Source organism: Enhydra lutris, unplaced genomic scaffold, assembly GCF_002288905.1.
Source record: "Enhydra lutris kenyoni isolate GAN:26980312 unplaced genomic scaffold, ASM228890v2 scaffoldscaffold59, whole genome shotgun sequence".
Taxonomy (NCBI): Eukaryota; Metazoa; Chordata; class Mammalia; order Carnivora; family Mustelidae; genus Enhydra; species Enhydra lutris.
In genome coordinates, this window is record NW_019154143.1 from 3,630,920 (window position 1) to 3,775,098 (window position 144,179).

The 144,179-nt window shown below is 41.6% G+C and overlaps 1 protein-coding gene across 5 annotated transcripts; it reads right to left on the reverse strand.

The window, feature by feature from the left end:
- Window positions 1-7,704: 7,704 nt before the first annotated feature.
- On the reverse strand, window positions 7,705-113,239 carry LOC111158513 (RAS guanyl releasing protein 3). 5 transcript variants are annotated; one of them, XM_022520586.1, is made up of 18 exons: window positions 112,991-113,239; window positions 50,137-50,269; window positions 47,175-47,369; window positions 46,088-46,190; window positions 44,820-44,882; window positions 44,104-44,235; window positions 43,187-43,334; window positions 41,028-41,201; window positions 40,304-40,420; window positions 37,828-38,103; window positions 32,319-32,396; window positions 28,700-28,816; window positions 24,610-24,725; window positions 21,266-21,413; window positions 16,275-16,311; window positions 14,052-14,177; window positions 13,349-13,713; window positions 7,705-9,610 (listed from the first exon to the last, which is right to left on the reverse strand). In XM_022520586.1, exons 3-18 carry the CDS (start codon window positions 47,242-47,244, stop codon window positions 9,602-9,604), a joined length of 2,079 nt encoding a protein of 692 aa, XP_022376294.1. In that variant the 5' UTR covers window positions 47,245-47,369; window positions 50,137-50,269; window positions 112,991-113,239; the 3' UTR covers window positions 7,705-9,601. The 5 variants fall into 5 exon arrangements, with proteins under 5 accessions (XP_022376294.1, XP_022376296.1, XP_022376293.1 ...); XM_022520588.1 differs by lacking the exon at window positions 112,991-113,239 and adding an exon at window positions 83,788-84,419 and having other exon boundaries at window positions 28,700-28,813; XM_022520585.1 differs by lacking the exon at window positions 112,991-113,239 and adding an exon at window positions 83,788-84,419.
- Between the last annotated feature and the right edge of the window lie 30,940 nt (window positions 113,240-144,179).

Consider the following 144,179-nt stretch of genomic DNA (forward strand, 5'->3'; position numbering starts at 1 on the left):
GGTGTTTTTTTCCTAGATTTGAGCAAAATGGCCATTTATTTTACTTCCTTAATGACTATTCATGTATTCATGTATTTAAGACTAACTTTCCTTCTGAGTACTGCCTATGCTGAATTTTGTAGGCAGTTTGTACAACGTTTTCATTCACATGTGTTAAACTTTCTTCAATTTCAATTTCCTCTCTGAGTCAGAAATTGTTTGAGTGATTTAAAGAAGTGGGCTTTGTATACTTTTGTTTTAATTTCTGGACTTTAGGGACTTTTTTTGGTTTTGCTAAAGAATTCTAATTTTATAGTATTATGATAATTATATCTGTATTATTTCCAAATTTTTAAAATCTACTGACATTTTCCTTGTGACAATTTTTCCTTGGTCAATTTTATGTTTCATTGAAGAAGATAGAGCAGGAAATATATCTATGTTTTCCGACTACAACCTCAATATATTAATGTATCATTTTTTGACATCATGATTTAGAGTACCGACTCTGAAGCCAGACTGACAGGATCCAAATCGCAGATTCACTATTGGGATCTTATGCAAATTACTTAATTTCTCCATACATTTCCTCATCTGTAAAATGGCTGTAATGGGAACATCTACCTCTTAGGATTGCTTTGAGGATTAAATGGGTTAATATGTACAAAGCATTTATTTCATTGTCTAGAATGAAATACCATAAATGTATTAGCTGTTATAATTATGTAGATTTACCTTGTTAATTATCTAGTTCATCTAGAGCAACACTGTCTAAATGAAATCTAATACAAATCATGGATGCTATTATTTATTTTTATTTTTTTAAGATTTTAAGTAATCTCCACACCCAATGCAGGGGTTGAACTTACAACTCTGAGATCAAGAGTCAAATGTTCTACCAACTGAACAGGCGAGGTGCCCCCATGTATGCAACTTTAAATCTTAAGATAGCCACGTTAAGAAAATGAAAAAGGGGGGCACCTGGGTGGCTCAGTGGGTGGCTCAGTGGGTGGCTCAGCCTCTACCTTTGGCTCAGGTCTGATCTCTGTCAAATAAATAAATGTTTTTGGTTTTTTTTTTTTTTTTAAGAATTTATTTATTTATTTGACAGAGAGAGATCCCAAGTAGGCAGAGAGGCAGGCAGAGAGAGGAAGAGCAGGCTCCCCATTGAGCAGAGAGCCTGATGTGGGGCTCAATCCCAGGACACTGAGATCATGACCTGAGCCGAAGGCAGATGCTTTAACCCACTGAGCCACCCAGGCGCCCCATAAATAAATAAAATCTTTTAAAAAAAAGTGAAAAAGGTAAAATTATTTTTAATACTATATTTTAACCCATTGTATTGACATGTAATCAATATTCAGAATTTCTTAAGTAACATATTTTACCTTTTTTGTGTGTGCTATCTTTGAAATCAGGCATGTTTTATACCTACAGCACATTTTATTTTGGACTAGCAATGTTTCAAGTGCTTGATAGCCACAGTGGGTAGTGCCTGGTGTTTTGGATGGCTTAGGTCAGAACTTATTTTCTGTGTACTTGGTACTTGGTCTATCATGAACTGAGGAGGTGAAAATAAATGTCTTATACCATTAATATATTTCTGTGTTTTTCTTGTTAAATCTCCTATACTTTTTGGTCTATAAATAAATGTTGGGACGCCTGGGTTGCTCAGTGGGTTAAGCCTCTGCCCTCGACTCAGGTCATGATCTCAGAGTACTAGGATTGAGCCCCACATCTGGGGGGGGGGGTCTCTGCTCAGCAGGGAGCCTGCTTCCCCCTCTCTGCCTGCCTCTCTGCCCACTTGTGATCTCTCTCTCTCTGTTAAGTAAATAAATAAAATCTTAAAAAAAATAAATAAATGTCGATGCTCTGTAATTTGGTGAAAAAATATTTGTAATTATTATATTTTCATTGTGGGCTATATTCTTTAGCATTAAAATAAGCCTGCCTTTGTCTCTTTTTGTGTCTTTTGCCTGGAATTTAATTTTGTGTGATACTATATTTATGAGTAATGTTTTATCTTTGTTTTCATTTACCTGATATATCTTTGCCTGTTTTTTAACTTTTCAAGCATCTGAATCACTTATGGCCAGTGTCTCATACATAGCTTAGAACTGGATTTTTCTTTACCAGTCTGAGAATCTTTTCACTAGTTGAGTTTAGCCCATTTACATTTATATGACAGATATATTTGAACTTAGTTCTGTCTTATTATTTTAGGATAGGTTTTCCATTTTTATGACTTCTAAAAGTTATAAGGTCTCTTTGCTTTGTTTTGCATTTTGGTATATAGATATTTTGTTTTGTTCCAGAGTTCACCTTTGTAACTATGCAGAACTGCCTCCACATTCCATTTTTCTAGAATTACAAAGAAAAGTCATTGGAAATCTGGAAATAAAGCCAAAGATGGTTTCACAGCTTTTGGGTCTCATTCTAAAGTATTGTCTAACTAAGGGTCATCTGACTTTCTGGAGCAGTGATTCGCAAATGCTATATCCAACTAGCAGTATCGGCGCCAACATCACCTAAGCAATTAGAAATGCAAGTTCCCAGCCCCTAGTCTGGACCAGCAAAATGAGGAACTCTATGGACGGTGCCCAGCCAAATGTTTGAGTAACACCTGAAGATCATTCTGATGCATGGGTCCTGTTTCTCGGACAAGAACAATTCTGCCCCATAGAGAACATATGGAAACGTCTGGAGACATTTTGGGTTGTTACAACTTAAGGGAGAAGATGGGCTCCTGGCATCTAGTGGTATCGCCTGCAACGTACAGGAAAGCCCTCACCCCTTCCACCCGAATCATCTGCAAACTAAAGTCAGTCAAGCAGGGCTTGAGAAACTCTCTTCTAGGGGAATAAAACTTTGTTTGCTATGCTATTTATTATGGATTAGGACCCAGACACCAACTTGTAGAAAACGTGATGAGAATGATTTTTATCTGATAGAGATTCAACTTATTTCTGTGCAGTAGAGAAGATAATCTAAATCTTAGGGTTGGATTGTCCAGCAAGATAGTGCCTTAGTTCTCTATTATTGTGTAACACGATACCCTAAAACTTAGTGGCTTAGAACAACACTAAGCATTTATTATTTTTTTAATTTTTTTAAGATTTTTATTTATGTATTTGACAGACAGAGATCACAAGTAGGCAGAGAGGTAGGCAGAGAGAGGAGGAAGCAGGCTCCCCACAGAGCAGAGAGCCTGATGCGGGGCTCGATCCGAGGACCCTGGGATCATGACCTGAGACAAAGGTAGAGCTTTAACTGACTGAGCCACCCAGGCGCCCCTAAGCATTTATTATTATCATGGATTCTGTGATTTAGGAATTCATTAAGTGGCTTTGATATGTGGAGAAACAATTTTCAGATGCTCTGTAACAATGTGGCTTGTTTTCCGTGCGGGGTCTTCTGACATTAACTATCCTTTTTCCCCCTCCTCTACTATGCCCCTGGGGTTTTTGTTTTGTCTTAACTGTTAATTTTGAGCTTTTATCCAAAATTTGTGCAAAGTTCATTTAGGGAAGGAGACAGGATGATGTCCAGGCCAGGTGAAATTTGTCATGATCCTGGGTTTTGCATGTAAATTCAATTAGCAAAGGCTAATTGGCAGAGATTGGCAATTGTGGATTTTTTTTCCCCCCACCACAAGACTGTAGCACTCTGCTATGGTAGAGACAGATGGTTTTCTTGCAAATATTCCATGTCTGTGTGCTCTGCTTCTCAGAACAAACCAGGTTCTATTATCTCCTGCCACTGACTGGTTGGTGCATTCCTTCTACTGTAAACAAAGGATGAGGCTAGTACTTCTGAATGTGCCTCTTTGTGTTGAGGGGGTTTTCGTAGTGGTCTTTGTAATCTCTCTACTACAGCATCTTCTCTCCAGGCTCTCCTGCAAACCTCTGATCAATCTCTCATGTTTTGGGCCCATCTTTCCCGTTGGGCCCAGGATTTCAGATCCCTCGTTAGTTGCTCCGCAAGTGGAATTTGTTTCTTGTTTTTATTCTTGTTGTTGTTTTAATGATTTCCAGTAGATTAGAAGTAATGATTTCTTTTTCTCTAAATTTTTTTTTAGTTTTTTTTTTTTTTTTTGACAGGGAGAGCCAAAGAGCAGAAGTGGGGAAAATGGCAGAGGAAGAGGGAGAAGCAGGCTCCCCGCTGAGCAGGGAGCCCGATACGGGGGCTCAATCCCAGGACCCTGATATCATAACCTGGGCCGAAGGCAGACACGTAAATGACTGAACCACCCAGGCGCCCCTTCGCTACTTTTTTTTTTTTTAACTACAAAACGTCAGAAAAGCTGAAGATAGTACAATGAATACCCAGACCATTTACATAGATTTAACTGTAGTTAACATCTTGCCACATTCGCTCTCTCTACACAAAAATTTTTTCTTCACTGAAAAATTTAAAGTAAATACAGATATACTTCAACCCTAAGTATGTTAGCAGGCATTTCCCAAAAATGAAAATGTTCTCTTATGTAATCTTAAAGTCATTATCACACTGAAGTGAATAAACTTTCATTCAGTAAGTTATTTAACATATACACTATGTCCCCTCAGAGGAGAATATGTTCCAAGAGCCCCCTAAAACTGCAGATAGTACTGAAATCTATGGATGTTACATTTTCTCCTCTACATATATACCTATGATAAAGTTTTATTTTATTTTTTTGTGAGAGAGAGTGTGTGCACAAGCAGGGGGAGCAGCAGGCAGAGGGAGAGACAGGCAGGAGAAGCAGCCTCCCCACTAAGCAAGGAGCCTGATGTGGGACTCAATTCCAAGACCCTGGGATCATGACCTGAGCTGAAGGAAGGCTCTTAACCAACTGAGCCACCCAGGCATTCCTATGATAAAGTTTAATGTATAAATTAGGCATAGTAAGAGATTAACAACAACAACTAATAACAAAATGGAGCATAACAAATTAACTGTAACTGTAATGAAAATATGTGAACGTGGTCTCTCTCAAAATATCTTACTGTGCTGTACTCACCCTTCGTCCTCTGTCACATGACATTCTGCCTCCATGATGGTGAGAAGAAGTGAGGTGACGCCTGCGTTGTGAGGCTAAATGTTGCTGCGTCTGACGTCCAACGTCCAATGTCTGACGTTGCATTAGGCTACTATTGACCTCTGACCTTCTGACAATGGGTCAGAAGGAGAAGCACCTGCTTCCAACAGTGTTGCCTGCAGGTGACTGGAACTACGGAAATCAGAGCTGCAGAGAAGGGGGACTGCTGATGTCCGTATTTAAATTTCCCTAATTGCTGCCCCCAAAGTGTCTGCTTTATTTATTTTTTGATCCAAAATCCCATCAAGGTTTACAACATATTATGGTGGCTGTTGTGTTTCATTTGGTTAATGCGTTTCATGTGATCCAGAACTGCTCCGTCCCTCTTTTTTTTTTAAATTACGTTTTATTTTTGAAGTTTCAGGCCAGCTGCCTTAGAGAATGCAACCAAACAATGCTTTCCTTATGCTATTTTGCATAAGCTGCAAGTCACTTCTTTTCTGAATAGATATGAGTTCCAGTGTGCGTGTTATTCACATTTTAAAAAGAAAATAGATACTTTTATTTGAGATCTGAGTACGCTCTAGACTTCAGGATGCAAGTTTTGGATGCAACTTGGAGGAAGCGATATCCTGATGATCTTTAAATCCCAAGTAATTTCCTATCATTTCCACCCTCAGCTGGTGTAAAATAGATTCTGGTTATCAAATGAATGGTGTACTTTTTATATTAAAATTTAATTGTTTTCCTCTATTTTTTTTTAAGATTTTATTTGTTTATTTGACGGAGATCACAAGCAGGTGGAGAGGCAGAGGAGGAAGCAGGCTCCCTGCTGAACAGAGAGCCCGATGCGGGGCTTGATCCCAGGACCCTGGGATCATGACCTGAGCTGAAGGCAGAGGCTTAACTCACTGAGCCACCCAGGCGCCCCTTGTTTGCATCTTTTAAACTAAATTCCTTCAAGAGCCAACAACCTCTTAACCTATATTCCTCTAAACTCTAAAATTTTAAATATAGGGTTAACCTATGTTCCTCTAAACTCATTTACATTTTACCCATTTTGTTTCTTAATTTAGCCTACCTATTTTTTTTTTTAAAGATTTTATTTATTTATTTGTCAGAGAGAGAGAGGGAGAGAGAGCAAGCACAGGCAGACAGAATGGCAGGCAGAGGCAGAGGGAGAAGCAGGCTCCCTGATGAGCAAGGAGCCCGATGTGGGACTCGATCCCAGGATGCTGGGATCATGACCTAAGCTGAAGGCAGCTGCTTAACCAACTGAGCCACCCAGCGTCCCTAGCCCACCTATTTTTCAATCAGAGAGAGAACAGCCAATGTTAAGAAACAGACCAGAATTAACCCTACATACACATAGTGCCAGGAATAAGAAAAAGCCCTTTAAATATTTTTCCATTTATACTTCTCCATTTAAATAATTCCTTTTTGATACAGAATTTAGTCAAATGTTGGGTTTGGAGCCTCCGAAGTACACAGTCATGTAAACACATAGTCTGGGATCTTGTTGACAATTTTAGAAAAGAACTCTGCTTGACTGCAAAGTAATGTCGACTTACTTATAAGGTCTTTACAAAGTATTTTTACATGGACTATTCGACCTGATCTTTCCAACAGCTCTGTGAAGTAGTTGAGGAAGGTGGTGAAATCTCTTGTTTTCAAAGGAGGAAACTGAGCCTCCAACAGATGTACACGACTTGACCAGGGTTTCACAACTATAACTGGCAGAGACGGGATTTATTTTTTTAACTTTTTAATTTTTTTTTTCAGAGACAGGATTTAAATCCGATTGCGAATTATATGCTAGAGGCATGTTGCAGTATCTCTCTTGACCAATTTACCTCCTTAATCAAAAATCAGGGGCGCCTGGGTGGCTCAGTGGGTTGAGCTGCTGCCTTCGGCTCCGGTCATGATCTCGGAGTCCCGGGATCGAGCCCCGCATCGGGCTCTCTGCTCAGCAGGGAGCCTGCTTCCTCCTCTCTCTCTGCCTGCCTCTCTGCCTGCTTGTGATCTCTCTGTCAAATAAATAAATAAAATCTTAAAAAAAAAAAATCAGTGTGTTTGTTTTAGGAATGCTAAGGTTCCTACCATCAACAACAGTTGGGTGCTCCCTTCCGTAGGAGTCCTGCCTTCACTGTTACACAGCAAGCCCTTTGGACCTTTGGAGAGACTCCGTTACCCTGGACATCTGGGGACATTATTGCATCAGGAGGCCACCACTAACATAAAGTGTTCAACACCAACTAGGCCCACCCTCTGATTAGGCAGATCTAAAAAAAAAAAAAAGCATCAGTCCAATTTGTACATTCTTCAAGGTAGTCCCAGTTGCAGCATCTAACATACTCTCTCCTGGTATCTAACGACAGTCACTGTTAAGAATCTGGTTTCGCTTTTGCCTTTCACCTAAAAGGTATTAATGATCATTAAAGCTACAAAAGGGAAGTCCGGAGGGACCAGACGTCATAGTTCTTTTCCCTTCGCTGTGGGTTTGCCGAATTTACTTATCTTACTGCTAATGGGAAACTGACAGATCGGAAACCTCAGAGTCACCATTGATTGTGAGTAAATAATGTAACCAACATTACAAAGCAGCTTCATTGTGGACACATTCTTCTTTAGCAAAGTCATAACAGTAGTGTGTGTGTGTACCTGTGTGTATATACACGTATGCACACAAATATCCGTTTGTTTCATTTTCTTTGTTGTTCATATTTATTTCTTTTTTAGTTGAAGTACATTTAGTATCTTTGTCACAGGAAAGCTGACACTATAAAACTCTTCTTATATATGAAAACTCAAAAATAACCCAAACTAAGTGACGAGTGAAATAATCGCTTTGAGAGGAAAAAGAACAATCCAAGTTTTCTTCCTGAATTTTCTTAAAATTAAAAAAAAAGAAAACAAGAATGTTTCATGTACTTCAATTGCCATTTTCTGTTTGTATTTCATTGCATTTGTGACTAGGAATAGATAATATATACACACAGAGCCAACATTGGGGATGGCTGCTTGCTTTCTGAGGTGCTTTGCAAATGGTGAGTTCTCTTATTACGTAGTTTATTCAAAGCTCCCTCAAATAATAACTTCAGTTAATTTGCAATATTTCTGCAAATCGATTTCTCAATCTGTTTGGCACCATTAAGTCTGTGCTAGCAAATCCAGAAGTGTACTTTAAGGCACCATCTCTCCAGAGGGTAGAAATCAAATGTTGCTTTTCTTTGTGCATCTACCACAGGACCTGCCCCAAGCAAGTGGTCAAGTGTTGGGTGAGTAGAACTGTCCTCAATTTTATATAATGAAAAAAAAGAAGAAAGGTATTTCTTTACTGAAGTGACTGCGCCAAACAGAAATAAATTCAGTCTTATATGGTAGACACATCTGAACTCCCAATGAACCCCAGTGCACTTCTGTGGGTACAATTTCTCACTGGCCACATGGCAGCAGGTCATTCCCCTTGTCCAGTGGCTCAATCCATTTTCCCTATTTGAACACCCTGAACTAAGTTCTTTGTCCTCTAATCATGTAAAAAACAGACCCATGCCTAGTTGTTTAGGTCAAAGGGAGACACTGAAAATACTGATACTTTAAAAGCTGAAATGAAATAGTATTAATCCAAGGTGGTTCCTGATGATTTGATTTCTATGACTATTCTTTAATTATGGATGGCAATTTCTTAGGAAGAGGACAAAAGCTCTCTTTTATAACCAAAACTTTTCGTTTTTAATAAAGTTCTTAAAACTGTTTTGAGTTTTTAAAGAATTGCTGGTTGTTTTTCATTTCACTAAGTGGTTTGCTTTTCTCCTAAATTTTATTCCCCGAAAACTTAATTGATTTTGTAATCACTATCCACATTTTTTTACTGGCAATCTTAACAGGAGTCTTAAGAAAAACGGCTAAACCTAGTCAGCTAAGACAAATACACTTAATTTTCCCTCACGACAATTATAAATATCAGGAGAGTTTTCATGGCTGTGTCATAGCTTCCTTATGATGCAGAACTGGTAAGACTTATGTGAATATAAATGTATGACTTGTTACACATTGTAATAGCCACTGTAGGGTAAGAACAATGTAAACATCTCCTTGTGTTAGAAGAAACACCTCATTCCAGGATCTAAAGAGCTTTCTTGTCCCTCAAGAAAATAAGTCCTGGTCCCATCCAAAAAGCACAAAACAACAACAACAACAACAAAACCCCTCTAAACTGATTCCTCCTCCACCAAAAGTTTACAAAAATACCGAAATAATATTCTCACAAAAAAGTAGAGTTTAGAGAATGTGTATCAAGTACATGCAGAAAAGCTTTCACTTCACTCATATATAATTGGGAAAGATACAGGAGACATCTACCAACTACATCACCCAGACCTGGTGACACCTGAACTAGGGCCTGGGGAGGAGGAAATAAATAGTTCATGTGGTAAATCCTCGGTCCCATAGTCCAATCAGGAAAACCCCATGGAGTCATCAGGCAGTCAAAGTCCAAGATATCTTTTCAGATAACTTCCTGAGTTGGAGAGTTCTTCAGACTTTCTCATCTTGCTCCTTCCAAATGCTGACATTATTGCCTCCAGTGTCCTCAGCCCGAAGTCAGCCATCCTGAAATATGAATCAGAATCTGTTGTATGGCTGGATCACATTTAACCAAATAAGAATATTCTTAGAAAGTGGCTTATCAGTTACATTTGAGGGAACATCTCAAATCATCAGTACTTTGTACCCTTAAGATTTAGAGGGAATGAAAAGACCATGTAGTCTATCTACCCAGCTAATGAAACCTTAAATCTTATGGAGTCCAACAAGGTCCTTTACATTAACGCTCCCTAAATAAGGTGCATCCCAAGACACTGGTCTATGAAACGCTTCTTGTTGAGGTTTCCCTCTTAGAAATCCACAGCATAAATCTGTATAAGGATACTGAGAAAATCTGTAAGGGAAAACAATATGGATCTGCATAGATATATGGAGAGATACATAGGGAGAGATATACATAAACATATCAGACTGTTTACTCCAGGATTTCCTAGCCTTTCTACAATATTTGTTAATTAGATTTAACTTAACAGAAGATAAGGGAAAACAAAGAAGCATTAGAAGGAAAATATACATGTTCTTACTGCCAAGAGAGCAATCATGACCTGACATTTGTCCCTGCCATCCAGCGCCTCAGTGATCATTGGTGAAATGATATGCATAGTCACAAAAAATGTTCAGACCCTTGAATTTTAAAATGAGTTTAAATCCTGGAACTCCACCAAAGGAAATACACAGATTACAAACACAGCTTTCTTTTCTGTCAGTTTCTCATTTTTACTCATAGGACTCACAGACATTATCTGAGTCTACATAATAAATCTGTAGATCACTTCTCTGAATGCCACTCATTGCCTTGCCTGGCAGAAAAAAGTTCTTAAATATGAAAACCCCTTTGTCTACATATTCAACTCTGATGTAATTTCATCACATTTTTTCCTTTTTCCTTTTTTTCCTCAACAAGGGTAATTATCTTTTCATCTGTTACTGATTTGGATGAGGACACTGTATACCATATGCATTACATATACAAACATATTGTGTTCTTTAATTATCACACATGAAATTAAATACTAGTACTCAGTGAACCATCTCTATGATTTATGACATGAGAAAACTGAAAGGATAAGACAATACTTGAATATAAATATTCGATTTTCAAAGAATACAATTAAATTTAAAAAATCCAGATCTTTGTCTCTATTTCCTTATAAAGACTGAAGATCAGGAAATCCTACTCATGTAAGTGATTGTCCTACATCGAACAGGCTGAGAATTTCTCTTGTCCAGGAGCAAGGTTTAAGTACCCTGAACAGTGCTAGGAGAATAGAATTGAGCTCATAGCTCGTTTCACTGTTTATTAAGCAAAAGCAGGTACTCCCCTGAATTCAGAGGTGGTTTATAAGGTGAGCACCATCTTGAAAGCTCTAGGTAGGCATCCTATGACTCTGCCCATAGAATCTCTTGTTTTTCCTGAGATTTTATTATAACTACATTGCTCATGGAAACAGCCTCTATAGGCTGGAATGACTAGCACTATTTCAAAGAATCTTGCACAGCAATTTCTCACTTTTTGGGGGGGGTCATAGACCCCCTTAAGTATCTGCTCAATGCTGTGGACCCTTTTTCCAAAATGAGCATATGTCCATAATTTCACATAAAATATAACACAGTTTCATGAATTCCTTGAGGCCCTTCTTGAGACTGCAAGTTCAGATCCCTTCACCTAGAATATCTTCTTCTGTCATAGTATCAGGAACATTTTCTTTCTTTTTTTTTTTTTTTTTAAAGATTTTATTCATTCACTTGACAGATCACAAGTAGGCAGAAAAGCAGGCAGAGAGAGAGGGGGAAGCAGGCTTGCTGCTGATCAGAGAGCCCAATGTGGGGCTTGATCCCAGGATCCTGAGATCACGACCTAAGCCAAAGGCAGAGGCTCAACCCACTGAGCCATCCAGAGGCCCCAGGAACATTTTCTTATTCACTTTTATATTCCTAGTTTGAACTATGCCAGGCCAGTAGAAGAAATGGAAGGATAGGACTGAAATATTTGCCAAGATGATCAATGAAGAAATGTTAAAAATAAAGTTGGCATTGCAAATCTATAGGGACAGAGAGTAAATTAGTGGGTTGCTTAGGGCTGGGATGAGGTAGGGGAGATGAGATGTGACTGCTAATGGGTATGTTTGGAGATGATGTAAACGTTCCTTTTCTTTTTTTGAACAATTTAATTTATTTATTTATTTTAGAGCGAGAGAGAGCACGAGGGGGTGGAGAGAGAAATAGAGGGAGAGGGACAAGCAGACTCCACAGTGAGCATGGAGCCTGATGTGGGGTGTGATCCCACGACTCTGAGATCATGACCTGAGCTAAAATCAAGAATCTGATGCTCAACCAACTAAATGATCCAGGCACCCCCAGGGGATGATATAAAAATTCTATAATTAGATTGTAACGATGGTTGTGTATCTCTGTGACTACTGAAAACCAATAAATTATATATACACTTTATTTATTTAAAGATTTTATTTATTTATTTGACAGAGAAATAGAGCACAAGTAGGCAGAGAGGGAGGCAGAGAAAGAGAGAGGGAAGCAGGCTCTTCACTGAGCAGAGAGCCCGATGTGGGGCTTGATCCCAGGACCTGGGATCATGACCTGAGCCAAAGGCAGAGGCTTAACCCACTGAGCCACCTACCCAGGTGCCCCTAAATGAGTATGTTTTATCGTACATAAATGAGGTTTCAATTATGGTGTTTTCAAAAGTTGGTGTTAAAAGAAAGGAAAAAGAAATGGCTCAGCAGGGACTTACAGTAAACTGCCTAAAACTGAAGATAAATTGTGGCCTCCTTATTAATTGTCTTCAATGAGGAAGGAACTAGAGGAATTTTGGTTAAAGGTCATCGGGGTTTTTCTCATGGTGGGAAACCAAGGAGACTGCGTGTTTAGGTGACCTACAGAATGGAATGTGGAGGACCACCCATAAGAATAAAGAGTACTGGCTTGATCCAGTAGGATCTCTGCCTAACCCAATAATTCTGTTTATGACGATGACTCCATAGAGAGGCGATGGCTGCCCTCCATGGCACAGCTTGAAACGTTAAGAATACGACACCAATTTCCCCAAATCTTTTTTCTTAATACACTACGGACTGTTGACTAATAAATTTATCTAAGTCTATCTTGAATCAATTTATATTTTCAGCTTATTCTAACAAATTCCATATGCTTGGAAGATGTGACTGTAATATTTATGTGGAGCCGAGCCTGGCTTATAGAACCTTGAGGCGCTCATGTCTCTGCTTCTCACCACGCCCTTCTCCATGGTGCTGTCAAAGCCTCTTTTTTTTTTTAATTGAGGGCAAGAGTTTCCAATGCTGCTTCTCTATCTGCAAATCTTTTGCTTCCACTGCCCATCACTCTCCCTCCCCAATCCTGAGTTTGGCCCTGATTCTAGCTTGGAAAACTACACTGGTTGGTACAGGGCACTGGTCTCTTGGATACACGCAGTAAGTCATGGATCCCTGGGACATCATTTCAGTACCCAGAAATGGCAGCCTCACTAAGCTTTAGAACCCATCTGGTTCCATTTTAGACATGATGAAACTGTGGTGCAAAGAGAAGAAATCATTTTCCTGGGATCACAAAACTAGCCAACAGCAAGATGAAAAGTGGTATGTATTAATGCCCAACCATTCAGCTCTCAAAACTACGAGGCTGTCTCCTGGACTCACTATAATGCTCATCTCAGCCCCTCTCAGCCTCTTTCTTGTGATATTACTTGTGGTTTGACCCAGCACTGACCTCACCGTCCTGTCTCATCTCACCCACGTCTGCTTCATCCTGGTCAGGCTCGAACTCCGTGCCCCGGTCAACAACATCCACGCCAGCCTGCACTCTGGGCTTCTCGTTTTCCCACTTGGCAAAACCTTTGTCCTTTGCTGCTTTGTCATGGAATTTGGATTTCATTTTGGGGAAGGTGTGGGACCCTGAGTCTCCCCAGCCGGCCTCGGACCATACAGGTTCGGTCTGGGTGGCCTGGCTGGTGGTAGCCCGCTGCAGCCGCACGGAGATCTTGCGAGAAGAGCCTGTGACCAGTGTGATGGCTCTGCTATCCAGGTCTCGGTGTCCAGCAGCGACACCAGGGAACTCAAACACCTCATCCTGCACTGGAGGGGGAAAGGCTGTTGTGATTATTTGACATCTGATCACTTTAGAGCGAACCATCAAAGTTGGGGCAAACAACAGGAGTCTGATGGTCAAGACCCTAGAGGGACAGACCAGAGGCAGACCCAAACGGGCTGCAGGGGAGTTGCATAGAAGTGAGACCCGAAAGCAGAGAGCAGCAAGTGGGCGTCAAGGCTGTAGCCATAGCTACTCACCCCGAAGTAGGTCTTGATGTCGATAATGACACTGACCAGGTTCAGATCCAGAACCCAATGGAAGCCCAAGTGCAAGAAGGCGAGCAGAAAGAAATCAAGGTAGAAAAGAAAGCAGAGGCTATTACCTGGGGGCAGCGAGGGACTTCCAGGCAGTGACCCATGACTACTACCCAAGGAGGGCGCCCGGGTAAATCTCCTGCAGGCCAGAACCAGGAGGTCTTTGCACTGTTTGTGACAATTGGCTCCACAGTCTGAAAAATTCCACAGTATCACAGATGATTAGTGGGAACCATGGGCATCGGGTGCTGCCTGGGCTTCCCGGGTGCCACCTGAGCTGCCAGCTGTGGCCTCCCATCTCCCTTCCTGTGTTGACTCAGAGTCCGGCCAAGGCCTGCAGGGTGTGGCCAGGGGCTGGAAAAGGGCCAGTGGGGCTTGTTAGCCTTCTTGGGATTTCTCGCACATTTCCTCCACTTCTTCCTCTGCACAATTCACTGAGGTGCTAGGGAGCAAACAAGCAGGGGACAGACCTACGGGGGAGTTGCCTTTGCCCCAAACAGAATGTAAATCCCATGGGACGGGGGTTCTCTCCCAGGCCAAGACAGATTCTCCACCAAGAGGCTCCCTGAGCCAGAATGAGGGAAAGAAACCCCAGCTTCCAGTGTCTCCCAGGACCAACAGCCACCTCTGATCAGTCATAGCGAGGTGTTCATTTAGTATTCACTTGCATTTTTTAATTCTTCTTCATTCCTCCAAATCTTTTCCAGAACAAGTGATTTTATCTCCTGCTTTCTTTCTTTGCCATAGAAACAGAAAACAAGGTGGGCTTATGCCCAGGATCAGGTTCCAGAGTTGATTATGGCTTTGAAACAGCAGCAGACTGTGAAAAAGTCCCATTAGATCACTTTAGTTAACAAAGTAGACTATTAATTGCCACTTGGGGTAGAAAACTTTGGCTGCTTTGGAAAAGAACAACACAATTATTTCCCATAGAGGGTCCTACATTTCTCTTAGAATTACTGAACAGATAGGATCAATTTAAAGAGCATATTTCTCACTCACTATCAAACAGGACCTTTCTAATTCTTTCCAATACTTGCTTTCCCCCCAAATGGTCTTATTTCAAATGCTCTTGTAATGACATCATGGAATTATAATGAAATGTTCAATCTATTTTAATTAGGTTTTTCATTCCATTGCCTTTAAGAGAACATACTGTATATACAAAGATGTTCCAAGGGCTTAATTGATTTTCGTCTTCATAAAAGTGTGTGTGTGTGTGTGTGTGTGTGTGTCTTTTTAGAGGATAAGGGTCAGAAACCAGAATAAAACTATGGCTAGGTGGTAAGATACTGCAGTATCTTTGCAGCTTGCAAGTAACAATCCAAGTTACACTCAGACAACATACCAGAAATTAAAGGGAAGGTTTTTGAGACTAAAAGGTGGCTCCCATCTAGCTTTAGGGAACTCTGTTCATACAATACAAGGGCCAAATCCTGAAAAATAGCTAGAAGGGAGGAAAAAGGCACCATAAAGGAATAGTATTAATCTGAAGGCATTCTGTGATGAAGATGTTTCCTTTTGTAGCTATATCTTTCAAGAGCATTGTCAGATTCTTAAAACCACCAGTACAAATAATGTGCATTACCTGTCCAGCAATTTCGTAAACACCAGTAATAAATGATGATCATATATGCATACACAGTAACAAAGTCCTGAGTGCTTATTAAGATGAATCTGTATTGCATTTATCAAGTATATATTTATACTTGATATACTTGATTGATATTTATATATCAAGTATATATTTATTTGTTTCTAAATTTCAATTAAATGGGGAACTATATGAACAAATTCACTGAAAGGGACAAAAATAAGTTTTAAGGCTTCTCTTCTTTTCTCATCATCATCTGTGATTTGGTGGAGATAGGAAAAGCTACCTATGAGAGCGGAAAGAAAGGTATACGTATTATGGAAATGAGTGTCTCCTTATTCCCATGAAGGTCAAAGTTCTTTTATATGGTATTTTGGTTAGGCCTTTCCCACTCCAGAAACCCCACCCTAATTCTGTGCTGAGGATTCATAAGTCATCCTAGAGATGAGGCCACATGTATGCGGGTTGATAAGGGTGGTTTGCTTGCTCTTGCAACAAACTATAAAATTCCAATTGGGACTCTCCAAAACTCCAGGTTGTTAGATTTTTCTTCCTAGACGTGTTATCTCTTCAGTTGCCCGTGGCCCAAAGAACCGAGGTCTCCATGATGCCAAGAGTTTTTGTGGTTTCATCAGACAGATTTGATTCCTGCCCTGAATGTCACATTTTAAAATTTTACAAAATAACATTGATTTACCTTTGCATTTATATCCTTGCTTGATTATGCCCCAGAGCTGTAACAAGAGACAAAAGAATGTCAGAGAACCTGAATTAAAATCTGGAAAAAAACAAAAACAAACAAACAAACAACCGCCCCCCACAACCCACTCCCGCCCCGCCCCCGCCGCCAGAGAGAAGGAAGTAAGTCCTGGGAAGCATGATGGTTGGCGGAGCACAGACAGGATGTAGCTGATCCTGACACCCTTCCTGTCAGACAGAAGCTCACTCCAGCTGGGGTGATAACAACTTTGCTTCCCTTTTCTTTCTGGAAGCCAAATGGGAGCCGGGATGGGAAACTGACACGGGTACATTTATTGGACTTTGGTATAATGCGCTCTCAGCACAATGCACAGGGGGAAACTCTCCATGTTTTTGGAAGCCCCCAGCTCCCTCTGCCTTCTTTTGAATCACTGCAGCTGCTCTTGGCGCCCCCTACAGGAAATTAGGCAACGGATGGGACGTATATCCCACTAAAGTATTTGCGTGGCACTAGGTTCTTTTCCAAAGTAGCATTTGTATCTTGAAAGAATACAGAAAAGGGAAAAGACCTATTTGTTCATGCATCCATTCTCTGATTGCTCAGTGTTTGGCCTGTGTCAGGGCTCAGGCTGATGCAGTTAAGGCTGTGATTCTGCCAACCACGCAGGAAGCAGGATGTAGGAAGTGAGGAGTGTCTCAGGAGAGATGCAGGGGCTCATAGTTTAAGAAGGGGGGGTGTTTGCCCAACTGATTCAGAGGATCGTCCTGCGGGTAGTGTGTTCGCCCTCCTGACACACCGTGTTCTTCCCCGTGTCTCCCTCAGCATGGCACGTGGGTCCCCCAGACAGAAACATATAATATTGATGAATTCAGTGGGCTTAACTCAAGCTGGAAGAACTCCTGTTTTTAACCTTTTAGTGGTTAGGTTAGGTGACTGATATCTATTTAATAAAATGATTTTGAAAGAAACAGGGCTGGTGGCCTACTGGGGCTGCGGGGGTGTCATTTACACGTGTGATAGGGGAACAATGCCCTGAGTGGTGTCATCACGGCCCTCCCTGTAAGAAGAATGAAGACTTGCCAGTGTGAAGTGACTCGAGGCATCAAGAAGACTGATCCTTACCCTCTGACCCGGAAATTCCACCAGCAGAAAATGATTCCTTTGAGTCTTAAAAGTTATCAGGGTTGGGCGCCTGGGTGGCTCAGTGTGTTAAGCTGCTGCCTTCAGCTCAGGTCATGATCCCAGGGTCCTGGGATTGAGTCCCGCATCGGGCTCTCTGCTCAGCAGGGAGCCTGCTTCCCTTCCTCTCTCTCTGCCTGCCTCTCTGCCTACTTGTGATCTCTGTCTGTCAAATAAATAAATAAAATCTTTAAAAAAAAAAAAAAGTTATCAGGGTCCTGGGACGCCTGGGTGGCTCAGTTGGTTAAGCCACTGCCTTCGGCTCGGGTCATGATCCTGGGGTCCTGGGATCGAGTCCGGCATCAGGCTCCTTGCTCTGCGGGGAGCCTGCTTCTCTCTCTGCCTCTGCCTGCCACGCTGCCTGCCTGTGCTCTCTCTCTCACACAAATAAATAAATGCAATCTTAAAAAAAAAAAAAGTTATCGGGTCCTTCGGAGTATATTATTAAGATGGAAATGTGTCCTGGGAAGGAAGGATTATTAAGACAACTAACTGGAAGCAAGGCCTCAGTAACTCAGTGACGGGAAGAGGTCAGGAGCAGTCTATACAGAAAAGGGAAGTGGCATTGGGGTAATCATATCATGTCAGAGATTCAGGGATCTTCAACGTAATCTAGTTTGCTTCTCTCGCATAAAAGGTGAGTGGGATGGTCCAGAAAATTAAATAATCTGCAAGGTCCCACATCTGGAACACTCTGCAGTGATAAGATATTGTTTCCTCACAGAGCCCTTGATGATAGAAATAACCGTAATAATGATAGCTAACATATTGAACTCCTGTTGCGTGAGAGGCACAGTCTTAAGCTTTTTATGTGTACTCACTCGCTGAACACTATGTATGTATACACTGGGCTCTAGAGAGGTGAAGCCACTTGGCAAGGTCTTGCTGCTAGTGAGCAGGGAACGAAGACTTGGGTCACAGGAGGGAAGGACAGGAAGCCACTGCTCCTGGGTGTTTTGTGTATGAGTAAAAACCACCGATTTAGGACAAGGAAGGTTAAGATTTAAGAAGAAGAATTCTAATACCCAGATATGGCACATTATTAGCATAGTTGCAGGAACTGCTAGAAAACACAGAATGAAGCCTGAGTCCTATCAGGAGGGACACTCCGGGCACTGCTTGCTAATGCTCCTCAATGGCTAGGAGACAGCACAAGGCAGGAAGGGGCTCTGGGTCAGTGTGCCAGCCCTGACAGGAGACAGGGACCTCATGGAGATGGGTATATAGGACTATTTCCTACAGTCCTTTGATTTGAGAGCTCAGGTTGCTTTAGGATTTGGAGGGACTATGGTGTGAGGAGCACTGGGCTGGGAGTCCAGGGCACATAAGTGTGTATGACTCATGATCCTTCTGCTAATGCTCCCTGCAATTATACAGAAGTCACTTACCTTCCCAGACCCCAAAACAAGGGAATTAGCAAAACTTGTTCAGTTTGGGAATTCTAATTCTAAGATAAATATACTTCAAATAGTGCTTGTTTTGCTTACCCCTAAAATGGAATTTATTTTAAAGGCAGGTGGTCCTGGCACAGAAAAATGATTCCTTGCCTTCACCCGCAATTCTTTCAGTGACACATCTAAACTTATAAATTCCCACTGAAAACCAATGAACTTGTGTGTGTGTGTGTGTGTGTGTGTGTGAAGATTAAATCAAATCACATCCATGAAATTAAATATATTTTGAAGAATAAACAGGGCTATTAAAACTTTAAATGACTTAATTTCAGTTAAACTCCAAAAGTAATCATGGAGTACTTTTAAAAGAGAAGTATTAACTCTGAGCATGCTTGATGTCATTTAATGATCATAACAACATGGTAAGTTTTTTTTTTAAGATTTTTTTTTTTTTTATTTGAGAGAGAGAGAGCATGAGCAGGGGGAGGCACAGAGGGAGAGGGAGAAGCAGACTGTCTGCTAAGCAAAGAGCCTGACATGAGGCTCAGTCCCAGGACCCTGAGATCATGACCTGAACCAAAGGCAGATGTCCAACCTACTGAGCCACCCAGGTGCTCTATGATATGTAAGTTTAAACCCACTTTCACAGATAGGAAAACAGAGACTCAAAGATGATCAATAATTTGCTCAAGGACAAAAACTTTAAAAAGGGCAGACTTGAGATTCAAAGTCAGGGTCCCAGACTCCAAGTCCAGAGCTTTCTACCTTATCACAGAAGCATCAAGAACCTGATACCAGCAAACCTGCTCTGATGAGTCAGGAAGGGGAGTGTGGAAGCTCCTGGGAAAGATCCCTCGTTGTTGCTTCTATAGAACCCGTGGTTCCATAGAAGGAAGAGATACCCAGAAGGACTGGAGGGCACGGATAAGACCTTGAGATTTGATAAGAGCCCGCCAGGTCTCACACCATACCAAAGAGCAGATGTCTCAACTTGACTTTGGGTGGAGCTATGCCACGGCCTAACAGATTCCCTGGGCCCTGCTCTGCAGAAGAGCTGCACGTGGCCCTATCCCATGTTGGCATTTTTCAGGTCTAGATACAAACAAAAACTCCCCTCAGAGGAGAGAACCATGAAAAAGGGGACGTATTTGTTGTATGATAAAGTGGTCAGGCGATAAAATTCCACTGGTTAAGCTGACAGAAATAGAATCTCTCCTTCTCTGGGGTGGGCAAAGGCAGCTGGTTGGGCTGGCCTTGCCCCTTGACCACATCAGCTGCAGTGACCCCCTGGGGCCATCTTTGAGGTGACTACTGCCTCTTATTTACCCATTCTCAGTGGGTGGGGGGGATTGTTCTTGAACACAAACTCCTGTCCTTGGGCCCCTCAAAGCCAGTCCTTCCAGCCTAGGATGGGAAAAGTCTAATTTTTGCAGTAGTATATAATAGAAGCTGTGAATTCAAATGGGTCACCAGTGGAACCTGATGGTTGAATGAAGCTAACACAACTGAGCTTTGGCATCTGGACGAAGGAGCAATCGTCATGCCGAGTGCCGGGCCACCTGCATCTGGAGAACCACATTTTCATCTTCTACAACTTGGGTAACAATTCGACTTTCAGGGCCCATGACTCTTGGTTCAATATCAGGGCCAACACTGCCCTTAGCTGCCAAAGAATTACCAAATGTGGGGGAACAAAGTGTACAATCTTCATTTGTGCTATGGTATAGGTAGAGCAAGGGATTTAGAGTCAAAACACCTGCATTTGAGTCCTGGCTCTGGTAATTACGGGCTGTACGATCCCTTATCCATCCTCTCTGGACCCCTTTGTCTTGATAGGCAAATGGAGAGAATGAAGTATTCACCTAATGAGCTAGTTAAGAGGATTAATTACACTAACGTGCATGGAAGTACTTCATTACTGTCGAGTGCCAAATAAATGTTATTTATTATTATAACCATCTTCTCTCCAAAAAGATTTTTTTCCCCTTTTGAGTTATGAATCATTAAGCCATGCCATGATGGATTTCTAGTGACTGACATCATATGAAACAAGAACTGGGAGGAACTAGCTAAGATAAATAATCCCCCTTAATTGCACCTACTATGAGTATTAACGATGAATGCCAAGGCTCATTGGGCAGAACCTTTCATTGGCAGGGATTAACAAACTGCTCTCTTGAGTTAACAAGCCTCACCATCCCTTCCTGTCACCAGCCCAGCATTCCTAGAAAGAACACACTGAAACCTGCAGATTTTGCTTTTGTTTTTAACTTAATTTTTAATTTCAGGGAGCCATCATAGTTTACTTCTGATCTAAAGCAGACAATGAACTCAGTTGGGGTATCATCTTCCCATCTTCTCAGAATGAGGCACAAATAACTACACACAAGAGAAAACAATAGAAAAGGGACTTACAAATCCTGCACAGTGTTCACAGAAGGTTGGCTTGAGATAGGTCATCTCCTGAAAATTGTGGACAAATCCAGGTCCCATTTTACAGTGTAATTGGGACTTAGCTCGCAGAAAGTAAGCCATCATTTCGTCTTTACTAATGAGGCCATCCCTGTGAAGAGAATCAGAGAAGGGAGGGATCTTTGAAGACCATGTTGTGAGGAGGCTGACACACTGTAATCACCCAACTCCCGAAACCTTTGTGGCCAAAAGCAGGTGGGCAGTGTTTATATCTCTGTTCTTTCTGAAAGGAGAGGACCTCGAAGGACAGCTTTTGGTGCAAAGGCTTTCTTAGTAAGGAAAAGAGACGTATGTGTATCCTGTGGTCCACAGCATAGAACTCTCCTTCATTACCAAATGGAAGCTTCTAGAAGGAAATCTCCTTTATCCCATCCCTTAGCAACAGGGTGTGCAAGAATCAGGCTGCTGGAGAAAGGCAGAAAACCGTAATAACTGGGCCCATCATTCTCAAATTCATTCAGCCTGACGTCATCTGGGCCACTGCTGTTGGTAATCTTTCATTCATGTCTTACTGGCTTATAGACTATCTGCTGGAGCCATTCTTTCAGATCTTCACATAGAACCTCTGGTTACACCCACCAGCACACAGCCAGACTTCTTGTTCATCAAGAAGATCAAATCCACTTGAAGCACGTGGTGTTCATACCACCTTCTCTCCACATCAGCCAGTGCCGGAGCATGTGCCCTTCTGTGCCAATTCTGAATGCCTTTGGATCTCATCTGTTCTCTCTTGCGTCCTCCTGTCTCTGAGGAAGTCATGCTCCCCTCCCCCACTCCGCAGTCTCCCAGGAAACGGCTCCTTCCACGTTCTGCTCAGTCTCTTCACCCACTCCTTCCTCTGTGTACAAATACGCTCACCACTTCCCCATCTGGAAAATGTCTTTCTTTAACCTTGCTTCCATCCCTGGCACCTGTCTTTTCTCTCTTCCTTTTCTTACTCCCAAAGTTTTCAGGAAGAATATTCTTTAGAGGGTTTTTTGCTTTTCCATTTCCTTCAATTACTTTTCGGTCCATATGACCAGGATTCTTTTATTTATTTATTTATTTATTTATTTGACAGACAGAGATCACAAGTAGGCAGAGAAGCAGGCAGAGAGAGAGAGAGGAGGAAGCAGGCTCCCTGCTAAGCAGAGAGCCCGATGTGGGGCTCGATCCCAGGACTCTGGGATCATGACCTGAGCTGAAGGCAGAGGCTTTAACCCACTGAGCCACCCAGGTGCTCCTATGACCAGGATTCTAACCCTACTGTTCTGTTGAAAACTGTCACGGTGATGTCCTCAGTGGCCTTTCCTCACTTCTTTTTTTTTAAATATTTTTTTAAGATTTTATTTATTTATTTGACAGAGAGAGAGAGAGCTACAGAGGGAACACAAGCTGGGGAGAGGGAGAAGGAGAAGCAGGCTTCCTGACAAGCAGGGAGCCCGATGTAGGGCTTGATCTCAGGACCCTGGGGTAATGACCCAAGCCGAAGGCAGATGCTTAACGACTGAGCAACACAGGTGACCCACTTTTTTTCTTTTTAAAGATTCATTTATTTATTTATCTGACAGGAGGGAGAGAGAGCACATGCAAAAGCAGGGAGAGAAGCGAGTAGAAAGGAAAAGCAGTCTCCCTGCTAAGCAGGGAGCCCAACGTGGGGCTTGATCCCAGGATTCTGGGATTATGACCTGAGCTGGGGACAGACGCTTAACAGACTGAGCCACCCAGGTGCCTCCTTTTCTCATTCCTTGACGTTGTTGACCTCTAGGCTGCGTGTGACATGCAGGCAGGTTTCTTTCCTTTTTGACACTTTCTCCTCCACGTACCCGTGTGATTTCACACAGCCATGGTTTCTCTCCTGTCTCCCATGTTCCTCCTCCTCTGGCTTTCCTGTAGGATCCAGTTCTTTCTTTCAGCTGGGGAAGAGTCCCCAGGCTGCAGTCCTGAGGCCCTGAGCTCATGTGCCTTTCAATTTTCCCATCAGAATTTGCTCACATGCCCAGGATTCCAGCTTGCATGGCCGGGCTGAAGACCTAGAAACCAATATCTCTGATAGCCACAGCTTGCTAGAATCTCCTCCGGAATATTCTACCCCCCTCTCAAAATCAACGTATCTCAGCTTACCTAACAAAAATCACGTAAGCTACGAATATTTCAAACTTTCATTTTTAGAAAAAAATAAAATTTATATATCTTTGCCAGGACAAGTGTCAGGTCTATCAAAGAAGGAGCAGAAAAAAGAAATGAAGAGTAGGAAGTGATTTTAAGTTCATGTCTTACCTACATGTCACGGATAGAAACGAACTAAGGGAAGTGGGTAGTTAGCAGGTAGTAACTTGAATTTTATTTTGTAAAAGAGGTTCATGTTTCTAATAATTTAATTTATCTTAAAAGTATTCTTTGTTCTAGATATTCAATAAAGATGAATTAAGGTTTTAAGATGTTGTGATAAAATATCAAGGCTTTCCTTGGTGTATTGAACTACTTATAGATTTAGTTTTTTAAAAAGTTCTCACACCAACAAAAACATTAAAGAATTCTAAAGTGATATGATTTGGACATTTCATCAATATAAAATCTAGCACCTCATTACAGATGATTTTTAAACTAGGAACTAAGCTCACAGAATTAAAAATGAAGCAGTCAAATTTCTAAGGCCAGTGTTTCTCTGATATATATATATATACATTTTTTTTTTCTCCTATTGTTTCATTTTCCACTGTTTTCTACTGAGCTAGATCTTAGCCTCTAAGGTCATTTAATTTTCCAGGAATCATTTGAGGCTACAGAGAAATGTATGTTTACTTCATTTATCAAAACAACCTTGAGCTAGGAAAGAGAGAAATAAAGAAAGGGCACTTCTTGGCTATCTGTAGATATTACCTGCTCTTCTGAAGACTGTAAGTAATTTAAAATAATTTTAGTTATTTGGTGAGTTTTAGTCTTGCCCTCAGGTCCACTGATGCTGAGGACTCTACCAGCCTAGGTGTAACGATATTTCTCCTCTACACTTTTTGATGAAAGTTTGGGGGTTGCTGAAATAGCTAAGCAGAAGTAATGTGGGGATGGAGAATCAGCTTCATTTGCAAATGGGCACTCAGACTGAACACTGATGGTGTGGTCTGCCCTGTGATTTCGCCCAACCCGTCACGTTTGTGGACACCAAGAAAAAAATCAGCTAAATATTAGACTTGTCTCATCAGTGCCCTAGGATTGAAGCTGTCCAGATGTACATTAAAGGTTCTCCTCTGACACCAATTTTCTGCTTCAGGACAGTTGCATTAAATTATAACAAAATGAAAACTTACTGATCTTTGTCCAACACACAGAAGGAATCCAAAAAGGGAAAATTGGCAGCTATACTTTCAAAGTCCTCTTGGGAAATGTACCCATCGTGGTCGTGGTCATAGTTTCTAAACACAGACTGCAAAGGAAAGACAAATATTTATGGAAAAACTATTTATGAGGCAGGCTCTGAACTTGTCATTGGAAAAGCAGTGATAACCAGCATATTGTTCTATTGAGGAGCTTAGAATCCAGTGGGAGATAATGAAATCAAGAAGCCTTCATGATATATGAAGATAAGTGCAATGGTGAGGATAAAAATAGGGTGTCGTGGGGCACCTGGGTGGCTCGATTGTTAAGCGTCTGCCTTTGGCTCAGGGCATGATCCAGGGGTCCTGGGGTGGAGCCCTGCATTGGGCACCCTGCTCGGCAGGAACCCTGCTTCTCCCTCTATCACTCCCCCTACTTATGTTCCCCCTCTCACTGTCTCTGTCAAATAAATAAATAAAATCTTTAAAAACAAAAAATAGGGTGTCCTGGGGAGGAGTGGAGATGGGAGATTTTAAAAAGTTTCCTGAAGAAAGTAAGGCCTAACTGAGACCTCAGTTTTAGTAAGAGTTAAGCTTGGTGAATTCACAAATGCCAATACCATGCCGATAGAAAATGAAGCTTTAGGGGCGCCTGGGTGGCTCAATGGGTTAAAGCCTCTGCCTTCGGCTCAGGTCATGATCTCGGGGTCCTGGGATCGAGCCCCATATTGGGCTCTCTGCTCAGCGGGGAGCCTGCTTCCCCCTCTCTCTGCCTGCCTCTCTGCCTACTTGTGATCTCGGTCTGTAAATAAATAAATAAAATCTTTAATAAAAAAAAAAGAAGAAGAAGAAAACGAATTTTTAAAGTGTTAAAGTATCCAAAAAAAATTCAAGTATATTTTTAATGCAATTCCAATAGAATTCCAGCGGGAATTTGTTTTAAATAAACAAACTGATTCCAAAGTTCAAACAGTAGTAAACATGTTGAGAATAGCCTAAAATTGTTTAAGATGAGAAGTAATGAGGGAAAAGGTGTCCTATCAGAAATCAAATAATCTACAAAGCTACATTAATGGAAACAACATGGTACTTACCTTACTGCAGATAGCAGAGTCTGGGAACAGATCTATGTTTATAAAGGAATTTAGAATATCAAAAAGTATCTTTTTAAATCCACAGGGAAATGAAAAATTACCCAATAATTGCTGTTGAGCTAAATGGCTAATAATCTTACAAAATCAATTGCCCCGAAACTAAATTCTAGATGCATTAAATATTTTAATGGAAAAAATAAAGCTATAGGGGTGCCTGGGTGGCTCAGTGGGTTAAGCCTCTGCCTTCAGCGCAGGTCATGATCTCAGGGCCCTGGGATCAAACCCCACATTGGGCTCTCTGCTCGGCGGGGAGCCTGCTTCCCTCTCTCTCTCTGCCTGCCTCTCTGCCTACTTGTGATCTCTCTCTCTCTGTCAAATAAATAAATAAAATCTTTAAAAATAAGTAAAGCTATAAAAGTATGAAAGGTAAATAGACAAAAATAATTTTTATGTTTTGTTATCTTTGAGTGGGAAAGGCCTACTACGACATCAAAGTCAGCAGCTCTAAGTAGAAACATTTTATTACATAAAAGCCAAAATATCTGAATCAAAAAAGTCCAGCTGATAAATTTAAAGATAAATGACAGAGAAGATTATCTGCAATATACAAGAGAACAAAGACATAGAAAGGAAACCGGGAGATCACAAAGTAAAAATACAAATGGCCAAGACATTCGTGGAAATTGCTCAATTCTGCTAATAATTATAGAAACGCAAAGAAAACTTTTTTTTCCCAACCTTTCAGATAGGAAACGTTAAGATCATTGATAATTTCCTAGGATATGAGAAAATAGGCACTCTCAAAGTAGTTGATGAAGTCAATAGCCACAGTCTTTCTGGAGGACAGTCTGCTTACTCTCTGACCCAGCAGTTCCACTTAGGGGACTCTGTTCTAGGTAAATAGGTGAACAATGTTAATCAGAGGCATATGTGGGCGTGTGTGTTTATGGGGGGGATTAAGTCATACAAGATAATTTACAAATTATCAGTGTTTATCCCCAGAGAGCAGAATTCCCAAGGTCTGAAAGCAAAACTTGGATTCTCTCCATTTTGTGAAAAGTCTGCATATGTACAATGATTCTGACTTTCTTTATAATCAGAGAAAAATAAAAGGAGTCTTCCAATGCCCTCTGTTAAATTGGGTTTTCAAAAAGGTAGGTTACGCTCTCCCCAGAAACCCATCTATGCAAGCAGGTAATGAGTCTTTCTCCCTTTTCCTGATGGTTTCTGTCTATTCTATTTTATCCATAGTGCTCGATGTTGCAAGCTCCTTCAGGAGTATTTTGGGAGATGGGCAAGGTATAAATGAACAAATTACTTAATTAAAAATATGACTGTTTAGCACCTATTGTAAGTTTATTTATAGATAACTGAATTGTGCAAAATCCTAAAACATTACCTTTTTTGCAAGTCCCAATATCTGTATTTATCTATAATCAAAATTGCTTAAAACTGACCATTGTACCATGACTTCTATTTATAGGTAACATCCATATTTCGGTTGAAAATACAATCTTTTTGTAGAATAAAATTGAGTTTCCAAATTTCATGATAAAACCCAGTCTTTTATTTGATTGAGCTGAAAGTAGGCAACTTATCCAAACTGGGCCAACCTTCTCCCCTATGAAATTGGAATTGGAGAGAAAATAGGAGAGATGGCATCAGGGTGGAGAGAGGGAGGGAGAGAGAAAGGGGGAGAGAGTGAAACAGACTCCCCACATGGAACACAAAAAGTCTTTCAGCAGGTAATGGAATGAGCATTCAGAGAAAAGAGTGGGAAAGAGAATCATTGTCTTTCACTTCCTGGCTCCAGACCTTCCTGAGCTGCCACTCTGTCCTGCCTGGATCCTGCCCCCCGCCCCTCCACCCCCATCCCCTTCCTTGGCTCCAGGTTGGGTTGTGACCACAACATCAACACATGGTCTCCTCCACTGGACCTTATGTGACTAAACACCTTCCCCCATTCTTTCTGACCTTTCCTTGCCACCTCACATGCTCCACAGAACTTTTCTTTCAATGCACTGTAATTCCCTGGATGATCCAAGATGTAGAACATTCTTTCTTTTCCTTTAAACACCCATCACCAGCAAAAAAGCTCATTTTATCCCAAGACGGAATCCTATTGCATCATACCCACCCATTAAAGCAGATGTTTAATCAGGGGTCATAGTTTTTAGTGCCAGGTACGTTTCCATTTTCCCCACACTGGCACTCCTACCCTTTCTGTCTTCCTTCCTTCTTTCTTTCCTTCCTTTCTTCCTTTCCTTCCTTCTTTTAAGATTTTATTTATTTATTTTGAGAGAGAGAGAGTATGCACATGATGAGGGTGGGAGGAGGGGCGGAGGGAAAGGGAGAAGCAGACTCCCCACTGATCAGGGAGCCTGAAGAGGGGCTTGATCCCAGGACCCCAGGGATCCTGACCTGAGCCGAAAGCAGATGCTTAACTGACTGAGCCACACAGGTGCCCCTCTACTCTTCTTTCTATGTAGAAAACTCTGATGGAGACTTTCCCATCATTAAGTGATGTTTCTGACCTAGATGTCATTGTGCTGCTGTGACATACTGTATGCTGATACATACAGCAAAAGAAACTATGCAACCTACAGGATCTTTTCCTACCCGCAGGCAATCAATTTATTGGGCATTTTATTGTGACCCATGTAGGTTTTTCATGAGTAGATTCTAATCCCCAAACAGCCTTTCAAGTAGCAGGGGCAACAGTGGAGGTGTCAAATGCCACTGAAAGAGAGTTGGGAGTAGCTGAGGGTATTTGGGCAAATGAGAACACGAGGACAAGAAGGGGAGAGGGGGCCTTTCTGGGACACTCTCCCCCAGAGGCCAATGCCAAGTACAGAGAGTGTTTGCTAAATTGCTCCTACCTGCCAGAGGCCTGTTTTCATTGACTTCAGTTGATTCTTGGCAATGGCAGAATATTCTGGAAAGAGAAAGGGGCCTTCTAGTGCTCAATCTCCACTCTCTCAACCACTTACCTCAACTAACTTCCTTATGTGCTTATTGATGACTGTGGGGTCTGGCTTTGGCATCACTCCTGATGCCCACTCCAAGGGCACCACGGGCTTCGTGGGCGTCGTAGGGGAGGTAGGCTGCTGACAGAGAAAACACATTTTTTTAACTTTATCTGAGACTTTGAACAATTAGGGGACACTGAGAAGGACATGTACCTTCTATATTAAAAATACCAGTAAAAACATATATGCAGCACTTAAATGTTCTGAAAGCAAACATCTTCTATCAATGGAATCTAATCTGTGACTAAATACACGTGTGGATAGTGTATTTTGTTTAGCAATAGCCTAGATTCCATTATTCTAAATGGAAAAAAAGATATTGCTCTTCCAGCCCACCCAAAAATTCTATTCATGTTCCCCAAATATTACTAAAACAGCTTTGAAACTTATTTAATACTCCAAACAGATTTTTGTATAATATAAAATGTATAAAACATCAGTTGTCTAATTCTTTAATAACTGGATTGCTGATAAATTAGTAGATGTGTGCAGTGAATGGGCCCATGAAAATGGTCAAGTTTATGTCCTCAAGCCGGCATCTTTCTTAATATGCTTAATCCCTTCTCACTGTTTGGCTAATTAGGTCTTTCTAGCCTCTTTGGTGGATTTGCTTTCTCTATGTTTTTCCACGTTCTTGCAAGACATCTTCACTAAATAATGTGGAGGAGATGGTGGTGATAATGTATTACATGTTCACACAACACAAGGGAAAACACAATCCCCTCAAGAGACTAGCCAAGAGTGCTGTGCACTTAATTCCTCTCCCTGGGACTGTCATATAATGTAAATATCTTTGTTGGTGCATGCATGCAAACTGTATTGGGAGGTTTTGATATTGAATTGGGGATAAATATGTTTGCAAGAGGAATTAAGGAGTAACTATACTGGATTTAAGCCCCTCGCAATGTTGTGAGATGAGAGAGCAGGACCAACAACTACCTGCTGCCTGATGTGGTCACCAAAACACAGACTCACTCCCACACACATCATACATATCCTGGCTCCTTCTTTTAAGCTTTTCATTTTGTTCATCTGATGAAGGATAAACCCATGGTTCCCAAAACTGTATAATAAGGTGCCCCATTGGGAACATGGCAGTGGACTCATATGGAGGTACCAAAAGATATTTCAAACTTCCAAGGGAAATAAAGCAGTACGCCATATTTGACAGACACCATGTGAACTACCAGCTTAAAGTAGTTCACAATTCCCCCATTAGATCCCGCTACATTTCTTCCAATGTTATCATATCTTTCCAAAGCAAAAAATCAGTGTGGAACAAGGAAAAAGGTGGCAGTATTCAACCTGATTCCAAGATTTAAGAAATTGTTCCATGCCCAACAGGCACACCCATCCATTTGTAAGTAATTGTGGTTATTTAAGAATGAAATTAAAATATTATTTTTATTTCAACATGTGTTATTTTTTCAAGTGGGTTCTACACCATTAGAACATTAATATATATTAAATTGTTTGGCCCTAACTATCCTAAAAGTGGAATTGTGAGGTATTTCTTTTGATCTAGAGGTAGTCTGAAAAAACTACACAAAGTAAAACACAAAGAACTAGTGAGACACGAAGGGTGCACTGTGCAGAGCAAAGGTTCAGAGGGGGACTATGCAAGGTCCACCGGCACCAACCATAAGCCCACTGAGTTACAGGCTCCCGGTGTTCTCTGACAGGAGCTTGTTCTCTAGTGTCAGCATATGTCAAACCTAAACACAAAACAGGATGACAAGAGATGAAAAAGAATTGGGGAAATGTGTTCGCATAGATTCAGAGGCTTTTAGTCGTTGGAAGGAGCTTTGAAAGCTTCTGCTTTTATAAAAGATAAAAAAGACTACGTTGGATGGAAATGTCTCCTACAATTGGCAAAAATTCATCCTGAAAATAAACTAAAACAAATCTAAAGAGCACAAATCAGGCAAGTATGCTAACATGGTCATTCCTACCACGTTCCTGATACAAGGGGTGGCGGGAAAATGATGGGCAGCATCCTGCAGCAGAAAAAGCACAGAAGGGGTGCCTGGGTGACTCAGATGGTTAAGCGTCTGCCTTTGGCCCAGGTCATGATCTCAGGGTCCTGGGATCGAGCCCTGCATGGGGCTCTCTGCTCAGCGGGAAGCCTGCTTCCCCCCTCCTCTCTGCCTGCCTCTGCCTACTTGTGATCTATCTCTCTCTGTCAAATAAATAAATAAAAATCTTAAAAAGAAAAAAGAAAAAAGCACAGGAGTTGAAAACAGACAGGCCTGACACCGCCTCCCAGTTCTTCCACATACGGGCTGTGTACTCCATGTGAGACACCTGTCCTCACCAGACTCCACTTCCTTAAGAGTTAATGAGATACAGATGCCCCAGCAGGTGCTCAACAACCAATGGGTAGCAATTAAGGTGCCTACTTATAGATAGAGGAAGGGGTGAGGAGGTGGAAATGCCATGTGCACGTGTAACAGTTTGCCACACTGAAATCAGTGTCCTCCCATCAAAGCCAAGGAATGAGAAAAGAGCTCATGAATTCCTTTTTTCTAATAACTTTGCCTTTCTCTCCAGCTCTTAGGCATGCTAACTTTGCAGAGTCTAGCCCTCATTCTTCCCTTTGGCTTGTATCTGGCCACATGGATCTATTCTTTAGTGTCCCCAGGAGATGGGCCTCTGGGGACTGGTGGGGAGGTGAACATGCTGATGGAAACACCACACTCATGATCATAAGAACAGATGCTACCAGGTCAACTGACTCAAGCTCAAGTGCGTAACCTCCTGGCACCTCACAGGCATTCTGCCTCTTTCGGGCTGATGCTTCAGAATCAGAATAGAGGGTCACGCTTAAGGTCCACACCTCTGGCAACATGCCACAGAACTCAGCGGGTAAGGAGGTAAGGCATGAAGCCTTTATCAGAAACCTGATGTCAGGATATGAGTCTAAGAAGCCAACATAGACAGTTTTTCCTTCAACATGTGAACCTCATCCTCACTGTAAATTTCAAATTCGCCCAGGTATTTTTTATTAGCACAAAACATATCTAAGATACAGACAACTGTTTCAGTTTGCTGCATAAAATACTCGATAAAACTAATGATCAGTGCAATTTCCCCAATCTCAGCATAGAATGTTTCTCTACTAAGAGTCAGTGATCCAAAGTGATACTGAAATTCTGAGCTAAGTTGATCATTAGCAGGGAAATTTGTGAATTATGATCAGGGTCTTCAAAATTTACTATACTTAATTTCATACTGAATGGGTTTTATATTGGAGAGTCTAAATGCTGTTTAACATTAAGATGAGTTCTTGTTTTGTTGGGAGGAGGGCCTATATGTACACAAATTCTCAGATGGGACATAGCACATAGAAGATAAACAATGAAACAGAGTAATTGGGAATAATGTTCTTCTTTATTAGCCTCTGATATGAAGAAATAATCTCAAACTGTCAGAGCTCAGCTCTTCCATGGGCAAAATGGAATAATACGGATTTTTTAAATTCTTCAATCTTCAGATCACAAAGCATCACTGGAACAGGCATCATGATAAATGACTAACAACAGTATTTGGCCCTGATCCTTAGAGAGAAAACACCACCTACCGATTTAGAATTTCTAGGCTCCAGCACCAGTGACAGTTTGTAAATATCGTCTTCTGTGTGGTAGAGGTCCAGAGAAAGCTACAACAAATTAGAAGGGATAAATGATGATGTTGGATCACATTTACTTATTTATTTACATTGCTGAAATATTTTTCAAACTCAATGTGTAACCTCAGTGTCTAATAATTTGAGAGAATGCAGAACATTAAAAAGATAGCATTTGGAGGTGGAATATGAACTTTTAAAAAGAAATAGTGAAACCAAGTATGGCCATCAGCCATACTATGAGTTATGTCATATGAGTTATGTCAGATGTGTTTACATCAACAAAAGGCAACACGCTCAATGCAATAGGGATTGTTCAGAGAGGTGACAAATACAGCAGAGGGAGAGGTTCTGGAGTCCAGTGGGCCTGAGTTCAAGTGCAGAGCCTGCCACTGCTTAGCCCTGTCACCTTGAACCAGTTATATCTTCTCTGATACTCAGTTTCCACATCTGTAAAATGGAAATTACCTTAAAAGTCCCTACTGAATTGCATTTTGATCAGGATCAAATGGAATACCTCATGGGAAGTACTACACACGGACCTTGGTACACAGTGAAATGTCAAGAAAGGTTATTTGGTATTGCCATATCTTCTCATTTGTCAGAAGAATCCAGAAATCTGAAGTTTTATATGAAATACTCAATTTTTAAATATTAGCAACTAATTTTAAAAATTTAAGATTCCATGTCGGCCAAATAAAGCCCATCTGCCATGGGCAGTTGCCCACCATTTTGTAAATTCCACAATGGAAAACTACTGGCCTTTAAGCCTCAAGAAAACAGGCAGCACATTCGTCTTTTCTGCCTCTGTAGCCCCACCCATGGCTCGCTGCCTTGCATTGTGAACGCTACATAAACAGAAAGAAAATCAAGTGACTTCTTATTTCTGAATTCTTTGTTAACAGGAGTTATTCTGGACTTCGATGAACCTGTTCCTGTCCTCCTAATTAGGTCTCTAGTGACTGGCACTGGCATTTGCTGGAGAAGGGATGACAAGAGTGCTAGAACATCTGTCCAGAAACCCAAATAACCACATGCTATGGAGAGGAGATGCTCTTTCAAAAGACACAGAACATCCTTGAGTATTTTCATACAGCACATGGACAGATACCAGATCCTATGATGGAAATATCTTCTCCAAACCTTTGCTCTCTATTAGTGGTATTGTGAACCTGGGCAAGTCATTAACCTTCCTGGGGCTCAATCTCCCGGTCTATAAAATGGGAGGCATAAATAATAGTCCCTCCCAGAACTGATGTGAACATTAAATGAGCTAACGTGTCACCAGTGGGGTTTGTTTAGTGAGCCATACCGAAAGGTTTCCAGCCAAATAACACTGCACGCATCAGTGAATGTGAAGCTGCCCCCTGGGTTACTCCTGCCAGCTCTCTGCTTCCCCAGCTATGATCCTACCTCCGTGCATTCTCTCATCTCCTCTGGGTTTTATGGTCCTGTGTAGAGTAACCTGTGTACTTCCTATATGCCTGTATTTTATAATTATAGGCAGTGGAATTTCAGGAATGTTTGCTTGTGTCTAACATATTTTGAGTCTCACTGTTTTTGAAATATGCCCTGAGTCACTGTTTCCGTTTGTTGCATTTACATCGAAGTCTATCGGCAAAGATGGCTGTGGATTTACTCCATACATTAAGACCACATTGCCTTGATTAGAGAATTATAAAATAAAACACACTTGGTCATCAAACTATCGCCATTCACCATTTTTGCAATTCTTCTTCTTCTTTTTTTTTGGAAACTGTAAAAATACAGGGTGCTTTCCAGATATTTGCATATACTCAGAATGGTAAAAGTAACTGATAGATCTAAAAATACTATGAAAAGAATCAGACGATTTCATACGCCATGAAGCAAGAAGCATCAGCTTTTAAAGCTTCTGGTTCCAGGACTGGGAGGGATGACAATGGAAGATGCCTTCTCTAGATCTTCCCTGAAAAGGGGAACAATTCAAATCCCAACAGTGTAGTGCTGGGGTCCTAGTTCCTTCACGTGCCGGGTACATTTCAGGGGATAAGTTTACAATGATAAAAATGGCATCACAGTATCTGACTCATAGATTTGGTTCTGTAATTAACTCCTTCTCTGAACACCCATGAAGAGGGAGAGAGAGACTATTTAAATTTTTTTTTTTATTTTAAGGATTTTATTTATTTATTTGACAGACAGAGATCACAAGTAGGCAGGGAGGCAGGCAGAGAGAGAGAGGAGGAGGAAGCAGGCTCCCTGCTGAGCAGAGAGCTCAATGTGGGCCTCAGTCCCAGGACCCTGAGATCATGACCTGAGCCAAATGCAGAGGCTTTAACCCACTGAGCCACCCAGGTGCCCCTAGACTACTCAAATTTTTACAGATGCAAAATAAAATAAATGTCAGCAATGTTTCCACATTACGGAGTAAGTGTCCATGGTTGAGGAGAGGAGGAGTGCCCCCACCACTCCATAGCGGGATTCAGAAGTTTGCCATTTGCAAGCCTCTTGTCCTTCAGAAGTCTGTTTCTTTCTTTGTAAAACACAAAGGGGCAGGGGTTGAGGTTACAGGCTCCTGTCTGCTGAGGCTAGCTCCTAGAGTGTCTGTGAGAACCTACCAAGGAGAAGTTCGTGGAAGCGCTGTGAAAATGCAATCAATTATTACAGAAAGTTCAAACACTGCTATGCAGCTCCCTGCATGGGGCAGACACTCAGTAGTTCTGGATCCATCGAAGAGTCCTAATTTGCTGTCTTCCAGGCCTCTCTATTATGAATTGTCTTCCTCACCTAAGGCCGTGTTTAGAAGCAAACAATCTCTCTGGGCAAAAACCTGACCCAGAGTCTTGGGGCTTCCCCATGCCTTCGTATGCATTTGGGTAGCTTCTGTCACTCAAATGGTTCTAATCCCAACACATGCGTGCTCCGTGAAATGCCCACCGGGGTCCAGGGAACCCCTGATGGGAGTTTCCTCTATCCGCACTGAAGAGATTCATCCGCCAGTGGCAGGAAGATGGAATGTGTGTTCTTGTGCCCTGAACCTTCTCCTTGGTGGTGGGGAGGACAGAGGGATGTGGGCTCTAAGCAGTACCTGGCTTGCTGATGGGTGCTCAGAGGGGGAGCTGTGCTATCGCGATGAACCATGGGGCTGGAACCACAGAATCGGACTGACACTGGCTGCCTTGGTGTCCGGGCTCCCCCCATGCTTATATCCAGAATCACAGAAGTTTAGAGCTGGAAGAGATCTCACAAGGAACACGGAACCCTTTATGAAAAGTCCAAAGTCAAGACCAAACGAAGTAACTGCACACACAGAGCTAAAAAGCTAAATCTCCCACCGGGGATCCTTGCCCCTGCAGTACACTAACGACACTGCTCTTCCTAAACATGGGGCTTGGTGGCTCCTATATACTCCTTTAATGGCCGAGAGAGAGTGAGAGAGAGAGACTGAGTTGGCGTCCTCTTTCTTTTTTCTTTCCTTCCCAGCAAAAAACTGTTTTCTTCATCCTTATTTCTGGAGTTCAAATTTTCCATTTGTACCTGAAAATTTTCATTCAAAATCCTTTGATACCTCCCTAAACGGCTGTCATTAGGGTGCTTACTGCGTTCGTGACCCAAAATGTGTTCCCCTCCTCCATCACTGTTTTTTTTTTTTTTTAAGATTTTATTTATTAGCTTGAGAGAGAGAGCTTGTGTGAGAGAGAGCATGAGAGAGGAGAGAGTTAGAGGGAGAAGCAGACTCCCCGCTGAGCAGGGAGCCCGATGTGGGATTCGATCCTGGGACTCCAGAATCATGACCTGAGCTGAAGGTAGCCACTTAACAGACTGAGCACCCAGGCACCCCCCTACATCACTATCTTTTGTGTGGGTGAGAAAACGCCCGAGCATGGGCACCTGCTCTATGATGCTCTCACAGAGCCGCCTGGACACCGACATGGGGAACTTAGGCCAGCCTGCAGACATCACCTGGGTCTGTGGGTTTGCAGTCCGACTAGGGCTGCAACTCTGGTCACTTATTCATGGAAACAGATTTACATGGCAAATGATTAATAAATGCAGGTGCCTGGTCTATTGTGAGGGGTTTTTTCCCCCAATGGCGAATGTCTGCGTGTTTACTGTTTGTCATACAAACTCAGCCCCAGGAGGTTCATGTTTCTGTGTGTCGCCCACTTCTGCTTTATACTAAGTTACAGCTGGCTTTACGACGTGCATTTAGGGGGTTCTGTTCTTTGGTAAACAATTATGTGCTCTAGGAGCAGTCTGTGAAAGGTCTAGGAACCAATGCTCTCATTCCCAATGTAGCAGTAGGGGATTTCAGCTCTCAGAGCTTTAGAAAGTTATTGTTTTCATTTTCCACGGTCATTACAGGAAAATAGTCAATTCAGTGTTGCAGCCACGGGTCAGAGGCTTCAGTGTTATAAACCCAAACAGGGAAGTTGCTTCTGCATTTGTGAAACAAGGGTGAGAGAATTTGGTCATACCTCTGCCCCCTGACAAAGCAGCCACCAGTGGGGAAGGCTCTCTTCTCTACACCTGTTCTCTCTAAAAGCGCTAGGACCTGGAGACCCACCACAGAGGACAAAAAGTATGATTACTGGGTGAATGTCTTCTGTCTGACCCACTTCATTCCCAGATACAGTGTTCATCTGTTGATCGCCTAAATATGCCAGGTACTGTGAGAGGTGCTGGGGATATGGACTGTGTCAGGCAGGTGAACAGGAAAAGAAATCTATTACCAAGTGATACCGCCTATGGTTAAGAAAGCATAAAGGGCAAGAGCCACACACATGGCCGATGTGTTACTGCTCTGGAGAGGAAGAGAGAATGCTCCAGAAAGGCAGAGGCTTTTGAATTTGAGCTAGTCACAGGGGTGGGTAGGGAAGGGATTTTCCAAGAAAGTGCAAAGGCCAGGAAGCAGAAGGCAACAGTTCACAGTGGAAAGTCCAGTGTTCCTCAAAGTCGAGCGTGTTGTGGGAGCAGGTGATGGCAAAACAGGCTAGATAGACAATGAGTCTGGAAGGGTCTCCAACACCAGGCAGCTTTGGGGAGGTTGGCGGTAGGGGCAGGGAGATGATGGAGGAGGTCCTGACATTATCCCAGGCTTCAGCTACAGTTGTGCAGGGGGGGCAAAGGGAGGCAGATGAGATGAGCCATGTAGAGGGAGGGGATGAACGAGATGGTGTGAAGAGGGAGAGTGAGGGGCTGAGAGCGGGAGGGGCTGAGAGCGGGAGGTCTGAATGTGGAGCCGGAGGGGTGCTGATTAGGCTCCTCCAGACAATGGGAAATTTCTTGGCCCCAAGATTGCAGTCTCAATTCATGCTGCTTATGGGGCTGGGCTCCCCTCCCCTCCCCCACTCTTGCAGATCTCTCCGTGTCCACTGGCCCAGCATGCAACCTGGTGAGAGACTAGCCCGGATGTTCCTGTACACCCTGTGCAGGGAGGCACGGAAGAGCCCTTAGCACAAACCCGGTCCCTTGAACTCACCGTGAGCAGGTTGATCAGATCCATGTTGGGTTCTAAGTGGTGGGAGGCGTTCTGCAGGGACACCAGTTCACTCAGAGTCACAGAGAGCTGGTGCATTTTTACAATGTTCACTTTGTTGTCCTCTGTCCAGTCTGGGAAAATGACGTGGACCGCTATCAAGTCTTTCAAGTGCACGCCGAGGATGGGGATCTTGAAGCCCTCGCAGTCTGCAAAGGCCCTGCGGTAGCTGCAGTAATTGCCGTTGGAGGAGACCAGCTCTGTCATTTCGTGCCAGTTCTGGGAACGGATGGGAAAGGAGAGGTTTCAGTTTTCCTGTCCACCAACCCCCGTGTGCATCTGCTGTGTGCAGCTAGGACATTCCTCGGCCACTGAGAGAAGCATCGATCGAACCAACACTGATGCAGGGAAATATTAACCTGGGAAAAGAAAATTAGAGAAATGCACTGGGCCTGGCTAGGAGTGGGGCAGCCTGTTCTATTTCACTGCAGAGCAGAAACCTCCCTGCACCTCTACCTGCCTGCTGGTGATGTCAGGATGTTAAATGACATGTAATAGCTATAAGTAGTTTGCAATTCATGGAAATCTTACAGTCCACAAATATAACCATGTATCCTATTAAAATATAGTAGGTACTATATTGGTGTGTCCTAGTTGTTCTAAGAAAGTTGCATTCATGGTATTACTTGAAGGTTAATCTGGGACAGGATGGGGTAGGAAAAGCCACTCTTAGGTGTGAGATAGCTAGGGGTTTGGGACTCTGCTACTAACTACAAGTGTGACCTTGAGCAAGCAACTTCATTTTGAGGGGCCTGAGTTTTCTTTTCTGTAAGAAGGAAGAATTCAAATAATTTTCAAAGATACACTGGTGGTTCCAAGCCTCTAAGACCCTCTACTGAATTCTTACTCTTCACAACATGTAAAATGTGTTTTGCTCTTTACTTGAAATTCAGTACAAAGACAAAGGATATTAAGACACTTAGATAACGAGCCCCTTTATGCTTTGAATGAGTGTTTTAGGTCAGACAGCTGTGTATCTTGGCTTATATCCTGCTGTTTATTGTTAGTTGCCTAACAGCAACCAGACCTTTGTAATAGACCTCAATTTCCATGGGGCTATACTTTCTCCAAACAGCCCATGTGACTCAGATGGAGCTGCCTCCATTCCCAAGTCCAAGGATGGGTTCTGATTTACCATCATCCCAATTCTATCCCCTCTGATTTTTGATTGGTTCAGGAGCACAGACCTAAGCCAATCAGTACATTATATTTCTCTAGCCACTGTGATTGGCCCAGTGATGAGCATGGAACTTGAGGTGGGCCAAGCTGCCTAAAAAGAAGGTCTTCCATTCCACCGGGCAGGGCTGAAGAGAGTTTTCCCTATCTCCAACTTTCGTGAACAAGAGCACATCATTTATGGAACACCTGGGTGGCTCAGTCGGCTAAGCTTCTGCCTTCAGCTCAGGTCATGATTCCAGGGTCTTGGCATGGAGCCCCGCATTGGGCTCCTTGCTCAGCATGGAGCCTGTTTCTCCCTCTGCCTGTCGCTCTCCCAGCTTGTGTGCACTCTTTCTCTCCCTGACAAATAGATTAAAAAATCTTAAAAAACAAACAAACAAAAAAAAAAAAACAAGAGAGCATCATTTTCCTGCTGCTACAGATGGTCTAATCAGGAAGGAAGGCAGTCTAATGAAACGAATAAAAACCTGATCCTCCAAGGAAGACAGAGCTACTGAGCCAAGAGCTCTGACCAGACCATGCTTGGATCTGGCCCTGCCTCTGGACTTCCAGGTATGTGAGCTGACCCATTCCCTTACTGTTCCAGCAATTCCCAGATTTTTTTTAAACTTATAATTGAAAAGTGTCCTTACTGATAGAGCAAACTCCACACTTATAAGGAAATCTTTTCATAAGGATGCAATGTCCTTTTTCACTCAATAAAGAAAAATATTATTATAGTGGCCTGGAAACCAATGTGGCAGAAAAAGCTCAGTTTGGGAAATGATCACTGTTTTTTCAAAAATACATTTTTTTCCCTGAAAACTCATTTATCAATCTGAGGGATTTCTGGACAAGGTCTACACCTGCCTCTTCCTTTGTCTCTTTCACCGTGCTGAACACAGGGCCTTGAAGAGAGCAGGTGTTCAACGACTTCATTTGAGGAGGGTAGGAATGACTTGTCTTATTCATCTTGTATCACGGGGCCTGTCACACAGTAAGCATGAAATGCACACTAGTACTTACAACTGCAGTATGTTTATGGTATTCAAGGCCTTCCTACTGGGACACTTGCCACCACTTCCAATCTGTTTTTCCAGCCAGTGTGGCTACTCCCTTCCTATTTAATTCTCCATGTGTAACCAATCATCACCTAAGAAGAAAACTTGCCCCTCCGAGTGACATTTCTTAGGAGCATCCTATCCCTAAACAACTTACAGATGAGTTTTTTACTTAAGATTAGGATCTAATCCACTGTTACCTTTGTAACTTCTGAAGAAAGATGAGAATGGGTCTCCTTGAGGCGTGAAATGGAACTGTGACTAAGGCCTCCCACCACCGCCATCAGAGTGTTAAAATTTTTTAGCTGGAGGAGCTTCTGCAATAAAAAATTTTTTAAAAAAAGTTAAAATCAATACTTTGTAACAATTTTTCAGTTATTCTGGTCTATCTGAACTACAGGTGAATGCATGCACCATTTCAATAACAAGGATCAAAGAAATATGTCATCAGTTTAAAATAAAGTACAAATGCAATCCACCAGAAAAATATGCCAATAATTTTACCAAAAAAAATAATTATAGTAAGTTCTTCTAAGTATTGCCAATTAAAAGCAATCTTCTCGCATGATAGCAGTATGAGTTGTTCACCAGATATTAAGAATACTTTAATTGTCCTTTAGATTGTAAACCACAAATTTCTTCAACAGCTTTTCTCTAGAGTGAACGAACATTCCTTTAAGAACCCTGTCCAAGGGACACCTTGGTGGCTCAGTTGGTTAAGTCTCTGCCTTCAGCTCAGGTCATGATCCCAGGGTCCTGGCCTGAATTGGGAATCCTTGCTCAGCAGGGAGCCTCCTTCTCTCTCTGTCTGCAGCTCCTCCCTCCTATGTTCCCCCCAACCTCTCTCTGACAAATAAATAAAAGCCTAAACAAAACAAAACAAAACAAAAAACCCAAAACCATCTAACTCCAAGACATACATACCTTGGCAACGTTGATAAACTTTGTAATGACTTCTGCCCTTTGCTGGGGGGTTGGTTTGCTAAGAACCATCAACTGGACCCACTTAGAGATTCCATTAAATAAAGTAATAGATCTCTCCAAGGTTGGGTTATTCTCCAGGCAGCCATGGATGACATAGCTTTGGTAATCAGTGAACTAGTAAAGGAAGATTCAGAGACTCTGAATTAAAAGGGAGCCTTTGCAAAATCAGAAATTAGAATGTTGGATGGAAGATGTGGGATATTGTTTCATAACAACATAATGATTTCTTTCATTTCACATTTATAATGGCATCTTACAAATTTGAATATACATGTACCCTTCACATATTATTTTGCTGTTTCACTCCCCCATACACAGATACATACTTATACATCACAGCGTCAGGGGTGGGGTGGGGAGGGACAAGATTCCAAGTCACATTCCAGTGAGTCCCAAATTTGCTGGATCGTGAGATTCACCTGGGGCATTTGTGTTATAACCTCTTGGTTTCTGGGAACCCTAGAGACCTAAAGGATCAATCTCCAGAGGAAGAACCTAAGAATCTCCATTTTTCAGTCACTGCTGGTGATTCCAGTGGTCAGGCAAGTTTGAGATACAATGGCATACATTAAAGAAAAGGAAATGGGGGCGCCTGTGTGGCTCTGTACATGATCCCGGGGTCCTGGGATTGAGCCCTGCATTGGGCTCTCTGCTCAGTGGGAGGCCTGCTTCTCCCTCTCCCACTCCCCCTGCTTGTGTTCCCTCTCTTACTGTCTCTCTCTCTCTCCCTGTCAAATAAATAAATAAATAAATAAATAAATCTTTAAAAATAAAGGAAATAACTATATATATATTTTCTTAAAAATAAAGGAAATAAATATATATATATGTCTTTATATATCTTTATATATATATATATATATATATATATATATAAAGATTTCAAGTCAGAATAATTCTGTAAAGATTTTTCAAGAAAAAAATAAAAACAGCAGTTGAAGTAAGGTAGCTCCTTAGCAAAACAAACACCTTTTCAGGAAGTCATCATGGATGTCATCAAATACATACGAGCCTTCCATCATATAAACAGTGCAGCGGGTTCCCTCTCGTGGCCTGTTGGTGGAGAACCATGAAGGTCCTCTCCAAGTAGGATTATTTATTGAAAAGAATCTGTGTTTCAGAAATCCATACTTCTAACTTCATGTTCTTCTTTGCAACTAATAATGTAATTAACTCTCTGGCATCTTGGAAAAGTAGGAAGAAGAATGGCTGCCCCAGAGCTTGGTGAGACAAAGGCAGATTATGAGCCACTGCAGAAATATTATCATAACAAGTGGATAGAGAGTAGGTGGCTAGGAAGAGACAAGAGACCATACTCAGGAGGAAGAGATAGGAGGTGGAGAAGGAACACTATCAAGACAGAGTAGGAAAGAAAGGTTTAATTCAGGACCTCCATTCTTGGGAAAGAAACGACCTAATGGAAGATTCTTTTTTTTTTTTTTAATTTTTATTTATTTATTTATTTTTTAAAGACTTTATTTATTTGACACACACAGAGAGAAATCACAAGCAGGCAGAGAGGCAGGCAGAGAGAGAGGGAGGAGGAAACAGGCTCCCCGCTCAGCAGAGAGCCCGATGCGAGGCTCTATCCCAGGACCCCGAGATCATGACCTGAGCTGAAGGCAGAGGCTTTAACCCACTGAGCCACCCAGGCGCCCCCAATGGAAGATTCTTATCAAAGCCTACAACTCTTATTTTCAACCTACACCCATAATTAGGCATTTACAGAAATCCCAACCTCACTAAAGATTTCTTCCCTCAAATGAAGGGCCTAGCAAAACACGTTCACTTGGGAGAAGTCGGTGGAGCTCCATAAACCTTGAATGGTTAAATCTCCACTGAGTATTTAGAAAAATCATGCTTTAATCCTATGAAAGGAGACATTGAAAATAGCGACAGATATATAGCTCCTAAGCCATAAACTAAAGACAGGATAATATTTATCTTTGGTTAAAAGGGATTGTTCCTGTGAATTCAGGGCACTTTTCCAGTGGAGCACAATGACGGGGCTGCCAACACTTCAGAGTATGAAAACGCAGCTCTTGGGAAAGTTGGCATGGTGGTTGTTATCCTTGGAAGAATAAATGTCAGTTTCTTACTGAGATCCTTCTAAAAGATTTATGCTCCAGAAAAGTGAGGTGCTCAGCCAATTCAATGGGCTCCAGATGGTCAAAGAGCAGACAGGCTTTTCCCTTCTTGGATACTTTTTTCCTCTGTGTGACTCTTCTCATCCAGTCATAGGAAGGACTATAAAAAAAAACAGTGAGTCTGGTCAATGTGCTGAAAGGCCATTTCATTCGATGGAAGTTATTAACCTACTGACTCTGTAACTCTTGGCCTGCTTCCAGGAGCGAAATACACGCCCTGTCCTTCATATTTGAAGAGAAAACCACTGACCCATTGCCAATAGAACAGAAACTTTGAGTTGTTTTTCCAGACAGGGTGGGTTTGCACTGATCCATCAAGAATTTCTTACTTGCTCTTTCTTATGACCGGTAAGGTTGGGATCACAGGGGAGAGGTTTGGATTAGGTATATAAATTTGTCAGATTATCAATACATAGGATGGTGATTTAAGGCACACGAAAGCCACTAGAAGTTGGTTCTCACACTTCAGCAACATATGGATGATCTGAAAGGCTCATGATAAAGACAGAGGTCTGACCTCACTGCCGGAGATTCTGATTAACTAGGAATGAACCTGAATAATCTCTATTTTTAACAACATCCCCGATGATTCCTGGATCATGCCACCTGGATCAAGATTCTTGAAGAGGTATTCTAGGAAAATGGACTAGAATATGAATGCCCACAATACAAGAGCTTATCTTTGCAAGACGGATAACCATACTTAGGGTCATTAAATAGTTTTCTCTGTGCCAAGTTAATAGTAGATATAAAATGTCAGTCTCATTAGCACTGAGTTCCTAATAACTGAGCTAACCAGCGGGGCCATCACTACTCCCTCCCCCAACAGTGGGCTCATCATATTGGAAAGAAGCGTGAGCCACTCTTACATGCTGGATATGTCGATGAGGCTGATGTGCTTTTCATATCCTAATTGACTAGCTACTTCCCGAAACTCTTCAGTCATACGGATCAAACCAAGGTCCAAGTTAAACTCTGCAGGAAACTTGAGAATCCAGTACCTGAAAGGCATCAAATAGTCTTGATGAAGAGAAGATTTCAAGCTAGACCTTTATGGAAAATGTTGTATCATTTTACAGATTACATTTAACAATGAACCTAGGACCATACCCCAAATTAGCAATCTCCTATTCCCCACCGATGACACAGAGTCTCACTCTTCCCTCCTTCAGTTAAGGACCCAAGCCTACCACTCCCACTCTGAACCTCTCTTTCTGACCCTAAGTCCTGAACATCTGGACTTGCACCTAAGTGCTGAGACACAGCTGAAATCGAACGCTTCTCCCAACTCATGGCAACTAGGTGGGAAAGCATATGGTGGGAAAATAGAAAAAAAAATGAATTTACTCTTTCCAAGAGCTAGTTTTATTCCCTAATCACATGTGCTACTGCTTAATCTCTAAAAGAAAGATAAATTCTACTCCCAGGAACAGAGGAAGGCCAATTTAAACAAAATCGGTAAAAGGGGCTTGGGGGTGGGAATCTGAGTCAATTCTATTGCCAAACTAGGTCTACTGTCTGGGGGGAAAGAAATGGTCAACAATTCCAGAACCATCCACTGCAAGACAATTACATGTATATTTACCTCATGAAGTAGCAGATCTTTAACCGAAATTCATCACAGGTTTCTCCACTGGCATCTCGATACGTGCACTAGTTAAAGAAAAAATCCCTGCACCTTGTTTCCTTTGCCCACACCTGCAGCTATCTGACCAATTTAGATGAATTCCTAATACAAAGGCCATAGTGGGGACATCTGGGTTATGTGGGCATTCAGATGGGGAGAGAATGGGCTCTGACGATGTCAGCAATGAATAATCGTCACCTACACACTACTCAATATTGAGACCTGGGGATTAGGATCTTGCTCACTTTCAGGGACCTCTGTTCAAGGCGAATGTCCCCTTACCCTCTCAGACATCCCCTCCTGCCCTGAGGTTGTTGGGAGGATGGAAGGGAGAAGTAGGAAGTGAAGGAAGCTTGCAATGAGCAGATGGATGACCACATGGCCCTAATAATCAGACCTTCTGCCTTTCAGGCTCCTCCTACCCCATAAGGCTTCCCAGTCATCTGCAAGGTACCCTGGGCTTGAAGCAGGCTGAGACTGTAGGAACCAATATTAGTGGTTGCATAATCAACATTAGATCTCTGAGAATAAAATCACCTTTTAAATCTAAGAGTGTTTTGTCATTTTGAGTCATTTGGCTTTCAGTCACCTTTTAGGACTGCTGTATGTTCAAAGGTGGTAGACTATTAAAGCCCTTATTATAGAATGGAGTCTCTAACTAGGGGTTTTTTTCCCTGTTTGTTTTTGCTATTATATCAGAAGGAAATCTGAAATTAAGATCAATGAACAAATTCCAATAAACCGCTAGAATGTTCTTTGTGTCTTGTAATCAAGGGAAGATGTGAAAATTCAGGTGCTGTTTGTGCCTGAGCCAGATCTCATTATTTTGGCTGGCATTTCCATATGTCTAAATTGTATCCTCTATGTCCATCATTTTGTCATCCCAAAAGGAATAAATTAGGTCTGGAATCAGTGTTGACTATTCTTTCATTGTACTAACAGCAGAAATGTTTAAGTCAAGTTAGAAACAGTCAGCCTACAGCTTCCGTTTCATTTTATATCTAGTGATTATTTTTCAGTAGAGCCAAAACATTCAGATGGATAGTCAACTGTTTGGTCCATCATCCAGATGTCTTGTCTAGACATCTATATATATCCACAAAACAGCTGGAACACTGACTAAAGACTATTTATTCATCTTAATTTACCGGCTTTTGTTAGACATTCTATCTAAATACAGAACTTGATTTATGATTGTAAAAATTACACAGTAGTTGAAAAGATATATGCAGAGAAGTTTTTCTGCCAATTCAGTGGAAGATAAATACCATCGGTGCATCAGTAGAACTATTCTTGGCAAATAACTATTATTCAGCTCTCCATTGTCATCTGTTAAAAAATAAAATAAAATGAGGGGTGTGGAGACAACAGTGCACTCTTCTCTTTTTCTAATAACAGTAGAGAAACATCAGTGTCAAAAATTTCTCATAGACCCAATTATTGTTTTCCTCCTCCTTCCACTGGTACTTCCTTGCAAGTCAAGTGGATGGGTGGGGGCAGGGGGGGGTTCACCCTCCCTCTGGTGTTGGATTACCAGATTCGGCAAACTGAAGTTCAAGACACTTAGTTAATCTGAATTTAGGTAAACCACAGATAATTCTTTAGTACAGGTATGTCCCATGCATTATTTAGGACATGCTTACACTAAAAATATACTTTATCTGAAATTCAAATTTAACTGATCATCCTGTATTTTATCTGGCCATCCTACTCTGGTCTAACTCTTCCTGTAACGATCAATTTAAAAAACAATTAAAAAAACAACCATTTTATGACTCTGTGCAAAGAATAATCTGAAATGGTGAGGTGGATATGTAAACAACATTAGAAAGCATACAGCTATAACGTCTGTAAACTACTAGGAGATATAAGACATACATGCAAAGGTAGAACGCAGCAGATTATGCTACTTGTCTGAGTCGAAAGACTGAGAAATGATCACAGTACCATGGGAAAGTCACAAAGAGCTGTGGGAGGAAGCAATCAGCATTCCTGACAGTGGAGATTAGGAATGGTATAATGAACATCTGACCGGCTTCTGAGATGAGCCCTGAAGTAGAATTTCAGTGAAGGCAAAGAGGTAGAAAGATGCAGGAATATTCCAGAAACATTAAAGTGGACAGGATGCTTGGCATATTAGCTGTGGGCATTAAAGGGAAGGAAATGCACATGGCAGTGTTACTGGGGAGACAGACTGGAGTCAATCAAAAAGGACTTAAATGCCAAAGATGGAGACTGAATTCTGTTCCACAGCAATCTGAATAGGGAGAAGTGAGAGTATCAAGGTACATCAAAGGGAGAAAGGGCTCATACCAAACATCTCAATGCAAGTTCTCAACAGTTCATCTAAGGTCGCTGCTTTTCCAAGTCCACTTGACCCCATGGTTATTTAGCCGCTGTCAAAAAACTAGATACATTTTCAGCATCAGATAGACCATCTCCATAATCACGTGACTTGGTAACGTTTGTGCCACTACTGGTGTCTGTTCTCAGTCATACTTCAAGACTCTAAAGAAACAGGAAACGGAAGTTATCAGACCTCATTAAGGCATCACTTTTCCACGTAAAAAGATAAGGGCTTCCATGACTGTATCTTTCTAGAAGAAAAGTCTCCTAGTGAGAAAGTCCATCAACCACCATGATGGTCAAATGCCTTCGCATGGAGGGCACCCCAGAATGACCAGAATGTTCTGTGAGGTACCATTCCATTCTGCAGCTGACATTTTCTGGATACAGTATCTTACACTTTCTTCATATTCTTAAGTGATAAGAGAGCCATTCAAGAATATTATAAATGTTACTCGGCTTAATATTATTACAAGTATATAGGAGGTAAATTTTAAAGTGCAAATATATTGATACGCATCATCTGCAGTGATCATATAAACATTCGACAACTGATTTAAAAAATCTTATTTGCCTGATTTCTCTAATAGTAACACTAATAGTAGTAGTGAAAGTATTAACAAAAACCAACTGAACACACATTCTGTACCAGGTGCCATACCAAATGCTTTATGTGTATTATCCAACTTGTCCTTCATAATAATAACATTATGGCCAACAGAATCATACTCCATAACAATGCTAACTAACAAAAGTAATCATTATTCCCAGTTTACAGATGAGGTCATGGGATTTGCAGAGATTCAGCAACTGGTCTAAACCTACACAATTAGTGAGGCCTAGAATCAGGACTCCATTGTAAAATAAAGTTTTTACTTTCCTTTCCCTCCTTTCACTGCTCTCTCAAGTAAGGATATCATAAGCTGTCATAATTTTGCCCCCTAGTCAGAAAGGGACATAGCTGAATGAGCTGTAGAAGAAAAATGTGGGTATGACAGAGGTCCTATTTTACAGCACTGTCATGGGAAAAATGGGGATTAGAAACAACCTCTTAGAGTTCCTCATACTAGAAGTATTGCTGTTGGAAACACCACCATTTTATTTTACAAAGTCCCTGTGACAGTTCTATACAGGGCCTAGGGAAGAGAGAGGTTATCATGATGTAACAAAGTTATCAATGTCGGGTAGTTTAATAGGTAAATGTGGCCACTGGGCATTAATCTCATAAACTGTTTGAAGTCAATGTCTATTTTACTTTCAAAATTTATTTATTCAACTGGTAATCATTGAGCACCCGACAAATACCAGGCACTGGGCTAAGCCCTGAGTCTGGCAAGATGAATAAATCATTGTCCCAACCTACCTTCAGTAGGCTCAAAGTCAACTTCAGAAAGCAAACACATGAATGTATAGGGAAAAAAGCTAACGTCCACGTGTATGGTTGTATTAGTTCAATCAGACCACCAAAGAGTGATATTTGAGTGGATCTGTGCACTAGGCATACAACTCCAAGGAAAATGTTTTACCATGTATTATTTCTGTGTAAAAACCATATTCTTGTGCTGAAGGTGCCATGCTCCAAGCATAAAAAGTCAGATTATTTCACATGTGCGGTAAAAATAACAGAAACACTGGATCAGGGCTCTCCCACTTCTGCTGCTCAAATGATTTGTGAAAGGGAAATATTAAAGATGTCTGGGACCAACTCTTTTTACATCTCTTCACCAGGTTACCTTATCAGTGAGACCTTTCCTGACCACCCCATTTAAAACAACAAGACCTCTCTCCCCACACTCACCTCCTACATAGCATGCCCTACCTCACCTCCTGGATTTATTTTTCTTCATAACAGTTATCCCCATATGACGCACTATATATTTTACTAGTCTATTTGTTTTGAAATCTCTCTAGCGCTATAAACATAAACTCTATGAATGCAGGGATTTTTTTGTGTTTTGTTCTCTGGTGGACTCCCCAACACCAAAGATTTTGTCCCTCACAGAGAAGATACTGAGAAAAGCAATTGATGGATTAATGAAGAAGTGGATGGATGGATGAAGAAATGAAGAAAATAAGGAAGTGTAAGAAGTTTGCCTTTTTAAGTATATATTTGTATGCACGCATACTATAAATTTTTTAGTTTGTTTTAGTAAACAGCCTGGGACAGGAGTTCCTGCCAGCTTTCTAGACTTAATAGGACCTGTCTGTATTCATAATAAGAATTTGATATCTCTTCCAGGACATTTGGGGGCAACACTTCTCTTATTTCCCTAATATAAATTCTCTCAATCCCATTAAAAGTCAAGATTGGACAACTGACAGGTTTGATTCTCCTTCATGTCTATACAGACACGTTTTATCTTGTTAACTCTTGTTACTGAATAGTAGATATATTACTTAGAACCAAAGGGCTTAGATCAGCTAAACTAGATTCTCAGGTCAAAACCAAAATTATTCAGCTGATCTACTTGAGGAAGTTATTACCTTTCCATAAGGCGTTGGACATAACCTCGTACCAAAGACCTGTCACCGTGTTTGGAGTTAGATTTGTGATCCGCAATAAAGCCAGCACCTGAGGGCCAGGTGGGCCAGACTACCCAGTTAAAATCTGTCTCTGCAGTCAGGAGATGTGTCTGTGCCCCTACTTAGCATTCTGTCACCTGTACATGTAGTTGAGGTCTCATTTCATATGTGTGGCTATTATTGTGTCTACAACTGATTTTTTCAACAGTAAAGCTTCTTTATTACAAAAGCAATATATATTCTTCATTTAAAATAGGACAGAAAGGAAAAAGGAAGGAAAAATATGTTACCCATCATCTCATCATCATGATTGTTAATATCATAGCACCTTTCTTTTGGTTTTTCTAGGCATATTTATCTTGTCAAGCTTCTCACATCATCTACAATGGTTTACAGAAATACTTACCCACTGGCTTTACACTGAAAGATCTCCAGGTCTGAAAGAATTGTAAGGGCAGTTATCATCCTTGGAAAAGGTGCTGGGGATGCAGTCAGCAGAACCGGTTTATCCAACTTGAATTATAAGTACTTTGGAGAATCTGATAAAAGAACATAAAGAAATCCCCAGACAGAGTTAAATAATAGAAGCCCCAAAGAATCCATGTGGTGTTAAAGGACTTCCAAAACCCTTGAGTTATAGGTGGTATTGAGATTTTGTCTAAATTTCATCTACAAAGTCAATTTAAAAAGAAAATTATTCAAAATAGTTATTTGGTGACATGATATTTTTAAAATCAAGTAGTTTTCCTTTAATTCAGCCTATTACAATTCTTCAAGTGTGGCAAAATTGAAATTTATACACATAGTATAAGATACTATTTTGGTCCAAATATACTTCTATTATTGGAGTACTCCTTAAGAATTTCCAAACACTGACCTTGGAGTGTTAGTAAATCTCCAGAATAGTTTGTTGTGGTGATCATCAAACTCTGACTCTAAATCACTCCTTACTGTCTCAACATGAATGTCAATGTTATTTTAGTCCAGGTTGTTTAGTCTCCCAATGGTTTGGGACTTGCTTTAGTGTTGATAGGTACTCTCTGGCTGCAAGGAAAATTATTGCTCCCCAGCATACACATTTTCTCGCAAGTTTGAAAAGGACACCATAAGCCAAAATTTCCCCAGGGCTTGAATTACTTCTAAGAGAGAGGTTCTCACTTCAAAAGGGCAATAGATTTCTGTTGGGTGTGATTTCCAAAGGCTATGATGTATTCATGCAGCAAAAAGGCTTTCACTAACATGAACGCCTCTATCTTCAAATAAATCCTTGTGAGGTTGTCTAGGACAATAAGAACTATGCTCCCAAGTTTAGAAATAGTAAAAAGGAGCCAACTCCATGCAGCTGTCCATTAAGAGACATAAATTAGCACCCCAGCCTCTTGACTCAGAATCTTGGATTGGATTTCAACATTAGATAAGCAAATGGGGAAAGTTTTACTTACCTCTGAGTAAAATGCCATTAATCCTGCTTTCTTTGCTAGATTGTTGAAGGAATTATAGAGGTAATGTAAAATCTATCCACTGTATGTCTTCTAAAACACTGGGTGTTCAGGAAAGCTGTCCCTCTTTGCCCACACTACCTCTTCCCTTCCAATATTTAAGGGTTTCTAAGTTGAGGACTTGGGTGAAGTAGAAGACATATGTTTGAAGTGACAGGAAGAGAGATGTTAAGTTAGAGAAGGAAAAAGGAGAAAAAGTATTGTGACACTAGAGCTTCTAGGAGTAGGGAAGGTGGCCTCATCAACAATGGAATCTCATTCTTGAAAGTTCTCAAGCCAAAGTAAAGTAATGACTATCAGAGATGTTGTAGGCTTAATTCCCAGATGGTGTCTAGGAAGCATGCCAGAATGACAGCAAAGGTTGCTCCTGGCTCCAGGACTGTAGGATTTATAAGGTGAAATATTATATCTAGTGAGTATTCAATAAACAGTTTTGAAATGATGTTGGCCCTATTAGAACTTCCAAAGGTAGTCTTGTCTATAGCATTATCTCTATTGCAATAAAAAAAAACTAACAAAAACCCGTAAATACTCTTTCCTCCTAATGGCAGATATTGTCTTTATGTATTAATAACCACAAACACGTCTTTGCTTTTTTTGACCCTCATACAGAGATAAGGGGGGGGTTCTCTAAATGCCTAAGTCATTAGTGAAAATGACTGTTTGATTACAAACCTTTAAGCCTACGGATTAACATAGCATTTGTTGTTCTGGCCATGTTCAAGCTTAATCTCCATTTCTCACCACAGACATGAGATCTGAAAGGTGCTGTGATTATATTCTCTGAAACTCCATGGGAGAATCAAGACTATTAAGTTTAGTAAGAGAAATGATAGCAAAACCCTGAAAAACAATCAAGTTATTTGACAAATACTGAGGATCTATTAGACACCAGATACTAAGCAAGATACCAGAGTAGCTGGTAAAAGAGATTGGGAGCAAACAGAGAGAAGGATAAATTGGTGAGCAAGAAAGACATAATTCTTTTTTTTAACATCTTAATTTTATTTTTTTCGTGTTCCAAGATTCACTGTTTATCCACCACACCCACTGCTCCATGCAGTATGTGCCCTCCTTAATACCCTCCACCAGGCTCACCCATCCCCTCTTCCCCCTCCCCCTCATAACCCTCAGTTTGTTTCCCAGAATCCAGTCTCTCATCTTTCGTCTACCCCTCTGATTTCCCTCAATTCATGTTTCCTTTCCTTCTGCTAATGTCCTCCATGTTATTCCTTATGCTCCACAAGTAAATGAAACCATATGAAAATTGACTTGCTCTGCTTGACTTATTTCACTCAGCATAATCACCTCCAGTTCTGTCCATGTTGATACAAAAGTTCGGTATTCATCCTTTCTGATGGCTGTGTAATATTCCACTGTATATATCGACCACATCTTCTTTATCCATTTGTCTGTTGAAGGGCATCTCAGCTCTTTCCAGTTTGGCAATTGTGGACATTGCTGCTATGAACCTTGGGGTACATATGGCCCTTCTTTTTTCCACTACATCTGTATCTTTGGTGTAAATGCCCAGTAGTGCAATTGCAGGGTCATGTGACCCTGCAAGAAAGACATAATTCTGATATTCTAGCAAAGAATTAAACAAGTAATTACAATAAAGTATCCCAGGAAGGGGAGGAGCACTACTTTAGTCCAGGAGCCAAAGAAGTTTTAGCTAGGCAAAGAGTAGATAGGAAGATGGCAATAATGAAAAGCTGAAAGACATAGAATGATTGAAGTACTGAATGTGGCGAGACATGAGACTAAGAAGTTCATAGGAGTAGCTCATGAACAGTACTGTAAGCTATATGAAGAAGTATGGGCTCTATCTGAAAGGCAATAGGAAACCATGATTTCAAAGATGAGTAAGAGTGTGGCATGATCCTATCTAGACTTTTTAAAGATTCCTCCAGCTGCAGTATGGAAAAGAGATGAGTAGAGATGTACACAGATGATCATGAAGCCCGTTAGTAGTCAGTTATGACCATCCAGGCAAGAGATGATTGTTATCTAAACCAGTATGTGGCAATAGAGATGAAGAAGACTAGTTGGTTACAGGATATAATTTGAAGATAGATCCAACAAGATTAGCTGCTCGAATGGTTTTGGGGACTGAGAAGAAAGGAGGAATCAGGGATAATGTCCAGGTTTCTAGCAAACCATTTGGTTGGGTTATGAAGCCATTCCCCTGAGACTGAGAAAACGAGGGGAAGGGAAAGGAGAAGGAAGTTCATTTTGGACAAATGATGAGTGCATTTTTAGATGTGTTGAGGTAGAGATGTCTGAGACATCCAAAGGGAAATGTTGACTTAGCTTCTGGATACCTATTACAGACTTCTGAATTGACACCTGAGCATATTTAAGTGCTAACAATCAGTGGAAAGGAAAATTTAAGGAACGGGAGAAAAAGAATTTAATCTATATAATAAGGTCCCTGAGAGGACAGAGGTGATGTACCCTTTTACAGGTGGAGGGATTTACCTTGGATAAGGTAGCAGGTCACCTTTTAAAATTTAACATGAGGAAAGAGGTGAGAAATGGGTAGAGGTATAGGTAGGTCTGTCCATTTGATAGTAGGGAGTCGAGGAAGTTTCTGTCTAATGACACATTTACTCTAAAAAGAAGGAGACAAGGTCATCTGCTGGAAGATCTGAGGTTTATCAAGAGGAAAAAAAAATATGCAGCAGATGTTATAAAGCACAGAAGAAACCAGAATTACTGGGCTATTTCCCATTATTTCCATTGAAAAGGCTGATGTTTCTCTTCTGGCATTTGTTTTGAAAGAAATTTAGTGTTCCCTGTTCCCTGGGTGACATCACTCACTTATGCCATGTTTCTGAAATTATTTAACTTTTCTGGAACAACTTATACAGCAAGTTCCTTCTTTATGAAGCAGGCAATTCTGAGTTAATGCCATTATGGTCTAGTCACATGTGGTTTCCATAACTCAGAGCTAAAGCATGGCTGGCATTTGCTAGGTAGTTTCATCACAAGGACATGAGTCCCTTCCATTTCACCTAGCTTTGCTTCAAATGGTGAAGAAGAAGACAGACACTATTGGAGAAGTCATTTGTCCCCCACCCTTTGTCTTGATCCAGGATACTGAATTCCACAGCTACAGCCTCAGCCACCATCCCCCTGTCTTGCACTTTCCCTGCTGGAACTTCTATCTCTCTCTGCCCCACCCCCCACGCACACTCACCAATGCCCTAATTATCCTTTACCTCTAAAAAAAGGTCATAAATCAAAAGATACATTACTGTTTCTTCTCAGTTCATTCTTCATACCTGGCATTCTTTGCTTATTTCTGTATTGGTGCTTTGTTTTTTTTTTAAGATTTTATTTATTTATTTGACACAGAGAGAGAGATCACAAGTAGACAGAGCAACAGGCAGAGGAAGAGGGGGAAGCAGGCTCCCCACTGAGCAGATAGCCCTACACAGGGCTCGATCCTAGGACCCCAAGATCATGACCAGGGCCGAAGGCAGAGGCCCAACCCACTGAGCCACCCAGGTGCCCTGTATTGGTGGTGTTTTAACTTTGATTTTCCTTCTCACTTCTTTCCACATTGCCTCTTAGTTCTTTGAATTGCTCTTTCTACCTTATTTCCTCCATTCAGTAACTCTTGTCATGGCCTCATTGTCATTATTGTTGATGTTGATTCTATCACAAACCAACCAGGATAGTACATACTGAGGAAATGAGTTTATTTATTTGCTTATAGCAAAGTTATAACATTTTAAGTGGGCCATTATGATGACCCAGAGAATCCAGTATCCCACATTTATAGAGAGTGGAGCAAAATCCCCAAAGGTTATTTAACAATGACATACGGAGTAGCTGTGGAAAATATTTTCTCAACTCTAGAGTAATTTTTTTTCATTTTTGCCTTGGATAGGTTTACTTAATGTGATAATGAGGTTTTCCTGGGTTTTAAACTTTCATTGTTGTTGTTTTTCTCCTACAAAGAGCTTTTCCTAAATCAGTAGGGCATTAATAATCAACATTGTTGTGGATTTTGTGTGTGTGTGTATTTTAGAAAACAAAGTAATAATATCTTCTTCAAATACTACTTGTTCGTGGCATGTGATGTGATACACTTAATGTTGGGGAAAATTACCTATATGATGTTTAAATCTTATAACACCCCCAAAGCAAAATATTATTCTCCCCATTTCGTAGATGAGGAGATTAAGGCCTATGGAGGTTAAGTTAAACTTGTCCCATCATGTGACCAGCTTAGTGACAAAGCCAGCTCTGTCTGACTTTGAAAATCTATATTTTTCCTACTACCAATAGAAATTTTAGCTGTTGTTAAGGCTTGCCTATTAGATCAATTTCCGAGCGTTGTCTAGAACAAATGTGTACTATGCCTCTGCTTCGTTTCTAAGCATTCTGTCACTGGCTCTATTGTCTGAAGATGAATAACCATTATTATTAGAGCAAGCTTGGCATTTCAGGGACTCACTGGTACCAAATACTGAACGGAAGTCAATAACCAGCTCAGAGCTCATTCCACAAGGCCCTGTTGTAATTTGGGTTAACAATTAAGTAACAAGGTTAAGCTGCATTATATTTATTCTTTCTTGGTTACTGAAATATACTATTGTCAACCCAACGGACATATCTACAGCTATCTAACATGAGTTGAATGAGAAATGAGAATCTTAAAGAAACTCTAGGAATAAATATGAGATTCCAAAGTCCAACGGAGGAGGTATTTTCCTAGCATTAGGCGGAAGCTAAACACAGAGGAGAACCGATATACATACATATTAGACATCTGCAATCTGAGGGTTTCCAGAAGGACACATTCAACTCTGTGGAAAGGTTATGACCTACTACGGCAACTCTAGTGTTCAAATTATAAATAACATCCCAAAATAAGATTCAGAACTAGAAAATATTCAGCTTATAAGTTAAAATTTTAAGCCTTGGGAAAACAGTTTTTGTGAAGACCAGTGTTTTCTTCAGCATTATATTCATAAGAATCTCATCTGTGGCACTAATGCTTGGGAAGGACCTGGTTCTAAATCCCTTGAAATGAAGTCACATCCCCTTATTCATTTACTCCAGAGTGAACTTGATGATGATGTTGGTGGAGGAGAAGGAGGAAGAGGTCATTGTTTTGAATGCTGTCTGTACCATCACGGTGCTGATGCTTTACCCATTGAACTCTGGGTGGCCAGTATTCTCCCCAGAAATCTAGCAACAAATAAAACACAGCTATACCTTGTTACTTAGTTGTTATCAAAAAAATTCAAGGAAGCCAGGTTCCTGGATGAGGTCTGAGCTGGTTATTGACTTCTGTTCTGTACTTGGTACAAGCACTGACATGGTATTGTTTATGTGCCCACCAGGGGAAAGAAGACATTTTCAGTAACTGGCATGAGTAAATAAAACTCTTAGGGATCCACCCAGTGGGGCCAAAGGACAATCTTGGGGGTCAGAATCTACATAAAGGAGGTTCTAAGAGAATGAAGATACTATACAGAAATCCTCTAAGAAACAAAAGAATGTGAACAGAAGGCACAGCTTGTAGTATACTCTCTCTCTCTCTGACCTACCATCATTCTGTGCTGGGAGTGGAAGGTGCCGATCTTTGAGAACACTAGGAAAGCATTTTATTTTATTTTATTCTATTTTTTCTTTTTTTCTTTTCTAAAAGCAGGTTTTCCCCCTAAGCAGGGAGCCCTATGTGGGGCTCGATCCCAAGACCCTAGGATCATGACCTGGGCCGAAGGCAGATGGCTAATGACTAAGCCACCCAGGCACCCCAGGAAAGCATTTTAAAACCTGAGTTCTAAGTTGTTTCATGGGAATGCAGCAAGAAACACTAACATAATGAAAAACTGACATCTAAAATATCTGCATGTTCACAGAAAGGCGTTTGTTTGGTTGAGAGAAAAAAAAGCCAATGATTATTAAATATCTACTAAGCATTAAGTGCTATGATATGGGCTGGAGATGTAAAGAGCTCATTTAAGGAGCCTACATCCCACTGCAGTTTACAGATTATAAACCAGTTATTATAAAACAATGAGCCCATTAAGTCCAGTGTCAGAGAAACATGCCCTGAGTGTTATGGGAGCACAAAAGTGGGATAAAATTTAACCAAGAGAGCTGGGAAGGCTTCCTGAAAGAGGAGACATCTGAGAATATTAAGTTTTATGGGTCACAAAACTAGAATGGAAAATACAAGCTAAAGTCAGTGTTATCAGATAGCCAAGTGTCCTCCTCAATATCCATCACCTGGCTACCCCATCCCTCCCTGCCCCTCCCCTCCCCTCCAGCAACCCTCAGTTTGTTTCCTATGATTAAGAGTCTCTCATGGTTTTCTCCCTCTCTGATTTCACCTTGTTTTATTTTTCCTTCCCTTCCTGTATGATCCTCTGTTTTGTTTCTTAATTCCATGTATGTGAGATCATATGATAACTGTCTTTCTCTGACTGACTTATTTTACTTAGCATAATACCCTCTAGTTCCAGTCATGTCATTGCAAATGGCAAGACTTAGATTTTCTCCTTTTTAAGTGAAACGGTGCATGTTATCATTTAAATGAAAACTTTTGATCCTGCTTAGAAACCAATACGTTCATGGTACTCTTTTGTGGGATGGTAAAGTCCCAGTTTTCAAATACTTCTGAATCAGGGATTTGGAGCTAGACCTTTTACTGAAAACAATTGAAAGTGAAGTGTAGGAACCAAAAAATGTTTTTAAGATTATTTCCGATTATTTAACTCTCAGTTAAATGTATACAGCCTGAAGGCCATAATTAGAAGACTCCACTTAATGACTTTGTCATTCTCTCTGATTTCACATCCTTTTCCTACAGCAGGTGTTTCTTCCTTTCTTCAAAAGGAAAACAAATCTCAAGAGGTGGTAATATCTCTCTTCTTCTCATTTAAGGCATTAACTAATTTCACTTTACTCCTGAAAAGAAATCCCTGTACATAGCAACAAAAGAGAAAATATTAGTGACTAACAAGTGTCCATAGTGTCTTAGGTCCCTATTTAACTACCTTAAGCCTTGTTTTCATCATTCCTAACACGAGAGAAACAATATTACTCTGTCTTCCTCATCAGAACAAAAAAAGCTCTTTTAGAAAAGGTTTTCAGAGCATAAAACCCAATGGGAAAAAAAAGGAAGTCCTAGAATTACGAAATGTTTCCACTATATTTGTAAAGTGGTTATTTGGAATTTAGAGTATATTTCCCCACTAGAACAACATTATCCATGGATTAATAACATATTACATACAGAGGATAAGGAGTTTGGTGGGCATCTATCAAAATGCTGAAAAGAACTTTTGGAATTCTCATGGAGTTTACAGGTTGATGGAACTAATTGGTTCATATGCCAAATTACCCTTCGGAAATTGTGTAACTGCTAGAAACATGAATCAGATGGGTTTATTAGAGGATCTAGAGACACACAGGAAGAGGGGGGAAAAAGGGAGAAGATGGTTCCTTTTCACAAAGTAAGTACTGAAGAGTTGGAGAAGGCAAAGGACTAGAAATAAGGGTTTTGTTGATCCAGTTATAAAAAGGAAGAATTAATGAATTGGAGCTAAACTGCTAGCAGTTTGAGTAAAGATGGCCAAGTCTGGCCAAAACCAGAAACAAAAAATACCAGCTCCCCATTGGCCAACTCTCGTATCTCTCCCATCCTTGACGGCCAAGTAGAATTTGCTGGATTTGTTCCATCCTCTCTTCAGATGACCCAAATCAAGCTCTGTCCGGTTCTCCCCTCACTCCCCACTCCCACACTTCACCAAAACTACTCTGGTGGAGTCACCACATTTACGCTAAGGCTTGGCAGCCTTGTGTTACCTCTTTACCACACTCCCCCTGAAATTCTTCCCTTGGATGATTTTCCTGGCATCTTCTCTTCCCTGGTTTTCCTCCTGTGCCTCTGGTCACATCTTCTCAGTCACACAGAGACTCCCCTCCTTCTGCTGGGGGCCCACAGGTATCTATGCCTGGACTTTCCTTCTCACCTCAGACGCTCCATGGTTAACTCACCCACAACAATGGCTTCAACTACCACTTCCATGTCAGTAACTCCAAATCAAACTGAGGCCAGCTGCAAGATGTACAGTAGAGAGCCAAGAGTACGGGCTGCCACTTATGAGTGGGTGCATTTAGGAAAGTTTTATTTAACTTGAGGATAGGTTTTCATATCTAACCATCTTACATTGCTAGTGGAGATATGAAATGATGCAGCCACTTTGGAAAACAACTTGGAAGTTCCTCAAAAACTTAAATATAGAGTTGCCTTATGATTCAGCAAATTCACTCCTAGGTAGATAGATCCCTGAAAGAACTGAAAATATATGTCCACACAAAAGCTTGTACACAACTGTTCAATAATATTATTCATAATAGTCCAAAAGTTAAAACAACCCAAATTTCCATGAACTGATAAAGAGATGGACAAAATAAAGTATATCCCTACGATGGAATTTTATTCAGCCATAAAAAAGCATAAGGCAATGATACATCCCGCAATATGGGTACACCTTGAAAAAATGATGCTAAGTGACAAAGGCCAGACCAAAAAAAAAAAAAAAAAAAGCCATATATTATAGAGCTCTATTTAGATGAAAGCCCAGAATAGGCTATACTCATGACTTTGACTCTACTCATAGAGACAGAAAGTAAATTAGTGGCTTCTAGGAGCTGAGGGAAAGGAGGCATAGGAGTGACTACAATGACTTGAGGGTTTCTTTTTGGGATGATGAAAATGTTCTGAAGTTTGATAGTAGCAGTTGTGGTACAAACTTGTGAACAGACTAAAAATCACTAAGCTATACACTCTTTTTTTTTTTTAAAAGATTTTTATTTATTTATTTGTCAGAGAAAGAGATCACAAGTAGGCAGGGAGGCAGGCAGAGGTGAGGGGGAAAACAGGCTCCCTTCTGAGCAGAGAGCCCGATGTGGGGCTTGATCCCAGGACCCCGAGATCATGACCTGAGCCAAAGGCAGAGGCTTAACCCACTGAGCCACCCAGGTGCCCCTACACTTTTTTTTTTTTTTTAAAGATTTTATTTATTTATTTAATTGTCAGAGAGAGAGAGAGAGAGTGCGCACAAGCAGGCAGAGAGGCAGGCAGAGGCGGAGAGAGAAGCAGTCTCCCTGCCGAGCAAGGAGCCCGATGTGGGACTTGACCCCAGGACCCCAGGATCATGACCTGAGCCAAAGGCAGCGGCTTAACTGACTGAGCCACCCAGGCGTCCCTAAGCTAAACACTTTAAAAGGGCAGATTCCAAAAGCCTGTGAATTATATTTCCACTAAAATTTTTTGATTAGTTAAAAAAAATATGTCCTCTTCACCCTCCTAAACTTCTGTACCTGTATCTCCTTCATTGATGTGTGGCTCCGTCTACCTCCCAGTACTCCATGCCAGAAACTTGGGACTCCTCCTAGACCTCCCAGGGCCTTCTTGCACTATCCCTCCATATCCAAGTCTGCTCATCTACCTCCCAAATGCTACTTATATGGGTCCACCCCTCTTCCTCTCCAATGCCTCTCCTGGGTTTTTGGAGATGGGGCCTTTGGGAGGTAATGAGTTCATGAAGGTAATTTATTGCTTAATCCACCCAGTGTATGGTATGTTTGTTACAGGAGCCTGACCTGACCAGGACAACATGCTTTGGATATATTTTTTCCTTTTTTTATTTATTTATTTATTTATTTATTTTTTAAAGATTTTATTTATTTATTTGACAGAGAGAGATCACAAGTAGGCAGAGAGGCAGGCAGAGAGAGAGGAAGGGAAGCAGGCTTCCTGCTGAGCAGCAAGCCCGATGCGGGACTCGATCCCAGGACCCTGGGATCATGACCCGAGCCGAAGGCAGCGGCCCAACCCATTGAGCCACCCAGGCGCCCATTTTTTCCTTTTTTTAGAATGTTTTCCTTTCCCTCACTATGTTTGTTTGGTAATCATATACTCTTTTTATTTAAATTTAGGTGTTATTTATTTATTCACCAGAGAGAGAACAAGACAGCAAAAGCAAGAGAAAGAAAGAGAGCACAAGCAGGGGGAACAGGCAAAGGGAGAAGCAGACTTCCTGCTGAGCAGGGACCCTGATGTGGAACTTGATCCCAAGACCCCAGGACCCCAGGATCATGACCTGAGCCGAAGACAGCAGCTTAACTGACTGAGCCCCCGGTGTCCCACATACTCACTTCTTAAATGCCCACTTGAACTCTTCTCCTCCCTCCCAGCTCCTCCGGGCAGATTTTTGGCACTCAACATACTGACTTGAGTGAGTCTTTGTGTGATTTTTGTTACTGAATGGTTCTGTCCCCCCAGTAGTTTCTTAAGAACCAGACAGTGTCCTTTGTCTTTCTAGCTCTTGACCCAGAAGTGTGTCTGATACCTGCATATGCTTATCTTGCTCTGTCACCTTACTCTTCGCACATGATCTGCAGACTTCAAATTTGTTTCTTTTCCACTTTTTTCCTCTACTCTTCTTTTCGTCTTGAACTTTTTTTTTAATTGAATGAATTTACTCCTCTTATATTAACTGCCCCTAATGGAATTTCAAGACATGCTTCCAGATTTTTATTACAGATTTATGTTACAGAAAATAAAATTACACTGAATACTTCTTCCAGTCATTTTATCATTTATTTAATAAACACTTATTTCTGTGCCAGACACTGTGATTAACACCATGGCAGAGGTACAAGATTATATCAGGCACAGATTGTGATCTCAGGGGCCTTAGAATCTAAAGAAGGTGGTGCGGGGGTCAAAATAAACAGAAATGACGATACAGGGCATTATGAAAGAGTCACGAGAGAAGTAAAAACTTCTGACTCACAGAGTTGAGCTGTGGCCTTAAAGCATGTGTGGGGTTGCACTGAGTGGAGAAAAGGAGAAACCACATGCAAAGAAAATGACATTGAAAAAGGCAGAGAGTGGAGAGAAGCAGGAATGCTAACAGAATGGGGAGCTCTTAAAACTGGAATTAAAGAATCTATGTGTTTATTCTTTCATTCAACAAACATTGAGAGGGGGAGAGCAGGATGACCATGTTGTAAGGAGCTGAACTAAAAGCCACTGTGAAGGTCTGTGTGATATAATCCAACGTAGCCCTTCTCTGTGGCTTTGCACAGGCTTCACATGTTTTAGTCACTTGATGAGTTCTGAGTAGAGCTCAACGGTTGGATAAGAGTCTAGACTCAAGAGCCAGACCACTGGGACCAAATTTGACTTTTGTGCTTTCTAGTATGTGGCCTTGGGCACTTTATGGAATCTTACTGTGTCTCTGTATCTTTACTTATAAACTTGGATAGTAATAGGATCTGTGTTGTAGGGTTGTTACAAGAATTAAATGAGTTACTAGAGGTTAGGGGCTTATTAACTGGAACATAGTATGTCCTTGGTAAGTGTTAGCTACTATTATTTTTTTCCAGGTAAATAACCACATTCTACTTAAGGAATAAACGATTCCTATTTGTATCATTTCTCTCAAAGTTATAAGCCCCATAATTTTACCTACATATACTCATTTTGCAAAAGGAAGAAAGAAATATGAGAGAGAGAGACAAAGAAACCGGGGGAAAGGCAGCACAGACTAGAATTTTGAGTTATGAAGTGAGAACTAGTTTAAATCCCATTTCTTCTAACTGACTTAGGCCCACATTTCCTTAAATAAAGAATCCATAATCAGCTTCTTACTATGTAGTATTCACTATTTGGGGAGGACAAAGTAGCTGCCTCTAGATGTACAATCCAAACTATTCATATTCACCTACTTATATATATGTATATATAATTAATGTACATAAAGTACATATATGTATTAAAGATTTTATTATTTATTTATTTATTTATTTATTTATTTACAGAGAGACAGAGCGCGAGCACAAGCAGGGGGAGCAGCAGGCAGAGGGAGAAGTAGGCTCCCCACTGAGCAAGGAGCTTGATGTGGAACTCAATCTCAGGACCCTGGGATCATGACTGGAGTCGAAGGCAGACACTAAATGACTGAGCCATCCAGACATCCCTCAACTATTTGTATTTTTATCGATCAGTTACAATCTATTTTTTAAAGAAATATCTATCAAGCATTTAAGTACTTAAGGGGATACACAGACACATACAGGTCCCCAAAGAAGTCAAAGAGGAGGAGATTTTAGTAGATTCCTATAGAAATCCCAGTAGTATTTCATGTGTACCAAAGAGTCATGAAGAGGATCCAAGTTTTGACATTGCCATCATTTTTCTACAGCATGGGAATAAATGCATATTAGGTTATTAATATCCATAAAAACAATTCTTGAGGGGAGAAATCACACAAAAGCATTTCCACCAAAAGTTCTCCTGATGGATCTCCTGGTCACAATAAGGATGTTGAAGAGTTGAAAAAGTAAGTGAAACCAGGCAGGGCACTAAAATTAGAATGAGAGCCTCATCAGCTTCTGTGGTAATTTGTGGGGATTTCACAAGTCCCCGTGTTCACACAGTTTTAAACCCTCACCAATCTTTATCTCACCACAATATCTCATTTTCAGTGACTTTTTTTCAACAGCTCTAATTTCTAGTCCAGGAACCAGAGCATGTATTTATTTATTTAGCTATCTTACCATGCTTCAACTGTTAATCACATACAACCTGAAAGGATTTAGCAAACATGGAGGTGAAAAGATACTTCCTCACTACTTAATGCAATGCTGATTATGATTATTTATTGCCTTCTTATGACAGAAAAATATAAATGAAAATGTTTAAACCTCTCATTAACTTATTACTATCAGTAATATTTGGTTTGGGTGATAAAGGGGAAAAAAGCTACCATAAAACCATCAGTAACTGGGGAAAAAAATACTGGACTATCTCAAAGGTGTCTTAATGAAACATAAAGGAATACTCAAGACCCAAACTGTGTTACCTTCAGGTATCTAAAGCAATGTGAAGGGAGCTCGAGTTTTATAAAAGTGTTTTTGGTTCTCAGGCATTCTAGTCATTTTTTCCCAAAATTTAGTTTTGCTTTTGGATAAGGGAGTCTTGACTTCAGTAATGTGCTGTCTACACGGTGCCAAACATTCATTTTATAAAAACTAGAAAATTGTTTATGTCGTCTAGATGTCTCCAAGTCTCCATATCCTTGTTGTAGTACAGAGCGATCTGAATCACCCCAGTGAGTTTTTTTAATTGAGAACTATGTTCACGGCAAGATGACTGAACAGATGCCATGTACGTGACATCAGCAACATCTTGAATAGGTGTTCTTGCAGGTCTTAATACAAAGTCATACTTTCCATAAAAATCTAAGAAACTGGCTCTGAGGCCATAGAAATTAAATATAAAAGTACAGTGGCTGCTTAAATATTATATTGTTCTCAAATGCTTTTCTTTTTATTTTAAAGATTTTATTTATTTATTTGACAGACAGAGATCAGAAGTAGGCAGGAAGGCAGGCAGAGAGAGAGGGAGGAAGCAGGCTCCCTGCCGAGCAGAGAGCCTGATGTGGGACTTGATCCCAGGACCCTGAGACCATGACCCGAACTGAAAGCAGAGGCTTTAACCCACTGAGCCACCCAGGCGTCCCTCAAATGCTTTTTTGACATTTTTCTCTTTATCTGAGAATGCCTATTTAAAGATATACAAATACTGAACCACAAGTCAAGTTCTTTTCTCCAAATTAAAGATAGTGCAAAATAAGGTCTTCCTCACTCAGCATCCACATATTATAAAACAGTGACCTCTTGGACAGAGATCTGGCCCACGGTTTTTTTTTAGGCCCACACAGGATTGGCTCTCACAGAGTTTCAAAAATTTTCTATTATTTGCAACATGCACAAATCCAGACTCTCACTTTTTACAAATCCAGTTTTCTAGATTCTTTTTTTTTTTAAGATTTTATTTATTTATTTGAGAGAGAGAGAGCATGAGAAGGAGGGAGAGGAGGAGAAGCAGGACCCTGGGATCATAACCTGAGCCTAAGGCAGACATGTAACTGACTGAGCCACCCTGGCGCCCCAGTTTCACTCATTGTAATATTTTCTTGGCCCTGCAGACATTTGCATATTTGAGCTCCAACCTCAGACACATCAGGCTGCCAATTGACATCACAGATGCTCCGCGAAAGCTAAGGGGGACTCTTCCCTGGGCAGATCTTAACAATGTTACTGTTCGTGGATTAAACAAAGAAGAATCCCAGCTACTCTGCCTTCTGGCACATTTTCATTTACAAAGTAGGTTCAAATTGCAAGACAAACTTCACCTCTTGCCCAAGCGAGAAAGTAAGTTTGAGGATTTCTACAACATTTGTCAAGCTTGCTTTGGCTAACATATTATTTATTTCCATTTGTAATATTTTTTAAATGTTAATGTTACCTCCAAGCTTTGCAATTCCCCCAGATTTCTGTGTTTTCCTTTTGGAGAAAAGCTCTCGTAATAAACAAAATAAACGTCTACTAATGATTCCCAAAGAGCATGGGACTTGGTGCAAATGCCCTTGCAACACTTTACTTTGTAGATTCTGGTAAGACTAAGGGAAAACAGAATGTATACTGGGATATTTATATAAAAAGTATGTAACTACTCATGCTTAGAGGCAAATACATTTTTAGATTCCTCACATTATAATGAGTGTCTAGTTTCACTCTCTCCCACTTCCTCTCTGGGTTGCTTTGGATATGTTGACGACAACTGTTAACAACTTACTCCTCCATGTTAAATTTGGGTAATCTGCAAGTACTCATCGCTGTGGGCTTTTCAGGATAGCTTCCTATGGATAAATTCCACCACTTAGATCATAAGTCACTTGGGTAACCAGTGACTACACAAGTTGAGCTGATATTCTTCCTTTGTTGTTGTTTATTGCTCTAAAAGGAGAAACCAGAAACCAGGGAAGGGTTATTTACTGGTCAGTGCAGCTGCAGGGACTGGTCTCTAAACACCTGATTTCATCAGCTTGCTCATTCAAGTCTTCCGATAGTGCTTTTTTGGGTCTACTCAGAGAAACTCTGTAGTTCTAATGGGGAAAGAGATTGTGGTACAGGAGAGACACACAACATTCCTATTTTTCAGGGGGACCTTTTATTTTCCAGGTAAACTCCCTCACTTTATAAAGGAGAGCCCTAGAACCAAAAAGTCAACATAATTTACCCAGGTTTAAAGAGTGAGTTTATGGGAGAAAGGGAAATATGCCACCATGGTGAGCGTCCAGAAAATCCAGCCTCTTCCTGGGGACCATGGGACATAAAAAGGCCATGTATCAGAAAGCCAATTTTGAACTTAGACTTGGAGAAATGGATAGGACTATATTCTGTCCGTCACAGAACTTCTGCTCAGCAGTCTAATTTTAAGGGGATTTGGCTCCTTGACTTTGCAAATATGATTCCTATCCCATCATCTCCCTTGGTCAAAATTTTTTTTTTTTTTTTTTTTGCATTTAAGGGTCTAATATGATAAAGGAGGTTTTAGTAAGAGGCTAAAATCCCTGGTCAGTGGGTCCTGGGCATCTGAAGCAGTTCTGAATACTTCTGAGCTAGGCAGGGATGTGTTTGTTGGTAATGGTGACCTTGAGAAGGTGGAACCTTGGAACTCAAAATGCTCCTGACACAAAGAGCTGGCTCTCTGGCTCTGACGTTTGCATCCTAAACCCTGTCTTGTCATTTACTCCTGTCCCATGAAACCCCACATATTTTGTTGGTTAACTTTGGTCACTCAAACTTTGACTTCTTGTTTAAAGTCTTCCAGAAAAGACCTGCACACATTCCCTTCCCCCAGTCTAAACTCACTCCTACGGCATCACCAGGCTTTGAGACTCTGCCCTTGCTTTCCCAGGTTGGAAGCAAATAGTCTATAAATTACAGTTCCTATTGTCGTCACCCTCAAATTCCACCCACGTCAGACAGTGGCAGCCTTTTTAAGAGGGATAAGGCTGGATTTTTAAGCAGCAAATGCTTCCCACGTTCTCAGAGGTTTGTCTCTGGGTTGGGTAGCTCTAATCTTTTTTTTTTTTTTTTTTTTTTTAAGATTTTGTCTATTTATTTGACAGAGATCACAAGTAGGCGGAGAGGCAGGCAGAGAGAGAGGGGGAAGCAGGCTCCCTGCTAAGCAGAGAGCCCGATGCAGGGCTCGATTCCAGGACCCTGAGGTCATGACCTGAGTTGAAGGGAGAGGCTTTAACCTACTGACCTACCCAGATACCCCAGGTAGCTCTAATCTTAATTGGACAGAGACCTGCCTCTTATTAAATGCTTGAAAGAAATTCAAGGAGGTCCTTGGTTCAGAGGGACAATCGTGTCAGTGAAATGAAGGAGAACCTAGAAAAGAAGTCCACACCCAACTTGAGAACACATCAGCCTTCAGCATGACCTTCATACTTTGCTTTGTGAGTGTGGACTTATGAAGCCAGGGACAGAAAGAGAGAGCCAGGCATAGTGCTGGCAGCTGGTCCTTTCCCTGATCTCCCAGGTCCCATACACAACCACCATGCCCCCTCCTGCCAAGTTGGTTCTTCCACATGCAGAAAAGTTTCTCCCTAGGGAGTCCCCCTTCTCAATACCCACTCCTTCAAAGCACAACTAGTTTACAAGACACAGCAGTTTCTAGAGTAGACTGATACTAGTCTGCACTAGTCACTAAAATAAGATATCACAAACTGGATGGCATAAACAACAGACATTTCTTAGAGTTCTAGAAGCTAGGAAGCCCAAGATCAAGGTGCTGGCCAATTTCGTTCCTTGTGAGACTCTTCCTAGCTTGCATTCTTCTTGCTCTGTCCTCACATGGTGGAGAGAGATAGACAGCTCTGGTGTCTTCTCCTCTTCTTGCATGGGTTCCAGTCCTCTCAGATGCGGGTCTTACGGTTATGACCTCATGTAACCTTAATTACCTCTGTAGAGGCCCTATTTCTCAGTTCGGTTACATGGAGAGTTAGAACTATGACTTATGAATTTGGGGAGGGACACAATTCAGTCCACAGCAAGACTCTTAACCAAGAATCAGAGATTTATAAGAGCCCCCCCCAACACCATATATGGAATTATATGTGTTTGTGCTCATGAGCTTCCTCTTTTTTTTTTTAAGATTTATTTAAGATTTATTTGACAGAGAGAAACAGTGCTCAAGCAGGGGGAGCAGGAGAGGCAGAAGCAGGTTCCCCACTAGGCAGGGAGACCAATGCAGGGCTCGATCCCAGGGTCCTAGGATCATGCCCTGAGCTGGAAACAGACACTTAACTGACTGAGCTACCCAGGTGCCTCCCCATTGACCTTCGTTCTCAGAGAGGGTCCATAGCCTTCTTCATAGTCTCAAAATGGTCTGTCATCAACAATAGTTTAGGAACCACTATTTAAACCCACAAAGACTGATTGCCTCAGAAGATATCAGAAGAAGACAAAGTAAACCTCAAATTCCTTGAGGTTCTGCCATCTAATGTCAGTTTTTAAATATACTAAAACAAATGGACTTGCCCAACGTAAAAGGAGAGGAAAAGCAAAATTATTCCCTGATTCCTACCAACAGGTTTTTAGTCACAAAAATTTGAGATACTGATGGGGCGCCTGGATGGCTCAGTGGGTTAAAGCCTCTGCTTTTGGCTCAGGTCGTGATCTCAGGGTCCTGGGATTGAGTCCCGCATCGGGCTCTCTAGTTAGTAGGGAGCCTGCTTCCCCCCTCTCGCTCTGCCTGCCTCTCTGCCTACTTGTGATCTCTGTCAAATAAATAAAAAAAATCTTTAAAAAAAAATTGAGATACTGAAATGTTTTCCCCTCCCAAGTTTCTATGTGCAACATTAGACTGAACACCCAACTTAAAAACAATGTGAGCTTTTTCTCCCCCCCCCCCCCCCCCCCCTGAGATATCTATGACGCTGTCAAGGTCTAGAGATACTACCCCACTCTTCCCAGTGAAGTTGCTTTTTTTGCCACTTCGTTCAGCACCTTGGCCAGATGCCATCAGGTGAGGTGGAGTGGACACTGCTGTGTGGTCCCCCAGCTTCGATGGCAATTCCCACAGGGCACAGCAGCTAAGAAGAAGGCTCCAAGGTACATGGACAATGATATAAGTCCAGCCACTTCATAAAAACACTGTCAAATGGTGTCCTTTCAAATAGGGCTTTTAACAAAGAAGCCTGGTGACATTTTGTTGACCCACAAACCACAAGAGTTCAGACATTAGTGCAATGCAGTTCTCAGTCTAAGGAAATTGATAATACATGTAATCTCTGCACCATCTTGAATGGGGCTTTGTGCCTATCTAAAGTCTTTATTCAAAAGACATTATAGCACAAGGATCTAATTTCACCCTACAAAACAATTCTGAAAAAGAGAGTTAATAATATTATTTCTATGTTACAAATAAATAGGAACACAAAGAAATTAAGTAAATTTTCAATTAGCTACTCAACCAATTCATCAGTCAACAAGCATATTAAAGATTAATTTTTTTAGAGAGAGAGAGAGAGAGAGACAGTGAGAGAGGGAATACAAGCAGGGGGAGTGGGAGAGAGAGAAGCAGGATTTCCTGTGGAGTAGGGAGCCCTATGCAGGGCTTGATCCCAGGACCCTGGGATCATGACCTGAGTTGAAGGCAGATCCTTAAAGACTGAACCACCCAGGCACCCCATTTTTACTCTTTTTGGGAGGGGAGGGGCAAAGGGAGAAGAAGAGACAGAATCTTAAATAGGCTCTATGCCCAGGATGGAGCCCAGAGTGGGGCTCAATCTCACAACCCTGAGATCATGACCTGAGTTGAAATCAAGAGTCAGATGCTTAACCAACTGAGCCACCCAGGGATTCATTTTCTCTTTTTTGAATGATGTATAACTATTATCCTTTAATCTACTTAAGAGAATGATTCAAACAGCAAAAGGATCTGATTCTTATCTTACCAGGAAAAGAAAGTGTTGGTTTTAGGCTCGGTATCCAAACTATCCTTTATTGACTAAACACAATATTGTGTTTATTGAACACAATACCTCTACCTTCCAGACATTATGACAGGGCCTGGGTACCCAGCAGTGAACAAAAGAGACCTGACCCCTGCCAAAAGGAGTGTACAGCTTAGAGGAAAACCAACATCAGAGAAGTAGACAAGCTGATACACAATTACAGGTCTTTATAAGAGCGATGAATGAAAACCCACACAGGAAGCGAAGAAAGAGGGTGACAAGAGGGATTATTCTAGGTGAGTAGCAAGGAAAGGTCTCTTTGAAGTGTTGGAACTTGGAGAATATTTAGTGAGAGATGTGAGAGAACGAAAGGCCTGAAGAACTGTCAGGATTACAATCTCACTACTGAGTTGGGGAAGATGGACAGGATAGAGGGAGAGGCACACTGGGAGAATTCTAGAGCTGGGCTTCAGAGGTGCTAAGGTTGAGTTGCCTGTGAAGTCTCAGGTGCAGGTCTCAAGATGCAGTGAATTCATCCAAATGCGGCAAGATCAGAGATGGAATTTAATTTTGGGAATTATCCCCATGTAAACAGCATCTAAAGCTACAGAAAGGATTCGAATCACTCGGGAAGAAAGCAGAAGGAGAAAGGACGAGAGAGCTCACCCTTGCACCTTGGGGACTCCAACATCTAGAGGTCAGAGAAAGGAGGCAAAGCAGCAGAGTGTTGGAAGGAGCTCCCAGAGAGACAGAAGGAAAATGTAAAGCATGTTGTTCCATGAGGCCAAGAGAAGAACATGCTCGTGGAAGCTGAAACCATGTGCTGAATGCTACTGAGGGAGGTCAAACAAGAGAAGACGGGAAGCCAGCTGCTTTATGCATTTTCGCTACATGGAGGTCACTGGCAACTTTGACAAGAGCAGCTTTAATGGAGCTGTGGGCAGAAGCCTGGTTGGTGTGAGCGGAAGAGAAATTGGGAGATGAAGAAACAGAGATAGCATGTGTAGAATAGGAGTTTAATGACTTTATCTAGAATTGAAGAGAAATTGGCAGAGGATGTGGGGATCAAGGGATATTTTTATAAGACGAGAGGTGCCAAAACATTCCTGTACCCTGATGGCGATGATCTTGTAGAAAGAAAGAAGTAAACGACTCAGAAGGAGGAAGGAGTAACCTGTTGTAACATGGATGAAGAAAGGAGAATATGGTCGCCAACCCAGATAGAGTATGTAGAATTAGTAAGGGGAAGATGAAGGAGAAGAACATAAATGAGAGACATAATCATCAGGTTGGTAGCAGTTTATCTAATCTACCTGCTTCCAATAGTCCCAGTTCCCCTTCCTGAGATTTTTGAAGAGGAAAGAAGCAAGCAGAGAAACAAGCTCCCCAAGTCCCAGAGGGAGAAGTCCCAGGATGAACTGTCCTATGACTTAGGATCTAAAGATCCCTTTTCCTGCCTGTTAAACAGTATGGAGCTAATTCTCTTGAATATTTTTCTAGTCATCAAGTATCTGGATTCTTGCCTGCCAACATGTGATCCCCTTAGATAACAAAGTGTTGTCTATTTAAGTTGTAAACCACTCAGTTCGGTTTTCTGTGGACCTTATTCTGAAAGACTGGTCATTTTCCGTCTCATTTTTTGCCCTGGTGCCCATGCAATAATATTTCATTAAGGGTATTGGGTCATCATTAGTTACCACTCTTCGACAGCACTCATGAGATGAGATGGCCCGTGTAAATCATCTAGTGTTTTCAATGCACATGAGAGTAAGGTTTGTAACCAACACATATTGATCAGGATTTCTCAACCTCAGTACTATAGGTACTTCAACCGGGCAATTCGTAGTTGTGGAGGTCTTTCCTAGGTTCCGAGGGATGTTTAGCAGCACCTTTGGTCTCTATCCACTAGGTGCTGGTGGGACTCCATCCCCAACCCCAGTAGGAACAGCCAGAACTGACTCCAGAGGTTGTCAAATATCCCTGGAGGGTAAAATTGCACACACACACACACACACACACACACACACACACACACACCCACCCAACCCTGGGGAAAACCACTGAAACAGACTGATGTCTTAACATCAAAATGGAAACTGAAAAAGTCAATCAAACAGCTACATTTCTTTCTAGTATCAGAATGTCTTTTTTTTGTGTGTAAGCAAAGGGTGACTATTTGAATTTTTCAGTCTTCAAATGAATCCTAGATATCTTCATCAGCAAGAAGCATTTGAGAAAAATGCATCTTCTAGACATGATCTCCCTTTGATTTTTAATCCTTGAGCCAATCGGTGGGTTTTAACGTGTCAGAATTTGACTTCATTTACAACATTTCAAAGCTTCCTACATCAAAGGTTGTTATATCACTCTAACTGACATATTTTGGCCCTTGTTTTATTCCTATGCTAATCATTTTCAGTTTTATTTTATTTTTGCCGTTTATCTTAAGCTGCATTTAATCTTTCAGGAGACTGTCAGAAGATTTGTGAACATGGGCATTTTTTTTTCTCAATACGTGAATAAAGAGTTCTCTTTTGTGTGGATAGTTTACCTTCTTTCCTCTTGCACACATACTCGCTCTTCTAGAGTCATCCCAGGATGACTCTGTATGGAATGCATTGCCTCTCCTACAGTTTCTCCTTATAAACCGTTCACTCTGTTATCCTGTTCTTCTGTGGAGTCGTTACAGGTAGGGAGGGATGAGATGCTCAGTGTGAAATGGTTGGAGGTAATTTGTTCTCATACCTGCTCAGTCGCTTCCTGGCAAAGAGTTTATGTTTCTGGGTGTCAGTTTCTTCACATTCAGATTCAATTAACCTTTACTGAGAAGCATTAGGTTTGCCAAGTCAATAACGGACATTGCCTCAAAGGCTGTTTTGTGGACGGGTATGGTTGCTCCATATGGCAACAACTTTTGAGAATCAAGAATTTCTCAAACAGCTTCTCATTTTCATAAATAACCCAGTAAGAACCAGCCATGAATTGTGTTAATCCTTCTTGAATCGCAGCCTTTCCTTTTGGCAAAATAAATGTATAAAGTTAATCTCTCTTGTGTAAAACACAAATTTTGCACAAACAAATATTGAACTCCAGTTAAAAATATGACTGAAGAAGTATTTTGAAATGAAGTGCACTGCTGTCTGCAACTTATTTTGGGAAAAAAAAAAAAAGGATGAACCAATGGATGGATAGAAGAACGGGTAAGTGGATAGATGTGAAAAAGCAAATGTAGTAAATCGTTAATGATAAAATTGAATTGGTGGCACATGGATATTCACTATACAATTCTTTCAAGTTTTTTTGTTTGTTTGAACATTTTCATCATAAAGTGTGAAAAAATTCCTTCCATTATTTTATTTTTTATTTTTTAAAGATTTTATTTATTCATCTGACAGACAGAGATCACAAGTAGGCAGAGAGGTAGGCAGAGAGAGAGGGGGAAAAGCAGGCTCCCTGCCGAGCAGAGAGCCCCATGTGGGGCTCGATCCCAGGACCCTGGGATCATGACCTGAGTGGAAGGCAGAGGCTTAACCCACTGAGCCACCCAGGCGCCCCTCCTTCCATTATTTTAAATTCACATCTTTCAAAACTTTAGTGTTTGGGGATTTGATGAATAAGTCATGTTCATTAGCCTTTATGATTTTGTAACTATTATCAGCTGTAAACTAAAGAGATCTCAGTTATCAGTCTTTCCAAGTGGCTCCTCTATCCCCTTTAACATTTTAGATGTTATTCTGGCTGTTTCCTAACTTTTGTTAGGAAAGATGGGACACTCAAAATTACTCCAAATGTTCCAAGTCTGAAAGTTTTGTTTGAGGAAGATATTTTTTTGGATTTGTTTCCACACATCTCCTACTAATGAAAAACCAGGCTGAATTGCTTTTCAAGGACTCCCTACACTATATCAGTTATTGGTGAATTCATATGCTGGTTATCCAAATTTTCCTTCTTACTCTCCTTCACCCCCATATCTAATTGATCTCCAGAATTACCAGTTTACTTTTTAAGTACTCTGAAAATTCTTCCACCTTTTCCATCACTATTGGCTTGGTTCAAACCCATCTCTGGCGTCTTCTATTGGTTTGGTACTTTTTTCCAAAAATATTTTTGGAATATTTTTTCGACTTATTCTGTTCATTGCCTCCAAAGTTTTCTTTCCAGATTACAAATATATTCATATCACTTCTTTGACAAGCTATAACAAAACTTATAAATTATTAATTATTTGAGATATATTAATGACCTCCTGGGTTTTTCAAAAGATAACTTATCTTTTAGAAATACACACCAAAATATTTACAAGTGAAATGATTAAATGTCTGAGATTTGTGTCAAAACTAATATGGGAACAAGAGAACATCTGCGGGGATAGAAATGGAACAAGATTGGTCATTAAAAATTGTTAGGTAATGAATATCATGGGGGTTCATTATATTATTCTGTCTACTTTTGTATATGTTGGGAATTTTCTATAATAAAAAGCTTTTTGGAGGGTATGTGCTATGGTGAGTGCTGTGAAGTGTGTAAACCTGGCGATTCACAGATCTGTACCCCTGGGACTAATAATACATTATATGTTTACAAAAAAAATAAAAAATTAAAAAAAAAAAATAAAAAGCTTTTTAAAGACTTTCAATGGTCCTCAAAAATATCTAAATGCTTCGGGTGCCTGGGTGGCTCAGTGGGTTAAAGCCTCTGCCTTCAGCTCAGGTCATGATCCCAGGGTCCTGGGATTGAGCCCCGCATCGCATCTTCCCCATCTCTCTCTCTGCTTGCCTCTCTGCCTACTTGTGATCTCTGTCTGTCAAATAAATAAACTAAATTAAATTTAAAAATCTAAATGCTTCAAAAAGGTACACACTACCCTTAGCCATCAGAACCACCTTATCTTTGAGCCTTTTCTCTAGTTCCTCCTCTAACATGTACCCTCTGATTCAACTCTACCAAATTACATGTTCTTCATGGAAAGAAGACTTTCTATTTTGTTTTTGTTTTTTTTTTTAAGATTTTATTTATTTATTTGTCACAGAGAGAGAGAGAGAGAGTGAAAGACGAAATACAAGCAGGGGGAGTGGCAAAGGGAGAAGCAGGCTCTCCACTTCTCAGGGAGCTCGATGCAGGGCTTGATCCCAGGATCCTGAGATCATGACCTGAGCCGAAGACAGATGCTTAAAGATTGAGCCACCCAGGTGCCCTGAAAGAAGACTTTCAAAATATAGTTTTTTCTCCTCAAATAGTGATTACTTATCCTTTTATACCTAGTTCAAATGTCACCAGTCCTAGGGAACCTTCTTTGACTCAGCCAGATGTATAGACATCTCCCTTTTGCCAACTTCCATAAAACTCTACACAAGCCCCTTTTACAGACCAAGTATTTGTGTGTCATGATTGTCATAACAGTTTTTAAAAATATTTATACGCTTAACTAGGTGGTAATATCCTGTAAGGTAAAGTCTGTGCCATTATTCATGTTAGTGTAACAAGCAACACAATGCATATGTTTAAAAACACTTGCCAAAGGAATTGTATGCAAATATATTTGGGGCCTTTTTTCCCTCTTACTTTTGTTATGTAAATGTAAGCTCTGGCTTCTACATAAGAAGTCTCATAAACTAGACCATACTTACTGATGTTTTGATAACTTTTGGTTGACTAAAATTTCCGTATCTGAGGATTAAAACTCAAAACAGTTTTCCAAACATACTGGCCTCTTTAATATGAGAGATTATTCCACATAGTTGCAGAGTTTAAGGCGTACACATTTCTCGGTCATCCTTATAGCCAGGAAGATAAAACCTCAAATCTTACACAATAAAACCACCATGACTGACAAGTCAACCAAAGTTCCTGCAGCTTCCAAGAGAGGGTGAAGGAAATATTTCTTCTAAAACCCCAGAGAATTAAAATAGCATGAGATATGTTCCACTGGTCCTGCTTCAAGGTCTGCTTCGTCCTTTTATCTATTTGTAATCGTGGCCCCAAGACACAATTTATTAAGCGAGTATGATTGCCTCGTTTGATGCCAATACTATGTTACTTCTTATAAAAACCAAATATAATTTAAAGCAAACTGTCATTGCTGGCTAATCGTCCAGATCCTTCGGTCATGATCTTTTTTATACCTGTCATCGTCTGAGATAGTGTCGTAATTTTCGAGCATAGCCAGAGGCTTGGCTCTGGAAGAGAACCCAGCCCAAGGTTCAGAGGACCAGATTTGAAAAAACATCTCAACAACAGAAACAGGATGAGTGCATTCTGGGTAGAGGCTAAGAGGCGACTGCAGGATGTACTCATGAATTCAGAGCCCTAGAAAGTTTTTTGGTCATTTAGCAGTGTCCCTCTAATGGAAACGGCTATGTATTGAGCATGACATAATGTTGGTTGCGTGGCAAAGCCAGCAGAATCCAGACTCCACAGAAAGGCTACCCTTTCCACAGTGAGCAGTAGTTTTTAACATAAATATAGTGAGAGACATGTGAAGCTCAATAGAAAAAGTATGTACTTTGTTTACAGGCAAACTAGGACCAGAATCCTGGCTTTGCTACTCGCTGGCTTTGACCTTACGGAGGATACTCAACCTCTCTGAAATTTAGTTTTCTTTTCCGTAAAAAGCATCAGTGATGAAGTCTACCTCTGGGAGTTGTGAAAAGAAATATCCGTTTCTTTCCTCTCCCAGCCGCAGATTCTGTTTAGATGCTAACTACAGAAGGAAAAGAGAGATGGATTCATCTTAGAACCTGAGTGAGCGGGGAGAGAAAGAGACAACAGAGAAATTTAGACACGGCCATTCAGACGGGAGCACTGTCCTTTCCATAAACAAACAAGGATCTGCAAAACATCCTGTCAACTCATATGACTTTGAGTGGCAGGCATTCCACGCATACATGAAATACTTTCTACTTTTGAAAAGCAGAACCGAAAGGAAAGCAGAATCCTAAGTTCAGTCAAATTGAAGCCAGGGTATGATTTTTCCAGAGCCAAGGATGGAAACTATACTCAGTTCTTCTATTTTAAAATGGTTTTAAATTCTTGAGTAGTTTTTGAGCTTCAGGATTCTATATTCACTTGAGATTTGAGAACATTACTCCTTGATAGTCATGGGCAAGTTGATAGAGTATGGCTGGGGAAGGCTGTTTGTCCTTCCTAGCTCCTTGACTCTATGCCCAGAAAGCTCTGTCAAACCAGTGTGTCAATTCCTAAAAAGGAACAGACCCCCAGGTGGTACCTTCCTCAAGTAAACTCATATACAATTCTCCAAGGAAAACTGGTTCAGCTCATTTTGAATTGTTAGTTGAAAGGAAAATTACTAATCTCTCAAAACAAAACAGATCACTGGCTAAACAGCCTTATTTCCCTTCTTTCTCCCTCTCTTTCCTTTCTCTCCTTCTTTCCTTCCTTCCTCCCTCCCTCCTTCGTTCTTTCTTTCTTTCTTTCTCTCTCTCTCCCTCCCTCCCTCCCACTTGCTTGCTTGCTTGCTTTCTCCTCTGATTCCATGACAGATTGATGTCCTCTTTGCTTGAATTCTTCTCCAGCCCCTTGACTTCCTTCTGGCCCTTTCATCAATTGCTAAGGTCGCAACCACAGTACAAAGACCTTGGCTGTGATTTTTGAAACAATGAGGCAGCAGCAAGGTAGTAACTAAAATGAAGTTCTGGAACTAATGACGAACGTTTTTCCATGTTATTTTCCCCATCACTAGTTCTCTATCAAAGACCGTACCCAGAACGCATTCTCTTATAAACACTTACAACACAAAAACAAATCAAGGACACAATGATCTCGGCACGGGTCTTGGAATATTTTGTGGGGTAGGGACACATCCTTTTAAAGCAGCACTAAATTAAGTGTAAAGATAGGACAGCAGTTGGAATAGATGAGCCTTCAAAAAATAAAATGATCAATTTGATCCCATGGAAACTTCCAAGATGATGGGGTACCTGCAGTTACATGAATCATTTGTATACTGAGTTGAATTCTCCAATTACAAGAGGGATATCAGGTTTATATTACTTCCTACTCTACACACTGAAATCCAGGACATTAAGTTTTTTTTTTGTTCTTTTTTTTTTTTAAGATTTTATTTATTTATTTGACAGAGATCACAAGTAGGCGGAGAGGCAGACAGAGAGAGAGGGGAAGCAGGCTCCCTGCTGAGCAGAGAGCCCAATGCAGGGCTCGATCCCAGGACCCTGAGATCATGACCTGAGCTGAAGGCAGAGGCTTTAACCCACTGAGCCACCCAGGTGCCCCATTGTTCTGTTTTTTGTTTTAAGATTTTATTTATTTATTTGAGAGACAGAAAGAGAGATAGCAGAGGGAAAGGAGAGAAGATCTCAAGCAGACTCTGCACTGAGCACAGAGCCCCCCATGGGGCTTCATCCCATGATCCCAAGATCATGACCCAAGCTAAAACCGAAAGTTGGACACTTAACCAACTGAGCCACCCAGGTGCCCCCAGGACACCAACCCCTGAACCTACCCTTGAATCTACCATTTCATTTTCTTTCTTTCCCGCTTTTAAAAAAATGTTCTTTCCCCTTTTGTCCTCTTGAGAGGTACAGAAAGTTCTGATTATTACAGTAGTTACTAAGAAAAACATTCTTTGAGTCAATTCATGAATTAAATGTTTTTCAGGATTTTTTAAATTCAAAGAAGGCTACCTTTCACATTCATACTAAAAAAAAGGGGGGGGGACAACTTTAGAAAGAAAGACTGTAATGGCTATTACTGTCAAAGGGCGGTTCCCTTGCTTCCCCCCACCCCCACCTCTAAGTCACAGCCATTAAAATGTGCAGCTACATTGTAAAATCATCAGGCATTGGGTGCTGTCATTTTTATGACCTTGCCAACACACAGATAACATTGTTATACAATGAACTGGGTGACCATAACAGAAAACGGACTAGTAGTGGAGATGCTCAATTATCCTAGCAAGCTAGGACTCTTGAGGTAACTTTGTGGAGGCAAATGGTCACAGTGGACCCTGTTCCTAGTAGTCAGATTTATACATTTCCCATGGGAGTCCAAGTACTGTAACCAGGAGGATTCCAAGACTGCTGACGGTTTTGTGGGACAATGGAGTGGCATGCTGAACAACAGGCTGCATTTTTTTGTACCTAAAACAAACAAACAAACAAAAAACCCCAGATCCCTTATAGGAGTTGAATATTATATCATGCCCTAGTTAGTAGGACCCCAACTTAACCACACTGTGTGTGCAGGGGAGGAAAACAACCACTAAGTTCATTTAAAGAAATACTGCACAGATACACTCACTGACATGCACAAGATGGTACGTTCTGAATCAGTCTCCCATTTACCCGTTGCCCACCAGAAATAATACAAATTATGGCACTTTTGATCACAGAGGATAATACTCTAGATAGTACTATTCAGAGTCAGAGGATGGAGGATTGCATTGAGCTCTGCCAGGGACTGGTTCCCTGTCACTCACTTGGCCTCATTCTCAGTTTCCTCAGGGCGAACCGTGGTGATGATGCCCTCCCTCTTTCACAGGATTGTGGCAAAATGCAAGAAAGTGCCTTACCCCAGAACATTCCAGTATAAATGCAGGAGTTGGTCTTCTAGATACTCCAAATGGACTCAAGATCAAACACAGCAAACCTACACAGACTCAGAGATGCTACTGTGATCATTTACAACTACGAAAACAAACAAACAAACAAAACCCCAGACTTTCAAATCCATCAGAGGAAGGGAATGGGACTTGCAAGTAGGGGAACAACTCTAGGGACTGTAAATGAACGATCAGTGCAAAGGGGAAGTGGGACCCAGGGGAGGGAACTCTGGTAACAGGTTCTTTGGAACACACCATCTGGAAAAAAAAAACAAAGAAACAAAGCCAACCAACACGGTATCACAAATTTTGTTTCCTCATCCTAAAAGCTCCCAAGAAGATAAGCAAACACTTTATTTTGCTTTAAACCGGCTTACAATTTACAAACTCTGCGGTGATTTTTAATCTGTCTCATGTGTCTCTGTTTATCGCACTGGACAGTACCCACTGCCCATGGAAATAAGCCATTCCCAGCAAGAACTGGAGGTAATTTCTAGTTCTGGTTTAGCAGACTGTTTTGGTGACTTCTCTGGAGCTGGTTTAGAAGCATCGGCAGGTGATAAGTTGATTAAAAAATCCTCTTTCTTGCTGTAAATAGCTTGACCTTCAGAATGTGTAATCTTGCCATGTAACAGCCTTGAAAAAAAAAATTGCTAACTTTCTCAAAGACATCCATGACTGGTCTCCAGACTTAATTTTCTTCCTGATTAAGCACAGGACCGTTCTGCTGTCTACGTATCACTCAGTCCTCTTTCTCATTACCAGCCCTAATTTGGACATTTAACAATAGGGAGGAACCAAATTAAATTTTTAGAAGGGTTCAAGAACTGCGTCTTTCTTTCTTTTTCTTTCTTTCTTTCTTTCTTTCAGATTTTATTCATTTACTTGACAGAGAGAAAGAGCACAAGCAAGGGGAGCAGTAGGCAGAGGGAGAAGCAGGCTCCCCGCTGAACAAGGACCCCCATGTGGGGCTTGATCCCAAGACCCTGGGATCATGACCTGAACCGAAGGCAGACTCTTAAGCAAGTGAGCCACTCAGGTGCCCCAAGAACTACGTTTCTTTAAGGGTTTGGTCTCTGTCTGGCCGATGACCCAGAGAAGCTTCAGGTTCATGGCCCACAAGTGAAGAACCATCAGTCTTTAGCTACGCGACAGGTGCAGGGAGAAGATTGTACCTGGGCAAACGCCGGAGCAGGCAGCATTTCCTTTGACTGGGAAAAGCAGGCCTCTCCTCCTGCACCTCACTCCTGGCAGCCTCCAACCTCCCCCTCAGACTCAAAACAGCAGGAGCAAACAGATGGAAGGACTACATTGTTTCTATTCATGAGTAACCACCACCTGCTGGGACAACCAGCCTTCCAGGTGGAATAACAACGAACAGGTCTGGTAACAGTGTTATCACCACAAAGCCAGCTACTGGGGTGCGGCAGGGGTGGAGCAGCTGTCCTCCAAAGGAAAGGAGTGACAGGAAAAGCTGAGGAAAAGGCCAGAAAGGGCAGGGACCGTGGAGTGCTCCAGGCTAACGGTAAAGCTCCAACTTGCCGTTCTTCCCAATGGGAGAGCCATCCCTGAACTACTCTCAGCGAGAAAAACATGCTGCAGGTCAGTGATCTGAACAGCTCAGGCCTGGACTGTCACAAGGGGAAACCTCACCCTTCCTGCCCCGGAGTGTTCGAAAGAGCCTTCCCGCAGGGTGTGTGCAGTGTGTGTGTGTCCTGTGCAACTGAAATGTTCTCGTTTGCATTCAGTTAAGCACTTCATTAAGCATTACGCTTTTAAGTTTGAATGTGTGGGATCAGTGTATGTGTTCCATGCTTTTTTTTTCATGTGTGCTGTTTCTGGAGTCAGATCCAGGAGTCGCTTCTGTCTGTGCCATGGACTGCCCAGCGACCGAAGGGGATCCTGAGGCTTCAGTTTCTCCATCTATACAACTGAAATAATGATCACTAGTACACAGAGGTATTGTGAAGGTTATATAAAAATGAATACATTTGCTTAGCACATCATTTGGCAGAGTAAGTGCACAGTAAATGTAAGTTATAATTATTAGGATTAATGTTATAATCATAATATAATAATAGTGGCAGAAGCCTTGAGCCCTCTTTGCTAGCTCTGTAATAAGCTAGCCCTTTGACCCAGATAAATGTGTTATAATTTTCTCAAACTTTGAAATGGATGGTACATTCTAGAATTTCTATCCAAATCTAAAAGTCTGTGACTCTATAGGCATTCTTTTGGCACGTAAAATAATTATTCATTATGCTGTTAATATTCAAGATAGCATAGGGTTTTTCAAAATCATCTGTGGGCCTTGAAAAATTCAGCACTTGAATAATTCAAACGATACCCTGTCAATGAGACCCCCCCCCCATTTTATTGTGGGTGTCTCTATTATCCTGGAGACAAAATTTCACCTGATAGTTCTTTTCCACGATGCCTCCAGTAAAAGCAAAACTAAACCACGAGCAAACTCCCCTAAAAAGTGGCCCAGTGGGCAACCCTGCGGGCCAACCGGGAAGTCGCTGAGCCACACGGCCATGGGCTAAATCAAGGCCCTCACACAAATGGCATAAAGAGGAATTTTTTGCTTGTTGAACTTTCCAGGTCTTGTAGACTCTTCTACATTTTAAGGAGAAGAAGAGGAGAAACTTCCCAGTGCCAGACTAGCCCCATTTACAGATGGGCATCTGAAAGTGCATCTGTCCCAGATCTTTGACGGGTGTGGTACCCAAGACCAGCTGCACCGAGGGAAACCGCCACAGGCCCAGAGTGCTCTGGTCATTTTCAGTCCATCCTCTGCCTCCCATGGGTGGAGGGGGTGTGGGGAGAGCAGAGCTCCCTCCAGGCAGGGAGCAGAAATGGCAAGACAGCTGGACCCCTTGAGCCTATCTGACCATCCATCAGTCACCTGGGGGAAACAAACTCACTTTGGAATACCCTGTGCTTGTCTCAAGCAAAACAACTGTTTGGTAAGAACCGAATCAAAACAACCTGCCCCCGCCTCCCTTCTAATGTCCGGGCACTCCAGAAAAAGGAACTTGTTTGGTTATCTCCCCCCAGGGCTCTGATTCAGAGGACTGTCACTTCCAGAGGTTTACCTCACTGATTCCAGGTTCTGTCCTCTCCCTTTCCCCTTTTCCTTTCTTAAACATTCTGGCTGGTGACTACCACAGAAAGACGCAAGTCCCTGAACAACAGCCCCATTCCAGCATGGTGCCTGCTGTGCTGCTCTCCAGAGAGCAAGCTCCAGTCAGCTGAATGAACCCAAGAAAGAGAGAACAGGTCTGTTACTTGGAAGCCGGCTCTCAGGCCCCCAGAGCTGATAACCAGCCGCAGGAAGCACTTTGATCATCCAGGGCATCGACAAGGAGGGACACTGAGCATCATCAAAATGCTAACTTGCCCTTATCTATCTATCTATCTAAAGTCAGGAGGACCAGGGGGTGACTAAAAAAAATTAGCTTTAAAGTAATGAGGTTGAATTAGCTTGTTCCCAAAAAGAGCTATAAAATGTATCTTCAGTGAGTTGGAAAGCATGCCTGAACTCAAAAAAAAAAAAAAAAATGCTTCCTTATCTAAATCTACATATCATTATGTTAGTTTTCTGTATTGCAGATTGTTACACACCGTTAAATGAGATCGTTTCCCAAGCTGACTGATCAAATGAGACATACACCTTTCTCAAAGCACTATTTTTTTCAAATTTCAATGGTGAAATCGATTCAAATCAAATCCAGTCATCAGTCCACTTTATTGTAAGCTCTCTTCTTCATAACCTGAATCTTGGCTTTGAACCTAAACACCACAGACCATAAAAATCCCAGACACCAGGAAATCAACTCACAGCTTCCTAGGTAGGAATCAAGCAAAACGCCTTATTCACCCTTAAAGTTAGAATAAAACATTGCTGCAAATGACAGATTCTAAAAATAATAATAATACTACTAAATCAGTAAAAACGCAAATGGCTATTAACAACAGATAACATAAAATACCTCCTTGAATGCCAAATGGAAACCAAGATCAAAATTAAAATTTGTCAGTGCCTTGCAAAACACACACACACTCTCTCCCTTTCCCTCCCTCTCTCTCTCTCTCTCAAAAGTTCTCCAGTTACTTACTGGGGCGGTTCCGTCGTCCTCCTCACATCAGCACCCTGCCTGTCCGGCTGCCAAGTGCTGGAGCATGCCTCGAGCAGCTGTTTCCTTCAAGCTGCGGCTCTGTGTCTTAACCAGTCACATGCGCCTCCTGATAAATACTGCCGCTGTGCCAGGAGGTCAGAAACTGAAGATCATTATTCTCCTAATTCGCAAGCCTCATAACCCCTGAGCTGGCTCAGCCATTTCATTAGCACGCAGAGCGGTGCATTCCACAATTTGTTTTCTTTCAGTGGCAAACCCCAAACAGCTGATAAGTCACCCTGAAGGACAGGTCACTGCAAGTGGAAAGTTGATGTGTATGGGGGGGGGCGGAGGGGTAGGAAGGGGTGTGGGGAGAGGAGCTGCAGTCCCTATGGTCTCTCATCTCATCAGGTTTTCACTGGGGTTCTTGAGCAGCAGGACGAAGGAGACACAGACCGACCGGTGCAGCAGGTGGAAACCATGCTGCGTCCGGGTGCCCCCAGGGTCCATCAAGATGCTGCTCCATCTTCCCACAAACCAGAGCGTCCAGGCTCCGGTTTGTGGGAAGAGCTGTAAGACCGGGCAGCCTGTTGTGAGGAAGGTGGGCTAACCGTCTCAGGATGTTTAGGGTTAATTTCGAAGGCGAGGGCTGCTGTGCCAGGCGATGCTGAGGGGCGAGGGGGTGAGGGGTTAGGGAAGACTATCAGAGGCAGCTTCGTCTAGAGCCAATGGAAATGACTTTCAGGTAACCTGAGACCGAGCTTCCGCACGCTGTAGTTATCTGTTGGAGCGTATCAACATTTGGGGGGCACAGCAGAGCCATTGAGACTATCAGCGGGGGAATCAAGAGTGGAAACAGAAATGATCACAAGATTTGCAAGCCGCTTTACAGATGTGCTGCTGCCCCCTTTGGTGCTAGGAAGTTGAACCGACCTGCTGTTTCCTGTGCCACTCACGAAGGTGGCAGACGTTCTGGGAGCCTTGTTGAATTCATACTTCTCACCTGAGCTGATGTTCCCCCTCTCCAAGGAAAGCCTGTGGACGCTCTGACTTTGGATAGCACCTGACTTCTTGTGCCACCTTCTAACAGCAGAGCCCACGCAGGCCAGAATGTCGGTATGACAGGCGGTCAGCTCCTTTGGCAGACTGAACATCCAAAAGAGATTTTAAGAGGTTAAAATGCCCCAGGGGATTTCTGTACCATAATGAGCCTGTTAAACTGTCAACCTTGATTTTTAGTAAGTGAGATATTACTCAACAGAGGAGCTTGTGTGGGCAATCTTCCATATCTGGGTTTTGTCTCATAATTATTTACAAAATTAATCAAACCAGAAGTTTCCCTCCATACAGAGGATAGAGTGTTTTTCCAGAATAACAACAACAACAACAACAGAAGACCAAAACCTCTCAGTCTTGCCATTCTTTCAGGGGACTAATTTGTTACCTACATGTGAGTGACCAAAGTGTAAATAGAAAAATGTTTTGCAAGCTTCAAAACATACCCCTTTTGTTCAAAGTTAGTAATACAACGAAACTACAGATATTAAAATACAATGTGCTAAAATATGTCACCTTCCTAACCCTTTTTCCTCGTATGACAATCATGAATCAGAAACAGAAAGGGAGGCCTACTGAAGACTGGAAATGTTATTTTGATTTATTTATACCTCGCACTTAACAGTAATGGAAACTTTTGTGATCTTGTGGCATCCATCAATCACCTTATTTGCCACTGGTGGTGTTAATTATTCTGATGATCCATTGCATACCACATAGTTAATGAGGCAGAGGCTTCTGGAAACCCTTCAATGAGCAATGAAAAAAACAGTCTCGGGAAAGGTAAGCATAGAAATTCTCTCATTCCTTTGGGAGAGAGGAAGGGATGGATTCCAAATCATACATATCAAGTGGACTGTCAACACAGACAAAGATCCTGGGCCCTTCTGACAGCATCCAGGAGTGTCCCGGAGGTTCCAAAAGACTCTTTTTTTTTTTTTTAAGATTTTATTTATTTATTTGACAGACAGAGATCGCAAGTGGGCAGAGAGGCAGACAGAGAGAGAGGAAGGGAAGCAGGCTCCCTGCTGAGCAGAGAGCCCGATGTGGGACTCGATCCCAGGACCCTGGGATCATGACCTGAGCCGAAGGCAGAGGCTTTAACCCACTGAGCCACCCAGGCACCCCCGAAAAGACTCTTTTCTAACCTTGCAAACAAATGGGGAAATCCCCCCTTTGTGTCCCAAACACCTATAGGTACCAATCTTCTCCTTCAACTCCGAAAGAAGTGCCCTCCTCCCGCCAAAGGCTACCCCCACCCCCGCCCCAGCTTTCTGTCTCACCTTGGATCCGTTGCCAACCATCACGCTTTCTCTCCCTGTCCACTCACCCTCCTCATTGTCTAAATATGTTTACATTATTTTTACGTCCTAAAAACAATCTTTTTTGATCTTTTGCTTCCTTAATTACTGCCCTAACCTACACATTCCCAGCACAGGTGAGTTTCTAGACACACTTCTTGTGTCGCTCATCTTCACATCCCATTTATCTTGAGGTTGGCTTCCAGTCTGCCTCTTCCCCCAACTTCACTGAAACTCGTTTCCCCAAGTCACCAAAGACCAATGCTATTGGACACCTTTTTGCTTTTATCTGACTTGATCTCTCTGCTGCACTTGACCTCACTGGCCAAGCACTCCTTAATGTGTTCTCTTTGGGCTTCTGTAAAATTTCATTCCTACCTCCTTCAGCCTCCTACGTGGACTTTTCTAATAGAGTCCCACTCTATTAGAGTTATTTATTATTATTAGTCCCACTGCTCTCACATGTAAAAATCCCCTCTGTTCTTCCTGTTTTCTAACAGCTCCCATATATCTTAATTTATTCCTGAATGACTGCAGTAGTTTCCTGATTAGTTGTTCTTTTTTTTTTTTTTAAAGATTTTATTTATTTATTTGACAGAGAGAGATCACAAGTAGGCAGAGAGGCAGGCAGAGAGAGAGGAGGAAGCAGGCTCCCCGCTGAGCAGAAAGCCCGATGCGGGGCTCGATCCCAGGACCCTGAGATCATGACCTGAGCCGAAGGCAGCGGCTTAACCCACTGAGCCACCCAGGCGCCCCCTGATTAGTTGTTCTGTCTCCAAAAGCCTGTCTCTGACAAACAAAAATTTATTTTGTTTTATTTTTACACTTTTGTACCTTAAGCCTCTCCAAAACTATGGTGGAATCTCAGGCATCTTTGTATTCCCAGAACCTAGAACAAGGCTTAAATCCTTCTTTTGTACATTCTGTTACTGTTGCATTTCTTACTCTATGTTATAAGTAGGTCTTAATGTGTCTATGTCCCATTCACACTTTGACAACCTTAAAGAAAGCCTGTGACTTCCTCATTTTATATCCTGTAGTGCCTAATCCAATGTCTGACCTGTAGGAGACACATGGAGACAACGCTGAATGAATAAATGAATGATTAAAGAGAAGGATTTTCTGTTTACTCCTCTCAGAAAAGACGTAAGAAAAGTAACAGTAACTCATTTTTTATTAGACCATCAAAAAATCTTAAGTCATGTCCCCCCACAAAGAAATTATTTTCACCACATTCTATGACCACATTGTAATACAACTATAAAATAAGTGCAAAAGTGTAAGTCAAAAAAGAACCAAGCTCTTGGAAAATTTTTATGACTCTTCTTTAAGAAAATAATTGATTGGAAAGAAATCAAAACGGCAATCACAGAATGCTTAGCAGGTCTCAGTAATGAGAATACCATATCCAATACTGTAGATAGAGCCAAAAGAGTTAATGAGAAGCAAACTGACCCAAGGAGTTGAAAAACAATGGATCAATAAGCATGGGAAAATGCCAAAGTTATTAAGAAATTGTTTCCAAAGAAGTTTTTTGTCCAAATTACTTACACAATCAAGTTATCTTTGAGTTTCAAGCCACAGATAATTCCCAGGCTGTATAAAATGTTCAAATGAACAAAAATAACAGAAAGCTAACATAATACCCCAGACACAAAAGCACACAAACAAACGAACTGATAATGCATAATAGTGGAAACCACAGACTAACCTCACATATAAACATAGTTTACTGGAGAGATGTAAAAAACTCTTAATATTAAGGAATGCATCAGTATGACGACGTGATGGTAAAAAGCCTTTGAATTAGCACAAGCGGTACTCTTGAAAAGTCTTTTGATAAAATTTAGTATCAATTTTTTAAATTAATAAAATGGAGTTAGGAGAATTTTTCTTGGCATGATAAAGATGAACCCAAACCAAACACAAGTGTCCTATAGTATAGTAGTAGAGATATTAAATGGTATAGTAGTAGAGACATTAAAATTAAATTGAGAAACAGGGAAAGGGTGCTCGTTGTTACTACCATCACACAGCACTGTTCCCGACATTCAAGCCCTTGCAATCAGACAAGAGAAGAATAAAAACAAACAAGCAAATAAACGAAAAAACTAAAGAATTAGGAGGAACAAGAGACAAAATTACCCAACTTGCATATGTTATAATCATTTACTCAGTAGAATCAACTTTTTAAAATGTTTTAAATGATTAGAAATGTCAGTGAACAATCACAAAATCAAACTAATTGGGTTTCCCACGTAACAGCCTCAAACTGTTAGAAAAATCATGGGAAAAAAATCTCATTCAGAATGGCAACAGTAATAAAATTTCTAGGAAAGACAAGAAAAGTGAAGAAAATATAAAGGAGTTTATAAAAGTCTACTGAGAAAATAGGAAATCTTTTTTTTTTTTTAAGATTTTATTTATTTATTTGACACAGAGAGAGAGAGACAGTGATAGAGGGAATACAGGCAGGGGGAGTGGGAGAGGGAAAAGCAGGATTCCCACTGAGCAGGGAGCCTGAAGGGAAGCAGGGCTTGATCCCAGGACCCTGGGATCCTGACCTGAGCTGAAGGCAGATGCTGAAGGACTGAGCCACCCAGGTGCCTCAGAAATATTTCAATAAATGGAGCATTCTATGATTTTCCAGGACTGGAAGACTCAATGTTGTCAAGCTGTCGATTCTCCTCTATTTAATGAATACATATAATTAAATTTTGATTAAAATGCCAGAGATTTTAAACAACAGGTCAAAAAAGAAATTCTGAAGTTTATATGAAAGAATAAAAAGCTGAGAATGGTAAAGAAAATTTCAGAAAACAACAAGGCTGGTCAAGGGTACTAGGTATTAAGTAGGCTGAAAAATCAAGAATTAAAAGTTTGATTCTGGGGGCGCCTGGGTGGCTCAGTGGGTTAAGCCTCTGCCTTCGGCTCAGGTCATGATCTCAGGGTCCTGGGATCGAGCCCCGCATGGGGCTCTCTGCTCAGCAGGGAGCCTGCTTCCCCCCTTTCTCTCTGTCTGCCTCTCTGACTACTTGTGATCTCTCTCTCTGTCAAATAAATAAATAAAATATAAAAAAAAAAAAAGTTTGATTCTGGAGCCAAAAGAGGCAGACCAATAGCAGAACAGAAAGCCAGAAATAAAAAAAAAGTACTATATTAAAATGTTTATTTGTTGGGGCACCTGGGTGGCTCAGTGGGTTAAAGCCTCTGCCTTCGGCTCAGGTCATGATCTCAGGGTCCTGGGATTGAGCCCTGCATCAGGCTCTCTGCTTGGCGGGGGGCCTGCTTCCCCCTCTCTCTCTGCCTGCCTCTCTGCCTACTTGTGATCTCTCTCTCTCTCTCTGTCAAATAAATAAAATCTTAAAAAAAAAAGTTTATTTGTTAAATATGATATTTAAACCCAGTGGGAAAGAAATGAACTATATAACGACTGGTTGGATAGTTAAGTAGAGAGGAACAATAAAATAAATTATTACCAATTATTAAAATAAAATAAAAATCAATTATTACCTCACAAAAATAAAATCAGTTATTATCTCATACCATACACAAAATAAATGCCTAGTGGACAAAGGAGCTAAAAGTGAAAATAAGACCCCACATAAACTTGAAGAAAATCATGTGATTTTTTTTAACATCTTAAAATTACTTTAATTTTAATTATTTTAATCATGATGAAATGCTTTTACCATGAAAATTATTTTAATTACGATCACAAAAGTGAAAACCATTTAAGAATGTTTTAAATATTTAAATAAGTAAAAAGTAAAGTTTATGTATGTCAAAAAAAACCCCACCATAAACAAAATTAAATTGCACATGACAGAATGAGATTAAAAAATGAAGCCTGGGGGCACCTGGGTGGCTCAGCGGGTTAAGCCTCTGCCTTCAGCTTTAAATGCTTTAATCATCTACGCAAAGAGGAGAAAGCCATAAGAAATGTGATCATGAAAAAAGACCCAGAGCTGCAATGCCTCACCTTCCCCTGATAAGGTAAGACACTTTTTCCTAAGTCTCAGTTCTCCACTCTTCTGTGTCTGGACTCCATATTGGTCAGCAAGTCACTGGACGTGGTGGAACGAGCAGGTTCAGAGGACGCGGGAAGAGGAGAGAAGTATGGTCTTGCTTGAGCACCGTGGGTTCAGAGATGCCCAGATGGGCTTTTATGTCTACCTGAGATACTCCCTTAAGTAGAAAGTCCCAAATGGTTTCCATCCTATGCACACATGGTCAGAGAGCAGGACGGTCCTCTGCCAACTGCCCCCACAGGAAGTTGCCATTCACCTTGTGCCAAACTCCTACTCCAACTTGGTGATACACCACGTCCTGGTCAATTTGAGGTACTAACGCCATGCTGCATCCCCAGCCCTACCTGCCTTTCTTTTCAGCGGGCCTTTCACACATTACTTTCTTATTTCTACTGGGTCATCTCTTTCTCAGATACATTCGCTTCTTTCTTGTTTCTTCCAACATTTGTCTAAGTATCATGGGGGATTTTTCTCTCCCACTCCTGCTCGTCCCCTGTTCTTCCCCTTGAGCCAAATAAACCCCTAGACACCATCAGTTCTCCTAAGAGTTGTGCTAGCCACATGTCTGTAACAAACAGAAAAAACTGTGGAAAAAAAAAAATCAGAGCGTGGAGTTCTTAATCTCTAAAGCCCTTGAACAAAGCAAACCATTATCAACAAATAAAGAAATATAGTGTCTGCTTTCAAAGTGCATTGCATTTAAGGAGTCACCAAAGCACGTGACAAAAATCTCTGCTCTCAAAGCTGACAGTCTCTCTTGGAGAAAATGGGACATGCAGAGAGCCATACATAAGGAATTCTAATTATAATATATCATAACATTTAATATCTATTAATATTGTACAATACTAATATAGTATTAATAATATATAACAAGCTAACATCTGTGCAAAATACTCATTAAATCCTCACAACAGTGCCCTAAGGAAATGCTATTATTACTACGATGTTGACCTTTAATGAGATTAACTAGCCTTGCCCCCAGCTAGTAAGCAGCAGAGAGAGAAAGAGAGAGAAATATAGATGCAAACAAACCCAGGTCTCTCTGACTCCAAACTTTCCATGTTTACTATCTCCACCCAACCAAATGATTTAGTGTCCATGGAAGTTTTCACAGACTTGCTCGTCTTTTTCTAATTAAACCTGCTCGCACTCACGCACAACGGCCAAGTTAACTGTATTGCACCGTGGAGTCTAATGACTGGCGTTACAACTGCAGTTGTAACGGACCGATTCCCAAGTGAACCTTTTGACACAAGCCATTCACAAACTGGAGTTGGGCTGTATAAAAGTAAAAAGGTGGCTGAGTCAGGAGGACAGCCTCTACCATAGGCTGCAGAAGCTTCTCCCACTCCCTGTCTGGGCATCGTGCCCCCTTTCTTCAGCATCTCTGGAGAAATCCCCAAATTTCTGGACGAATCAGTTACATTTAAAAATGGACTTCCTCTGTTGGTCTCTTTCTTTTTTGTGTATTTTATCTCTTTTCTTTCTTCCTTTGTGTTAAATTTCATTTGTTTTTTAAAAACACTTTACATATTAGTGTTGCATTTACTGAATCTAGTTCATTTACATTTACCTTTATGGCAGATTCTTCTCCATCTAATCAGCTTCTCAGACTGGGCTAGATTTCTAGCTGAAGCTGGATTCATTAAACATGAGATGGAAGAGTTAGCATCCAAGACACGAAATCACCTCGCTTAGCATAATTACTTAATAATAATAATAATTACTTACATAATAAATAAATAAAATAGTAAATATTATATTAAATATAATAAATAAATAAAACAGTAGTTTTATTTCTAAACACCGATTTGATAGCAACTTGCATTAATCTTTGAAGATCTTACCCCTATAAACCACAGACTAGTGGTCAAATTAATCTGAATCTAAATCTTCTAACATACCACTGCTGCTTTCTGAATTTAGTTCTTTTTTTCTTTTTTTAGACTTATTTATTTGAAAGAGTATGCGTGTTGGGGGAGAAGCAAAGCGAAGGGGAGAGGCAAAGGGAGGGGGAGAGAATTTCAAGCACACTCCTCAAGGAGCAGACAGCCTGATGCCGCCTAGATTCCAAGACCCTGAGATCATGACCTGAGCCACAATGAAGAGTCAGCGGCTTAACCCACTGAGCCACCCAGGAGCCCCCTCAGAATTGTTTTAGTTCTTGAAGAAGTTGCTTAGGGGGGAAAAAAAAGCTTCCTAAGGCTGCCTCTGTGCATTTTTCTGAGAATCATTTAGTGTACAGAAAATAATAGAAGGGCAATTTCAGATTTATAATTTCCTTTCTATTCAAGTTTCAGCATCATTGCTGTTTCAAAGGAGAAAATACAAAGCTGATTCAAGGGAAAATGAGGCTAAGAAAATATTTTTAAAAATTTTTCTCGAAATGTGTGATCGCTAAATGCATGAGATGGGCACAGTTTTCTCTTTGCAGGAATCATAGGAAAAGCGCTGTTAGACGCTCCAAATTCTTTTTCTCATATGAGAATTTGAGACCCTCCTGCCTTCTCCCCACCCTCCCACTGCCGCTCCACTCTGAGTCTGCTGAACTGCACTGGGTTCATACCATAGCCCACCAGACTTGGCTGGAAGATGATGCTCAGGGTACACTTTCTGAATGAAGGAAGGAACTTTTACACCATGGTTGTAATGATAAAATAGCCATCTTAATTGATGCTAAATCCATCCACTAAAATTGTGCATGCGGGTATCCCCCACTTTTTGAAAGTTCAAGTTAGGCTACTTCACTTTTACAATGAAAGAGCTGCATTAGCACCTGTTTTGGTTAACCTACAGAAATTTTTAAAAAGGGTGACATGTGAAAATAATGTTCCGCACTTGGCAGCAAGCCCTCACAGAGGCAGGGCGCACCCCAGAGCCATGTGTGTGGCACCGCCCCCCTCTCTGGGGAAGAATGTGGTGCCACCAAGCTCCTTTCCCAGGAACTACACTGAGCATCTCAGTACCAAGCCCCCGTAGTTTTCAACTGTGTGAGCATCTGTGCTTTTCGTGGATTTATTTTGTGCATCTATTAGTAAGATGTAATAGCAGAAAAGCCTAAGAGAAGTTATTGTTTGGAGTGTGGGCATGCTCATAAACTTTTCCACACAGGGGTGCCGGGGTGGCTCAGTCCTTAAGCATCTGTCTTCCGCTCAGATCATGATCCCAGGGTCCTGGGATGGAACCCCCATGGGGGGGTCCCTGCTCCGCAGGAAGCCTGCTTCTCCCTCTCCTACTCCCCCCGCTTATGTTCCCTCTCTCATTGTGTCTCTCTCTGTCAGATAAATAAATGAAATCTTTTTAAAAGTCCCATATAAATTAATAATAAATTATTAATGTAAATAAATTGTTTTATTGCTTTATGCCATTTTGGCTTACACAAGGTTTCATAGGAATGCTCTACTATTGAATACCTGGGGAAACCTGTACTAATTCTAAACAATGTCCATGTTAACTACATGTTCTACATGATCACTTCCGCTCTTCACTCTAGCTATCCCATTATCCAAACCCAGCTAGCCGACTGCAAGTCCTGTTTTTCAGTCCTTTGTGCCAAACTACTTGCTCACATTTTAACCCAACCATCACCATCCCTAGGTTATAAATCTGTGAGGATTGAGCTTCTAACCTCATTTCCATATCCTTTCCTAAAGTATCATTACTTTATCACACACTTCATTAAACATCGCCATGATTTACTTACACGGTGTTTGCTCAAACTTTTGGCTGCAGTCTTGGGATTACTTAGGACCTTTGTGTATAGAAAGCCTTTGAATAAGATATTCTTCATCATGACTGCCTGGGAGAGCACAAAGGCAGCCACAGACAGAGCAGGAACCCACTGAGTAATAAGGCTCTAATAGTATTGCAACCAGATTTTCTGATTTGTAGATCAGAGGGGGTAAACTAAGAAAACACTTTAAGAAACACATAAAAATGGGGTAGGAAAATTTCCAGTTCTCCTTCATGTTTTAATTAAGCAGGGAGTTTTTGTTCTCAGGGCTCATCTTTGTGTTGCCATTCTTATTCGTGAAAAGCAGTAGCTCATGCATGCTGTGTCCAAACTCTCAAACTGAGGGGCAGGTGGAGGGGAGGGGTCAGAACTGAGAGTGGGTGTTGTTTCTTTAATATAACCATGGGAAGTAGGAACTTTGCAAAGCTTCTTGGCTGGTGGAGATAAACACATGGTAGTGGGAAATCAATGCAGGGACATGCAGGCTAAAACAGCTGAACAATACTAGCCTATATGGTATTTGATAGGTACTGAATGCCTATAAATTCTTTTTAAATTTATATTGTAACCGGTCAGAATAACTACATTATCACATGGAAGAATAGTCTTGTTTCCTTTTGCAAAATAGGAAAAGCAGGACTCCTACGTTTCTCTTTGTACTTTATAAAATATATAGTTTAAAAAGCAATAATGTTCACTGTAGCATATCAAGTGATACAGAGATAGACATACAGAAAAATTTAGTAACCTATCCACTTCCATCTTGCCAAGATGACATACACCTATGAAAAATGTATCTCATATATACATACACATATAAGGTTCTAGTTTTCCATTAAAAAAAGTCTGTATTTGGGGTGCCTGGGTGGCTCAGTGGGTTAGAGCCTCTGCTCTGCCTTTGGCTTGGATCCTTGGGATCGAGCCCCACGTCGGACTCTCTGCTCCGCAGGGAGCCTGCTTCCTCCTCTCTCTCTGCCTACTTGTGATCTCTCTCTCTGTCAAATAAATAAATAAAATCTTAAAAAAAAAAAGAAGTCTGTATTTTATTTTTTCCCTTATCATATCATGGTTATGTATATGGTCAGTAACAGAGATTTAACCTATATTTTTCAATAGCTGTATACTTCTGCACAGCACAGTTATATCATACTGTATTCACCCTATTAATGAACATTCATCATGCTCTCAGTTTTGTGCTAGTATAAAATGTTGTACTGATTATCCTTACCCATACACCTTTAGTTTCTGGTGTTTTTCATTCCGTGGTAGAGATATCCAAAACTGGGATTGTTGGGTTTGCAGAATTACTCATTTCACTATACAGTCTTAGTTATTTTTCCAAAACTAACTTAAAATCAGTGCAAACATCAATGACCTTAAGAAGACCAGTAAATATCAACTTAGAGGATCAAGATTTTAATCTGAGAAGCATTAAAATTTCCTTTCAGAATTATTCTCCATCAGGTATATTAACTACATCATTTATATTGAAGATATTGGCTGGCTTTTCACAAGCAATAATACTTTTTAAAACCAAAATGTTTTAATCAAATCGACTCGAAATGTGTCAAAGTTAAAAGTTGGAGCCTATTTCCCTCCAGCTAGTCTTTATTATCGTCACACACCAAAAATTCCATAAACTCTAAAGCCCATTCCAACTGCCGAATCAGTTGCTGATTAATTCTTTTAAATTATGAGTGAACGTGAACGATATGTTATGAAGAACAAAAATGTTAATGTTGGACTAAAAATGATTCACTGAACTTTCAAAGAACACAGTGGTGCTAGTGCAAAAAAGGGTCAAAAACTCCCTTGCTTTGATTTTATTCTCTGGATTTTGGTGATTTTGGTCTTAGTAACCGAAGAGCCCACTGTCGTCTCCATGAGACAGGAATGGGCTCTGCTGTCCAAACACAAGGGTAAGTATACACACTGTCTACAGCTCCACTCCTCCTAGTTTTCTAAAACCACCTCTTCAAAATTATATGGTTTTGCCATGACATTTGGTTTGGGGCTTTGGAATGAGAAGTTGGGCAACATTTTTCTATATTTTTCACAGCATATATTTTCCAACTGTTACTGCTACAGCCACCAACACACTCTAAGACACAAGCGACCAAGCATAAAGTTCCTTGCCTTCAGAAAAACTAAGTTACAGTCAACATAAATGCAGGGAAATTTGTTCACATTACCAAAGCATTCTTTGTCTTAGAAATCTACTCGTCGCAGGATTACAAGAAATGTGTGCACCTCTGATGCATTAACAATGGCATTCAACCAACCAAAATTTAGCTCATATTATTCAAGAGCACATTTATTAAGTAAAATAAACATGAGTCCGATTTTGGACACAACTTACTGGCCCAGATGGACTGTGTCCTTTCCTTCAGAACACAAAAGTGGGCAAGTAATTCTACGCTGCCTGTGATGGACAGGCTATTTCCCAACCCCCACCCCCCCCCCAGAGGGCTTAAAGTAACCTGCTAAAAATAGCCCCTCAGGGCTTGGTGGCTCCTGGGTGGCTCAGTGGGTTAAAGCCTCTGCCTTTGGCTCAGGTCATGATCCCAGGGTCCTGGGATCAAGCCCCACATCGGGCTCTCTGCTCGGCGGGGAGCCTGCTTCTTCCTCCTCTCTGCCTGCTTCTCTGCGATCTCTGTCTGTCAAATAAATAAATAAAATCTTAAAAAAAAAAATAGCCCCTCAGGGCTCACATTAGCCTCCTTTGCTGAAGGGCCAGGTGAAAATATAAATTGCTTGAAATACATCCTGTATTCTAATTCCATAGGAACTACCATTAGCTGAAAATCCCCACTAATCCTCCTGACAATTCCAACATTAATAACCTTTTTCTCTTTTAACCATTTTTCCAAGCCAGTAGGAGAGGCAGTGTGTTGAGTGTTGAGGACTTGGACAGGCTGGGGCACTGGGATGTCAGGATTCTCATTCCCCCGTCAGCCACTCACCCGCTGAGTAAACTTAACCCTTTCAGGATAAAATTCCTCAATTGTAAAAAGCAAATGATAATACCCAACTCAAAAGGCCGCTATACCAGTTGGGAATAATGTGCTGTATTTCAGGAGGTTCTCCTATTAAAATACTCAGCAAGTGCGCAAAAATAAATGTTAAGACAAGCTCAGTGAGACACTGGTCATCACACCAGAAAAACAAAAATAACCTAAAAAGAAAGGGAGATTGAGGGGCGCCTGGGTGGCTCAGTTGGTTAAGTGTCTGCCTTCAGCTCAAGTCATGATCTCAGGGTTCTTGGATCGAGTCCCACATGGGGCTCTCTGCTCAGCAGGGAGCTGCTTCACCCTCTCCCTCTGCCTTTCCTCCTGCTTGTGCTTTCTCTCTCTGTCAAATACATAAATAAAATCTTACAAAAAAAAAAAAAGAGAGAGAAAGGGAGGTTGATAAAAATAATCACAGTGCATTAATTCAATGCTATACACATTATGCAGCCAGTAAAAGGATTAAATGGGAAGATGGTTTTGCTGTAAGAAGTGGAAAAAGCAAGCTGCAAAAATCACTAAGTATAAATGATTATTGTTTTAAGCCAAAAAGAACCCTCCACTATGTGTTTAGTTCCATTTTTATCATAATCAGGTATGTTTTCAAATACGTAGAAAATATCTACGATGATATCAAGCAAATATCCACCCTGAAGAAAACAAGACAGTTGCCAGAGTTGCTAGTCTTTCCTTTTTCACACTATTCACTTTTGATATTGAGTACATTTATGTATCATAAACCTGTGCTGTTTTTACAATTAAAAATTGAAGACACTGAAGAATGCGATGAAAATTAATCACCGTAAAGCACTTGGCTCAAGGCCTAGCAGGCCTTGATGAATGGTGATTATCACAGTTAATTCTATCCAGAAACCACAGAACTTCCTAAGTAAAATGAGGGTATGGAAAGCAAGCAGACCTTGGTAACATGCAGCCAGTTACGCTCGAGTGTGACCCTGATCCGTTTACTTTTTTCAATTGACTGTTTATGATCTCGATGTGCTGATGGCTTCCTGGGTACCGCCATGAGTCAAGACAGCAAACAGTGTACTTGCAATAGGCACCTTTTATTATACGTCACTTATGCCTCAACAAAATTGTTTAAAAGAAAAAAAAGCAGAGCTAAAATTTTCAGCAGTAATAAGAGGACAGATGGGAGAATGAGATCAGAATCAGAGGTTTCTAAGGTCTTTGTGTTATTCACAAGAAGTTGTCCATGTGAAGACATTAGCGTTAGACTTTGTTACATCAAACAATGTCTTTAATGTGCAAACCAAGAAAGGAAATAGAGGACATAGCTTCCAGAACACTAGAGGGGAGACACTAGAATAACGAAAACTTGAAAAATCCAAAAGGAGCAGAACAGGACAGGAAAAGAACCTCAAGGAGAAAATAATGCTATTGACTCTTCATAGCATTATAGCCTGGCTGAACTCACCATGAAAATGCAGAGACTCTTATTAAATAAGAAGCAAAAAGAGGGACTCATTTTTAATCAGTTCAGCCTCACAGGCATAGGGCGTGCACGTGCATGTGTGTACAGAAAAAAGGATCAGATATCTCCCCTCGACTCAACGTTTTTAAACTGCTTTTCTGAAGCCTTGAAATTAATGGAAGGAAAGTTCTTTATACCAAAAATAACAAAGGGAACGGACTTGGTCGGGAGGGGAGAGGGTGAGGGAAGTGTCAGGGAGGCAAAGACAACCGGCGAGTAGACAGCGTGTTCGTCTGCCAGGACCTCAGCGGAGGGGAGATGCAAGGCGCAAGGAGGTGTCTAGCGGATCCCGCAAGGGGCCACCCTTCCTACCTACAGTGAGGTCCTCCGGCCAGCGTGGGGGCTCCCCTGGGGACCCTCGAGCTCCTCTCTCCAGAGGAGGTCTGAAGGTACAGAGCCCTCCCCAGCCTGGCGGAGCCGGCACTCTTCGGACACATGTGAACTCAACACGGCCACGCCAAACGGCACAATTCATCCATCCTTTCATGCAATCTGCAAAACAGGGTAGATGGTTCTAATCCATCTTATCTGGAAAACGGATGGAAAATTCTTCCCAGAAGTTAATTCTTTAGTCTTATTCCAAAAAAAAAGGCCACGTGGCTCCTCTGGCCCTGTGCACTTGGCAGCGCCCTCCCGGCCTCTGCTGATTGGACACGTGTTGGGGCGGCCGTGCAGGCGACGGTGGGGGAGACCCTCGGTGACGAGGGACGGTCTGCCCTACAGCCCGCTGCCCAGGAATGGCAGGCACCTCCACACATCCTTTCCTGCCCAGTTATCTGGGGATCTCACCGATGCGGTGCTAACATAGAACTGGAATCAGAGGAAGAACCAAAAGACAGACAAATCATAAAAGACTTTATGATGGAGAACAAGCCGAGGGCTGCTGGAGGGGAGGTGGGCGGGGGATGGGCTAATGGGTGACGCGGTATTGAGGAGGGCGCTTGTCCTGTTGCCCGCAGCCCGATATCCGTAAGTGATGAATCACTGAATTCTACTCCTGAAAACGAAACAAAACAAGACCTAAAAAACAGGGTTTCTCCTACCAGCTCTGCCTTAATCTCGTTGAGCAATACTGAGCCAGTCCACCCCATTACCATTAGAGGTCCCCCTAATCATCAAGAAAGTGGAAATGACACTATCTGTCTCATAGGTCTTTGTGGAAAGCTAATAAAGTGATGTACTTTGAAACCCGTATTATATTGTGGGAATGCAAAGTGTACTCATTTCCTACAACTGGTAAGACGGCTTTAAGGCTTCATAGTACCTTTGTTTGCATAACACCATTGCCTGCAGAGGAGGTCACAGAGTTTCAGCTGACATCTATGATGGGCCTAACGTGCCCACTCTTAGTGACAATCTCTTCTGCCCCTCCTACCTTTGGAACGGCTTTGGTATTTGGGGCAGTGTTCACTGGTCCAGGGATGGGCATGTGATCCGAAGGGGAGTAGTCTTAATACTTCTCTTGTTCCGGCCACAGTTGAGTGTTTCAGGGATGAACATCTGACTTGATTCAGGCAGATGATTCCCTAAACTATGAGTCCCTGCCCCATGCTTTTCAGCCATGGAGCCAGAACATCCTTTTCTGTGGCCAAATCTTAAGACGCAAAACCTAGAACCTATCGGCACTCACATTATCTGCTTGGCCTATACCATTCTAGGAGATGAGGGGGAGTAGAGTGTTGGTGTTGACCTTCAATTAATTCTCTAGTTTCAGCTATAAAAAAATGCCTGCCCTCAGCGGGGCCCTATCCAAAGTGCTTTTTTTTTTTTTTTTCCTAAGATTTTATTGATTTGTTTGTCAGAGAAAGACAGAGAGAGAGAAAGCAAGCATGAGCACAAGCAGGGGTAGCAGCAGGCAGAGGGAGAAGCAGGTTTTCTGCTGAACAGGGAGCCTGACATAGGGCTTGGGGCTCCATCCCAGGACCCTAGGATCATGAGCCAAAGACAGATGCTTAACTGACTGAGTAGCCCAGGCATCCCAAGCTAACCACTTTTTTTTTTTTTTTGAAGATTGTAGTTATTTATTTGAGAGAGAGAGAGTGCACGTGCAGGGGCAGTTGCAGAGGGAGAGAGAGAAGCAGACTCCCCGCTGAGCAGGGAGCCCGACACAGGGCTCGATTCCAGGACCCCGGGATCATGACCTGAGCCAAAGGCAGACGCTTCCCAGACTGAGCCACCCAGGTGCCCCCCAAGCTAGCCACTTTTTAAGAAGATTTCAAACCAGTCTTCCTCAAATTGGCCTCATTTTCACCTTCAGGGGTGGCTGGTGCAACTAGTTCCTGGGTTGTGCACGTGTGCTCTGGTGCAAAATGAATTAATTTTCTGATTTCTATTGTTGAATTAGTAATCAACTGTCTGTTTTCTAGCTTTCTAAATATTGTCTTATGACTTATTTATGACTTAAAAACAAAACAACACACCAAGCCCTGTGATCTCTTTGAATGGATCTCAGAAAGCAGAAGAGGAGTTAAATGTTTGTGTTACACCCTCCTTTAGCAGAAAACTTGAGGTCTGTACAATATACTTTCACTCTTCATCATACTCAACCCTCTTTGGTGGTCCCTGTGGGTCAGGCCTCCTCCAGGCTCTTTACCTAGGCCACCCTTCCCAGTCTTGTGCTCCAGATTTCAAAACTATTCCTCTTCCCATGTGATATTCCTAAATTAGAGGATTATATGCCTAACCCAGCTTAGAAAAGTCAACAGATAACCCAACTTTATGTTGAGGTATCAGGGATCGACTTGCTCCTGTTTGGAATAGTTATGGTTTTTGAAAAGTGACTTGTGTTTCTTTGTATGTGTGTGATTTCAAAACTCATGTTCACCACAAGTGATCTGAAAAGTATAGAAAAGCATAGAGAAGAAAAATAAGATCAACTCTTATCACACTCTTCTTAAATTTTTTTTTCTTTTTATATACATGATAACCAGCATATAGATGGACCCGGTCCCAGTGACCCTCTTATGGCTTATACCTCCAGAAATTTATAATTAAATGGATGAGAGAAGAAACTCCTGGAGGATGAACCAACCAAGCATCTAACGACTGAATGAAAGAAATATCACCAAACATCTTGTGATAGAGAGCATGTTATAACACGTCGGAAGAGGCAAAGTTAGGAGACACGTTGTTGACTAGGGTCTGGCAGAGAGAAATAAAAAAAAAATAAAGTGCGCTATTCTTCTGCCTGATGGCCAGGTGTGTAAGACATAGCTTCACAAGCCAGAGCCTCTCTTCCGAAAACGGCTCCCACCCTCTGGATTAGCCCCATGACTCGCCTCTCAATGTTATACAGGACTAGATGAGGAATGGACACCTGAGGCAAGTTTAGGCCAGTCTGATAGTCAGACTCTTTCTAAAGAGAATTTGGAGTGGAAAGCAAGACATGTATCCATTTCGATCAGCGCTTGAATAAAAAGAACCTTCAAACGAAGAGTGGATGGACATCCTCCATGCTGGGCTTGGTGAAGTAGAGACAGAAAGAGCAGCCGGGGTGGGGGGAGGTGAGCAGAGCCTCTGAGGAATGGGGGCAGAAACCATCATGTTCCAGAATTCATGGCCTTTATTGAGTTTCTGGAGGGAGGCAGAAACCATCATGTTCCAGAATTCATGGCCTTCATCGAGTTTCTGGAGGGAGGCCCCTGCCATTCTTCACTTCATTACTTGTGTTTCCATGACGTACATGTTTTCTTATAACCAATGTAGCTCTGCTGACTGTATTTCCATTCCCTGAGCCTTGGCTAAGATCCCAGGCGGTGTGCAGCCTTGTGTCAAGAGCTTAGCTAATGGACACCAGCCCCTCACGCAAGGGCCTTCCCTAGATAACAGCCTGCAGAGCGACAGGTTAACATCAGTTCCTGATAGGACTTCTCTAAAGACCCTTGTGATCAATAGTCTCCCCTACCTCCTAGGGCCTTCCCTCCTGCTACCCTTAGGTAAGACCTGGTGGAACTTACCAAAATCCACACTTTGTGGTTTGAATCGACCGATCAGGCCTTAGCCCAGGAACCCCAAAGCAGGCCAACCACGGCCTCTGACAAAGGCATGTGCTCAGGTCCTGAGCCTGCACCCCACCTTGACCTCCTTGTTTAGCCCCTCAAGGTAAACGGCGCGCTTTCCCCAGAACCTGTGAGTAGTAAATCTCTCTATTTCAATTTCTGTTGTGGTCTTCTGTTTTGCTCACCATCCAGCAACTCTACAGGGCTCTACTTAACAAATGTTAACTTCATAAAGTGTAACACCCTCCAAGATAGATCATGTTCTCAGGAGTGCGGAGAGATGAGTGTGGGGGAATGGGAGACCCCGAGGGAAGGAAATCAGCTGGATGGCTACTGACAAAGTTCCGGATTTAGGTAAAAAGGACGAAGAAGAGAAGCATTGGTGACAGGAAGGGAGCAGCTGAATGTGAGACACATTCAACAGGAAGGATAACCTACTGGGTTACCAGGAGGTGAAGAACAAGATGGAGGAAAGATGGCTCCAACCCAGATGGGATGATGTCACCATCAAAGGAAAGAACACAGGGCAGCTGCGTAGCTAAGGGAAGATGGGTTAAGATTTTTATCCTGGACGTGCTAAGTTTGAAGTGATGATGGAACATCGAGTAGAAACATACGGACCGACACCTAGTCCTAGAATGCAGCCTACAATCCCCTTCAAGCCAGAGAAGCGAGTTCAGAGTTCTTTACATATGGAAGCCATGAATGAGCTCTCTGAGGGAGAAAGGATTTAGAGAGAAATGGAAGAAAAGGATCTCTGGTAAATGGCTGCGTTTGAGGGCAAAGAAAAAAGACAACACTCGTCAGGATTGAAAGAAAACCGGAACAATGTGGCATCTCAGATTTCAATAGAGGACAACTTTAGGATATTAAATGGTGCAGGGATTGAGAGGAATAAAAGTGGAAAGAGATTATTTCTTGCATCATTGAGAGAGTTTCTGACATTATACTTTCAGTGGGGCTAGAGACAGAGTGGCTGATTTAATGTGTTTAAAATCTTGAAAGAGAAATGAGAAAACAAATGTGTTATGTGCCAGAAGACACACTGAGAGCTTCAGTGGTAGAATCTGAGAATTCAGTTGGGCAACTCGTGAGGGCAGCAGATTTAGGTAGTCTGGGTCAGAGTCTCCACAGCCAAGAAAAACGTGAAAGTTTTAAAGAAAACATCCTAGAATCCAAAGAAATTGAGAGAGAGGGTCCTGAAGAAGGATGGGTTTATCAGACAGGAGGGTTAGGGGTCATTTCGGATACAGGAAACACAGATGTGCGTGTCCCAGACGTGGGCTGCCTCTTTGAGCAGCACGTGGCAGAGCACCCACCCTTGGTCTCTGTTGGCCGACCTCCCTGCCCAGGGAGACAGCCCCAGGTCCCAACCAGAAGGAAGGACAGGAAGGCGTTCTAGAAGAGAGAGGTCACAGGCATACTTTATCCTCGTGGACGAGGCTCCTGTTCTTAAGCTACGGATATAATCTCCACTCACCTGCATGTCCTTGAATTCTCTTGTTGACTTGTGAAACCAACCAGCAGCCCTTGACCTTGCCCAAAGGGCAGTTAATGTCTCACTTTGTCCCACACTCTTCATTTACTGGTGATGAGAAAAAGCCATGGTCCTATCCACAAGATCCAAGAGCTCATGGCACTCAAGAAGATGCAGAAAACCCCAAGTCAGAAAGTGCCCTCTAGGTGCAGAGACCGGCTGCACATGCCTCGCTCCCCTCCTCTGTCCCACCCTGGAGACTGCAGGGGAAACACAGATACAGAGTCCCTAGTGCTCTGCCTTCGTTTCCCCTCAGCAGAACTGAGCCATTGGGCCTGATCTCGGTCTCATGGGCCCACATAATCTCCTTCACTGCAACCTTTCTCTCCACCTTCCTTTCTACCAAATGTTACTTAGGAAAACCTCACCCTATTTGGGAACAAAAAAAGATCCTAATTATGGCTACACACCAAACGCAGCGCTAGACATACTTCATCGGTAAGGAACGGGCAAATCCAAGGTTCAGACAAGCAAATGAAAAGGCCATCTCCACCAGCGGGTTATAGAGGTAAGGCAGCCTCCTTAGAAAAGAATTCTACCTGTTTTCTCATCCTTCAGTGAATTTGCTTTCCTGCCGACATTAAGGGACAAAATAGGTATATCTTTTACACTTGTTCTCACAACCAGTGGGACACCTGGCACTTGCTACCTTCTCTACCAGTGTTTGTTGCTTCGGATATAAGGTGACGTGTGCCTTGATTCTGCATATTCTTTTTTTGTTTTAATTATTCATAGGTTATTAATCTATTAATGGAATGTAATTATTAACATTATTAATGTATTATGTAATATACTCATGTAGAAGTGATATATTAGTAACCGCATTTCATGATAAATGCATTGTAATAATTTAGCTAATACAGATTTATAAAAATTATAAATATATAACATATAATATATAAAAGATTTATATTAATCATGATTTAATAAAGAATAATAATTTAATGTAATATATTGTGAATATAAAGTAAATACATTATAATAATTTCATTGTAAGTACACAGTATTTCATTTTTATTTTATTTATTTTTTAAAGATTTTGTTTGTTTATTTGTCAAAGAGAGAGAGAGCACGCACAAGCAGGGGAAGCTGCAGGCAGAGGGAGAAGCAGACTCCATGCTGAGTAAGGAGTCCAGTGTGGGACTCGATTCCAGGACCCTGGGATCACGACCTGAGCCAAAGGCAGACGCTTACCCAACTGAGCCACCCAGGTGCCCCAGTACACAGTATTTTAGGTACACATACCCCATCACTATTTATGACTTTGTTTCTTTTTTTTTTTTTTTTTATGACTTTGTTTCTGTGGGAAAAATGGAAAGTGAATTCAGAGGGCCAAGAAAATTCTTACAAACAGGCTTTTGGAGCACTACCAATTTGTAAATCACGCAATAGGTGGTCATTATTTACATTGTAAATGTCTTTAACTTTTATTTTGAGTTTTGAGTTTTCTGACTGCTTTCAATCTAGCTCTTATAAACAGACCCTCCTAGAATAAGAAATGAACCCAAACTATGAGGGGTCCAGGGGACTGGGACTCATTGCCAGGACTTTGGGGCTCTCGTCTCCAGCTCTCTACCATGGGCGGGGCCACAAGAACCTACAGAGTCCTTTAGTTTGATCCACTTCCACTGGCTCTATTTTTGCATCCCCATATTTAGCACACACAGCTATCTTTATCGCTCCAGCTGACTAGCATGCGAGTCCCCAGGGCATCAGAGTTATACAAGATTATTGAAGCATACTTCCTACTCTTGAAATAAGACAATGCAGAATGCCAAAAAGACATCAGCAAGCGATCACAATGTTAGAAGGAGTGTGTGTGTGTGTGTGTGCATGCGCGCACGCACGAATTTCTAAAGGTTTCTTTCTTTGTACTAAGTTGTATGCATTATTAGAAACACAATATTTATAATGCTTCCTGGAAATACGTCTTAGGCTGTGTAATGAAATCTATTCCTATGCCTAAATTTCACTTGAAAACCTTAAGAAGTAAGGCTTCTTACCATCACATAACCCAGATTTCAAAAACAGGGAACTTTTTAACCTCTATTACCCTCTTCTCAGTCGGGGCATCCATTAGTTACATGGTCTAAATGAACAGCTGAATTGTTCTAAAGGAAGAAACTCAAACATGCCAAGCTTTTGCTTCTTTCTCAGTCCTTCAGTTTTAGCTGATTCCTGTAACAGTGGCCAGCAGAATCGATCACAAAGAAGAAGACTGAGTCCTGAACAGATAGTAGGATCTCACAGACCAAGCTTCACATGTTACTGATATAACTCTAGCTCTTCTGTTCAGATCTGCTGAATCCACTATCATGAGCCTCGTCCCAATGGGGATGTGTGCTAAGAGTAAAACAGACATCCGATGTCAAAGACTTGGTCCAAAAAAAACAAAAAAAACAAAAAAACGTAGACTATCTCACTAATAACCTTTTATATTGATTACATGTCAAAATGATGATGTTTTGATATGTTGGATTATATAACTACATTTTTAAAAAAGATTTTGTTTATTTATTTGACACAGAGAGATCACAAGTAGGCAGAGAGGCAGGTAGAGAGAGAGGGGGAAGCAGGCTCGCTGCTGAGCAGAGAACCCGAACTGGGCTTGATCCCAGGACCCTGAGATTATGACCTGAGCAAAGGGCAGAGGCTTAACCCACCGAGCCACCCAGGCGCTCCTGTAACTACATTTAAAAGACCAATTCTATCTGGGGGCACTGGAGTGGTTCCAGCAGTTAAGGGGTCAATTCTTGATTTCTGCTCATGTCGTGATCTTAGGGTCCTGGTTTTGAGTGGCTCAATGTGGCATCTGCTTGAGATTCTCTCTCTCTCCTTGCTCATGCTCTCTCTCTCTCTCTCTCAAAAATAAATAAGCTCTTCAAAAAAATTAATTCTGTTCCTTCTCTTTCTTTCTTTTTTTTTAATGTGGCGACTAGAAAATACAGAATGACATTTGTGGCTCACATTTGATTTCTACTGGACAGCCCTGGTCTAGAAGCTTCCACAACAAACGGCAAGGCCTGTAAGTGGTCTTTAAGATTGGAAGCCAGAGCTGCTGCAGAATTGTGCTCCCAATCAGGCTAACCAGAGGAGAATCTGACTTGGAATAAAAGTTAAAGCATACTCTGTGTGTTTAGTTTCTCCACCCAAAGAATTTGCTTCATTATTTTTTATTAACATATGATGTATTATTTGTTTCAGGGGTACAGGTCTGTGAATCATCAGTCTTACACACTTCACAGCACTCACCATAGCACATACCCTCCCCAATGTCCATAACCCAACCACCCTATCCCTCTCCCCCTCCCCCCAGCAACCCTCAAGTGTTTTGTGAGATTAAGAGTCTCGTATGGTTTGTCTCCTTTCTGATCCACCCAAGGAATTTTAAGAGTACCCAACCTGACAGTGACATTACACTTACGGGCACAAGCCACTAGGAAAGAGAAATGTTACTGTAGTATACGCAACACCCACCTTCCTTTGCTCTTTCCTAATCGATAACGCAGCCTTCATTTCAGCTCTGTGGTTGCTAACTGTGCCCATCCCACTAGCGAGTGAATCAAGAATTCGCTTGCTTTGAGTTTTTGCTGTTTGTTCCCCAGCCACTGCTTCTAAAAGGAAGACCAGGCATCCTTTCATGGGAAATAGAACTATACATTTGATATTTTTACAATTAATAGAAAAATAAAGCTTTTAGAGTTTTAGGAACGGACAACCAATGGCAAGTTTATTATTGGAGAGCACTGTTAGCGGACACACACACACACACACACACGGAAAAGTTCACACTGACCCCAAGTGTTGATATACACAAAAAGTTCAGTACCAACCCCTGATGTGGGATTACCAGATTACTGAATCAAAAACATACTGTGGGGGTGGTGGGGTCACTGCTGCCAGCAAAGAATTGTGTAACTGCTGGTAAAAACAACAGTGATTTCAGGAGTGGATTGAAAACAAAACAATAACATCTTTGTAATGTTCTGAAATTGTTGCAGGAATAAAATTGAGACTGGCTCCTTTGCATTTCCCAGTCCGATCTGCTGACCATCTTGTCTGCCCATAATTGTTTTCTGCCATTCATTTCCTCCAATTGTCAATTATTACTAAAACAATTATAAAAAAAAATGTGTGTCTTTGTTTCCTGTTGCTGATGAATATAGTGAAGTCACAGACCAGGCTAGTGCATCATAATCTTTTCCATTACAATGAATTATGCTGTCACAAACAGGATACAGCTCTTTACTGGGCAAAGAGGCCGTAAATGGGGCTGAATTAGCTCAGACGTTATTGTCAGCCATGATAGCAAGAAATCAACCCTGGGACTTAATACTCCACTTTTCTAAAACACACCGGTTTTTGTTCCTGATTATAAGAGTAGTTAGTGCATGCTTATCTTGAAGAACATGCTTATCCTGGAAACAAAGTAGAAAATGAAAATCCCCATTATCCCACCAAGGAGAGATTCCTATTGTTAATATTTTGATATGTAAATTTTTAGGTAACTAATTTTCATATAAACATATACAATTGTTAGGTAAATGAGTTCACACTATGTATATAATTTTTTGCCTTCTTTTTCACTTAACATTTACTAAAAACATTAACTATTTTAATTAATGGCTATGTGAAATTCCACATTGTGGAACACTGACAATTTCCTCATTTTGTATATTTGTCCAAAATGTGTCCATTACAAATAGATATGCATTCTTTCACATACATTTTGGTCTCAATCTATGAATATGTCCTTAGGATATATTCCTAAGAGAGAGATTACTCACTTTTGACTAAGAACTATACTGTGTATCTTGAAGTAAATATTTAGAATAAAAGGTCTAGGAAACTTTCTTAACAATTAAAGCACGTATGTGCATTAAAAACTTAATAACCAAACTTGATAACATGTGTCCTCCTAACAAGATAAAGAAGTGACATATTTTTCATGGTTACAAAGTTTAAGGTAAATCTGAAATGTATCTATTCAAACGACCCTTCAGGCCAAGCAACTGTAAGGGGGTATATAATTCCACGAAGTTCTTTTCCAGAATCTCCTAGCACAACTAGCCTCCAAACCATTTAGGAGCCCACAGATGTTTCTGCAGTGATTCTGTGAACTCTTGGTTTCCTAACAAGCTTGCTGCTAGATGGGGCCAGCGCTGTCCCTGCCTGGCCTGGGCGTCGTTACCTGGGACGGCCACTAGAGGACAGCCGGGGACAGAGAAAGGAGTTCGGTTTTTGTGGGGGTTTTTTTGTTGTTGTTTTTTTTTGTTTTTTAACATTCGTAGGCCTGTTTTTGGAATAATCTTTAACTCATCTGATAAGCAAGGAAAAGTAAAACACGAGGCATGGAAGGTTAAACCAATTTCGGAAATAAATAACCATGAAAGTAAAGAAATACGAAATTCTCCAAGTATATACGCTTCCCTTTTGGGGGAAATTAGGTGCCTTTGGATCTTTGCAGATGCAGAAGGGGAATTCAGAGCTGATTGCTGGCTTGGGCTTCCTACACACCTGCTTTTCACTCTCTGTCTCTCGCTAGTTAAGGAGTCATGGACAGATTACTTAACCTCTCGGAACCTCCATTTCCTCTTTTATAAAAGGTGGCCGGCAATGCAGCCTGCCCCTGGGCGGCTGGGAGCATCACCTAAAAGTCTTGGCATGAAGGAAATGCCCAATCAGGACTGGCCCGTTGTGATCTCTTCTGCTTCTCTCCTTCCTCCTAAGCTGTTTCCCATTTCCAGCTGCTCGCTTAGGATTTCTACGTGGCTGTCCCATCAGGGCATCAAAGTTAAGACCTCTAAAACCAAAGTCCTCATCTCCCCGCCTCACTCCCTGACCTGCTGCTATCCCTCTGATTGGCTATTTCTTAGAATAGAAACATAACACGAAACATAACATCCTCTCTGATGCTTCCTCTCCTCCTGTAACCATCACCAATTAGTTTACAAAACATGTCGATTTGTTCTCTAATGCGTCTCCATCTGGTTTCCTTCTCTCTGCTGTCACCAAGAGCCCAGGCCTTGGCAACCTGCTCTCTCTGCCCCACCAGGTCCTGTCCTGAACAGGCAAATTCTATTGATGTCATTTCCCTTTCCAAATCCCCGCAGTGGCTTCCCAGTGGCTTTAAATTAGATTCTAAACTCCCCTGTCCAGCATCACAGTCCCACCAGTCTGACCCCGAACCTCCTCCAGATGCCTCTCTCCGGCCCCATATGCTCACTGCCTCAGCCTCTGCCAACTGTTGGTGCACACTCCCTGCTATGGTGGCCCGATTTAGGAAATTAAAGCAGAGGACACCCACATATGTGTGAATTTCAGATAAACAACAAATAATATTTTTGAACATGTATGTCCCGTGCAGAGGCTTCACACACACACACACACCTGTGCAATAGGACAGAGATAAACTAAAAAAGTTCATTGTCTAGCTGAAATTCACATTTAACTGGGAATCCTGTTTTCCGTCTGGCAGTCCTCTTCCTTGGGTACACCAAGAATATTGCTGTCCCACTGGCATGCGCAGAGGCCCACATACACAGCTCCAATCCTGTTCTGGACACTCTTGTCTCTTGCCATAGTCATTAGCTGTTCTGCCCTGCAAGTCGCTCGGCCTCAGAACTCCAGGAAGCCCGCCTAGATTAGGACTTACCTGGTACCCCCCATCTACATCATTCATTTAGTTAATATGAATCAAGAAGTTGGTGTCAGGGGCTTTGTATCTTACATAATTCCCTTTCTCTGAGTAAATGCTGAGTTAACAAAGGTAAAGATTGCCGGATAAGGAGGAAAACTCAATCAATATGCTTTAGTGGCGTGTGCTGTTGTTAACCTGTCACATAGGGGTATGTGGGGATGAGAAAACCTCCAGAGGCCACTTATCACAGCCAAACTAAAACCAAAATGTGACCCCCTCCACGGCACCTGGCCCAGGTGGGTGCGGCCACCTGGCCTTAACAAGCTTCTCCCCACACTCCATGCCAACACATCCCACAAGTCGTGGACCACATGCAGTGACTTTGCCGGCTCTCAACACTTCACACTATCTCTTCAATAATCTGATTTCCCCTGTATTTAAATGGGAGGGCCAGATGTGGCTCTATCATGAGACCTATAAACACAGAGCAATCATAAGAGTCATGTTGGAAACCAAGCAATACATCTCTATTTAACAGAAAACCTAAAAAAATGTTGACAATTTTTTTTTCAAAATTGGCTAACTCTACCTTCAAATAGTCTGAGGAGCTTGAAATTACATCAAGAAACCAGTGAAACGATTAAACAATCCTCCCCCAAAATCTATTTTAAATGATTGGGATTTCATGAATATATTTATAATCATCTGTGGGGCCTCCAGAAACCAATGACCCACCATAAGGTTTCCAAAAGTGAAAAATATATATTTTTTTAGAATAAAAAGCATAATGCCAAATTTTCTCTATTATTTAAACATTCGACAGTATTTAAGCCATTTTTATTCTCGTAATGTAAATATACAAATGTGTCAGATGAGAAAGTTGTTTTGAAACCGTTAAGAGCAGGGAGTTCAGCGTTCCCAGAAATCAAGATAACCGTCAGCACCATCTCTATCACTAGACCCACGTGGAGGGGCAATTAAAGACGTTACCTGGGGCTTCACTTTGTGGAAATAAGAAAACAGATTCAGAAAGAACTTTACAGCACAGGAATGTCTTGGAAATGCATGCTAAGAGTTTGTCTCTTCAGATCTACCATTTTATCCAGATTAATTTTATTTCCCTCTTTCTTTGTACGGTTCAAGTTCAATGGAGAAAACTTGTTCTCCCTATTCAAGAATACCACACTTGACTACAGTTTCCAAGGAATAAATTCTAATATTCTAATAATAAAAAAAAAAAAAAAAACCCTTAAATTCTCCTAGGAAAGAGAGCAGCCAGCAGACTCCACGTGGAGACAGATCCATGTCCTGGCGTCCTCTCCCCAGTCGCAATCTGGTGACCTCAGCCTTTCTGGCTCCCAGCTTTGCTATCTCCTTGCGACAGATTCTAAACATACCAATCTCAAACTGGGATAAGGCAAAATAACAGCAACACGTTTCCTTCTGCTCTTTCTTGTCAACAGACCACAAGAAACATATTCTTTTGTTGTCCTTGTGACAACATTAATCAAGTTCCGCCAGGACACAAATGTGGGTATTCTCAGCAGTGGATGCAAATAATGCAAATAGGGTGCATCTTTTAAACAAACGTACTTGTTTGATGGCAAGGAATGTTAAAAGAATTTGGAATGTCCCTAGGAGCTTTCCAAGTTTTTGTGGACAGCATCTACTGTTCTCGGATTTAACCCGTTCCCTTTCCACCTTTCCTCTTCCAAACCCGGGGGCAATTTTCAGGTCACTCAGAAAATGTACATGACACGAATGTTTTGAAACCACAACTTAAATGTAAATAATGATTGCGAACAATTTCTATCACTGGAGCTGGTCAGTGATGTTTTTGGTGCTTCTGGAAGGTTTTCCTTTGTCTGAAAATGAATGTCCAGGAAAAGAAGCTCTGTAGTAAAAACAACAACAACTTTCTCTTTGCTTACTTTTCTGCCAAATTTAACTTTTAATTAAAGCAACTTTTCTAAAGTTGACTATGTTTGCTTGCGAGCCGGTTTGAATGTATTCTAAGCCAGGAGTGATCGAAGGAAAGGTACACGGATTATTAAGCAGCAATTTGAAAGGACTGGACAGACAAACTCAAGAAATTATTTTTCAAAAATTATCTTTAGTAAAATTATTTATACTATTTACTCCCTGGTGATGATGAAGCAGAAGAATACTTTAAAGCTATCTTAAGGAAACAACTACGATTTCAAAAAAATATTTATCATTGTTAAAAACTGAAGATGTCATGACAGAGACTGGTTTCTGCATTTCTTCAGAAATATAAGCAAGTTTCTGAGCTCTTCTTGAGGCTGTGCCCTCACAGGATACATACTGTCTCTGGTTGATGCCCATTGCTCCCGATACGCATGTAGACACAACAATGGTTGGTCTTAAAAATGACACTTACCTTAACTCACAGATGTGGACTCATTTCCAACTCATTCCTCTGTTGAACTATCTCTTTCCACTTCACCAACCCCTCCCAAGCGTTTCTTCCATGCATGCAAACTCTTAGAGATTTCTGTCCTGTCTTCTAAAACGCTGCCATCACCTCCATTGCCCCAGCACTGGTCAAAAGTGGGAAGAGGAAAAAATTTCAAATTTGCAAGCTGTTTACGCCTCAGGACGACAGTGAAGCTGCTAAGCTTTGAGCTCAATGAATTAAAGGTTGTTTGGCTAAATGGCAGGCACACTTCCTCCTATTCTTTCTGAACTTAGTTTTCCTGCCTCCCCTGGAGCTTTTTCCTTTCCTGGGCTATAAATAGGCTGGTCGTAAGAGCACTGAGGAAAGAAGAAGGCAGGAAATGTATTTGATTTCAAAAAGCAGTGTGAGGTGTGTGTGTGCGCGCGCGCGCGCGCGTGTGTGTGTGTGTGTGTGTGCGTGTGTGTGTGTGTGTGTTTCTTTCAAGTGAATACCAATAAACAAGCTAAGGGAAATTCAGCTTTGGTCACGGTACCATAGTCAAAGTTTAACTTCCTATCATCTTGGTTGTGCTAAATTGACATTTCCCACCAACAAAGCTTGGGGTTGGAGATGTACCATTTTCTACATAAGATACCATCCGCAAACCTGTATCATGTTCGTTTCCTAAGGGAATGACCTATAAAATGAAACTCCTGGGGGAGACGAGGGAGGGGGCAGATGATAGGGATCGCCACATTGATTTCTTTTCATCCTTTTGGAGGCAAGGTTCAACAACAGAAGATATCAGCAGGTGGATGAGAAAAGTAGATGCTTTGCCTTACAAGAAACGATGAAGCTAAGTTTATAGACTCGTCATCCATTGGCATTAAACTAGACACGGTCCGCAGTTTTGCTACTCAAAGTTGATTAACTTCTCTCATAATTACAGATGCCATAAAATAAAAATTAGACCTCATTTTCCACATATCAGATGGACAGATCCAAATGTTGATATTGCCTGATATCATTCAAGTGGGGAGGAAAGAATTCCCATAAGGCCGACGGAAGTACCAACAGGCATCAACCGTATGGAGGGCAATTCTCAACTGCTTTCAAAATGTGACGTTCACATACTCTGACAAAATACTTAAACATGGCTGATGTGGCGAGTGGGAGAGCAGATCTGGAATGTGGCGACAGCTCCGTTTGTGATAGATACATTGAGTGCTCTTTGATTTTTTATAATGTGCATCTCATGCTTTAAAAACTTACTAATTTTCAGGAAGCCTTGATGGTTCAGTTGGTTGAACATCTGCCTTCGGCTCAGGTCACGATCCCAGAGTCCTGGAATCGAGTCCTACATCGGGCTCCTTGCTTAGCAAGGGCAGCATCTTTTCCTTCTGACTGCTGCTCCCCCTGCTTGTGTGCTCTTTCTCTCTGACAAATAAATAAAATATTTAAAAACTTACTAATTTTAAAGATAGAATTTTAAAAACTGGTATTACTTAAGGTCTTTCCTATGATTCTATTAGTGATCTATTGATTATCTATCATTTTCTGTCGGTCATCCCACAATCAGCGTCTGTCAACAAGCTGTACTTTATGTGGGGGGGGGCACTTTGAGAAGCAACACAGGGGGAGCAGGACAATCTCTTGATAGGAGGGGCTACTCTGCGTGCTGTCCGCTGTCTGGGGACAAGTAGCCTCAGTAGCTCTTGGATCAGACTCTCCGGGGGCGGGGGCAGCAATCTCCGTGAACCCCAGGTCACTCCAAGGCTCACTACAGTGTGAGAAGCAGTGGTGTATACAATTATTTTATGAATACCCCACCTTCTGAAAAGGATTTAGTGACTCTAGTGAAGAGCCCTTAATGCATATTTATAAGCTGCTAAAAGAGTGGAACTTAAAAGTCCTTGTCACAAGAAAAAAAAATGTTTGTAACTATGTTTGACGGCAGATGTTAACTCGACGTACTGTGGTGATCCTTTCATAAAATACACAAAGAGCGAGTCATGAAGTTGGATCCCTGACCCTAATACAGTGTTACATGTCAATTATGTCTCAAAGAAAAAAAATAAAAACTGAACAGGATTGAGGACAACTGATTTTATTTTACAGAAGAATAAGGAAAACTTCTAAATGCTTTTAAGCTGGCGACTCCCGTTTAGAAGACCAGATTATATTAACATATAATGTTAGGAAGACACACTAGTTTCCCTGTTGCCACGGAGAAACCACCTGAAGCAAAGCAAAAGGAGTGGCAGGAACAAGCTGATGGTATTTAAGGGAGAGACAAAAGCTCTCTCTCATTTGGGGTAGTTATGATAAAAATAAATAAAGTCAAAGCTAACTTTACTAATATGTATAATTGGAAATGATACATGGCCTGAAATAAGATGAAACCAAAGAAAACAGGAAGAAATTAAGTCTCTGGATGAAAACAAAACATCCCATTTCCCTGCTTTTGTTTAGTCATTTGATTATCGTTTTCGGATCCAGCCATTCCTCGCCGTCCGTTTGTAGCCTGCATGAGAAGGCCTGTATATTAGAAAGAATCGGTTAAACAAGGAGCTCAGCCAGAGCTGGTGGGGGGGGGAAAGCAAGAGTATGTGCATTCCCAGGCGCAGATGGGGAGGAAAAGATTTCTTTAAAAAAGAGAGAGAGAGAAAGGAGTGAATGACCCTGTTGTAACAGCAGATAGGAAAAAGGAAGTCCATGTGGTCAAGATAGAAAGCTGTAATGTACAGAAGTGATTAAAGGGACATGAGTTGACATTGGCCAGAAAATGGCCAGCCATGGGGTGGGATGTTTCTGGGAGCAAACCATGTGCAAAGCATGAAGTCCACACACAAGAAAAAGCTCCAGGTGTATTCACCAGGCTTTCATTGTTCACCGGAAAAGCTCTTTGTCTTTTTGTGGGGAAGCGTTTTCCCTCTCACAAAGAACAGCTTCACAGAGCTCCCCATATAGGCCATCTCCAGAAATGAAGCATTAAAACGTATATGGGAACAGAAAAGCTCTGTGCTCTTAATCTAAAATTAATGATAAGACTCTCTCAAAGGGCGTTAGGGGAAACAGTTGAAAGGACTCGTGGGGAAAGGTCATGTGCGACTTTCTTCCACTACTTTGGTTTTGCAAGTGGAGGGAAACACACTTTTTTACTGTAGTCACCTACAAAGTATTTTTATGTCTACAACAGAGAGGAAACCCAAGCAAAAGTTGTCAAAGAAAATGCAAAAAAAACTTCATATTATCGTTTGAGTGGAAAACACTGTACTTAAGGCCTCATAGATATTTTTAAGAAAAGCCTATCTTTGTTTACAACATGTAGAAGTGCGAGGTGATCACACGTTGAGGGGAACTGTGCTCCTCTGACTTGAACTGTATCATCCTAATGAAAATAAGTCAGAACTCCTGGAATGACTAACCGAAAGAATGCTGGTAAAGGATGGACCTCTACAGTGCAGTAGGAAATCTGAAAAGATGAGTGGAGGTTAGGAAGGAGTCCTACATTACAAATATATATATATATATATAAAAGTTAACAATTCTTTGAAGGAACAAGAACAGGTACTGGGATAGGAATAACACTCTTCCATTAATCTCATTAATATTGAATTGTGTTCGTCAGTAGTTTATTTTTACTTAGTCTAATTGCCAGGAAACAGTAATGTCAAAGTTACGTTGCAAAATTCCAAGAATCCTGGCACAAAAGAAATAGTTCAGAATATCTCCCAGGAGAGGCCCTGCCTTGGTAAAGTTCAGTGGGAAAATCTAAACCAGGCCACCTGCCTTCACTGGCTTTGGCTTTGGCCTCCCTTGGTATTTGGTCACTGCCAAGCACCTAAAATAAAACAGCACTAGTTTCCATGTAATGAAGAAGAAGAAAAAAAAAAGGATCCCGAGTCTCTCCGATAATAAACACCTAGAGCAGTATCAGTTTTGTCAAGACTAAAATCTGATGTCATCATTACCAAAGAAATCATAATTGGTATTGTGGTAGAAGTTTTTGTATTGATTTTGAAACAGGGACCCTTTCTTTTTGCTGTTTCTGCCACTTATGTGTCCCTTTGGGGAAAGGCTTTGGACTCAACCATAAGCTGGTTTGTGAGCGAATCGCTGCTGGAGGCAGCGGGAAGCAAAGCCACTGCTGGGAAGAAATGCAGAAAAGAAAGCAGATCGCTGTAGGGACAGAGCATGACACACTTCCGAAGGCAGAGGCACGTTACCATGGGCTCCAAGAACGTTGGTGCCCAAACATTATCTTATTTTTGTGCAACATTTGGAAGGAAGGAAGGAAGGAAGGAAGGAAGGAGGAGAAAGAATGTGGCCGTGAAATTGGTTTGCTGAGCAAAAAATAAAATTTATTGCTTTGAAAGCCACTCTGGTCTGGTAAAGGCCAAGTGGTAAGTCGGTTGCTAATTTAATAGTGGCATACAGTTTCCTTGCTGAAAAACTGAAAAAACTACATTTGTTTGAATTCACAATAGAGTCAATACACCCTATTATCCCCTGAACCATATAATGATGTCACTAACGAAAAAAATCCAAAATGGGTTTATTTTGATATTGTCAAGGTGAACATGATTCCAAGGTTTAGAACTTTAACACAAATTATGGCATGCAAAATCACCCCAAAGAGATGCAGTAAGTTAAAATAAGTGAGTCTTCTGGTCACATCCGATACGACCAAGAGATTCTCTCTTCCTTGCCGGCTTTGAAGAAGCAAGCTGCTATGCTGGGAGCTGCCTCTGGAGACCAGTACATGGCAAGGACCTGGGGGTAGACTTCTTCCAAAAGCCAGCAAAAACCTGAGGCCCTCAATCTGAGAGCATGCAAGGAGCGGATGTTGCCAACAATCCCATGAGCTTGGAAGCAGCTCCTTCTCCAGCTGAGCCTCAGATAAAACCAAAGCTCTAGCCGATACCTTGACTGAAGCTTTGTAAGTCTCAGAAGAAGTGCACCAGGCTAAGCCATGTCCAGCCAGGCAGGCGATAGCAGAGTCTCCTATAAGATGGTTTGCAGTCATAGGCAAGGTAATCATATACACATAACCATGCGTACCCCATCACCTTTGCTGCGTTCTATTAGTTAGAAGCAAATACAGGTCCTGCCCGTACTCTGGGGGAGGGGCTCAAAGGGCATGAATACCAAGAGGCGGAGGATCATGGCATCTGCCCTAGAGTTTATCTGCCTCAATGGATAAAAGACGCAGAAAGGAGAAACAAATACACGTAATAATATCTGGTGGATTACTGAAGAATAGTTAGGACGACAATGTTTCCCAGAGACAGAACAGACAGAACTACTTCTTAATTGTTCCTCTTTCGAGGCAGAGGGAAGCTCACCACCTTGAGAGAGCAGCAGGATGTCTCTTGACCATCACGCCCTCTGGAGCAACTCTGTTACCTGAATGTCCTCAGGCTCCATCTCTGAGGTCCTTTCAGTTCTAAGTTTCTAAGTGACTTCGGACCTGACCTTCCAAGCCTCTGAAGACGTTTCGGAAAGCCACAAACTCACGGTTGTACTCATACCAAGCATTTGGTGACCTCTGGGTTACTGTCGGCATCTCAATAAAACAATACTGGGGAGAAAGAGAATCTATAACACGTTAGTCCCTTAGAAAAGTTAAAAGCCAAATCTATCGGGGTGTTACTCTCTGATCCAACTTTTGGTTTTCCATTCAAATGTTTATATTTCTACAGCATGATGTCATTCTAAAAAATAAACGGAGATAAAACCATTATGAAATTCACTTTGCATAGGCAAATTCTGAGCAAAAAAGTCTGTCCTCTGTGGGGAACTAATTACATTTCGTATTACATCCAAGTAATGCTGAGTGCATCAAGAAATGACTCTGGCACTGTGAATTCACAGACTCAGGGTTACAAAGCCTTCACAGACCACCGCCCATCTGATGGGCAAAATTCCTCCAGAGCACGAAGAACTAATTATCGTATTAATTTCCAAGTAAAAAGCTGCCATGGCACATTTTTGTGATATCACAAATATAAATGATTCTATTAGAAATAAAATCGTGAATTTAATCTAAATGAGGTAACTCCAAATTGCTTTGCTCACTAGACAAATGAACTTTTCTTTTTCTTCAGGCAAAAAATGAAAGTCTAAAGTACATGGAACTTTTTTTTTTTTAAGAATTTATTTATTTATTTGACTGACGGAGATCACAGAGAAGTAAGCAGGCAAAGAGAGAGGAGGAAGCAAGCTCCCCACCGAGCAGAGAGCCCGATTCGGGGCTCGAGCCCAGGATCCTGGGATCATGACCCGAGCTGAAGGCAGGGGCTTTAACCCACCGAGCCACCCAGGCGCCCCTAAAGCACATGGAACTTGAAGCATACATTCACAGTTATGCTTGTGTGGATGGACTACACAATGCAATACACCACAACGCTGTCTAATACTTCATTAAAAACACAGATTAAGGGTGCCTGGGTGGCTCAGTGGGTTAAGCCGCTGCCTTCGGCTCAGGTCATGATCTCAGGGTCCTGGGATCGAGTCCCGCATTGGGCTCTTTGCTCAGCAGGGAGCCTGCTTCCCTCTCTCCCTCTCCGCCTGCCTCTTTGTCTACTTGTGATCTCTCTCTGTCAAATAAATAAATAAAATCTTTAAAAAAAAAAAAAACGTAGATTAAAAGCTGTTAAGTCAGTGGAGACCAGGAATACTTCATTTCCATTTAAAGGCGGAAGAGGGATAAAAAGTTCAAGAAGGAAATGACTTTTTAGAGTTGTATGAGCTCAGAGGATCTGAGAGTCTGGATTTCAAAACACTAAACACTAAAGCCACATATTTGGAACTTGCCTCACATTATAGCTCCTTATTGCATGGCCGGCTCAAATACCAAGTATTAATGCACAATTAATTCTGAAAGAAACCACATGCTACAGATTATATTTTGTTTGGACAAGTCTAGCAAAATACTTTTTTTTACTGTATATTTTCCAACCATGTGTAAGTCCCTACTAAGTACAAAGCTCTGAACTTGAACCGTGGAAGAAAAAAATGAAATTAAACATCTGACCTTTGCATACCTTCTGATGCAGACTTTCTCAAATTATGGTTCAAGGACCACCTGTGTCAGAGTAACGTAGAGTTTATTGAACATGCAGGTTGCTGGGCCTCAGCCTCTCAGGATTTCTAATTCAGTTAAGTCCAGGGTAAGCCTTGGAATATGCGTTTGTATTAAGTGACTGTTATTAGGCACTGGAGTTTGAGGACCAGTGACCCTGGAGTCAAAACATACATTAAAAAAAAAACAGATGTATTTATTTGACAGAGAGAGTGAGAGAGAAATCACAAGTGTGGGGAAGAGCAGAGGGAGATGGAGAAGCAGACTCCCCACTGAGCAGGGAGCCTGAAGGGAAGCAGGACTCGATCCCAGGACTCTGGGATCAGGACTTGAGCTGAATGCAGACGCTTAACCGACTGAGCCACCCAGATGTCCCTCAAAACATACATTTTTACTAATACGAGAGAGTGTCCCAAGAGGAATAGGTTATGCAAGTACTGGGGGAACTCTGATTATAGCTATAGCCAACATCAAGGTTCCATACTGGAACACAGGTTAACGTGTAAACTTCCTTTAAAGTCAGTTCCAATTTGTGTGTAATACAGCATTATAGTATCAGTTTGTGGCTCTTAGGAATGAGCTGGATGGAGGAAATTTTTTCCCCTAGGTATTGAAAAAAATTTTTTTTAAATTTTTTTATTATGGTAAAAATACCTAACAAAAATACCTAACATAAAACTTACCACCTTCACAATTTTTAAGTGTACATTTCACAAGTGTTAACTATATTACCATTGTTGTGAATCAGATCTCCAGAACTGCTTACAGAACTGAAATTCTACACCCCTAAAACAACAATTCTCCCTTTACGCCCCCTCCCCCACAATCCTTGGAAACCACCATTCTACTTTCTGTTTCTATGACGGGAAGACCTTTTTGTTGTTGTTGTTTAGAATTTATTTATTTATTATTTTTTAAATTAACATATAATGTATTATTAGCCCCAGGGGTACAGGTCTGTGAATCATCAGTCTTACACAATTCACAGCACTCACCATAGCGCATACGCTCTCCAATGTCCATCACCCAGCCACCACCCCCTAGCAACCCTCAGTTTGTTTCCTGAGATTAAGAGTTTCTTATGGTTTGTCTCCCTCCCAATCCCATCTTGGGAAGACCATTTTATTTTATTTTTAAGATTTTATTTATTTGACAGAGATCACAAGTAGGCAGAGAGGCAGGCGGGGGGCAGGGGGAGCAGGCTCCCCACTGAGCAGAGGGGCCGATGCGGGGCTTGATCGCAGGACCCTGAGATCATGACCTGAGCTGAAGGCAGAGGCTCAACCAACTGAGCCACCCAGGCACCCCTTGAGAAGACTATTTTTAAAACCCAATCCGAAGACAAAGTACCAATTATGAGTAAGGAGAGTCAAACATCAAAACCAGGGATTAGATTTAAGAAATGAAATCATAAAGCAGAAGAAAGGAGCAAAGCAAGACAGACTGATGTGGCAGCAGGCATTTCCCAGAACTGAGTTTGGCCATCTGGCTATGGGTGTTGGGTGCCAGGAGACATGTTCTTTGAAGCCAGAACATGAGCTATAAGTCACTGTCAGCTCTCAGATACTCCCCCTACATTTGGTGAACAAATGACTATGACTAAAGTAGATGGGAGGAAGGTCAGGGGATAAATACTGGTGATTATAAAGAATAGTTTCCACTTTCAAAACATGCTGCAGACTTGGGAGATGGGCAGCTCTGTGATAAAATCCATTGTGATGGTTTGCTAGGATTGGAGTGATTGAGGTAGTCCTTGGAGCACGGTGGATCTCTCTGTTCCGGGCACAGTTGTCCTAAGTATTATGTCAAAAGGCACCATTCCAAATGCAGAGCCATCCTAAGTTCTGGAGGGCCATGGTTCATGCTTTGAATAGGCCATGAGGATCTAACGCAGTTGGAGAGATGGCCTGAGGGAAGTCGAGGACTTAGATGAAGGTGTCCCCCAAGACATTAATTTGGGAGACTAGACAACTCTTTGGCCGTATGCTGGGTAGCTGTGAATCTCATCCAAGTCCTGCTATAGGGAACGAAGTAAGGAAAATGTAGAAAGAAACTATGCTTTAGAGTCAGACACATCTCGCTTCAAATTTTACTGCCTCTTAACATCTGGATGACCTTTCAACCTTGTAAATATCCATTTACTCACCTATACCTCAAATTGGAACAATACCTTTTAGAATTAAGGGTACTCATGCAAAATACTAGCATCATACCTGACCCAAGAGCAGTCAATAAATGGCTATAATGGTTATTGCCATTAACGATAGTGACAAGTTGTGTCCTTGCTTTTGTTATCAGAATAGCGGCAAAGTGGTCCCCGCCACACCCTGTTATTCAAATGTGCAGAACAGGAGATTTTTTTTTAGCTCTTTTGGCTGTCTGGCCCATAATGTATGTGGAATTCAAATAAGAAAGAGTGTGTAGGATGAGGGAGGGAGAGATGGAGAGAGAGGAGGAAGGGAGAACAGGAGGAAGGAGGGAGGAAGGGAGGTTCATTCTTGCTTTGTCTTAAATGATGCGGAATCCTATCATCAGGCTTTCATCACAGGGAGTCTGGTCCTTAAAGGTTACATATCTTAAACATGGTGTTTTTTTGTTTTTCTGTTTGTTTTTAAGATTTTTTAAAATTTATTTGACAGACAGCAATCACAAGTAGGCAGAGAAGCAGGCAGAGAGAGAGGAGGAAGCAGGCTGCTCACCAAGCAGAGAGCCTGATGTGGGGCTCGATCCCAGGACCCTGGGATCATGACCTGAGCCGAAGGCAGAGGCTTTAACCCACTGAGCCACACAGATGCCCCTTAAACATGGTTTTTAAGTATTTTAAGTATTAGAGTATTACATTAAATCTGTTTTATTATCTTTTGTACCCTTACAAGTGAAAAAAATCCAGGTGTGGCTTGATATAGTGAGTCCAGTGATGAAATGCCTGGGGGTACCACCTGGGCCAAGGCAAGCCCCTATAGATGTTTCCCATTTTGGAGCCAATGTTGTAGCTGCACTGGCCCATGTGGTTCTTATTATGATTGCAAGGCACACCTTAGCAACAACAATTAGGGAACTCTGGAAGGAAACAAACAAACAAGGCTTATTACCCACAAATTCTAGAGGGTATGTGTCATGCCTGGGGCCACAGGGCAAGTTTGTGGAGAGAGAGAACATGCAAAGACCTGGGGTTCTACTTTTATGGGGGGGTTGAGGGTTCAAAAAAAAAAAAAAAAAGGAAACTTCATGGGTGGGGTGGCCTGACCCTCCATCCAGTTGTGTTGCTAGCAGTGTGCTTACTGGAGGTGGCTGTCTTTGAAGTGGGTGCTTCTGCAGTCAGAAGCTAGTGTCATGCTTGTGTATTACAGCAAAATTGTCAACTGTCAACAATACAAGTGGCCTGTGAGTGTCTGGAAACCAACACTGGACCATCATGAGGGCTCGCTCTTTGACTAAAATCTCAAAAACTGTCAGACTGGATTCTCCTTGAGACTAGAAATGTACTGCCCTGGGCTCCTATCTTCACAGTGACTAGAGAGGAAAGGGACTCCCTCTCCCCATTCCAGTAAGAAAACTCCTGTGGCAGGACTTCGATTGGCTTGGGCAACATGTCCACTTCTTACAAAAGTCACTGTGACCACAAAGGACTGGCCCAGGCCAAGTATCATGCCCATCCCCAGAGTCAGAGAGGCTGATTGCTGGAGAGGAGGGTGGGGAAGGGTCTTGACAGACAGAATAATGGAGATCCAGAGGAGATCTCACCTCCCATTTCCGCTCGGTACCAAAGGCACTGGCCCCAAGGGTTGGGGGAAATTTTACATCAAGATAAGCCAAAATAAAGATGAAGAGTCTGCAGTTCTCAGAATCAGTCCTGGGGGCCTGTATCTAAGCAAAGATAACTCTTTTGCTTCCTGTATTTGTTAACAGGACATGAAGAGTGAGTAAATGGAGGAGAAATCTCTGGGAATTAGCTGATGGCATGAACAGCGAGCTTCTACCAAGGCTAGAATAATGAACAGCATTAGCTACACAGAAATGAGTTCAGGAATTCCATTTCTGGTCTACTGAAATGTTGATTCGGAGTCTGGAAACAATGCTTCTGCAGACTGGATAGAGAGAACCTATACTCAGAGTTCACATCATTCAGGGCCAAGCATCAGTATTCCCAAAAATGGAGTCCATGTGTAGATATAAAAAATATTTGATTTTGGACTTAACAGAAATAATGATAACCTTTAAAGAATACAAATACTTTGGATCATCCGATCCACCACCTTTTAGCTAAGTTTTGCAGTGTGATATCAAAGAATGTGTGTAAATAAACAAGTAAAGGACACATTTATCATAAAGAATAAATCAGTAGGGAGCGATATGAACCCGAATTCAGAATAGTTAGAAGAGAGAAAGGTGATTAAAGAAATAAATGGTCATTTTGGCCAGACTTCGAAGCCAGACTTCAAAGAACGTACATCACAGCAGACACCATAACTCATCTAAGTGAAAGAATTTAATCTTAGAAAATGTCATTAGTCATATTAAATTAATACTACTTACTAAAAATCATTTTACTGTTTTGCTGGCTTGTAACTGGAAAATTTGTTTTGACTTTGTACTTGCAAAGGAGCCATGAGCACAGGGAGTCTATGTTTTATACTTGACTATGTAAGTAATATGATAAAAAGGAATTATTCAACACTGGGAAGGCACTAAAGGGAATTCGCAGGCTGTGCGTGTGAGTTGAATTCACGTTCACCCAGAACCTCAGAATGAGACCGTGTTTAGAAGGAGGATCTTTGCGGGTGTACTTTTTGGGGATCTCAAGGTGAAATCATCCTGGGTTTAAGACTGGACCTAACTCCAGTGATTTAGTGGTGTCCTTGTTTGGAAGAGTAGAGGACACACAGAGACAAAATCCCTATGAAGACGAAGGCAGAGATTGGTGTGATGTGGCAACAACTCAATGAACTTCAAGGAAGGTAGGAAGAGGTAAGGAAGGATTCTCCCGTAGAAACTTCAGAGGGAGCGTGGCCTGGCCAACACCTTGATTTCAGACTTCTAGCCCCCAGAACTGAGAGAATAAGCTTCTGTTGCGTTCAGGTGCCTCAGGTTTGTGGTAATTTGTTAGAGCTAACCCAGCCCTTTGCCACTTCCTACCAAGGCCACCAAGAACGGCTTCCGGGCTACCAAGCAAGAGACGACCTCAGCCCTCTAGACATCAGGCTGGGTGTGGCTCAGGCCAGGCCCCATGCACAACGTGACATGCCCCCAGCCCCATCCATGCATAGCTCTGTGCCCACCTGGGGGTGCCAGCAGAGAACGCTGGCTCTAACCAACGCCCCGGCTTGCACTCAGCCCCTGGAGCTCTCTGGGCTCAACAAGGAAACTAACTCTCTGGGCAGCCATCCTCAGAGGCCTTCCTGGGACCAGGCCGGAAGCACTGACGATTCGTGTCTGGACCTAGGGAACTCTCCAGTATGCAGGCTGAATGCGCGCCCCCCACCTTCGATTCTTTACTTTACTCCAGTGCAGCCGAGAAAACATGCCACACAGTATGGTCAGAAATCCTGCTGCTTGAAAGAACCCATTTCTAGATATGAGAAGAACAACTGTTTAAAACTTCCCCCAAATTCTAACAAGTAGGTGCCTGTGAGGTTTTAAAAATAGTTGAGAATTCTTTGACACCCTTTCCATCAAATGGTGGAGCTTATGTTCCCTTCCCTTGAACCTGGGTGGGCTTTTAGGATGGTCTTCGTGAAACAAAACGTGGCAGAAATGATAATGCGTGACTTTCCAGGTGAAATTAGAAAAAGAAAAGATTTTCTGCTGGCTTCTTTGGGGACATTTGCTCTGGAAACCATAGCTACTATGAAATGAATCTAGATATTCTGAGACCATCAGGTGGAAGAACCCATGGAGACAGAGGGAAAGAGAGACAGAGAGAGAGAGACAGGGAGAGACCTAAAGTGCTCTGTACCCTTAGGATACGGCCTGACTGTGTGCAAATCTTTATGTGCCAAAATTCTCGGTGACTTTAGCTTTCTCCCTCTTTCTGTTGCTGTAATTTTGTTCATCATGTTTCAATGTGATGTTACAAAGGTAGATTTGTATGTCATTTTAATGTCATTAAAGCATTTAATGTCATAGAAAGCATTTTAGATGAAGAGCTATAAACCCTTAGAGGCCAAAAATTCTGTATATTAGATTCCTTTTAAAGGAAAAACCAGCTGCTGCTTTTATGTACCCGTATGACAAGCAAGTAGGCGGCAAACTTCACAGATTAAAAAAAACAAAAAAACAAAACCCAAAATCTAGACACACTGATGTTGCAAAATGCTGTATAAAGCTGAAACCTGTGTGTTCATGGCCATTGTAGTTGACATGAAGCGACTGTAAAACTGTCTCCAATTTTTCTCTGGTTTATCAGAATGCTAATTATAACATTCTTTGTGAATACTCAGAATGCTTCCTAACAGTTGTGATGTTACTGTTCCGTTTCATGCTCTTATTCCTATTTCATTTTTAATGGTTTAGAAGCCATTTTTTTAAAAAGATTTTATTTATTTATTTATTTATTTGACATACAGAGATCACAAGTAGGCAGAGAGGCAGGCAGAGAGAGAGGAGGAAGCAGGCTCCCCGCTGAGCAGAGTTATTCATTTTTATCATGAATAAATGTTTACTCTGTACAGTATCTGTAGCAGGGATTAATAAAAGCAACTGAGTCTGTGCAGATCAAATGGAGGAGGAAGAGGAGGAACAGCAGGAGAAGAAGAGGGAGGGGGAGGGGAAGGGCCAGAGGGAGGAGGATGGAAAGGGGGAGGAGGAGGAGTTGTGGTTGTTGTTCCAGGTGTTCCTGCCCCCAATTGCTTGAATCTCTCCAGCCCAGGTGCCAGAACCCTTCGAGATGATACCAGCCTCAGCCACCCCCTGATAACAGTGTCATAAGAGCCCCCAATCCAGAATGCTCAGGCAAGCTGCTTCCCACTTTCTGACCCACTAAAGCCATAAAGGGAAATAAGTGCTTGTTATTTTTTTTTTTTTCTTTTTTTAGAGACAGAGAGTGTTTGCACACATGAGAGGGCCAGAGGGTGAGAGGAAGGGAGAGAATCCCAAGCAGGCTCCATGCTTCACGGACGGCTGGACACAGGGCTCGATCCCATAACATGCTCAATTGACAGAACCACCCAGACACCCCACAAGTGCTTGTTATTTTAAGCCACTAAGTTTTGGGGTGACTTATTACACAGCATGCAATAACAGACCAGAGCCTGAGAATAACAAACTGCTTAAGAAAACCCCAGAGATTCCTGGAATAACCAGACTTCTCCAAAGAAAGAAGTGGAGGCAGGTCAAAATTCTGGGAGCAGCGGGGGCTTGTGTCAAGGATGCTGGTAAGGCGGCCACTCTGCCCCCACCACCCTGACCCGAGCCCTGTGGCTCCTACCTGGAGCCCTAAGGTCCTCCTGCAGCATCACTGCACCAGCAGTGGGGGGAGGAGGAGATGAGAGCAGTTTGCTCATGGCTGCCAGGGCAAGGGCAGTGTCTCTGAGAGCTGAAGCGGAAAATGTTAAAGACCTTGTTCTCCACTGGTGGGGGTGGTGGGGAGTGGGGGAGGAGCTGGAGCTGGCTGAGTGACCAGGGTCTGGGTTAGGACTCCAGAATGAGAGTGAGGCGGGGCCATTTTCAGTTACTTTGTCTTTCTGTACCCTGCGTTGCGCTGCTGGCGACCACAAGGCATTTGTTTTTCCAGCGGGATCCCCTTGGGGGTCGGTAGGGGGCGCTGGAGGGAGCCTGGAAGAAGTGATGACTTGCGCCTTCCTGTCCCTACTCCCGTGATGTCAGCAAAGCTTCTCACCCCGCCAGAGGCACCGCCTTCCACAGCAACAGTTGAATCTACTTTTCAATTACTGTCCCACTTACATAAGCAGCTCCTTGTACCCCTTCAGAGACACCAGCGCCCCCCTCAAACTGCCCCCCTAGTACAAACTCCTCAGAGTTTGTTTCAGCTCTACGGGCAATTCTTTTTTATCTTTTAAGTTTTTGTTTTATTTTTATTATTTTTTAAGATTTTATTTATTTATTTGACAGAGATCACAAGTAGGCAGAGAGGCAGGTGGGGGTGGGAGGGGTGGGAAGCAGGCTCCCCGCTGAGCAGAGAGCCTGATGCTGGGCTCCATCCCAGGACCTGAGCGGAAGGCAGAGGCTTTAACCCACTAAGCCACCCAGGCGCCCCAAGTTTTTATTTTAATTCCAGTTACTTAACACAGTGTAGTATTAGTTTCAGGTGTACAGTATAGTGATTCAACACTGCCGTACAACACCTGGTGCTCATCACTTGTGTCCTCATGAATCCCCATCACAAGTTTCATCCATTCCCCCCACCTCACCTTTGGTGACCATCAGTTTGTTCTCTATAGTCAAGAGTCTGTTTCTTGATTTGTCTCTCTTTTTTCTCCTTTCCTTGTTTGTTTTCTTAAACACCACATATGAGTGAAATCATATGGTATTTGTCTTTCTTTGACTTATTTCAAGTTATATTACAAAGCAGTAGTGATCAAAACAGCATGGTACAGGCTCAAACATAGACAAACAGATCAACAGAACAGAATAGAAAACCCCAGAAATAAACCCGCAACTATATGGTCAATTAACCTTCAACAAAGTGGGAAAGAATATCCAACAGGAAAAAGATAGTTTCTTCGGCATATGGTGCTGGGAAAACTGGACAGCCATACATAAAAGAATGAAACTAGACCACTTTTTTTTTACACTAAACCCCAAAATAAGTTGAAAGTAGATTAAAGACCTAAGGAGAACTGAAAAAATCCTAGAGGAAAACACAGGCAGTAACGTCTCTGATATCAGCCACAGCAACTTTTTTCTAGGTGTCTCCTGAGGCAAGGAACACAAAAACAAACTGTTGGAACTGCATCAAAATAAAAAACTCTGCACAGCAAAGGAAACAATAAACAAAACTAAAAGGCAGCCTACAGAACGGGAGATGTTTGTAAATGTCATATCCGATAAAGGGTTAGTGTCCAAAATATACAAAGAACTTAAAAAAACCCAATACCCCCAAAACAAATAATCCAGTTTAAAAATGGTCAGGAGACATGAACAGACATGTCTCCAAAGAAGACATGCAGACGGCCAAAGACACATGAAAAGATGCTCACCATCACTCGCCATCAGGGAAATGCAAATCAAAACCACAATGAGCTATCACTTCACACCTGTCAGAGTGGCTAAAACACACACACACACACACACACACACACAACAGGTGTTGGCAAGAATGGTGGGGGCGACCCTTATGGACTGGTTGGTGGGAATGCAAACTAGTATAGCCACTGTGGAAAACAATGTGGAGGTTTTTCAAAAAGTCAAAAATAGAACTCCTCTACAATCCATTCTTTGCACTACTGGGTATTTACCCAAGGAATCGTAAAACACTAATTCCAAGGGATACATGCACCCCTATGTTTATCGCAGCATTTTTTCCAATAACCAAAGTATGGAAGCAGACAATTCTTTATATTAAAATTCCCCTGTTCACATATCAGGTGTGGTTTCTGCCTCCTCAATGGATCCTGGCTGATACAGAAATGTTCCTTTCAAAAATAGTCTGTAGTAGTAACGTAATTGAGATTTCCATGCCAGGGAGAACAAGCTCAAATACCAAATATAAGGACCAGAGACAGGATTTGAAGTAGTAATCACGAAAATCAGAAGGTTGAAGCTGGACAGAAACAGAATCAAAATAATAGTAGGGCTGGAACAAGGTAGGTTTAGGTCAATTGCTATAAAGATGAATCATGATCAAACCACTCCACCCCCAAAGGGGTCTGCTGCTGTGCTGGGTAATTCAGTATCCAGGGGCGGGGGTGGGGGAGGGTCGTAGGGCTGGCTTAAAAATTCCAGGCAAAGTGGACATAAGTAGTTTAGCTTTGGGGTTGATGACTTCCAAGGGCAGCTTGCAAAATGATTTCTATTCTGTAGTTGTCTAAGGTAATAGCATCGGATAGACAGGGAAACAGGTCCTTTTGCTTCATGGCTTTTCTGGCCCATGATATCTACTCCAAGGACCAAAACTGCCTTGAGACCAAAGTTGTGAGAGTACTTGCCCCATGTGTACTCAAGATTACTATCTGAACCTTGTCAAGTACTAATCCCAGAGCTTCTCAGCTCCAAACTGATTCAGACTGTGGGCTCTCCACATCTCCATGTGAGTGCCCCCAGCCATCTCAGACTCACCATGCTCAAGATGAGAGTCAATCTTTTTCATCAGTTTTCCCAGTGGGAAGTAGGTATGAAGCTCTAGCTTCCTTCGAAGCAGCCACCAAAACCAGAAATCTAGCATCCTTCTGGAATCCTTCCTTCTTCCTTTTCTCTTACTGGCTTCAGACCATTCGGATAATTTGGTTGGTATATCAGTGAAAAAGATGAAGTCTTGTTGCCTAGTTGGGGAAATAAAGAAAATCCATAAAAGGTGAATGTGAGTAAGACTTTTTATTCAAATGTCTCTTATAAAAGGGAGTCATGAGCCACGGATAGAGTGAGGGCAGTGCTGGTGGTAAGGAACATGCGGAGGGAGTTCTGAAGAACTCTAGCCCTGATCTGCAGGAGGCATGTGAGAACGAAGTGCTCTATGAGCTGTTTGACTCTTGCCTGATTCTGAAACGCAGGAGTCCCCTGGCAGGAAACCCTGTGGAGACTCCAGACTAACCCATCCTGCCATTGTCAGCCCCACGAGGGACTGAGCAACTAGAGCAAAAGGAAGTTATTTTATTGTTTTGTTTTGTTTTTGTCTTAAAGAGACAGGCTTCTTTAAAAATTTGTATTAATGTCTTAGGTAAAGATGTAGGGGGTATGCAAACTTGAAAGAAACAGCAACCATATTGGAGGATAGAATCAGAATCTCAAATGATCTTGACAGGCTAAAGTAAAGGAATAAATGACAGAGGAGAAATTAGTTGGAGCAAATGTCAAATTCTGCATCGAGGTCCAAAACGACCACTCATTCAGGTTCAGAATAGAACTTACAGGAACTCATACTCTTTAAAATTTTTATTGCTGTTATGTCAGTCTGGATAAGCTGATTACTATAAGTACAATTCCCAAGCATCTGTGTTCTTAAAATATTCCATGGGGAAAAAGTGCCAAAGGGAGGCCCATGCTGCCTCAGTCAATTGATTGCTTCTAGCATGTCTTCAGACATTTCCATTAATGTATGCCCAGTGAGGGGATTTTAGATATTATTTCATTTTACCGAAGTTAAATTCATATTGGAAAAAATAGTTTAAAAAAATTTCTGCAAAAAAGTGGCACGTGAAAGAAAGGTAATAGCAGAATAAACAAAAAGAAAATGGCAGAGCACAACTTATTTGGAGTACAAACTCTTCATCAGCTGCATTATGGTTAACTAATCCCTCCAAATCTAAAAAGGTCAAGAAGGCCGTTTGAAATATAGATTTACATCCTGTGCCCTTAATGGTAAAACTCCCCCTTAACGGGCTAGCATATTATGTCCTGAGTAATAATGCAACATTCATGATCAGCAAGACATTTAAAAATGAAGCATCCAGAACAGGAAGAAGAACTTGAATTTTTCAGAGCTATGGAAAGCAATGTGGAGCTCCTATTTATACATATTTGTATGCATAGGCAGAGAAATTATTAAAACTTTTCACAGAATTGCAAAAAGTAAAAGATGAAAGATAAATAATGTGGAACAAACCCAGGTCTTGACAAAGCTCACAAAACTTACAGATAATTGCTTAGAAGTTTCTTTTGAGATTTTTTTCACTTTATAATGAAGGAGCAAAAGACACAAACCCTCAGGGTCTCTGGTTTGTTCAGCCATTGGGAGAAAAAAAATCATTGAAATAATTGTAAAACAAAAGACCAACAAATTAAAAGGCATTCCTTTGTCAGCAAAGTTTTTGGAAAGTCACACAGAAAGACATTGCTGAGGATCAGAAGAAACAAACATTAGAACAGATTACTCAGTACTGGCCCCACATTCGGGTGAAAGTGTACAAATGTCTGTAACATGTCTTAGCTTATGGTATTTGTTAGCCTCTATTTTGATGGTTACATTCCTGAAGAACTGCTTTCTCCTGAGGCATTGTGAAGAAAAATCCTGCCGAAGGCTATCCCAATGATAAATGATTTCATAAATAAAAACAGTATTTTCTGTGGAGACTGTGGAAGTGTCACCACTGAATTCAGAGGAATGAAAGGTATTCCTGGAGAGGAAAGAGAGGAAGGTTTCTCAGACCTGCCAGTGTTGGGGGGTGCGTCTTGGGAGGGGTGTTGGCGGGAGGTGGGGGGAGCTTGGCTCTGTGGTGTTCATCCAATACTTCACTGGGTATGAAGGGAGGCAGTGGGGCCAAGAAACTGATGTGGCAAGGGCACATGATGTCACCTGATGTCACTGATGTTAGTTTTCATGAAAACCTTCCAAAGCAGAACTTCACAAGATTGTGATGAGATAGCAAGTCTGTTGAAATTGCATCATGACTCGCTTTCTTCTTCTGCCCAATACTGTTCCCTCCCTTCCCTTCTACAGGCACCGTTCCCAAGAACACTCCCTAATTCAGTTTCTGTCTGATCTCCATCTCTGAGTTGGCTTCCTGGGAAACTCAACTTGCAACACTGGCAGGTCTGAGAAGACAGATGTACACATGGGATTCCAAATCTGTCACCCACAGGCCAGCTCACAGTGATGATCAGATCATCAGAAGGAGGAGGGCTGCTGCTACAGAGAAGAATGCAATGGCATCCTGGTGATCTACTGGGATGCCACTAGAGATTTTCTTGCCCAACTTGATGATAAATGGACAGACACCGCAGTTGGGCCTAAGAAGGGCACAGAGCTCAGGAGCTCAGAGGCCTCAGTGATGAGGCTCTGAATTATGCCAGCAGGGAAACAAGCTATCTGCTCAGCAGAGACAGTGCCTGACAATGAAGCAATCCAGAACGGGTGGTAGGGGATGGAGAGCGATGGTGGCACCAACTGCTTGGGTTCCAACTGCTTGTATCTGGGGCTGCAATTTATCTGTTTCTCCTAGGAAAAGAGGTCCAACATGATCCTGGAGGAAGTCTTTCCAGAATTGATAGGGAGAGCGGGATCAGAGGAGTGCAAATGGTAGATCACAGCAAAAGCTGGGATGTACCACACTGACTCTTAAGACTGAAATGAAGGGCTCATTCATCCCACTCCCAAGGGGGCTATGTGCCAATAGTCACAGAAATTACCCTAGGTTGGAGAGTTCTGCCTTGCACAAAGACATGCTTCCTTCCCCCAGAGCAGCCCGGATCCAGTAATTGGTCACCGTATGGTATAAAATGTCACAGTTCTCCTCTTATCTCAGGACAACATTGAAAGCTCATGACAGCTTCAGGGTTCCCCAGGAGTTGGCCTAATCCTTTTTGAGACTGCTTCTGTCCAATACTGACTGCTTCCTTTTTGTCCCTTCTACAATGTTGATCCTCAGAGTGCTCCTTATAAAATTCCTGTACACTAATCTCCCTCCCAGAGTCTGCTTCCTGGGAAACCCATCCTTCAACAAGAACATTATTGGGACACCTGATGAAATTTGAATATGAACTCTTGGTTAGATTATAAGACTGTATCTTGGGGCGCCTGGGTGGCTCAGTGGGTTAAGCCTCTGCCTTCGCTCAGGTCATGATCTCAGGGTCCTGGCATTGAGCCCTGCATAGGGCTCTCTGCTCAGCTGGGAGCCTGCTTCCCCCTCTCTCTCTATCTGCCTCTCTGCCTACTTGTGATCTTTCTCTCTGCCAAATAAATACATAAAATCTTCAAAAAAAGATTATAAGGCTATATCAATGTTAAATTTCCTGATTTTTGATGACATAGTGTGTTTATATAAGATTATGTTCTTGTTCTTAGGAAACACACTGAAGTAAGTAGGGGTAGAGGCACAAGATATCTACAACTTAATTTGAAATAATTTAGAAGAAAATGTACACGAAGAGGTGGAAAGTCAGAGGGAGAAAGGGAAAAGGAAATAGGGTAAAATGTAAACACTGGTGAATCTGGGTAGAAGGTATAAGAGAGTTATTCATATTCTTCTTGTAACTTTTCTGTAAGTTTGCTTTATATCAAAATGAAAACTTAGGGGCGCCTGGGTGGCTCAGTGGGTTAAAGCCTCTGCCTTCAGCTTGGGTCATGATCCCAGAGTCCTGGGATTGAGCCCCGCATCGGGCTCTCTGCTCGGCGGGGAGCCTGCTTCCTCTTCTCTCTCTGCCTGCCTCTCTGCCTACTTGTGATCTCTGTCTGTCAAATAAATAAATAAAATCTAAAACAAAAACAAAAACAAAAAACAAAATAAAAACTTATAAAAATAGAATGACCAGACCTTCTCCCATTCCCAGTAATTCTGATTTGCTTGGTAGGGTACTGGCATCAGTTTTGTTTTCGTTTTTTTGTTTTGTTTTGTTTTGTTTTGTTTGTTTGTTTTTAAACTCCCCGGGGATTTCGAACCATTACTAGCATGGGAAAGATTAACATTAAACAAGTAATTTCAGTCAAGTGTGCTGAGTATTATGAGAGAGGAAGTACAGAGTACCAAGAGACAACCTACAAAGAAGGACTAACCTAGTTAATGGGGTCAAGGAAGATATCCTTGGAAAAGTGACAGATGACACCTGAGGAAGAACTTAGACCAAGAAGTATTGATAAAAAGAAGGGAGTATTCCAAGCAATAAGAACAGGCTCTGGGAAAGTCCCAAAGGAAGAAAGAGGGCGTCACCATCATGGAATTAAAAGAAGTTAAGGGGGGGGGTGGGTAACCGCTCACAGGAGATGGCATGAGATGAGTCTGAGGAGGTCACAGAAGACACATGGAGATTTAGCTCAAGACAATGGCAGGCCACTGGATGGTTTTTAGCAGGGAACTGACTTGATCAGGTTTATATTTTTGAAACCTCCCTCTGGCTACTAGAGGGAGAATAACTGCAGGGTGACAAGAGTTGGAGCAGGCAGACCGGTGAGGACAGACTCTGGCAACAGGAAGATGACGTAGACCAGAGTTTTGCGTATGAGAATGATAAGATGTGGATGGAATCCGGAGAGATGCAAGATGTAGAATCAACAACACCTGCTATGGATGGGCTGTGGGAGATGGGGTGCAGGCAGGGAGGGGAACTTTCAGAGTATGGGTTGGACCACTGGATAAGGCAGGGAACATCGGAGCTCCATGGAAGTAGGGGTCTTGTCTGTGTTGGGCACTGTCATATTCTCAATGCACAGCCCTCGTCTGCAGGTGCTCCATAAGCAATTGTTGAACAAAGGAACAATCGTGGAAGTGAAGATAATATGTACCCGTGAGTCCTCTTCTGAAAGCAGACTCTGGGGACCGTATATATAACCTCTCATTAATCCTGAAGGTACCCAGTGAAAAGACAACTCCTGTGTCCTTATTTTGAGACCATCATTCTCCCTAGTATTTGGAAGTCTGAAGTCCCCATGAGACCTTATATAATCAATATCTCATCGCTCTGGACCTAATTTGATTTTAAAATGACACAGTGACTAAATATTGACCTTAACTAATGCGGGAAATTGCCTGCCTTTGTGGTCATCCAAATTTCTTTATCCTGTTTTGACCACAATATACATAATTGTCCCTTGCCCTTTCCTTTTTTTTCACTTTTGGAACATGAGCACAACATGTCATAGACATTTCACATCAAGATGTTAATTCTAAAAGCATGGTGTTTTTAAGTGGACAAGCAGGATTAGCTAATGAGGGAAAGAGGAAAGAAAGAAAGAAAGAAAGAAAGAAAGAAAGAAAGAAAGAAAGAAAGAAAGATTGATTAGAGGGCAATCCAAGGATTTTTACTGCCATCCAGTGGTGGTACTCTCAGACAAATATGGTACTAAACCCATGGTTAATCTGTTTTCCACAGTAAAGTCCCAAACGCCATTCGTTCAAGTGTAGGGATTAACCTGCAGTATTAACTTGCCATGAGAATTGTATTATGTTTTCCTGATTTTCAAGTATGAACTTCAATTGGTCCTCTTGAGATCTTGAAGGAGACCCATAGGCTTCCTTAATGACCAGTTTACTTTGAGAAAACCTTTGTTTTCTGAACACTCAATGTGGGGAGACTCTGGCTCATGAGAACCTTGTCTGGATGACACACCAAGCTCCTGTCTTTGTTCTCTAACCTACCCCATATATACCCTCTTATGGAGAGGGTCATCACTGATTCACCTTTTAGTCCCTACTGGACGTTTCCAAGTCATTTTTTATCTGTGCCTTTATAAATGTGAGCTTCTGGATTGACTGACTGTTTAGAGCCCGTGGAAACAAAAGAAGGAATTGGCCAAACCCCAGCTCATTGATTTTAACTAAGCAAGAGCCTTTGCCAACTCACTGAGGAAAAAAAAAATACTGTTATCCTAAGATTTAGAATAAAAGAAAAAGTTGGCTGTAGCACATCATGTAAATTTTATATGAAGCACACTTTTTGGCCTTGACACACATTCACCAGTTTACATGAAGCTCATAAAAATGTTAATATTTCCTACTTTTAAAATGTACATAGAGTGTTCTCTGTGCACTAATGATGTGTTAGCCAGGGTTTGACCCTTCTGTGCTGTAAATCCAAGCCCACCCACCCGCTTGTCCAATAATCTTGTCATAATCTCTGGCAATGATGTCATTCCTTGACATTAAAAACAAACTCTACCCAGAGTTCTGTTTCCTTGCCTCCAGAGGTTTATGGTCCATTGTAGAGGGGCCAATGGGCAGGGGTGTGAGAGGTCACAGGGTTTTGCTTGTGCCCACTGGCTTGAGCAACTGGCTTCCAGGGACTGGACCAGACCAAAAAAACACTTACACAGAATGCTGTGCAGACTCTGCTTACATAATTCATAAGGGTGGGAAGACGAAACCACACAGTTGGCATCCAAAGAATGTCTACACACACACACACACACACACACACACACACACACACACACACACATTTATATGTATGTATGTATGTATGTGTGTGTGTATATATGTATGTATATATACATATATATTGTATTTACTGGTAGATAAGATGCTAATCTTACAAGGAAATTTGCGGGGGGGAATTTGGAGGAAAAAAACTGAAATAGTTTCTACCTCATTTGTTTTAGAGATTTTTTAAGTAGTTCTGTACATACAGTATACCATATATAGGATTCCAGATGAAAATCATTGGTTATGGTTATACAATAACATTCTACTACACCTGGAAAAAACCCCAAAGCATATGGTTAAAAAGAAACATGTCAGTGACTTTTGGTACTGAGTAGGCTACAAAATAAAATAAATGTACTGGTAAATGAAATCCCACATCCCACATGGAATGCTATAATAAATACCAACACAATCTTCCAACAAATACTGAAAACCAAAAGTAAATCGCAACATGGAATCATCCTGAATTAAGTTTCACAGAAACAACTCCAAATCAACTAGCAAAACAAAATACCTGAGAACAGTTTCCTACAGAGTAGCCAAGGGAGTCAGTAAAAACTTGGTACAAAGCAGAGCAAGAAAATAAAGGTAAAGGAATACATGCTTTACACTTATATAGACAGTAAAGTAACTTTTTCACTGAATTTAGCAGAGAGCACAACAGAAAGAAAATGCATGGATTCTAATACAAAAGAGGATCTCCTAAGATTACAGCAATTCCTCCACGGGCTCACAAGCAGCTAACATCCACTTTGCTCTGATGTTTGGTGACACTATGCTTGGCCACCAGGGGGTCTCATCATTGCTATTGTCATTCTGTTTTCTATTCCTTGCCCCTCTCCACGTTGTTGAGCCTTGCGTCTTTAATACGTCTTTAATACGGGTACACTGGGGGGTGGCAGAGATGGGATATATGCAGCCAGAGCAGATAACATAACTCTGTGCTTCCTAGATTTAAGGGTACCGCATTTGGCTGTTCTATGACCTTGAACTGAATGAATATTTCCTAGACAAACCTCCTGAAAATACAAGACACCTGTGGTTTTAATTTTGTACTATGATATGTACTTGAACTTGCATACTGTTAAAGAGAAGTCAAGTTATGATTTCTAGTAAGTGGCTAGTGTAATTGCCTGCCTAAAAGGGGGGATAATAAAAGATTTTATCTCAACCAATGACTTTTTTTTAATACTCCCAAGTGATTTTATTTAATTTTAATTTTTTTAATACTCCAAAGTGGGTTTCTAGGCTGATGCATGGAATAGTCATCCCCAGCAGAGACCAGGTTAGTTATGTTTCAGCTTAGAGATCTATGCTTGAGTTGCATGAGGTTTCTGTAAGCAACAAAACTAAAAGGAAATTTCTCTTTAGCTGCAAATAATCCAATAAAATTACATATTTATTTTCATATTCAGCCCACCAGCAAATTAAGAATAGGAAGAAAGATTCTTCATCAGATAATAACCTACATAAAAACAGTTAAGCATCGTAAGTGTCATATTTAAGAGGGCAATAGTGAAAAGATTTTCCTTAAAATCAGGATGTCTGCTGTCACTATTCAATAATTCAGTACTGTTCTGGAAGTCATAACTAGTTCAGGAGACAAGAAAATTAAAAATAGAGAAACTGGAAAGGAAGAAACAAAACTGTTGATGTTCATAGAAGATTCAATAAAATCCCCAAATTATCAAAGGATCAACTGCTCGAATTAAAAAGACAATTTAGCAAGGTTATGATCAGTATATAAAAGTCAATGTATTTCTAGATATCAGAAACAAACTATTAACATAGACTTTTAAAACATACAACATTTCTAGAAAAATACCAGCAAAAAATTAGATACTTAAGAATAAATCTACTAAAATATTTGTAAAGCCTGTGGGAAGAGAATTATATAATTTTACTGACAGACATTAAACTAAACAAAATATTTTTTTAAAAAGAGGGGTAGGGGCACCTGGGTAGCTCAGTCATTAAGCGTCTGCCTTCGGCTCAGGTCATGGTCCCAGGGTGCTGGGATCAAGCCCCACATTGGGCTCCCAGCTCCACGGGAAGCCTGCTTCTCCCTCTCCCACTCCCCCTGCTTGTGTTCCCTCTCTCACTGTATCTCTCTCTCTCTGTCAAATAAATAAATAAATAAATACATAAATACATAAATCTTTTTTAAAATGTGGGGGAGGGTAGGGGTGCCTGGGTGGCTCAGTCAGTTAAGCATCTGCTGTTAGCTCAGGTCATGATCCCAGGGTCCTGGGACCAAGACCTGCATCGGGCTCCCTGCTGAGCAGGGAGTCTGCTTCTCCCTCTCCCACTCTCCCCAGCTTGGGCTCTCTCTCTCTGTCAAATAAGGAAGTAAAATCTTAAAAAAAAAAAAAAAAAGACATTAAAATACACTTAAATAAATGTTGTGGACCCGAGGACTCAGTACTGTGAAGCTGTTACTTCTCCCCAAACTGATCTATAGAATCAATGTCATTCTAATCAAAATCATAACAGGGTTTTGTTTTTTTTTTTAACTTGACAAAATGATTTTAAAATGTATATATAAAAACAAAGTGTTTAACAGAATGCAAAGAAAGCCACAGACTGGGAGATCTTTGACAACCCATACCCAAATTGTACAAAGAATTCTTTATAACCAACAATAAGAAACAACCAATTAAAAACGGACAACAGATCTAAAGAAGAATATATAAGAAGATACACAGATGGCAAATAGGTATGTGAAAAACATTCAATATCCTGTGTCATCAGAGAATTGCAAATTAAAACAAAATACCACTAATATACCTATTAGAATGTGGAAAATCCAAGACACTGACAATATCTTATTGTGGCAAGAATGTGGCCCAGCAGGAAGCCTCATTCATTGCTGGTGGGAATACAAAATAGTGCGACCACTTCGGAAGACGGTCAGGCAGCTTCGTACAAAACTAAACATATTCTTACTATATGACCCAGCAATTGCGCTTGTTAAGAGGAGTCAAATAATTGGTCACCCCAATGAGACGAACGCTCAGATCAAACCTTCACATGAATGTTTGCAGAAATTTTGTTCATAACTATCAAAATCTGGAAGCGCCCAAGATGTCCTTCACTACATGAAAGGATAAATAAACTGTGGTATATCCATAAAATAGAATATTATTCAGCACTAAAAGAAATGAGCTTCCAAGCCATGAAACTTAAATGCATGTTACTAAGGGAAAGAAGCCAATCTGAAAAGTCTACATGAGATCTTACTCCAATGATATGACATTCTGGAAAAGGCAAAGCTATGGAGACAGTAAAATGATCAGTGATTGCCAAGGGTGTTGGGGGGAAAGGAGGGAGAGCTGAATATGTAGAGTACTCTGGGGAGTTAGGGCGGTGAAACTGTTCTGTATGATATACACGTTGTCATACATTGGGCACAACTTACAAATCTGTAACACAAAGGGAGTACTCTAATGAAACCATAGACTTAATAATAATGTACAATAGTGGCATCAGTTAGAACAAAGGTATGACACTTATGCTAGGCATTAATGTCGGGAAGGGGTAGAAATTGAGGTATATATGGGAACTCTCCATTCTTTCTCTCAATTTTTAAAAAAAAATTATTTGAGAGAGAGAGAATGAGAGAGAGAGAATGAGAGTAGGAGGGTGGAGAGGTCAGAGGGAGAAGCAGACTCCTCATTGAGCAGGGAGCCCAATGCAGGACTCGATCCCAGGACTCCAGGATCATGACCTGAGCTGAAGGTGGATGCTTAACCAACTGAGCCACCCAGCCTTCCCTTTCTCTCAATTTTTTTTTCAATAAACATAAAGCTGTTCAAATAAAAACTGTTTTCATTTAAAAAAAAAAAGTGAATGTATCCCCAAAAAAGAAACATGGAAGTATCTACCTGATATCAGCAATGAAGGATTAAAAAAGCTAATAATAATGAAAACAGTATGACATTGATCCAGAGAGAGATCAAACACTTTTGAACAAAGAAAATTTTCTGTAAAATTGAACAGAGAACTCAGAGATAGACCCATGCCTTGGTAGAAAACTTGATCTTGGGCACCTGGGTGGCTCAGTGGGTTAAAGCCTCTGCCTTCTGCTCAGGTCATGATCCCAGAGTCCTGGGATCGAGCCTCGCATCGGGCTCTCTGCTCGGCAAGGAGCCTGCTTCCTCCTCTCTCTCTGCCTGCCTCTCTGCCTACTTGTGATCTCTGTCTGTCAAATAAATAAATAAAATCTTAAAAAAAAAAGAAGGAAAAGAAAACTTGATCTATGACAGAGCTGTCCCTGTAGATCTGTGGGAGTGGGGGACGGGGAATGACTATTAAATGTATAGCCTGAAATAATGCTTCCCAGTATTTTTCAAATCATGGCAAAAAGCGTATTTCACAGGATATTCATTTGTTATACTGGAGTAAAAGGGAGGGGATTCGAGGCTTCTAGGTAGAGCTTGATGGGAAAAAATTCACCAAAATTTCTTTATATTATATAATCATTTTAAGAAAAATAAAATATGGGGACACATGGGTGGCTCTGCTGGTTAAGCAACTGACTCTGGATGTCAGCTCAGGTCATGATCTCAGGGTTGCAGAATCGAGTCCCATGTCAGCTCCACCCTGAGCACGGAGTCTGCTTCAGATTCCGAAGATTCTTTCCCCCTGCCCCTCCCCCCACTCATGCATTAAAAAAAAAAAGAAAAGAAAATATGAAGCTTGAGCTTGAGCTTGTAGGGGCAAATGTTTTTATGTTTTATCTTCTAAATGACCCCTTGCAGTTTCTGATGAAGACTTTTAATCGGATCTCTCAGATTCTTAAGTAACCATCAGTGAAAAATTTGCACAGATAGATGTTAAAACTTTAGGTCTTCTAAAAATCACTCAGAAATTTAGACATTTGAAATTATATTCAAAGCCGCGCTTCCTTTTTCACACTGACAAATGTAATTTGAAATGTCTCATCATCATGCCAGTGTAGTTAGAATCTAACTGATCCTTTTCACACGAAGTCTCTTCAGGAGTTGAAGCTCTAGCTTGCAGAAAGCCCGTATATTGTTAGAGCCCTTGCCTCCTGTCCCTATGCATCTAGGGAAGCTAGAAACACCCAGCTTTCCAGAGATTTTTCTAGACATTGGCTATGCTCCCAAATGGCTTTGTTAAAACCATTCTAAAGGTAAATCTTCATGTAATCACAGTTAACGGGATTAAGAAATTGGGCTGAGGGTCGCCTGGGTGGCTCAGAAGGTTAAGCATCTGCCTTCAGCTCAGGTCATGATCCCAGGGTCCTGGGACTGAGCCTGCTTCTCCCTCTGCTTGCCACTCCCCCTGCTTGTGCTCTCTCTCTGTGTGTCTCTTTGACAAATAAGCAAAATCTTTTTTCAAAAAGAAATAAGGCTGAGAAAGAGAAGACATTTTGACAAAAGGGAAAGCAAAGAATTAGACAATTTTTGTAAAGATTTATTTATTTATTTGAGAGAGAGAGAGAGAGAGAGAGAGAGCAAGCGCACATGAGTGCGTGAGCAGGGCAAGGGGGAGAGAGAAAAGGAGATACTCTTCAAGCAGATTCCCTGCTAAGTGCAGAGCCTCGTGGGGCTCTGATCCCAGAATGCGATCATGACCTGAGCCGAAATGAAGAGTTGAACACTCTACTGACAAAGCTACCCAGGCATCCCAAAAATTAGACAATTTTTGACATAGTAAGGACCTCCCACTTTACTGATGACAAAACCAAGTTATAAGAGAAAAAGACTGGCCATGGAAGGGCCGGGAATGAGGACCCAGGTAGGTGTTCTAAGACAGCAAGTTTAGTGCTCTTTCTGTAAGACCAGAGGCAGTTGTGTGACAAACAGGAAGGGGCAGCTGCAGTGGCTGAGTTGTTGCTTTCTTTTCTGTTTCCTAATAAGATTTAAGGCCCATAAAATTCCATTTCTTTCATCTTCTCTGTAGGACTTCTATCCCAGTTCTTCTCCCACCCACCACACATCCCAGCCAGGCAGAGTTAACTAGTACCTCCTTGTTCCCATTACACTGAGTTCTAGCTTCCTATGGATTCCTTACCAGTTTGGAACATGGTTAGCTGGTTCACCCCCGTCTTCTGAGCCAGCTGCAACATGGAACACTCTAAGCCATTCTTCTCCATACTCCCAGGGTCAAGCACAATGCCTGGTACAAAACAAGCATTTAGCAAATATTCACCAAATAACAAAATATTAGCAACTCCCATTGGCCATCAAAATCTTAGCACAGGCTCATTAGTGCCTACCCAATTTTCCTACATGGGGAAGTTCTGAACTAACCATTTCCCCTTTCCAACTGCTTTCCCCTCTGCTCCCTGTATACCTTAATGTACACACCGCACCCCCCAAATTCCACCTGTTAGGAAAGTCTCCGTTTTCTAGAAGAGGAGCTGAAATGGGGAGTTCTCAATGCCCATCTCCTCACTATTTCCATATGATGGTCTCATTATCCTATTTGCTTCTGCTCTTTGCACTTCCCAGTGGTGAGAGGAGAGAACCGGTTCTCTTCCAGGAGGACATTCCACCTGCGGCTGAAGAAGCAACGTGACGTCCTGTTCTGTATGTGCCCTAGGAGGCTCCGGGATTTTTAGAGCCCAGAATAACCTTCAGGGAACTATGAAATCCACAAGGGAAGGAACCAGGAAGGATAATCTCTATGGAGAGGAACAGAGAAGTTTGCTTACAAACAGGAAGACTATCCGTCATTCAAGGACATTTGCGTCTGGGAATGGACTGAAAAGTTGAGATGCCTAAGGGTTGAAAGAGAACTTTCCAACAACTTAGGAGGTAGAAAAACTTTGTCACTCTGACCAATAATCCTCACAGGATCACGCCTTCCCTTGACTCTTTGAAGACGTCACCACTCCCTCCTAGATGTTCCGTCCACGGCAGCCACACTTGGCCTTCCTGGTCCGAAAGTTCCCCACGTGCTCCTGCCTCAGGGTTTTGGCGCTACCTCTATGGCAGAGAAGCTCCTGCCCCACATCTCTGCAGGCCTTTCATACCCCCACTTTGCTGAGGCCTTTGCTCAAATACAATCCCAAGAGACGCCTTCCCTGGTGCCACACATTAGCCGCCCTCCATCGCCCTCGTCTACCTTCAGAGTTTATCTTCAAGTAACACTAGAGTTGATGTTATTG

What these genes read in the sequence shown, in the direction of transcription:
- LOC111158513 (XM_022520586.1), bottom strand. Translation starts at nt 47,244, where the DNA reads ATGGGGTCAAGTGGACTTGGAAAAGCAGCGACCTTAGATGAACTGTTG. An exon ending in AGCCTAGAAATTCTAAATCG is followed by an intron (nt 28,817 to 32,318) that starts GTAGGTGGTGTT and finishes TTTCTCTGTCAG; the next exon opens with CAGCCTACCTCCCCTACGAC. An exon ending in AAGTCCCTCGCTGCCCCCAG is followed by an intron (nt 13,714 to 14,051) that starts GTAATAGCCTCT and finishes TTCCCCCTCCAG; the next exon opens with TGCAGGATGAGGTGTTTGAG.